Source organism: Callorhinus ursinus, unplaced genomic scaffold (genome assembly GCF_003265705.2).
Source record: "Callorhinus ursinus isolate GAN/ISIS: 27379988/994484 unplaced genomic scaffold, GSC_fseal_2.0 scaffold25, whole genome shotgun sequence".
NCBI lineage: Eukaryota > Metazoa > Chordata > Mammalia > Carnivora > Otariidae > Callorhinus > Callorhinus ursinus.
The window spans coordinates 17,413,479-17,557,657 of NW_027397087.1; the positions used below are offsets into that span (position 1 = coordinate 17,413,479).

At 41.6% G+C, this 144,179-nt stretch overlaps 2 protein-coding genes across 9 annotated transcripts in view; one reads left to right on the forward strand and one right to left on the reverse strand.

Annotated features, from left to right (window-relative positions):
- The first annotated feature begins 14,585 nt into the window (after nt 1-14,585).
- GLDN (gliomedin) lies at nt 14,586-80,929 on the forward strand. 2 transcript variants are annotated; one of them, XM_025884244.2, is made up of 10 exons: nt 14,586-14,986; nt 51,821-51,872; nt 59,571-59,588; nt 59,944-60,051; nt 70,582-70,719; nt 73,122-73,250; nt 75,946-76,029; nt 76,128-76,253; nt 77,231-77,381; nt 80,005-80,928. In XM_025884244.2, the coding sequence occupies exons 1-10, from the start codon at nt 14,624-14,626 to the stop codon at nt 80,480-80,482; spliced, it is 1,647 nt and encodes a 548-aa protein (XP_025740029.1). In that variant the 5' UTR covers nt 14,586-14,623; the 3' UTR covers nt 80,483-80,928. The 2 variants fall into 2 exon arrangements, with proteins under 2 accessions (XP_025740029.1, XP_073733553.1); XM_073877452.1 differs by lacking the exons at nt 59,571-59,588; nt 59,944-60,051 and having other exon boundaries at nt 80,005-80,929.
- Nucleotides 80,930-110,626: 29,697 nt separating this feature from the next.
- The window catches only part of DMXL2 (Dmx like 2), a 141,726-nt gene continuing 108,173 nt past the window's right edge, over nt 110,627-144,179 (reverse strand). For 3 of the 7 annotated variants that reach the window (XM_025883764.2, XM_073877008.1, XM_025883768.2), the window contains 23 exons: nt 143,594-143,759; nt 141,484-141,748; nt 136,545-137,626; nt 135,949-136,140; nt 134,365-134,441; nt 132,458-132,588; nt 130,199-130,447; nt 126,693-126,871; nt 125,100-125,230; nt 124,490-124,575; nt 123,875-124,076; nt 122,932-123,049; nt 119,629-119,691; nt 118,764-118,850; nt 118,567-118,688; nt 117,236-117,374; nt 116,497-116,557; nt 116,240-116,367; nt 115,656-115,733; nt 114,161-114,252; nt 113,477-113,529; nt 112,197-112,414; nt 110,627-112,046 (listed from right to left, as the gene is read on the reverse strand). In XM_025883764.2, the coding sequence (XP_025739549.1) occupies nt 111,837-112,046; nt 112,197-112,414; nt 113,477-113,529; nt 114,161-114,252; nt 115,656-115,733; nt 116,240-116,367; nt 116,497-116,557; nt 117,236-117,374; nt 118,567-118,688; nt 118,764-118,850; nt 119,629-119,691; nt 122,932-123,049; nt 123,875-124,076; nt 124,490-124,575; nt 125,100-125,230; nt 126,693-126,871; nt 130,199-130,447; nt 132,458-132,588; nt 134,365-134,441; nt 135,949-136,140; nt 136,545-137,626; nt 141,484-141,748; nt 143,594-143,759 (4,129 nt within the window). In that variant the 3' untranslated portion in view covers nt 110,627-111,836. Of the gene's footprint in view, nt 112,047-112,196; nt 112,415-113,476; nt 113,530-114,160; nt 114,253-115,655; nt 115,734-116,239; nt 116,368-116,496; nt 116,558-117,235; nt 117,375-118,566; nt 118,689-118,763; nt 118,851-119,628; nt 119,692-122,931; nt 123,050-123,874; nt 124,077-124,489; nt 124,576-125,099; nt 125,231-126,692; nt 126,872-130,198; nt 130,448-132,457; nt 132,589-134,364; nt 134,442-135,948; nt 136,141-136,544; nt 137,627-141,483; nt 141,749-143,593; nt 143,760-144,179 lie in introns of those variants that run through there. The other 4 variants (XM_025883765.2, XM_073877007.1, XM_073877006.1 and 1 more) reach the window with 4 other exon arrangements.

Genomic DNA, 144,179 nt, shown 5'->3' on the forward strand with positions numbered 1-144,179 from the left:
AGCCAGGATAGGAAGGAATGCCACAAAGGAGGGAGTGATGAAGACCACCAAAGGTTGCACAGAGGTCAAGTAAGGTTGACCTTCAGAATGAAAAGTGTGCATTGTATTCAGCAAACAAGTCATCAGTGACTTGTTTCTTCTATTTTGTTTATTGCTTATTTCCTCTCCCCCCCATTTCCTTGTACAAATTAGTTGTTGTACGGAGTTGTTATTCAATTCTTTTATTTTTCTTGTTAATCTGGGATCTCTACTCTACTTTTTCCATAATATCAGCTTTCTTCTCCTTTTTGTCACTTATAGTCAGACCAATATTTTTCTTCCATTGCATGAAGATAAGACTCCAACTATTTCCCCCAAACTCTATTCTCCTGCTGTTCTTCCTCCCCTGAAGGATGGATCCTCTAGAATGCTTTCACTTCCCACTCTCACACCAACATGAGATGTGTGGGAAAGTTTTCCTTCCCCTTTTTCCTTTAGTACTTTCAGTTCCAGGCTATTATTAACATTTCCCTTGAAATATGTCTCTTCTATTTTGAGTACTTCTGTTACACATCCTAAACAGTCTATTATTATCCATACAAATGTAACTAGTTATATATTGTAAGGATTCTTGCTCATCACTATTTTTTTTTTCCTTTTTATCCTCCATCCATCTTGAAGCCTTTATACAGATTCAATTATTGTTTGGTTAGATCCTTTATTAATATCTTTTTCTCTGATCAAAGATGTGGGTGACACGTTCTTTGAATCTTTGCATATCCTCAAATATATTTCTTTCATTCTGATAGGGGAACAATGTCTTGCTACAGGTTTCTTGGTATGCACTATTTTTTTGTCAGTGATCTTCACATGATTCACCACAATCCTCTCTGCTTCAAGTGTTTTAGAAGAGAAAGTTGATGTCCCCATGATCCTTTTTCCTCTGTCAGTAAATTGTACTTTCTTTCTGGATGATTGTAACATTTTCTTTTTATCCTTAGACTTCAGGAATTTATCATGCTGTGACTCATTTGTCTTGCCCAGAACTTGCCAAAACCTTCTAATCAGCATTCTGAGGCCTTTTTTTTAGCTTGGGAAATTTATTTTCTACCACTGAAATATTATCTCCTTAACTTTTCCATCTACTTAACTTGTGTGCAGATCTTGTCTTTTGGATCCAGAAAGGTTTTTTTGCACTCTACGAGAATCTTTACATCCTAATGTTCTTATTATTTTTAAAGTTCTTATTGTCCTTTAGTGGCTTGTTTTTATGCAAGCCTCTTTCCTAAGAGTATTGCTGGGCTCCTTCGGTATTATAGTAGTTTCTTTTGTCTGCTCTTGCGGCTCAGTGCCAATCACTGAGGTGCTTTAAGATGGGGCAGACCCACAAGCGGTGGGCAGTATTCACCCAGTCAAGATGCCAGAAGGAAGACACTCATTCTCTAGTTTTCTCACGTTGCCCAGTCTTGGGAGTAGAGGTAGAACATAGTATACCTATACAATTCCCTCCCTCTCATCCAGCTGTCTCTTTGCCAGGATACCTACTGGTGCCCAGATGCTGGGACCTTCTTCTGATCACAGAAGAAGGGGCAGTTTAGAGACTAGGTGCTTACATAAACAGCTTTAAGAAAGAAACACAGGTTCCATTCAAGAAGTTATCTCAGAGTGACATGAGCAAGACAGCAGAGTAGGAACACCTTCTTTCTCCATAAACACATTGATTCAGCAACAATTCACAAATTCCTTTTGTGAGAAATTCAGAAACTAATTGAAAGGTTTTTGTACCCCAGGCAAACATGAAACCAGGCTCACTGAAGCCAGAAGGGAAATTCAGGACACTCTTTTGCCAGAATTCCTACCTCTAGCACAGCACCATATGATCAGGAAGAGACTCTCCAGGTCCCAGGTTTTCACAGGGGAGGGAAAGAGTTGATTCATGCACCTCGTGGCCCAGCTTTTCCAAAAGGGCCCCCCCAGAGAACTGGCTTCTGTCTTGCCAGCCTTGGCACTCTCATGGGTCCAACACAGTCTAGCCACCCAGGGGAGAACAGAGACAGTGACTTGGACTGGTAAATGCCATGACTCCTCCCCTCTGCATAGCACAGAGCAAGCAGGCAAAAGCACAGCTGCCTGCTTCTCCCTGGTGAGAGAAAGAGTTGGTCCAGGCTTCCAACATCACAACTTTTCTGGGAGCTTCCCAAAGGACTAGTTCTGACTTGCCTGTCTTGGAGTGCTCATGAGACCTGACATATTCTAGCTGCCTGGACGCTAGTGAGAACTGAAACAAGATTTGGGTTGGTAGGTTGGTAGTCATCATAGTACCCCTTCCTGGTTCAACACAGAGCAAGCAGAGATAGATAGACATAGATGGATAGATGGATGGATGGATGGATAGATGGATAGATGGATGGATGAATGGATGGATGGATGGATGGATAGATAGATAGATAGATGATAGATAGATAGATAGATAGATAGATAGATAGATAGATAAACTCTTCCCAGATTCCTCTCTAGGGAAAGAAAAGTTGGACAGAGTGTCCAGTGATCCAACTTTTCTGGGTACCATCCAAGGAACTAGCTTCAATATCACTTGTCCCAATGCACTGATAAGATCCAGCATACTCTAGACATCTGGGAGCTGCAAAGAACAGAGAAAGTGGGTTGGTTTAACACAAAATATTGAGAAGCCCTTAGAATCTCTGGCCAGGCTGATTGATGGGGGTCTTCTCCTGTACACAGCCTGTCTGTGAGGACTATGAGAGGTGGCTGTTTTGTCTAATGCACAGACACCAACACATAGTCAAGGAAAATGAAGAATCAGGCAAAGATATCACAAAGGTACACAATAAATCTTTACAAAACAATCCTAATGAAATAGAGTTATGTGATATACCTAACAGAGAATTCAAAATAACTGTCATAAAGATGCACACTGAGGTCAAGAGAACACGAATGAAGTGATAATTTCAATAAAAAAATAGAAAATATTTTAAAAGGCCCAAACAGAAATCATGGATCTGAAGAACACAATAGCTAAACTTAAAAAAAATCACTAGAGGTGGTTCAATAACAGACTAGAGCAAGCAAAAGAAAGGATCAATGAATTTAAAGATAAGTCATTGAAAATAATTCAGTCAGAGGAGCAAAAAGGAAAAAAAAGAATGAAAGAGTATAGAAAGCTTAAGGGACTTATGAGATATCACCAAACAGGTCAACATATACATTGTAGGAATTCCAGAAGGAGAAAAGAGAGAAAGGACCAAAAAGCTTTTTTAAAGAAATAATGGCTGAATATTTCTCCCTAATTCTGGGTAAGGAAATGGACATCTAAATCCAAGAAGCTCAAAAAATACAAAAAATGTGAAGCAAGAAAATTTCACATTGAGATACATTATAATCAAACTGTCAGAATTCAAAGACCAAAAGAGAATTTTAAATACAGCAAGAGAAAAGCAAATTGTCATATACAAGGGAACCATCAGAAGACTATCAGCAATTTCTCAGCAGAAACCTTGCAGGCCAGAAACAAATGGTAGGATAAATCCCAAGTGCTCAAAGGAAAAAACTGCCAACCAAGCATACTGTACCTGGCAAAACTGCCCTTCAAAAATGAAGGAGAGATAAAGATTTTCCAGACAAACAAAAGGTAAAGGGAGTTCATCACAATTAGACCTCCTTACAAGAAATATTAAAGGGAGTTCTTCAAGTTGAGATAGCGTAAGAAAGTATGAAATGTGTTGGTAAAGGTTAATATATACACAAATATAGAATACTGTGTTACTAGAATGGTAGTGGGTAAATTATTTTTAATTTTAGTATTAAAAAGACAAAAATATTAAAAATAACTATACCTAAAATATGTTAAAGGAGAAACAATATGAATAGATATTGTGTTGTCACAAAACAACAAAATATGTGAGGAGAGAAGTTATAGTGTAGAGTTTTTATATGTGATTGAACAGCTTAAAATAGACTATTTTTATGAGCTTAAAATAGGCTTTTAACTGTGAGGTATTGTATGTAAGCCCCAAAGTAACTATCAACACCAAGAGTACCTATAGAAGTTACACACACAAAAAAAACCAGAATTTTAAAAATATCAGTGCCAAAAAAATCAACAAAATACAAAATAAGACAGGAAGAGAGGAAAAGACAGACAAAAAAATTACAAGACCAACAGAAAACAACAAAATGGCAATAATAAATCCATGCCTACAAATAATTAATTTAAATGTAAATGGATTAAACTCCCAATCAAAAGAGATAGAGTGGCAGGATAGATAAGAAAACAAGACCCAACAATAAGCTATCTATAAGAAACTCAATTTAGATTTAAGGACACACATAGGATACAAGTGAAGATGGAAAAAGATAGCCCATACATATAGTAACCAAGAGAGAGAAGAGGTGGCTATAGATATACCACACAAAATAAACTTGAAGTCAAAAACTATCACAAGAGACAAAGAAGGACATTATATAAGGATAAAAGGGTCAATTTACTAGGAAGATTGAACAATTATAAATATATATGCAACCAATATCAGAGCACCTCAATATATAAAGCAAACATTGACAGAACTGAAGGAAGAAATATATAGCAATACAATAATAGTAGAAGACTTCACTTTTAATAATGGATAGAACATTCAGACAGAATATCAATAAGGAAACATAGGATTTGAATAACACTATAGACCAAATGAACCTAAGATACATATACAAAACATTCTAATGAACAGCAGAAGAACACACATTCTTCTCAAATACACATGGAATTTTCTCTAGGATAGATCATATGTTAGGTCACAAAACAAGTCATAACAAATTTAAGAAGATTGAAATCATACCACATATCTTTTATGAAATGAATCTAGAAATCAATACCAGAAGGAATACTGAGAAATTCACAGATACGTGGAAATTAAACAACATACTCTTGAACAAAAATTAGTTCAATGAAGAAATCAAAAGGAAATTAGAAAATACTTCAGGTCAAACAAACAAATAACAATAAAACCCATGACATACCAAGATTTATGGGATGTAGCCAAAGCAGTACTAAAAGGGAAATTTATTGAGATTAAAAAGAAGAAGGAATAAAAAAGAATAAAGATCTCAAATACACAATCTAACTTTATAACTCAAGGAGCTAGAAAAAGAACAAACTAAGACAAAAATTAGCAAAAGGAAGGAAATAACAAAGATTGGAGCAGAAATCAATGAAATAGAAGATAGGAAATTAATAGTAAAAAAAAAACACAATGAAACTAAGAGTTGGTTCTTTCAAAAGATAAACAAAATTGATTAACCCTTAGATAGACTAAGGAAAAAAGAAGACTCAAATAAATTAAACCAGTAATGAAAGAGAAGACATTACCACTGATGCCACAGAAATAAAAAAGGAACATAACAGCCTACTATAAACAATCAAACAACAACAAATTGGATAACCTAGAAGAAATGGATACATTCCTAGAAACATACAACCTACCAAGACAGAATCAGAAAGACACAAAAAAATCTAAACAGACCTATAACTAGCATGCAGGTTGAATCAGTAATTAAAAACCTCCTAATAAACAAAAGCCAAGGACCAGATGACTTCACTGGTGAATTCTACTAAACATTTAAAGAATTAATGCCAATCCTGAAACTTTTACAAAAGATTGGAAAGAAAGACTCGTTTTATGAGGCCAGCATAACCCTGATACCAAAAGCAGACAAAGACACCACATACAAAAAAAAGGAAACTGCAGGCCAATATCCCTGATGAATATAAATGCAAAAATCCTCAGTGAAATATTAGCAGATTGAATCCAATAGCACATTAAAAGGATCATACACCAAAACCAAGTGGAATTTATCCCTGGGATGCAAGGAGAGTTCAACATATGAAAATAAATTAATGGGATACATCATATTAATGGAATAAAGGATAAAAATCACATGACTGTCTCCAGATGCAAAAATGTTCTTGACAAAATTCAACACCATTTCATGATAAAAACTCTCACCAAATTAGGAATAGAAGGAAATTAATTCAATATAATAAAGGTTATATATGAAAAGCCCACAGCTAATATCAGACTCAATGGTGAAGAACTAAAAGCTTTTCCTCTATGATCAAGAACAAGGCAAGGATGCTCACTTTCACCACTTCTATTCAACATGGTATTGGAAGTACTAGCTAGAGCAAAGAGGTAAGAAAAACAAATATAAGGCATCTAAATCAGAAAAGAGGAAGTATTACTATCCCTGTTTGTAGACAACATGATCTTATATATATAAAACACTAAAGATTCCACGAAAAACTATTAAAATAATAAAATAACTCAGTAAAGTTGCAAGATACAAAATCAACATGTGAAAATCAGTTGCCTTTCTGTATACTAACAACAAACTTTCTGAAAAAGAAATAGTAAAACAATCCCATTTATAATAGTGCCAAAAAGAATAAAGTACTTGGGAATAAATTGAACTAAGGAGGTAAAAGACTTCTATATTGAAACTAAAAAACATTGTTAAAAGAAATAGAAAAATATAAACATAGAAAAATCTCAAGGCTGTGGATTTGAAGACTTACTATCCAAAGTTATCTACAGATTCAAAGCAATCTCTATTAAAATCCCAATGATGGTTTTTACAGAAATGGAAAAAATTCTAAAATTCATATGGAAAAACAAAAGACCACGAATAGCCAAATCAACCTTAAGAAAGAAGAACAAAGCTGGAGCCATCATATTTCCTGATTTCAACATATATTACAAAGCTACAATAATCAAAACAGCATGGTACTGGCATAAAGACAGACATATAGGCAATTGGGACAAAATAGAGAACCCAGAAATAAATCCATGCATATATGATTAACTGATCTTTTGACAAGTGTACCAAGAACACACAATGGGAAAAGGATAATCTCTTCAACAAACAGTGCTGAGAAAACTGTTTGGGAAAAAAATTTTCCCAAAGAAGACATACAAATGGCCAATAGGTATATGAAAAAAATGTTCAACATCACTAATCATCAGGGAAATGCAAGTCAAAACCACAATGAGATATCACCCTCACACTTGTCAAGGTGGCTATTGTCAAGGAAAAAAAAAAAAGACAGGTGTTGTTGAGGATGTAGAGAAATTGGACACTGTTAGTGGAACTGTAAAATGGTGCAGCTGCTATGGAAAACAGTATGAAGCTTCTTCAAAAAATTAAAAAATAGAACTATCATATGATCCAGCAATCCCACTCTGGGTATTTATCCAAAAGAATTGAAGTCAGGATCTTGAAGAGATACCTGCTTTCTGGTGTTCATAGCATCCCTATTCACAATAGCCAAAATGTGGAAACAAATATCCACTGATGGACGGAGAAAGAAAATGTGGCATAAACATACCATAGAATATTATTCAACCTTAAAAAAGAAATTCTGTAATATGAGACAATATGGATGAGCTTTGAGGGCATTATGCTAAGTGAAGTAGGACAGTCATAGAAAGATAAAAACCACATGATTTCACTAACATGAGGTATCTGAAATAGTCAAATTTGTAGAATCAAAGACTGGAATTAGTGGTTGTCAGGGACTAGGGTAAGAGGGAAATGAGTTACAAACTGAAGAACATAATGCTTTAGTTAAGCAAGATGAGTAAGTTTTAGAGATCTGTAGCACAATATAGTGCTACAGATAGTCAACAATACTGTATCATATAACTAAAATTTTTTTTAAAGATTTTATTTGTTTATTTGACAGAGCGAGAGAGCACAAGCAGGGGGAGCAGCAGAATGAGAGGGAAAAGCAGGCTCCCCGCTGAGCAGGGAGCCCGATGTGGGACTCGATCCCAGGACCCTGGGATCATGACCTGAGCCGAAGGCAGACACTTAACCGACTGAGCCACCCAGGTGCCCTAAAAATTTGTCAAGAGGTAGATCTCATATAAGTATTCTTACCATAATAAAATAATTTTTTTTAAAAAGAGACCAAGTAAAATGACATACAAGAATAATTCATTCCTAGTAACTTTGTGAGACTGTAAACCAAAAGAAGAAAGAAGGAAGGGAGGGAGGGAGGGAGGACGGAAGGAAGGAAGGGAACGAGGGAGGGAGGGAGAGGGAGAGAGAAAGGGAAGGAAGGAAGGGGTAGGAGAGATATAGCCTAATATCACAGTTATGCACATCTCTTAAAAAAGAAGAAGTCATCTGGGTTCAGGATCTGTAGTCTGACCTGCGTTGCCCCTGGCTGAGGACCGTCCTTCAGTCCCCTGGTTCTGCAGATGGAGTGCCATCTCTCCAGACTTGGTATTGGCAGGAATCCCTTTTGGTTCCTTTCACTTAGACTTTGGAAAGGTGAGACATATCTAATTTTGCTTGTCACTCTGACTTCTGACCCCAAGGAGGAAAAGTCTTGGTTTCTCAGGCCCCAAGTCCACCTTTCGTTCAGGTTCCATATTCACCTTGAGATGCAGGGATGACAGTTCCCCTACTTGGTCTCCAGGAAATCATTCTGACATCACTGGTCTCCCTGAACCCTCCATAAAATGCTAGACTGGGGACTGCCTTTCTTTCTCTTGCATAGTTTACATATTCTAGCAATCAGGGCTTGCCCCGCCTTTGTTTTGCAGTCTTGGAGCCAAGTGCCGCTCTAAGCCCTTTTCCGTTTCATCAGTTTGAATCCTTTCCCTGCCCTATTTTTCCACTTCCTGTCCATCATCTTGAGCATTCCTGACTGGCCCAAGATTTGGGTCAAGAAGGTTCCCACTTTCGATGGATGCTGGTGAGGTTTCAACAGTATGATCTTGAGCAAGACGCTTAACCTTCGTGAGCCTTGCTTTCTCATCTGTGAAATGGTTATAAGACCTGCCCTGCTCACTTCACAAGCTGATTATGGGGCTCAAATGACATGAGAAAGTACTTTGAAAACTGAAGTGCCCTACACATGTAAAGCTTTGTTTTGTCCTTTCAAAACAGTGGTTCAAGTTTCATAAGTGGGGCTTTGCAGTATTAAGTTACTTCCATGGATCTAGCCATTTCAAAGCTACCAGTGGAGCTTTTCTTCGTATTTTCATTCTGTTTCTGAAAACAATCACTTTTTTATTTACTGAAAGGCCATAACTCTAGGTGAAAAAGAAGGCTTCTCTCCACTGTCTGATATGATTACAATTTAAAGTTCACTAATACTGGAATTGCAGACCTGTCTTTGACACTAATCAGGTGGTTGATATGGTAGATGTGGAGATGTGCCCCACTTTCCCTTTCAAGGAAGGACTTGATGCCCAGCTGCAGGGAGTGAGGTCAGGGTATGCCTCGGCTTTGAGAGCCACCTGGCCCAAGGTCACACCCTTCCTCGGGCAGCCCACATCTTCCCTGTGACTGGGTAAGACTGGGGTAAAAGCCAACCCATTCTGGCCTGACAAGGGACACTCCAATGGACAATACTCAATTCAGAGCTCCCAAATGGTTCGCCGAGGCTTTGTAAGACTGCAGTCAGTTGGACTTCTCCCTCTACCTAATCCTGCTTCCTCTATTTCCTTCACAGATACTGATCCCTAATAAATATCTTGCACCCCAAATTCCATCTCAGCATCTGTTCCAGAGAACGCAACCTGTGATAATTGGCTATGATGCACTGCGAGGGCACAATGGGTGCAGTAGGGAGGGGCATGTTTATCACAAAGGAAATAAAGCACAGAAAGGGCAGAGGGAGAATTTGAAATAGCCCTACTGTACAACCTCTGACAGCTCCATGTCTAACAATGCTTAGATGACTCTCAGATACTGCACCTATGACAGGTGGAAAGCTGTTGTTGCTTCCCCAACTTAAACCAAAATCTCACAGGGGAAGCAGTTATCTTTTATTCTTATTCCCAATGTTAGAGATGACTTGATTTGATGATCTCACCTTGAAGTACCAAAGGCTGACTTCTCAAAAAATGCAAATACCTGCTCGGTATCAAACAAAAACTCCAGCTAGTATCATGATAGCCAAACTGTCTAAATGTTTGTCATGGTTCTACTTTTCAAATACCTTTAAATGTGCAATGAAAGAGAAAATGGTATTTTCTAGAACTCAGTGTCGTCTTATTTTATTTGGAAAGATGGGTTCAAAGGCTGAGATTTAGCCTGGTGGAGGTCAGAGGTGGTTTCTGTAGTGACAGAAGCCACTGCAAATCCTACCAATAAAAGGTAATCTTTGAAAATGAAAATCTGTCATTCATCAACCCAACCTTCCACCCCCAACACACACACTTAAAACCCCTAACTTCCCATTGCTCCTACAATAAAGACCCCAGTCTTATAAGGTCCCACCCACAGAATCTGGCCCCTAACTCAGTCTCCAGCCTCACTTCATTCCCTTTTCCTCCCTGCTCCCTATGGTCTTTATCCTATAGCCACATTGGCCTTCTTGTGGTTCCTCAAATAAACCATGGTGCTTCCTGCCATAGGATCTCACATGTGCTGTCCCCTCTAACTACAACCCTCCCAACCACACCTCCACCTAGTTAACTACTGCTAATCTTCAGATTCCAGTTCAAACACCATCACAAAATCAGGGAGACCTTCCCTGGCCCCAGACTCCACATCTAGAACAGGTTCCTCAGTGATATGATCTCACAGAACAGCACTCCTTTCCTTCAGGTCTTCTATCTCATTGTCTCATTTAGAATTATACCCTCACACAATTACTCGGCTAATTCCATCTCCCCACTTAGACCACAGGCTTCAGGAAGGCAGGAATGGTGTCTGGTTTTGCTCTCATTCCTATTCCTAGCTCCTAGCACAGTTCCTGACAGATAGTAAGCACCCAATTTGTTGAATAAATGGATAAATGAATGAGTGAATGAACAAAGAAAATAAATTTCTGACTCATTTTGTTTGGGGAGCTTGAAGTTTTGTGGGGTTAAAATGTAGAAATGTTGAGCTAAAAACCAAATGTGCTTGGGCGAAAGATATATTTTGGTGGCAAAGATTACAGAGATTTTTTTCCCTAACCCCTGGCAAGGAGGAAGGGTGGGGATGGGGAGGCAGCACAGCACCATCAGGAGTCACAGAATACCTGCCAACCTCATCACAGAGGATGACAATACCCAATATCAGGCCTGAGAGTAAATGAAAATTATTCACTTGACAGTCATGAGGAAATGCTGTGGACTTAAAGTTGGAGTATATGCTTGAATTGGATATTTTTCTCCAGGGCCCTAAAGTTTACTAGCTGGAATTATTTTTTAAGGACAATTCTATTTAACCTTTGAAAATGAAGCAGCTGTCTTTTAATAGAAAAGCTACTTCTTATTGTAAAGATAGCACAGAATGTTCTTGGCTTCCTTGGTTCTCCAGAAAAGGAAAGTCAGATATCTCCCTGTGTCTTCACTATATCTTGAGCCCCTGTGTCAACAAAATAGGCCAGATTAATAGCTAACTTTTTTTTTAGAATTACTTATTACTAAAAGTACCAGCCCATCCGGAGAAATACTAAGTAGGGCAGTCTACACAGATGTATCTGCCCCTCGAGGAGTCATGGGAAGCTTAGGTAGAGCAGAGATGGAAAAGGCCCCAAATAACCAATCTCAAAGCCACTGTGTTCAGAAAAGAAGCCAAGTTTACCATGAATTGAAAAGTTCTGTTCCTCAAAAAGGATCCCAAAAAAGTGTAATTAGCTAATCAATGTATTCATCTAATATTCCTTCTTGGCATAAGCCCCTGCTATGTCACAGTGAACAGAGGTCCCTTTCTTAAGCATACTATAACTCAATAAAAAAAGTAAGATCTGGAAGACTAAGATGTTGGTCAACAGCCCAAGGCACAGCAAGTGTGTCAGCAAGTTCAGACAGCCCATAGACAATAGCACTAATGTCCACTGAGCGTTTACTATATGTCAAGTGCTCTACATGTATATTCTCATTAAATCTTCACAAGCTATGAGATAGATATGATTACACTCTCCTTAGAAAAGCTGAGTAACATGCCCAAGTTTGTAAATTTAGAAAGCAGTTTCAAGCTTTGTTCTATCTGATTCCAAAGCCCATGCCTCTAGCCTCTGAGTCCCTGGGGCTTGCAGAATTCAGGGAGAGGAAGAATTGACTGTGGTACAGAAGGCAAGGCTTGATGAGGGACAGGGTTCTGAGCTAGGCCTTAAACAGGCACAACTCTGAGATAGGACGGAGAAGGAGAAGGGTCAATGCATGGTGCTGTGGTGGAGTGAGGGTGTAGAGAGAAGACAGAGAAGAAAGGGAAAAGAGAACAGAGCAAGGCCAGTTGCTTGGATACAGCCATCTTGGGGGGAGGGATAAGTGAAGACACCTGCCTCGTAGGCTGTAACAACTTGTCACACCCTTCTCCTTTCCAATAAAATATTATATTCCTACACAGAAAGACTTGAAGAGAAAACTGGAAGAAGTGTTGAGTGGAAGAGGAGTCTTGCCTTCCCTTTGCTCTCTTTCTGCCTCTCTGCTCTCTCTGAGTGCAGTATCCCAGGCACTCCACCCATCTGGTGCAAAGTCAATGCCACAAACCTTTTGAGTCCTACATCCCAAGAAGGGTAGCATCTTCACCTGAGGTTGTCAGATAAAACCTGGCTGGTTCCAAATGGAACTGGAACTCCACTCCTTCTACTATGGGCTCTGAACCAGAGGGGTTGGGGGTGTGTGTGTCAGGCTGCAGTTATTCTCCCCACTGGACAGGCAGCCTTCCAAGGAAGGTAGCTCCAGTTTGGTGGCACAAGTAGAGTTTCGTGCTTAAGCCTTATTCCCACTAGGCACACCTCGTTTTACATGGACATACGTTCACTATACAGCCTTTTACTCATTCATTTGTTCATTCACTCATTCAACAGGGAATTAATGGATGGCCATTTCAAGCCAGGGACTGTGCTAGGTGTTGGGGGAGACAAGGTCAAACAATATGTGGCCCCTAACCTCAGGAGCTGTATACTCTATTATTGCTGATGAGCACTGATGACATGGTCAGGCGGTAGTAACTATAATGAATGTTAGGATAAAGAGAAGCTCAGGAGGCTCCGTGGGACTCCCAACTGCTCACACTGCAAGCTGCTTGCCTTGTTCCTTTCTGTACCTCGAATGCCCATCACTATGCCTGACACACAGCTCGTTAAATTTTTAGTGAATTAGATGAAGATACTGAGCCTGATTCCCAGCTCTGTCTCTCTGGGGCTTCTCTCCATTGGTTTAAGCCTGGCATCCTAAGCCTGGATGAGATAAGGATACATGGCATTCTTCAAATAGATCACAGTATGTTAGAGTGGGGAGAAACTGGACAAATTTGTCTGTATCACCTCCATTCCCTCCTAGACATCATGTCCCCATAGTTTAGGTCCTTGATGAACCACTTGGAACTTCATGCTTTCCTAAGTCCTCCTCATCCTGGATGTTCTCCTAAGAATATGCAAAGTTGGTCCATGTCCCAATTAAAACTCAGGAATCTAGACCTTGATGCAGAACCGTGACAGCTCCAGCTGGCTTGATGGCAGGGGACCACCTCCTCCTCGAAATAATGGGCTGTGGAAACAGCAATCTTGGCTTTCAACACCACCAGGGTCTCCTGTGGGCCCTGGGGCCCCAGGGAGGCAGAGCCATTCAAGGGAAAGGTGAGAAAAGGGGTGGAGAGGTCCTCTGAGGAGGCTGAGAAGTGACTCTGCATTTGGGGGATAGTGATCCTTGAGGTACAGGCATCTGAGATGACAAGAAAAGGAAGGGGTAACTAGGAGGCATGAGGCAACTGCCCCCCTCAAGCAAGGCAGGCTAAGTGAGGTCCAGAAAGAGCCTAGACAGAGTCCCAACTCTTCAGCCAGAAAGCACCTCAGAATCAATTCAGAGTGGTCTTGGGACATGTGCAAACACCTTCAGCTGAGTAGTAGCAGGATGGGGTTAGAACCAGGTCTTCTGATTTCCACCCTTGACTTTTTTTCTCCTCACACTGTTGCCTCCTAGATATGGGTCTCATGGGAGAGTTCTTGGCCTGTCACATCCTAGAAATCTCCCTTCACAGAGGACTCCTGCTTCTCAGGCAGGGCAAATCTTTTGTTTCTGATCGGTGGCCTTTTTAACCCTCCAATGCCAACTGTATTCTTGTCTCTATCCATCCCCTTCCTCAGAAACATCTCATGGGGTCTTCAGTGGCCACGTGATGGGCAGCAGACCTAGGGAGAGTGGGCACATGTCTTGGCATCTGGGCATGCTGATCCTTTTCTCCAGAGAGGTCAGTGTGGGGGGAGAAGGGAGTGGAATTCAGTGACTTCTCCCGCCCTAAGAATTCCTGCTCTCCCCCTCAGTCTGACCCTCACTCTGCTGGCCTGGGCCACAACAATGCCCACAGGCAGGGCACTGAGAAAAGGAGGGAGACCTGGGTTTGCCCGTTTTCTTGGCCAGGCACCAGGAGCAGGAACACTGCCCACCCCTTGCCCCCCCCCCCCCGCCCCAGTCATCTCCACTTGATCCTCTCCCCCTCTCACCCGCCTGTCCCTCCGGGCTGCTCAGGCGCCACCACTACTGTCCCCAACCCGCCCCGCCAGCTCGGGCAAAGGACAGCGTGACTCACGGCGCTGCCACCAGCCCACGGCTTGCCCGCGGCGTATAAAGGCTGCCCGGCGGGAGGCGGCGAGCCCTGCCCGGCCCGAGGCGCGCAGACCATGGCCAGGGGCGCGGAGCGAGGCCGCGGGAGCGCCGGCTGGGGGCTGCGGGGCGCGCTGGCGGCGGTGGCGCTGCTGGCGGCGCTCAGTGCTGCGGGGACGGTGTTCGCGCTGTGCCAGTGGCGTGGGCTGAGCGCGGCGGTGCGGGCGCTGGAGGCTCAGCGCGGCCGCGAGCAGCGCGAGGACAACGCCCTGCGCTCCTTCTTGGCTGAGTTGAGTCGCGCGCTGCGCCGGGCGCCCGCGCCACCCCTGGACCCCGCCAGCGCCGCGCGCAACAAGCGCAGCCACGGCGGGGAGCCCGCGCCACACATCCGCGCGGAGAGCCACGACATGCTGATGATGATGACCTACTCCATGGTGCCGGTAGGCGGGGGCCCGGCTCCCCGTGGCGCCTCCGCCAGGGTGGGCGGCAGGCAGTGAGGGGAGAGAGGCCCAGACGCCCTGTGCTCCTCTGGCTAGACGGCGAGGTGCAGAGAGAGAGAGAGGGCCCTGGGTGTGAGCCCGGCTGGGGTGGTCACCTGGGCAAGCACCTTAGTCCCCCGAGGTCCGTTTCCTCCTGTTAAATGGGGGACGGGGTGAAGGGCTGTCTTCCACCTCTGGCATCTTTGGGTCTGCAGGTAAATGAGGGGCGTAGGCAGTGTTTTTAAGAGCCTACTTTCCTTCCTAACGTCGGACAAAAGTTTTCACAGTCTGGTGTGAAGGGAGCCACAGCGGCTCCGGGCTCTGCCTGTGCGACTTGCTGGAGCCCCCTGAGAGCGCGGGGAAGACATTTCTGAGAGCGCAGACTTCTTCAATAAAAGGATGCTTTCCCGGGCTTCAGCGAGTGGTCTGGCTTTTCACCTGGCCTCGGACCATCCTCATGAGATTGGTTGAAGGGAAAACAATCAGCCCTAATTTTACCAATCACCTGGAACCTTGGTGCTGAGAACATTGCTTTTGGGTCTAAAGCAGTTCCAAGTGGAAGAGATCAAAATAGAGAAATTTTCTTAAAAACCCACTGTGAAAGCTGAGTTTCTCACGTGGGCTCCAGCGGGTCTATGGAACTCCAGAAATTACCAGTGTGCACTCAGGGGGCGTGCATCTAGGGGAGTCGGTGGCTTTTCATTAGATTTGCATTAGATTTGCACTCCCCCAAAAAAGGTTAAAGAAACTCTGCTCTTAAAAACGTCTTTAAAGCAAGGCCTCAAAAATCTTTTTTTCCAGTTTGAAGTTTCTTTGCTTTTGCTGATTTTTAACTCAGTAATTATCTAACAATTACATTTAGATCACATTGCAGCTCCCCATTCCGTTTCATTATCCATTACAACCGCACTGGTCTTATTTTATTTTATAATTACCAAGATTTCAGTTCTGGCACCCCAAGTCAAGCGTGAGCCATACTTCGGAATCCTAGGTATTTGAAGATAAACTCACTTAAAGCTTCTGCATCATAAAAGCTTTTAAGTATCTTATATGAGCTGAAATGCTTTTAAAACTACATCATGGGAGTACTACATACTGCAAATACATCTTTTGAGAGAGATCAAATTTTCCATTCCTGGCTTCCTTCTTTTTTTTTTTTTACCTGTGTTATCATTTAAAAATCTGGGCCCAAGCAAAAAAATTTTTAAAAGACCTCTGAAAAAGGAAGAAATCTCCTTTCGGGGAATTTACTCTTTCTCTTGTCTCTCTACCATGCATTTTGAGGGTTTTTTGAAACCCTTGAAGAAGGATGCATCTGAGCATCAACATTTTATATTTTTAATCCTGCTTTTAAGGTAGAAGCTTGTGTATTGCTGCTTGTTCAGTCACTAACCCAAGAGAACAGAGAGACCCATTTCTGTGTCAGTCAGAAAGCTAGATTTAACCATCGCCACCTGCTCTATTATAGGTCAGAGAGCAGAAAGATCACATTTGTCAGGCTGAGAAGCATTCATAGATTATCACCAACTCATACCCCACTTGTAATGGGCATGCTTTGACCTTACCGCCTCACTGAGGGAATTTCCATGCAGGTCAGGAGAAAATGGCTGTCATATTGTTGGCTTTCCTGTTGGGAGTAGTTCTCAAGCAGTAGGCAAGGGGGTCACCTGGAAGCACGTTGAAATGCAGATTCCACGGTCCCCCCTCACACTTCTAAAATGATCATCTCCAGAATTGTCTTCCTTAAGAAGTCCGAGATCACCCTTCCCCTACCTTCCCAGCCTCTTGGTGAGTTAGATACAGGGGGTTCCACGTGCCACTTTGAGAAAGCTGCTCTAGATCACTGCTTCTCTACTGTAATATGCGCGTGAATACCTTGACAATCTTGTTCAAATGCGGAGTCTGACTCAGAAGGTCTAATTTCTGGCTTGAGATTCTGCATTTCTCATAAGTGCCCACTGATACCAATGCTGTTTTGAGGACCTCACTTTGAACAGCATGGTTCAGGAGCAGGGGATGCACATTGAAATCACATGGGGGCTTTCGAAATGACTGATACCTAGATCCCACCACCAGAGATTCTGAATTGTTAGAGGTGCAGTGTGGCATGCCTACCCACTGGCATGCCTTCCTGCTGACAGTGAGTAGCATTAAGCAACTCACTCCCACCAGGTATCTTTTGAGGCCTCCGCTTCAAGCAGAGGAACCAATTTTATTGCTGAAAGCCTTTTACTTTATTCTAGCATCATTCGTCTTTGCAAATTTTTCTCATTTTTACTCCCTGTTTTTCTCAGAATAGAGAATTATTCACATGAGGAAACAATGTTTTAAAAAGCACTTTCAGGGGGCGCCTGGATGGCTTAGTGGTTAAGTGTCTGCCTTCAGCTCAGGTCATGATCCCAGGGTCCTGGGATGGAGCCCCGCATTGGACTCCCTGCTCAGCAGGGAGTCTGCTTCTCCTTCTCCCTCTCTCTCTCCCTCTGCCCCTGCTCGTGTGCACACTCTCTCTCAAATTAAATAAATAAATCTTTAAAAAAAGAAAAAAACACTTTCAGGGGCACCTCTAGTAGAAAAGTTGCTAAGAGAACTGTTTAGTATACATTGTGGAGGTGGGTGTGCAGACTTCTTTTGGTTGAAGTCACACCTTTCCCCACCCTGTTATACATCACCAGTAGGTTTTCAATGAGTATGAGATCAAAGGTCCCCCCACTGTGGTTCCATGTCCTTAGAGACCTAGGAACAAAGAAATAAGCTATAGGCAGACTAATGTCAGCATTTCATAAAGTCTTCCAAATGGCTCATTTATCCAAGATGAGTCTCCTCAAGCTAACCGACCCTTCAAAGTTCTGTGCTTTTGGCTGAAAGTATATCAACTCAGCATGGTAATTTTGGTTAGCATTCTGCCCAAAAACTGGTTGTTAAAAGGGCAAAAAATAAGTAAGTGGATACTTTGGAGAAAAGTAATAAGGGCCCTGGGTACCACTGAGCTAGACCAATATTGGGAAGCCATCTGCCAGGACCTCCTCCAGGAGAGGGAGTCCTGTCCCCACCTCACTTCCCACCACCCCCATATCTCACTTGTCTTCCCATCAGCTGCTCTCTCGTCCCATTTTCCAGGTCTTACACTTACTGATGTTCTGGTAGCCTCATCATCCTGTCCAAAATCTAGGGTCAAGCTCCCAGTAGGAAAAAAAGTTTTACTTCTCACAATGTGCATCTTTTTTTTTTTTAAGATTTTATTTATTTATTTGACAGAGAGAAACAGCAAGAGAGGGAAAACAAGCAGGGGGAGTGGGAGAGGGAAAAGCAGGCTCCCCCGCTGAGCAGGATCTTGACCTGAGCTGAAGGCAGACGCTTAACAACTGAGCCACCCAGGCGCCCCTCACAATGTGCATCTTAACAAGCTCTAAATGGGTTGAAGATTTACATTTTTAAAAAATGAAACCCTGGGAGCCTGGGTGGCTCAGATGGTTAAGCGTCTGCCTTCGGCTCAGGTCATGATCCCAGGGTCCTGGGATCGAGTCCCGCATCGGGCTCCCTGCTCCTTGGGAGCCTGCTTCTCCCTCTGCCTCTCTCTCTCTCTCTCTCTCTCTCTCTCTCATCTCTCATGAATAAATACATAAAATCTTTAAAAAAAAAAAATACTCAAAAAAATGAAACCCTAAAACTACTGGAGGAAATATGGTTAAATTCATTTTTAATGTTGGAATGGGGGAAATCTTTCTTTCCAACAACTCAAAAACCAGAAGCAAAGAGTAAATAAATTTAACTACATTTTAAAAAGCACACACAACAGCAAAACACCTGGATGGCAAACAACAGCAAAAACAAACATACAGCTCATAAACATAGGCAAAAGACAAAGGACAAACTGGAAAAAAATATTTGCACCTCATATCCTAGATACAGGGCTAACCTTCTGAATATATATAACACTCCTATAAGTTTATAAGGAAAAAAAAACAAGAATTTAATAGGAAAATCAGCAGAAAGAGGAATCCAGTAGGAAAATGGAACACAGTTCTCAGAAAAAGAATTACAAATGTCTCTAGGTAAACATGTGAGAAAAGATGTCTTGGTTTAAAATGCAAATTACACCTGTCCTGAAATATAATTTTTACCTGTCTGACAAAACTACAGAAGTTTGACCACACATTCTCCTGGTGAAGTTGAAAGGAAATAGACATGCTTTTGCATTGATGTCTGGACCGCAAAATGTACAACCCATGTGGAATGCAATTTGGCAGTACCTAAAAATATTACAAATATATTTACCCTGTAACCCAGCAATCTCACTTGTGGGAATTTATCCTGCACGACAGGCTTTATCACCTATGAAATGACATATACACATACTCATTGTAGAATATTGGTAAGAGCAAAAGACTATTCACAACCTGTGCCTGTTAATATGGAATTAGTTTAATAAACCAACCTATGCACTCACGGGGATAGGTAGCTGTAAAGTGAGAATGAGGAAATTCTCTATGTCCTGTTATTGGAATAATCTTTAGGATATATTTTAAGTGAAGAAAGCAAGACAGAAAATATATATATATATATATATAGTATTACCTTGTGTAAGGAAAAAGCGGAAAAATAAGTGAAGATATTAACAAACGTGCTTTACTTAGGGAGGGTGGGGGTAAGATGAGAATGAGCCTCTCACTGTATAGCTTTGTGTATCATGTTGACTTTTGAACCATGTGATTGTGTTACTGTAATTGTGAGTGAAAAGGCCCTAACCACGAGGTTACATGGCCACTGGCCCTGGACTGGGGGGCCGTCGGGTGTGGCAGACTATGCCAACCTGAAGTTCACGTGCTGTCTAGGGGCGGGGGGGGGGGGGCTTTCACTGATTGTTCCTGTACAAGAGCAAGAGCTCAATGTGCCTGATCTTTTGATTTTTTTTTTCAAGAGAAGTGAAAAAATCTGACTTCTTTTGTGAAATCTCTTGGCTTTGAAATATTGACCAAAAAATTCCAAACAAATGTTTTTAACTGGCTGAGTGTGTTGGCCAAACAACACTCATATTGTTAGGGGCCATGCTAGGACTACCAAGCTTAGTTCCCAGCAGTCTCATCTTATAATCATGGGTGGTTTTGAACAGAAATGGCTTTATTCAGCTCCACCACATCACCCTCCCCCATGTAGTTCCCACCCTGGTTCTGCAAGGATACCAGTAACCGTGCCATTGTTACTGTTGGTTGAGTGGAGATGGGTTTCTTTGTGCATTTGGTTTGGTTTAGGTTTTCTTTTGTTTTTTGGCTGTTTCTAAATATCAAGTCCACCTTCAGTGGACAGAGATTTCCCAGCACTGTGGCTTTTCAAAAGCTTGTGCTCCAGTTCTGAGGATAGTTCTCAAGGAGAAGCCAGCTGTGTTGAGCTGTCTGAGGCATTATTGTAATAAACAGAGCTCTTCATGATGACTATAATGAGGTACACTTCTGTGGATCTATACATTATCTTGTCTGTGGGGGGAAATCATGTTACCTAAAGTCATAGCTCCTATCTGCATAGATGCTATACTTCTTTGAAAGCCCCAAATTGCCTGTGTCGGGGATTCCTACCTCTTGGAGTGAGTCACTTCCAGATGGTGTAAAAGCTGAGGATTCAGACCAGGGGGGTCAACGGACTGTGCCCCATAGCCAAGTCAAGTCTGCCACTTGTAAGCCCGCAAAGTAAGAATGATTTTTACATTTATAAAGGGTTAAAAAAATCAAAAGAAGAATAATATTTCATGACACACAAACTTTATGTGAAATTCAAATTTTAGTCATCATAAATAAGGTTTTGTTGGAATACAACTATGCCCATTTGTTCACATATCGTCTGTGACTACTTTCACATGACAACAGCAGAACTGTGTAGTTGCAACAGAAACCATATGGCCCACAAAGCCTAAAATATTTTCTTTTTGGCCCTTTATAGAAAAAACTTGCCAACTCCTCATTAGACTGTGGTCCATCGGAGCAGAGGAGATACTAGGGGTTTTTCCTTTGGAGAACCTAGGAAACTAAATCAGGGTGTTCTAGGATTGGGTTAACCCTGGGGTTTTGTTTTGTTTTGGGTTTTTTTTTTTTTTTTTTAGCTTAAGGGTAGAATTTAGTGATTCATAGTTGCATATAACACTATAACACCCAGTGCTCAATACATCACATGCCCTCCTTAATGCCCATCACCCATTTAGCCCACCCCCCACCCACCTCCCCTCCAGCAACCCTCAGTTTGTTTCCTAGAGTTAAGAGTCTCTTATGGTTTGCCTCCCTCTCTGTTTTTATCTTATTTTATTTTCCCATCTTTTCCCCTAATGTTCATCTATTTGTTTCTTAAATTCCACATAAGAATGAAATCATACAGTATTTGCCTTTCTCTGACTGACTTATTTTGCTTAGCATAATACCCTATAGTTCCATCCATGTTGTTGCAAATGGCATGATTTCATTTTTTTGATGGCTGAGTAATATTCCATTGGGTATGTATGTATGTATATATATATACCACATCTTCTTTATCCATTCATCTGTTGATGGACATGTGGGCTTTTTCCATAATTTGGCTATTGTGGACATTGATGTTATAAACAGTGGGGTGCGTATGCCCCTTCGAGTCAGTATTTTTGTATCCTTTGGATAAATACCTAGAAGGACAATTACTGGATCATAGGGTAGCTCTGTTTTCAACTGTTTGAGGAACCTCCATACCGTTTTCCAGAGTGGTGCACCAGCTTGCATTCCCACCAACAGTGTAGGAGGGTTCCCCTTTCTCCGCATCCCTGCCAACATCTGTTGTTTCCTAACTTGTTAATTTTAGCCATTCTGACAGGGTTTTAAGACCTCCCCCAAGGAGACAGAATCTAAGATGGAACTAACCCAAAGTGTGGTCTCACCCTGGAGGGGGGCTGCAGGCCTCAAGCCTTTTGTTCCTTCTAGGCCAGCTGCCTAAGTCAAGAGCAGTCGTGTTAGGACAGCTTTTAACCACCGTTAATCCCATATCTAGGCCTTCTTTCAAACCCCATCATTCTCTTTAATTCGAAGGGAGTGGTTTATACCCCATTAGGTCCTACAGAACAGTCCCTCGTGAAAGATCAGAGGCCGGATACAGAAGAACAAGAAAAGACAGGCAGCCAAAGGCACAAACCCACGTGCAGTGCCTGGGAGGTATCTTTCCCCATGGCCTTTGTCATAGCATCAGGTGCACATGGGCACTTGGGATGTCACACCTGACACTGCAGTTGGTTTGCATGTCAGAAGCCATTTCTGAGTGTCAATTAAGGGTGGGGAGAACGTGAAGCTACATGCCTGCTAAGATTGTGTCCGCTGTTGGTACTGTGAACACACCCATAAACTTAACCCATGATGGCACGTTGAGGAAGTTGGGCAAGAGCTAGCTCCTTACTTACATCCTTCAGACACTTTGTCAAAACACATTTTGCATATATGCAAATAAAACACTCAATGTAAATATACAGTTGTCATGATTCTCTAAGGACATATGTAAAAAACAAGTGGGCCAAGACTGAGCATCTGGACCCATGAGAACAGGGCAGTTGCGTTGACCACATGAATGGCTTTAACAATTTGGACCTGCTCCTAGATCCTGGCGCCATCAAAAAGCCCTTAGTCTCTTTCTCACCAAAGCATTAGAGGTGAGGGAAGCAGGAGCAATTCTGCCAAGCTTCTACAGCCTGAGCAGGATGGACCTTCTGGGGCTTAGTCTTTTTCCTGCCTTTCCTTCAACCTATACCGCCTCTATTCCAGGGATAAAAAGAATTTTTCCCTTTGGAACTCAAAGCCACATGGCCCCTGGAACAGTGCCACTCCACTCTGGGGAGACAGCAGAACCCCCAGACCAGCCCATCAGTTAGTGACATTGCCCACTAGACTACAGGCTGAGAGATTTTGGGCAGATGGCCCTTTCTGGGTGAGTTCCAGAATTACTTCTCAGATCATGAGTCTTCCAGTGCCAAGAGGTTGTTTTTCATCCCCAACACGCTTGTCCTAGAATTCTCTCTATGGCTGGCCCAGGCTCACCTCCACACAGTACTCTTGCCACCTACAGCCATTGTGTGGCAGCCCTAAATTGAGCAACCTGGGATTCCTTCCTCAACTTTTAGGTTCCCAGCCAAATTCTCTCTCCCTGATTCTTCCCTGAGTATGTTGTGGTGGTGAGGAGTATGAACCAGAGAGTCGGATGGATTCACATCCTGGGCCCACAGCCTTGTAGCTGGGCAACCTTGGACATGTCTTTTAACTTCTCCAAACTTCAGTTTCCTCATCTGTAAGATTGAGATAATAGTGTGTATCTCATAGTGCCCTTAGGAGGTATAAGGGAAATGATGTAGGTCAAGCATAGCATCTGGTATAGTCAGGTTCCCAGGAGCTATTCATTGTAGCTATTACGAAGATTTTCCACCCTTACTTTATCGTTAGCCCTTCTTGCCCCATTATCTCAGCATCTTGTTTCTGGGTTTATGCTTTATTGCCAATTCCTTCAGAATGCCAAGTTGTCTGTTCACATGCACTTCTATCAGCGGCTGCTTTGGGAAATTTGGCCTCTTAACACCAGCCAAAATCACCTTGTCATGAAAACAAAACAGAGTTAGCCTTGATGGGGTGGCAGGGCTTCTTGAGCTGGTCAGGATTTCCTGGGCCCCTACCCCTTCTACATGGCCACTGATGACGAGGTTTGACACCCACTAAGAGGGAGTCATCTTGACCCCCTTTCTGACTGGCTCAGCTGTTGTTAACTCCTACTGGTTACTCTTGGTGGCAGTCCTAAAAAATATTTTGGATGCTTTCACTTGGAAAATTGACAAAATGTGAGCAGAAGGTAGAGCAAAAACAACTTCTAAAAAAGAAGAACAATTTACTTCTTAGGGGTCTCATGTTCTCCAGGGTAGGATTACCTACGTGGGAACTATCAGAACAGGCTTCAGATCTGACAAAACACACTTATCTGAGAAAAAAAAAAAAAGATATATATTTTTTCTCTACATTCCTCAAACTCCACCCCTCCCCCCTCCTCGCTCCCGTAAAAGAAATCCTTGGCCAAATCTAGTTGACATTCAAGCTTCATTTCCATGCATTTTATCTACAGACTAAAGGTCATGTTGTGTGAAATAAACTGAAGCTTTTAGGTTGTGATTCTGCAACAAAGAGAGCATTTTTCAGCCCATCAGTTGCTTTTATGTATCTCTTTGTATTTTAACAGCTCTATATTTTAAGTAGATATAATTTACTTCTAGTTTAACTAAAGTTCAAGGCACAATTTTCTTTACTGAAAGGTAGAGTTAAAACAAGAAGGCCAACTAAAGATCATTCAAAATGCAATTTGTGGAGTTTGTTCTGAATGCAGTAGGAGAGTAACCTTTCAGCTGCCATTCAGAAAGTTTCCTGTGCTCACCAAAGTGCTGGGAACTTTGGAGGCCCTGCCTGGGCTGTATGTAAAGACTGGGGAGTACTTGGGGAAAAATTGTGGATAACTATTCCCGAGCTAAAATGATGAACTGGCAACTGCAAAATAATTCCCCAGTTTTTCAGTAATTTAATGGATGACTTTTGGAGTCTGGATTCATTTTTCACTCAGAGGTGGAACATGCCCTCTTGCTCTAGGCAACCCTTGAGGAACTTGGAATCAATCCCTCTGAACAGGGAGACCTTTAGAGGAAAATCCTTTATAGTGACATGTGTGATGAGCATCAGAGTAGTCAAGAAGAGAGAAAATCAATTCTCACTAAAGTGATGAAGAAGGAAACAGAACTTGAAGTAGGCAATGTAGGGTTGGTAAGATTTGGGCAGGCAAGGAGGGTGAATCATTCCAAGGGCAGATGATAACTTATGCCAAGCTCAAGGGACTGGAATGAAAATGGTCCCAGGCTGGAAGAGCAAGGAACAAAGAAGATCTTCCTGCACTCGGGAGTTTGGGCTAGGAGGAGGAGAATTCCTTAAATTTACACTTTTGAGAAGTTGAGAATGAATCTGATGGGCAATTGGGAACATTGTAGATCTTTCATCAGGAAGGAGTCATGAACAAAGTGGTTTTGTAGAACTGGTCTGGTGTGTAGTGCAGGACAGGCAGGGGAGAGATCAGAGGCAAGAAGAAAGGTAGGAAGTTATTGCCTTAGTCCAGGCAAGAAAGGATTCATGTCTGGCTAAGGTGGTGGTATCAGAAATGGAGAAGAAACACTATATCCTACAAATACCAAGACAGAAGAATGAATTGAACTGGTAACTAATTGGATATAAGAAAGAAAACGGAACCATCTGGTCCAGATCCATCCAACACTGAGAAGGGTGAAGGCATCACAGGCAGAATTGAGGAAACACTGAAGCAGGTTAATTTAGAAGTGAGGATGCTAGGGGGCGCCTGGGTGGCTCATTCCGTTACACATCGGACTCTTGATTTCGGCTCAGGTCATGGTCTCAGGGTTGTGAGATGGAGCCCTATGTTGGACTCCATGCTGGGCATTGAGCCTGCTTGAGATTTTCTCTCTCCCTCTCCCTCTTCCCCTCCCCACCCTCTAAAAAGTAACTAAAAGGAAAAAAATTTAAGTGAGGATGCTGAATTTGTTTTGAGATTAAACATGAGATGAAAAGAGAGAAAAAAAAGGGGGAAAGGATAACTGAGGAAAGTGAGCATTCAGGGAAAGGAGAACATCCTGCTTCCAAGAACTCTGTCTTTGCTTTGAGAGAGAAATCTTTACAAGTCTAAAAAGTAAAAGGCAGATCCAAAGCCTTTACAGTGAGTGCTAGAATCATGCTGTGTTTACTCCTGGCTCCCTTTTAGGTGTGTGAACTTTGACAGGTCAAGCTCTCTGTGCCTCCGTTCTCTCATCCTTAAGAAGGCCATAATAGCAGTGTCTACCTTAGGTATCACCATAAGTATTCAATTCGGTAATCTGTGTAAAGTCATTGGCGTGGTGCCTACAACTCAGTATGTATTAGCTTATTATTACTGATATTTTAGTATTTCTCAAATGCTCCATTTCTGTGCTTCAGGGAATTTTGAAACCTTGTAATAAAAACAATGCTGATTGAAGCAACAGAATTTGCCAGAGAAAGGACAGATCCTAGGATGACTTTAAAGTTTGGAATCTCAGGTGACTGGGGAAACACAGACCTCTAGAAAGAATAGTGTTTCTTAGTTATTTTTCTTAGTTATTGGGTCCAAAAGGAAAAAAATATATATATTTTAGATATTTAGGGAATTTAATTATATTAAGCATAATTTACAAATATCTTTATTCATGTCCAATGTGAACTCATGCATTCATTCTTTCATTGACCCAAATTTTTTGAACCCCATAGGAACAGCATGTTTGTCAGACCAACGGTCCCATCCAGTCAGTGTTCAGAGGCTAACAGCATCAGTAATTACTTTGTGGATGAGCATCTCACCCCCAAGGACCTCTTCCAAATGTTTTCTGGAGTAACCACTTATAGCTTTTCCCTGATACAAGGAGGAAGGAAGAGGAGGCTGAGCCAAGGAGAAGGTTGACAAAACATCTTCACAAGTGCTCTTGCTCTGTGCAAAGAATGCCACAGGGCAGAGTTTGGGGATAATGGTTTAATTCTTTGTCCATTCCCCCAACACTGACAAGTTACTTGTTACAGTTTATATATACTTTTCTGATTATAAGGTAAGGATAAGAATGCTTAGATAAAAATCAGAAATTATCTGAAGATGCTTGTTGAAGGGAACAATGTGAGCACAAAATATTGTTATTAACAGTTGTTGAAAGATTATTCCAGCAACACTCATTCTTCAGAAAACTCCATTAGGGGCCAGGAGGAGACAAGTGACTCTCAGCTCACTTCAAAACACTCATCTTTTCCTTCCCTCACTCCTTCTGCACTTATTTGTCTGTATCACACAAACTGAAACTCTGTGTACAGTTTTGGTCTCCAATTTATCAACTTTAGTCACCTTTTCTCTTTAAATACATCTCACCATTCTTTGCTATGCTTCTAGTGAGGTAGTTGATGAATACCACTTCACTGATGAATTCATCCACAACTCAACAAGTGCAAATCTAAAGTAAGGTATCTGTCAGTTTCTGAATCTGCTTTCTTGCCCTGCTAAGAGTTTTGAAGGTGGGTCCTGGAGCATTTTTAAAATTCCTTCCTCAGAATTCATGCTACTCACCAAATAGGAGATGGTGTCAGGTATTGGTAAGACTTAAGAGGCCTACTGTACCTGTGAGAGATTCATTCATTCAATATGTGGTTATTGAGCACCTACTATGTCCCAGGCACTGTTGTGAGTGCATGAGAAACAGTCTGAAGAAAGCATACAAATCCCTGTCCTCTTTGATTTCATGTTCTGGAAGGGAAGGGCAGGCAAAAAAGTACACAATTACCTACAGTATTAGAAGGTGATAAGTGCTATGGAAAATGAGAAAGCAGGGTGAAGATTAGAGAGGGGGAAGATGAAGATGGAATTATAAGTCATGTAGGTGGGGAAGGCCCCACTGAGAAGGTGACATTTGAGCGAAAACTTGAAGGAGGAGGGAGTGAGCCGGGTGGATATCTGGGAAAAGGCCATTCAGGCAGAGGGAACAGCAAGTGCAAAGGCCCTGAGGAAGGAGACTGGAGCAGAGTAAGTGGGAGGGAGAAGTACGTCAGAAAGGAGGTCAGATAGAAAACTGGGAGAACTGGAGAAGAGTTCACACATTGTTTTGTGGGCTGTTGTAAGGACCCTGACCTTTAGGGGAAGTCTTTGAAGGGTTTTAGGCAGAGGAGTGGCATGATGTGACCTGCCTTTTCAAGGAAATCACTGTGATTAGACTAGACTTTTTATGGGGGCGGAGTGGGCTGTGGAAGCAGGGAGGCTTTCTATATAGCTATTGTGATAATCCAGGTGAAAGAAGAGAGGGGCTTAGATCAGGGTGATGGCAGCAGATATGACAAGAAGTGGACGGTGTCTAGATATGTCTGATGCTCAAACTGATAGAATTTGCTGACAGCCTGAATATAGGAGAAAGGGGTAAAACAGATGTTAAATGACCTCAAGGATAGGGGCCAAGCAATGGAAGATAGAATCGTCATTAACTGAGATGGCAGAACTATAGATGTTTGAGGGGAGTATCGGGAGTTCAGTGTGCGGCATGTTAACACTGAGATTTCCTTTAGATGTCCACGTGAAGAGGTCAAAGAGGGAGCAGCATACGAGTCTGGGAAGGGGTCTCAGTTGGAAGTATCCCCAGGATATAGTGGAAATGCTGAATAGGAGGATATTCATTACCTGGACACTGGGAGGCTCTAACCAAGAATCTCTCTACTCCATATTAAACTCAGACTGTTTAAAAAACTGAGGGTTGCTGGAGTGGAGGGGGTGGGAAGGTTGGGGTGGCTGGGTGATGGACATTGGGGAGGGTATGTACTATGGTGAGCGCTGTGAATTGTGTAAGACTGATGAATCACAGACCTGTACCCCTGAAACAAACAATACATTATATGTTAATAAAAAAAAACTGAGACTGTTTAAAAAAAATCTTTTATAAACAACCAAATTAAACCAATTGTTGTATTGTGAGCTTTTTGTGCCCAGAGATTTTCTCTTACCTTTATAAGCACAGGGCCCAGCTTATCAAGTGTTTGCTGATGAGTAAATAAGTACTTCTAAATCAGTCAGAAATATCTTAGAAGTTTAACAGAAGCCTTTAAGCAACTAAGTAATATGTAAGTTAGTATAACAAATGCTTAGTGCCTATTCTGGGCAGTCAGGGTGCACACTGTGGGTGATGAGGAAGAACAAGACAGGAGCCCCCAACGTATTTATTGGCTAGCGGGAAGGAAAAGGCACATCCTCAAACACTTACGACACAGAGCAAAGGAAAATAGGATCCTCAGAGAAGGAAGACTAAAATCCAGTGGGCGGTGAGGAAAGGTTTCAAGAAGGAGGCAGCATTTGAGCCAAGGATGGGCAAGACTTCACAAGGCAAGTGCTGGGCAGGAGCAAGAAAGGCATTTGAGCAGTGGGTAGTTTGTTTTAGGTCCAGCATGATACGGGTCAACATAAAAATGTCTGAAGTCTTTGCCTTCATTGTTGACAATTATTTTGATCTTCCTTTCAATACTTTAAACATGTTATCCCACTGTCTTCTTACTTGCTTTATTCCCAACAAGAAGACTGTTGTTATCCTCATCTTTGTCCCTATGTATGGATTGTGTCTTTTTTTCTCTGGCTACCCCTAAGATTTTCCTTTTAATACATGTTTAAACAGTTTTATTATGATATGCCTTAGTGTCGTTTTCTTCATGGTTCCTATGCTTGGGTTTTGTTGAAATTGCCAGAGATACAGATTTATAGTTTTTCTGAAATCTTGGAAAGTTTTCTGCTGTTATTTTTTCAAATATTTTTCTACTCCCTCCACATGCTGCAAACCAGGGACTCTAACTATACATGTGTTGGGTTACTTGGAGTTGTCCCATAGCTCGTTGATGATCTTTTCACTTTTTAAGTCTTTTTTCTGTGTGTTTCATTTTGGCTAGCTGATATTGTTGTGTCTTCACATCCACTCATCTTTCTTCTGCAATGTCTAATCTGATTTTAGTCCCATTCAGTGCACTTTTCACCCAGACGTTGTAATTTTCATTGCCAGAAGTTTGAATTAGGTGTTTTTTATTTTTTTTTATGTTTCTATTTAACATGTTCAGTCTTGTCTTTAGCTTCTTAAACATTTGGAATACAGTTTAAATAATAACTGTTTTATTGCCTTTAATAATTCCTTCATTTATACCATTTCTGGGTGAGTTTCAATTGATTGATTTTTCCCCCCTCATCATGTGTTCTGTCTTCCTGCTTCTTTGCAGGTCTGGTAATTTGTTATCGGATGCTGGACATTGTGAGTTTTACCTGGTTTGGGGTGCTTATAGCTCAATTAGGCACTTTTTTTTTTTAAGTTGGCTCCACAGCCAGCATGGAGCCCAACACAGGACTCAATCTCACAACTCTGAGATCAAGAGTTGGATATTTAGCCGACTGAGCCACCAAGGCGCCCCAGTTAGGCACCTTTTAATTATACCAAGGGGAAGAAGACACATGGCCTTGGGTAATTTCCACATGGCTGACAGATCCCTGAGGCTTAGAGAGATTAAGCACCCTGCTCGAGATCACAGAGCCAGTGAGTGAAAGAACTGGAATTCAGATCAGATGGAGCTGGATCTGACTCCAAAGCCCGTTCTTTGTACCACACCTTTTGGCCTTGGGTATTTCCTGTCTTTTAATTTTGTTTCTAGAGTTTTTTTTCTTTTGAGGGGGTTTGACAATTTTTCATTTCATGTAGTCAAATCTATAAAGCCTTTCATTTATGGGTTCTTCTTTTGCTTTTACACTTAGAATGTTCTTCCCCATCTCAAGATCATAACATCAAATCCTCACCTCTCTTTTCTCACAGTTACATATAATTTTGTTTGGAAGCTATTCCATTACATTTGCATGTGTTTAAACTATACAGAAAATAAAAAGAAATGTTCTTTTCCCTTTAAGAAACAATTGGCCAGAATTTGTCAATAGATTGCTGGATTTGAAAATAGACAATTCACTACAAAACAACTTCTTAAAGTATAGGCAAGGATTTGAGTTTAGTAACTTGATTTGAGCTGCTACTTTTTTTTTTTTTTTATGATGTGGGCTGTGGAGAGAACTGTCTCAGGATAGATACAATGTCACATTGTCTCTGTATTTGCATCTGTCTCCCATCTGGTGGAAGAATGATATGAACACAGGAGATACTGGGAGAATGTGTTCTGAGACTTCTCTGAGAATGGACCAGGTTTCTGGTTCTGGAGCTGGGTCAGCCCAATGGTGTGAGCAGTGCTCCTTGCTGCCAATGACTCTCACCCAGTCTGTCAACAGAAGGAAAAGCAAAAGGTCTGGCTATTCCTGAGGGGCAGCTACTTGAACTGCAGACAGGATAAGACTGAGAACCTGGGGCTTGTTGGTGCCTGAGGGGTGCCTGATAGGAGAAGGGAAAGGCTTAAGAAGGGGGGTCATAATGACCAATGGTAATTTCTGTTCAGTGAGTTAGGGAGCTTATAGATTTGTCTGGCTGTTTTTATAAATCTTACTCCATTTTACATTGTAAAGCTAGCAACTAGACTTTAGTCTATATATATATTTTTTAAATAGCGTGAATTAATGATTTTTCGAAAAGTAGAACCACCTTATTTATGTTCAAATCATGAAACGATATCTTTGTATAACACCAATACAAACATTTAAAGTTGTTCTTATGAAGACTTCATTACTCCTCCCAGCTGCTCCCTGGGGCAAGCATTGTCATGAGTCCTATTTTGTCAAGGGTCTGGGGCACTTGTACAAGTCTGCGTGGGCAACAAGAAACAACAGATATCTGCCACCAGTGATTGACCTGAGGTCAGCGCCCAAAGACATTTGCGAAGCACAACCGGAGGAGGAAATGCTCCTTCAGGAACTTGCACTGCACATTTTCAGATGTTCCCAGTGTTAATAAATGTCCCCAGGCCCTGATCCCAGCTGAAAGCAATTTTGCCAGAGACACTGGGTGAGGATGTTTGCTGGAACCACCTCTTCCAACTGGGACTGTTGATGAGTCCTGAGCCCAACCCAAGCTGCTTCATTCAGCTTCTGTGACTTGACTTGCAAGAGGGCCGGCCAAGACTTGTGGGTGGACTCTAAACCAGCTCTCCTTAATTACTTTTTCGGCATTTTGTTAGAGTCTGGGCAGTGACTGGGGCAGGGTGAGAAGGTGGGTGGCAGGAGGCTGTATGGTCTCCAGCAATTCATTTCAGCTCTGCAGACCCTACTCTGCAAAAGAAAGGCCTCCAGGAGAAGTAGTCCAACCCCTGCTTGGAGGGCTGACTAGCCTCCACCCCCATCCTAATCCACTTAGTAAAGCAAGAGTAGCTGGTAAATAGCATGTTTTCCCCATGGCATTGGATTTTCACTGATGTTTGAGACTGCCTTACATGTCAGCACCCCAGTCTCTGCCTAGTTGACCCAGCCCTCACCAGCTGGGTGCAGAGCTCATGCAGGTGCCTCTACTCAACAGAGCATGAAACGTTCAGGTTATTTCCTGGCATACCAGGGGGATAGCAATTGTTTCTGGTTTTGCAGTGATGTTAATGTGGGCAGGAAGGGGACAGCCATGTCTCAGGAACTCTGATAGGATAATCCTGGAAGCTTTTTCTAGGCATTAGTGGCATGTCTGCCAAAATAAAGTTATCTTAAACAAGCAGGCACAAAGAGAGATAGGTAACCACCTGTTAGATGTTCACTTCCCATGAACAATGTTACTGCTGGTCAGAAAGAAATAATGTCATTGGTTGAGGAGTACGTTCTCCTTCCAGTTGAGTGAATAACCAATTATGAAGTATTTATTGAGCATCTACTTTGTGCCCAATGTCCTGTAATGCCGGGAAAGAGAACTAATGAGTCAGTGGAGCATACAGAAAAAGGATGAAGCAGTCCCTACCAATAAGCCCATTTGGTTGAGAAGCCAGAGCAACACATGGGAAGTGTGCCAACAACCAGCCATATGGTGATGCTGCTGGCCTCAAAACGGGGGCAATCAGTGGGAACAGAGGTCTTTGGGGAAGGCTGGGCAGGGTTTAGTTAGACTCTCAGGATTCCAGTCAGGATGAACTGACAGGAGCACTCAGGCCCAAGGCCATTGGTGTGGGATGGCCAGGGCTTGCTTATTTGAGCTGACAGATGCCTGGACCTTTGGCTGATCTTCCTGTGGGCCTGTAGGAACAAGTTCATACCCAAGAATTTCAGCCCCATAACAGGCAAACTCCACTTTCCCATTGGGATTTGCAGATTGTCGTCACCATGTCTTGGCCCCAGTGTGAATTCTTGTCTTTCATGGGGATGAGTCCAGGGTGGCTGACCTCAGCTTCAGACCCCACGAGGAATTCCTCCAACACCTGTGGTCTAACCCTCCAGCAGCTGGGCCCCCACATTCAGAGCCCCATCTCTACAGTCAATGGCAGGCTGATTATCAGCTCCCTGGAGCTGTTTCTAAAGGATCATTTGTATGTGCATAATAACAGCAATTTGCCTAATTACAGAGCGTCATAAAGAGTATTCAATTGTCTAAGAAAAATGGAACTTAAGTTACAGAATAGGTCAGATCTGAAAGGTAACTTGGAATTTGAACAGTGTTCTGGCTAGCAAATCAGAGACTGTACTTTGGGAACTTAGGAGAAGCCACAGCAGTATACATTGTTTAAGCAGGGCTCAAACCAGAGCAAGCTGGTACGGATGTGCAGGTTTGCTCTCTTACTTTTTCATGAAGCAGTTCTGAGAGTAACAGGTGAGAGGAAGGTAGTTCAAGAGGGGAGCCAGCCAACCACCACGATGTTTTGTGTTCAGATGAACAGTGGCAACTCACTGCAGTTAGCAGTACTCATTCTGAGGAGAAACACTTTTGACTAAACCTTTCACTTTTGCACAGAAAAGATTTCTTAAGATTGATGCATTTTCAAATAATAAAAATCTAATATCCTATTCATATTCAAACTAAACTAAAGCAAAAATTTGCATTTCAAGTGGAATTCAGACAGTTCCTTTTGCAAAGGCTTAGCGGTATGAAAAGGTACATATGAAAGAAAATAGTGCTCAGCTCTGGAAGCCAGCTGAGTGAATCTGGAACAGCTACCCCACTTACTCTCTCTGGTCCTCAGCTTCCTCTTCCGTCCTCCCATGACTCTAGGTCTCTGGGTGTCCCTCTAGGTCTCTGGGTGTCCCTCTCCACCTCCTCTTCCCCATGGAGCAGAATTTGAAATCATGTCTAGTCCAAACCTCTCATTTTACAGATAAATAAGGCCAACCTCACCCCAGTTCACCCAGAGTAGCTCAATTTTTATTTGTTTTATATTTTGGGTTTTGGCAATTTATGTGGGAAAAAGAAAAATCTTGTGACTAATGAATACTTTGAAAATCACTGGACTAGACAACTGTTCTAGTTCATTCTATGTTCCTGTGTCTAGAAGCAACAGAGGTCTGAGTTATTCCAAGTGATGGGAGTAATTGTGAAGGTATGATGTTTGGGTTCCCAGGGAAAGCTGGCCATGAGACCCATCTTTTTTTTTTTCATTATGTTATGTTAATCACCATATAGTACATCATTAGTTTTTGATATAGTGTTCCATGATCTTTTTTTTAATTTTATTTTATTATGTTATGTTAGTCACCATACAATACATCATTAGTTTTTGATGTAGTGTTCCATAATTCATTGTTTGCATATAACACCCAGTGCTCCATGCAATATGTGCCCTCCTTAATATAGATTATCCGTACAATGTTTATTTCCTGAGATTAAGAGCTGCTTATGGTTTGTCTCCCTCTCTGGTTTCATCTTGTTTCATTTTTTCCTCCCTTCCCCTATGATCCTCTGTCTTGTTTCTCAAATTCCTCATGTCAGTGAGAACATATGATAATTGTCTTTTTCTGATTCACTTAGCATAATACCCTATAGTTCCGTCCATGTTGTTGCAAATGGCAAGAATTTGGGGGTTTTGATGGCTGCATAATATTCCTGTGTGTGTGTGTGTGTGTGTGTGTGTGTGTGTGTGTGTGTACCACATCTTCTTTATCCATTCATTAGTTGATGGACATCTTGGCTCTTTCCATAGTTTGGCTATTGTGGACATTGCTGCTGTAAACATTGGGGTGCATGTGCCCCTTGGGATCACTACATTTGTATCTTTGGGGTAAATACCCAGTAGTGCAATTGCTGAGTCATAGGGTAGCTCTGTTTTCAACTTTTTGAGTTTTCCAGAGTGGCTGCACCAGCTTGCATTCCTCCCAACAGTGTAGGAGGGTTCTCCTTTCTCCACATCCTCGCTAACATCTGTCATTTCCTGACTTGTTAATTTTAGCCATTCTGACTGGTGTGAGGTGGTAGCTCATTGAGGTTTTGATTTTTATTTCTCTGATGCTGAGAGATGTTGAGCACTTTTTCATGTGTCTGTTGGCCATTTGGATGTCTTCTTTGCAGAAATGTCTGTTCATGTCTTCTGCCCATTTCTTGTTTGAATTGTTCTTTAGGTTTTGAGTTTGATAAGTTCTTTATAGATTTTGGATACTAGCCCTTTATCCGATATGGCATTTGCAAATATCTTCTCCCATTCTGTCGGTTGTCTTTTGGTTTTGTTGACTGTTTGCTTTGCTGTGCAAAAGCTTTTAATCTTGATGAAATCCCAATAGTTCATTTTTGCCCTTGCTTCCCTTGCCTTTGGCGATGTGTCTAGGAAGAAGTTGCTGCAGCTGAGGTCAAAGAGGTTTCTGCCTGTGTTCTCCTCTAGGATTTTGATGGATTCCTGTCTCACATTTAGGTCTTTCATCCATTTGAGTCTATTTTTGTGTGTGGTGTAAGGAAATGGTCCAGTTTCATTCTTCTGCATGTGGCTATCCAATTTTCCCAACATCATTTATTGAAGAGACTGTCTTTTTTCCATTGGACATTCTTGCTTGGTTTGTCAAAGATTAGTTTATAATAGAGTTGAGGGTCCATTTCTGGGCTCTCTATTCTGTTCCATTGATCTATTGTCTGTTTTTGTGCCATACCCTACTGTCTTGATGATGACAGCTTTGTAATAGAGCTTGAAGTCCAGAATTGTGATGCCACCAGCTTTGCTTTTCTTTTTCAACATTCCTCTGGTTTTTCGGGGTCTCTTCTGGTTCCATACAAATTTTAGGAATATTTGTTCCATTTCTTTCAAAAAAGTTGGTGGTTTTTTGATAGGGATTGCATTAAATGTGTAGATTGCTCTAGGTAGCATAGACATTTTCACAATATTTTTTCTTCCAATCCATGAGCGTGGAATGTTTTTCCATTTCTTTGTATCTTCCTCAATTTCTTTCAGGAGTATTCTATAGTTTTCTGAGTACAGACTCTTTGCCTCTTTGGTTAGATTTATTCCTAGGTATGTTATGGTTTTGGGTGCAATTGTAAATGGGATCAACTCCTTAATTTCTCTTTCTTCTGTCTCCTTGTTGGTATATAGAAATGCAACTGATTTCTGTGGATTGATTTTATATCCTGCCACTTCACTGAATTCCTGTATGAGTTCTAGCAGTTTTGGGGTGGAGTCTTTTGGGTTTTCCATATAAAGTATCATATCATCTGCAAAGAGTGAGAGTTTGACTTCTTTGCTGATTTGGATGCCTTTTATTTCTTTTTTTTTTTTTTTTTTAAAGATTTTATTTATTTATTTCAGAGAGAGAGAGAATGAGAGATAGAAAGCACTAGAGGGAAGAGGGTCAGAGGGAGAAGCAGACTCCCTGCTGAGCAGGGAGCCCGATGTGGGACTCGATCCCGGGACTCCAGGATCATGACCTGAGCCGAAGGCAGTCGCTTAACCAACTGAGCCACCCAGGCGCCCTCTTTTATTTCTTTTTGTTGTCTGATTGCTGAGGCTAGGACTTCTAGTACTATGTTAAATAGCAGTGGTGATAGTGGACATCCCTGCCATGTTCCTGACCTTAGGGGAAAAGCTGTCAGTTTTTCCCCATTGAGAATGATATTCGCTGTGGGTTTTTCATAGATGGCACATAAAACACTGTGAAAAGTTTTAATCAAGAAAGGATGCTGTATGTTGTCAAATGCTTTTTCTGCATCTATTGAGAATATCCTATGGTTCTTGTCCTTTCTTTTATTAATGTAGCATATCACATTGATTTGAGGTTATTGAACCAACCTCGCAGCCCAGGGATGAATCCCACTTGGTCATGGTGAATAATCCTTTTAATGTACTGTTGGATCCTATTGGCTATTTTGGTGAGAATTTTTACATCCGTGTTCATCAGGGATATTGGTCTGTAATTCTCCTTTTTGATGGGGTCTTTGGTTTTGGGATCAAGGTAATGCTGGCCTCATAAAATGAGTTTGGAAGTTTTCCTTCCATTTCTATTTTTTGAAACAGTTTCAGAACAATAGGTATTAATTCTTCTTTAAATGTTTGGTAGAATTCCCCTGGGAAGCCACCTAGCCCTGGGCTCTTGTTTGTTGGGAGATTTTTGATTACTGTGTCAATTTCCTTGCTGGACCTGGGTCTATTCGGGTTTCCTATTTCTTCCTGGTTCAGTTTTGGTAGTTTATAAGTCTCTAGGAATGCATCCATTTCTTCCAGATTGTCTAATTTGCTGGCATATAGTTGCTCATAATACATTCTTATAATTGTTTGTATTTCTTTGGTGTTGGTTGTGATCTCTCCTCTTTCATTCATGATTTTATTTATTTGGGTCCTTTCTCTTTTCTTTTTCATAAGTCTGGCCAGGGGCTTATCTATCTTATTAATTCTTTCAGAGAACCAGCTCCTAGTTTCATTGATCTGTTCTACTGTTCTTTTGGTTTCTATTTCATTGATTTGTGCTCTAATCTTTATTATTTTTCTTCTCCTGCTGGGTTTAGGCTTTATTTGCTGCTCTTTCTCCAGTTCCTTTAGGTGTAGGGTTAGGTTGTGTATTTGAGACCTTTCTTATTTCTTGAGAAAGGCTTGTATTGCTATATACTTTCCTCTAAGACCACCTTTGCTGCATCCCAAAGACTTTGAACAGCTGTGTTTTCATTTTCATTTTTTTCCATGGATTTTTTAAATTCTTCCTTAATTTTCTGGTTGACCCATTCATTCTTTAGTAGGATGCTCTTTAGCCTCCATGTATTTGAGTTCTTTCTGACTTTCCTCTTGTGATTGAGTTCTAGTCTCAAAGCATTGTGTTCTGCAGGCACCTGGGTGGCTCAGATGGTTGTGTCTGCCTTCAGCTCACATCATGATCCCAGGGTCCTGGGATCAAGTCCTGCATCAGGCTCCCTGCTCAGTGGGGAGCCTGATTCTCCCTCTGCCTCTGCTTCTCTCTCTCTCTCATGAATAAATAAATAAAATCTTTAAAAAAAAAGGCATTGTGGTCTGAAAATATGCAGGGAATGATCCCAATCTTTTGGTACCGGTTGAGACTTGATTTGTGACCTAGGATGTGATCTCTTCTGGAGAATATTCCATGGGCACTAGAGAAGAATGTATTCTGTTGATTTGGGATGGATTTTCCTGAATATATATGTGAAGTCCATTTGGTCCAGTGTGTCATTTAACGCCTTTATTTCCTTGTTGATCTTTTGCTTAGATGATCTATTTCATTGAGGGGGGTGTTAAAGTCCCCTACTATTATTGTATTGTTGTCAATGTGTTTCTTTGATTTTGTTATTAATTGACTTACATAATTGGCTGCTCCCATGTTAGGGGCATAGATATTTAGATCTTCTTGTTGGATAGGCCCTTTAAATAGAATATAGTGTCTTTCCTCATCTCTTATTACAGTGTTTGGTTTAAAATCTAATTTGTCTGATATAAGGATTGCCACCCCAGCTTTCTTTTGATGTCCATTAGCATGGTCAGTGGTTTTCTATCCCCTCACTTTCAATCTGGAGGTGTCTTTGGGTCTAAAATGAGTCTCTTGCAGGTAGCATATTGATGGGTCTTGTTTTTTTATCCAATCGGATACCCTGGGTCTTTTGATTGGGGCATTTAGCCCATTTACATTCAGGGTAACTATTGAAAGATAGGAATTTAGTGCCATTGTATTGCCTGTAAGGTGACTGTTACTGCAATTGTCTCTATTCCTTTCTGGTCTACGTTACTATTTTTTAGGCTCTCTCTTTGCTTAGAGGACCCCTTTCAATATTTCTTGTAGGGCTGGTTTTGTGTTTACAAATTCTCTTAGTTTTGTTTGTCCTGGAAGCTTTTTATCTCTCCTTCTATTTTCAATGACAGCCTAGCTGGATGTAGTATTCTTGGCTGCATATTTTTCTCGTTTAGTGCTCTGAAGATATCATGGCAGTCCTTTCTGGCCTGCCAGTCTCTGTGGATAGTCTGCTGCCAGTCTAATGTTTCTACCATTGTAGGTTACAGACCTCTTGTCCTGAGCTGCTTTCAGGATTTTCTCTTTGTCTCTGAAACTTGTAAGTTTTACTGTTAGATGTTGGGGTGTTGACCTATTTTTATTGATTTTGAGAGGGCTTCTCTGTGCCTCCTGGATTTTGATGCCTGTTTCCTTCTCCAAATTAGGGAAGTTCTCTGCTATAATTTGCTCCAGTATACTTTCTGCCCCTCTCTCTCTTTCTTCTTCTTCTGGGATCCCAATTATTTTAATATTGTTTTGTCTTATGGTATCACTTATCTCTCAAATTCCGCCCTCATGGTCCAGTAGTTGTTTATCTCTCTTTTTCTCAGCTTCTTTATTCTCCATCATTTGGTCTTCTATATCACTAATTCTCACTTCTGCCTCATTTATCCTAGCAGTTAGAGCCTCCATTTTTTATTGCACCTCATTTATAGCCTTTTTGATTTCGATTTGGTTAGATTTTAGTTCTTTTATTTCTCCAGAAAGGGATTCTCTAGTATCTTCCATGCTTTTTTCAAGCCCAGCTAGTATCTTTATAATTGTCATTCTGAATTCTAGTTCCAACATCTCACTAATGTCCGTATTGATTAGGTCCCTGGCAGTCGATACTGCCTCTTGTTCTTTTTTTTTTGATGTGAGTTTTTCCATCTTGTCATTTTGTCCAGAGGAGAATAGATGAATGAGAGAACAAAATGCTAAAAGGGTAACAATGACCCCAGAAAAATATACACTTCCAGAAAGTGATCACTTTTCTGTTCATAGAGTTGCTGCTATTCTTTTCTTTTGATCTCCAGTTTGTAGGTGTTCAGAATGGTTTGATACCTATCTAGCTGAATTCCTGGCACCAGATGAAATTTAGGTCTCCTACTCTTCTGCCACCTTGCTCCTCCTCCCATCAGACCCATGTTTTGAGTTCACATTATGTTTGCATGCTCTTTTCTCTCCCCCTAAATTACTAAAAACCTAACAAAGTAAAAATCACTCATTATCCCAACATATCTTTTAAAACTATATACACTAAGAAGTGAAAATCTCCTTTTTATTCCCCTGGTCTCAGCTGCCAGGAGAAAAAAGAATCTGAATTAGTGATTTGGTTCATGATGCTCCCAGCTCTTCTTTGTGCTTATCCAGATATGTCTAGATATCCTCTTTTAACCAGAAAGTTGCATTATGTGTTGTGGCTCTTACTGCACCTTGTTTAAGAGTACGCTAAGGCCATCTTTCCAGATGAGGACATATTATTTTACCTCATTCTTTTTCATCCGTTTAACAACTGCATTATTGACGAACATTTAGTGCTTATGTTCGTCAATAAATGATGAACATTTATTCAAGTGCTTTTGCCATCACGATGTTGCCATAAGCATTCTTGTCCAGGATATCCTTAGGTTAAAAGGAAAACTGGAGGCCCCAAATGACATCACTTAGGCTAAGTCAGCAGACGAAGACTTAGTACCTAACCTAGCAGCAGTTTCAAACCCTCCCCCCGCCCCTGCCGCCACCAAGGAATGTAACCTTTAGCTAGTCAACATGGAATTTCCTGGTCAATACTAGGAAATTTACTGATAGACCCCTGCTGCTCCCCTTAAGAGGGCAACCTTGCCTAAATAATGCATTCCTTGCTAAAAAATTCCTTTCTTCTTCTTTTTTTAATGCCCTCTTTCTGCCCTTAAAACCCTTTCTTCTGTTTAGCTCAGCGGAGCTCCCCTCTACTTATTAGATGGGATGCTCCCAATTCATGAATCATTTTAATAAAGCCAATTAAATCTTCAAATTTACTCAGCTGAATTTTGTTTAACAGATTTGGTGGCAGCAGTGGGATCTGAAGCTGACTTCTGATGGCATTTAGGGACAACAAGAAACACAGTCCTGGTGCTCTGCAAGCCCTTTGAGTTCACTGTGTTTCTCGCTGTTTCTGAGGGCCATTGGTGAGTCACTCTTGGTTTTTTGTGTTTGAGCTACCATTTAATTGGCTTTCTAGTCAAGGGTTAACAGGTCAGTCTAGACTGACAGAAGGCTCTAACAGAGCACCAGTCCTTAGCCCTTGGTCCAGTCCACAGCTCCATGGTGGAATCCCTTTCCACTTCCAGTCTACAGTCCCCATTTAGTTTAGTACCTGCTGGGAATACTGGTGGCATACATCGCCTTCTCTTGACCAGTCCATGGTGCCATCTTTTGGTTACTGCTGTTGTGTTTAGGGGCTCATGTTTGTTTTGTCTTGTATTGTGTAAATAAAGCTTTGGCTAATATCCTTCAATTCTAGAGTTAAGTGCTCCACCTTCCAGCACACTTGCTTATTTTATATCTTAGAATTTTGGTCTTGGAAGTTATAAAAATATCCAAGCTTATTTTATATCCTCAAGAACTTGGCTTGGTAACCATCAGGTTGAGGGCCCCAAAATAAGGCCAAACAGAAATGTGAGTTGTGCTCCATGTATGGCTAGATATGTCCAGACAGAAATGTAAGTTAACTCCATTTGCAGCTAGGGTCCTACCAAACTGCTGCCAGCCCTCAGAGGAATTACAACCTAGAAACATTATGGCCATGATGGGGAATGTTCCAGTTGGATAAGATCATTTAAGTAGTACACTTGAAAGCAAGGGTTGCCAAATTAAACAGACGGGATACCTGTTTTAATTGGCAAGCAGACATCTCCACAAGGTTTCAAAATTCCAATATAGTTCATCAAAAGATTCATTGCAAAAGGCTTAAGAAAAATTAAAGATGTAAGAGGTAGCTTTTAAAAAAAAAAAAAAACCCATAAGACTGAGGTCACTCCTATTGCTCCCCTTTTTCCTCCTTCGAGTACTCATTCTACTAATCCTGTGTCTGAATTGTTTTTCCACTCTGAAAAGACAACACAACTGTAAACAAAAGACTGCCAAATTAATAACCTTAGAGATACCCCCATCTCTACCTTCAAAAGAGGGCCCCCTTAAATGGCCCCCCGCCCAAAGTTGACAAAATTGAGGGGTTTTCTTCCAAGCTGCTAACTATTCCTTTAAACAGCCCAGGGGACACTGGTAAATACCAGAGCCAGCTGAAGGGATCTAAAGAACTCTGGCAGAAGCCAGTGAGAGGTGAAAATTCTTACCAGAAACAGTTCTTCTGAATTACTGCCTGTAGTACCCAGTCAGGAGAGGAAGATAAAATATCTTGTTGTGCCTTCTTTTCCAAATCCAAAACCATTGTTTGTTGATCCTTTCTTTCCCAAGATTATGTATTGCCTTCTAGCTTGTCTTGTTTTGCATAAATGGGTTTGGCTTTCTGCCTGACTGGGACAAGCAGATTGTTGGTTCTTTCTTTGGGCTGTGTTTGGGAGTGGCTCTTTGCACCCTCTTTGGGGACCTGTCTTATACCCAAGGGAAGTTATGCAATACTGCCAGAAGAATTTAAAATTAGAAGTTTGTACCCAAAAGGAAAGAAAGAAATTGAGGAAATGTAGTTGCACAGGTGGATCAATCTATGATGTCATTTCAGTTATAAGCCAATTCTTGGAGGAATAGAGAGCAATGATCCTAATGTTACACATTTTTCACAAAACAGAAGTTAGCTCTAGAGGCAATTCAAAATTCACCTATTCCTTTAATAATCCCAAAACTTTCCTTGTTTATCTCAAAAGACTTGTAGATTATTGACCTTAGGAAACCCAAGCCCTTCTTAGAAGAACTTATAGTCTTTCTCTGTCCCTTGATGTATACATTTTATCATGTCTTTGAAACATAAACACAGCCCACAATCACCTGAGACTGAAGGAAAAAAAATAAAAGGGAATGAGATCTTTTTATTGTTCGTTAGTTAGTTTTTTCTTCTGAACCAGATTAGTTTAACTTCTTACCCCACCTCTCCTCTAAACCCCTCACCCCAATATTAGACACCATCCCCAACTGATCCTGTATTTAATATTGTGGAAAGTAAGTCCCAAAATGATTTAACATATTAAAAAAAAAAAAGACATTGTTCCAATGTCCACCTTTCTAGTAAATGGTAGTTTAAATGTCTGAATGACCCCTTAGATTCTGAGCTCCAAATGTAAAGAGTGTTGCTCAGTTTTCTCACCCATAAATTGGGACAATATTGTTCTTTTACTATAAATTAAGTATAACTACATGTGAAGCTCCTAATATCAATTTTAACAATGTTAGTTTTTATATCTTCCCATCAGAACAAGATACAAGGCAAAACTGTGTTAGTCATAATTCTGCAGAATACAGAAAAATATCTACAACCTGAGAATTTCATGTGGTGTAGTAATGTTGGAAATATTAATTCAGATTATCCCCCAACGTATTTCCTTATTGATACCAGGATATTGAGTTGTTCCAGGAAAGGGGGGACACAAAAATATCCTAAAAGGGTTAAGCTTCTAAACAGATACTTTGTTACTGTGGTTAGACACACCTAACATAAAATTCACCCTTTTAACCCTTTTAAAGTGTACAATTTTGTGGTGCTACTTACATTTGCAATGCTGTACAACTATCACCACTGTCTAGTTCCAGAACTTCTTCATCGGCCCAAAAAGAAACCCTGTCCCCCTTGAGCAGGTACTGCCCCTTTCCTCCCCCCTCCCCTCCAGGCTTTGACAATCTATTAATCTGCTCTCTCTATGGGTTATAAATACTTAATCTCATCCCAGAAAATGGATTTAAAATCCAATGCTCTTTGAAATTTTCAAGGCACAAGCTTTTTTTTTTTAAGATTTTATTTATTTGTTTGAAATAGAGTGAGAGAGAGAGAGAGAGAGAGCATGAGTGCAGGGAGGGACAGAGGGAGAAGCAGTCTCCGCCCTGAGCAAAGAGTCCAATGTGGGACTCGATCCCAGGACCCTGGGATCATGACCTGAGTCGAAGGCAGACGCTCAACTGACTGAGCCACCCAAGCACCCCAAGATACAAGCTTTTAAAGAGAGAAAAGTTTTTAAGAGGTCTTCAACTTAGCTCCCAGCTTCAACTTGGCTCCCAGAGCCACTTTGATATTCTGCTGATACCCATTTTTTTTTTTTTAAGAAAGGGGAGCAGTGGGGAGGGGCAGACAGGGAGAGAGACTCTCAAGCAGACTCCACACTCGGCACAGAGCTCAACACAGGGCTCGATGTCACAACCCTGAGATCGTGACCTAAGCTGAAATCAAGAGTTGGACGCTTAACTGACTGAACCACACAGGTGTCCTACGGCAGATATACATTTTATTTCAAGAAGGACAGCTACAAAAAGAATGCAACCCCACTTTCCTTCTAGCCATAGGTCAGGGGTCAACCTGAAGGACTGGAGAATATTGGGGGGACTTCACAGGCCAGTGAGAGCCACAGGGCACCCAGATAGGGAAAATGGCTTTCATCTGGACCGGGCTAGTAGGTTGATATCAGGTCTTTAACTAAAGGTTTGACTTTACCCTGTGGATAACAAAACTCCAGTGATGTGTTTTGTATTTTTTTTAAGATTTTATTTATTTACTGGAGAGAGAGCACAAGCAGTTGGGGGGGCAGAGGGAGAGGGAGAAGCAGGCTCCCCGCTGAGCAGGGAGCCTGATGCAGGGCTCAATCCCATGACCCTGAGATCATCACCTGAGCTGAAGGCAGATGCTTCACCAACTGAGCCACCCAGGCACCCTCCAGTGATGTTTTTTAAGCAGCAGTATGACATGTCTAGAAATGTGCTCAGGGAAACGTCATCCCACAGAAGAATTCACAGCTAACACATTTGCCTAAAATCCATAGTGGTCGACTTTGGTCATATTTCACACCATTGGGGAAGCTTGCTTCAGCTCAATGCCATTGAATTCCATGCTTTAGCTTTAATTAGCTGTGGGTTCTTGGGCAAGTCAGTCAGCATTCTGGGGAAGATAATCCTTCTCTGTAACTTGGGCACAATAAAACCTACCTCTTACATTGCCTGAGGATAAAACAAGAGAGTACTGAGGACCAACCTGGCACAGGGTTACTGGTTGGAGTGACTAACATTTAGAACCATGGTTCTCAACCAAGGGTGACTTTTGCCCCCACTCCCCTAGCTCCTCTGGACATTGGCCAATGTCTGGAGACATTTTTGGTTGTTACAACCCAGGCTTAGGGAACAAAACCTTTAAACTACAAACAATTAAAAGGACTCTTGTGCCCAAACTCTAGCACAACCTCTTTAATTCCAGGGACAAACATGAGTCTTAAAAATCTTCTCCACAAATAGTAAGACTTTTGCCATCCTGATGTCCTTGTAACAGGGCAACAATCTGCTCCTAAATCAGCGAAATTAAGGTGCGTAAACAATAATGGCTGTAAATGAAGTGAATAGTCGGGGCTATGGGAAACTCTAGATCCCTTGGTGCTTCTCAGCTCCCTGAAAAACCCCATGTTTTTGTTTTTTGTTTTTGCATTCCTTCACCCACCACAGTGCATTTAAGATGACTCAAATTATGAATAGACATTGGTAAGGAGACTTCTATAAAATTGCAAAAACAGTCTACCAGCTACGTCTGACTTGTCAGGTCTATAATCCTGAAAAAAATCTGTTTTTATTCCCAGAGACCTCAGACCTCCCTCTGGACCCTTTCAACACCTTCAGTTGGACTGCATTCAACTGCCATTTCATATGGGTTATCCATATGTTCTTATTACTATATGTGTGTTTTCCAGAAGAGCTAAAGCTTCCCCCTGCTACAAGGCAGATGCCCTCACACTAGCAAAGAAACTGTTAAAAAAGTACATTTCCCACTTGGGATATACCTTTCACGATCTCTGGTGATTGAGGCACCCACTTCACAGTACATATCATATGCCTTAAGAAAGGCATATGATATATCCTGAACAGCCTTAACAAAAACCTTACAAACTTCTTAAAATTTGATCAGTATACAACCTTCTGCTTATCCCTTGTCATCTCATGCTAGTATGACCAGCTACTATAGGTCTCTAATGTCTTTACTCAAGCCCATCATCAGTAGGTTAAAGAAGCCTTCCCAGGTCCCAGTTCAGAGAATCTAACTCGCTCACAAGTGAGAGCCTGGTGATTGGGTGTTCTGAAAAAGACGGCTCTCAAGCCCCATTGGAAAGGTGATCTTCCCAGTGCTCCTGTCCACTGACACTGTTGCAAAACTAAAAGGTATTGAGCCTTGGGTACACATCACACAGCTAAAGAAGGTTCCACCTGTACAGAATCTGGAGACCTCTAGTCAGATTGACAAGGAAGAAAAGCAGCTGAAATCAAGATGGACTGCCTCCACCCAAGAGGACAGATTGAGACTTCAAACGTTAATTAAGCATGAACCCCTTTCTCCTTATTTTCCTGCCCTTTACCCTCGCATTGGCCTAGAAAGATAATGCCCCCATCTTTATCTCCCAGGCTATCGTTAAGGCGGGTAACCTCTGGAATTTAGAGCAGCCTTTTATTTCAGGCTAGGAGATTTTCTAACTGCCCTACTTCCCTGGTTAGAGATAAATGTAGAGGCTAACTTCTTAATTCTTGAAATTATTGCAGAATCTGGTGCTAAGATCTTTGGGATTCTTAGATTCTCTGGGCAGCAAAGAACCTTAGATTCTCTGGCCAAAGTTGTTCTTGATAATGGGATAACCCTTGACCCCCTTTTAGTGGAGCAGGGAGGTGTCTGTGTTATGGCCAACAGCACCTGCTGTACCCGGATTAACACTTCTGGAAAAGTTGAAACTCAGTTATGTAAGATCCCTGAGCAAGCCACTTTGAGGCAGGAGGGAAGGGAGATGCAGGAGATAAGTTAACCAAAGTAAAGCCATTTTGGTTTTAGGCTGACCCTTCAATTAAAAACCAGCAAGTCATTAAAAAAAAAGTCAGAAGATCTGACTCATGGAAGACCACCAGACGATAAAAGCCACAAAAGCTTGACATTTTTAAAATTGTTCCCTGTAGGTAATTTCACAACCCTAGGACAATGGAAAAACTAAGTGCCCAATGTAAATGATAAATCCAAAGTTAAAGAGTAAGCCCCTCCCTTAACTAATTTTAAAAACATATAAAGCTTTTGGTTACAGGCAAAGGGGGATCCTCCTAAGAGAGGCTGCTACTTTGTCTATGAAGTATCTCCTTTCTCACTTCTATACCTGATAAATCTTTGGCCCTCCTTCTAAACGACTTGCTCTTGAATTCTTTCTCAAGCAAAGCCAAGAACCATCATGGGGAGGAACCCGAGGCCCTCCCTCCCACTTTTGGCTATTTTTTCTCCCATCACCCACATGTTGTCACTGCTAAGAACAAGTCCCCATACAGTATGTCCCTGTCCATTACTGTATTGATCTTCCTACTGGGGAGAGACGACCCCGACAGGCCATGGTGTTTCTCCTGGGGAGATGATTCTGCCTCGGTGACCAAGGGTGCACTAAGCCTGAGCGCTCAGAGGTACCATTCTTTATATTACACTGAGGGTGACAGCCATTGGTTCCCCTAAAATGTGCCCTCCAAATAGTGTCTGTGGCATGGGAGGGCCTTCCCACTGCTGCTGTGGAGCTTTTTCTGCCTCTCACCCACCCTCTTCCCAACACCAACGGATTCTCACGTCATAAACCCAGGTTAACAATTTATTGTCACCTTCTGTCAAGGTAGGCTCTCCCTTGGAGACCACTGACGTACTGTCTTCCTTGAACTGTATCTCCGCAGTGGAGAAGTTCTGGGTCTGGAAGCAGGCACTATTTAATACACAGAGGATAGAGACAAAACAAAGCGCAAATTCTCTCAAAATGCTTCCATTCTTTGCAAGGCAGGGGCAGATAATAAATAAATGAAGACATAAGTAAGATAATATTGGATAATGATGAGCGTTACAGAGACAAAAAGCCAGGTGAGGTGATGGAGAGTGGCCCCTAGGGCTATTTTCAGTTGGGGAGTCAGGGAAAGTGTTCCTGATGAGGTGACATTTGGGCTGAGGTCTCCGCAAAGATGTGAGCACTGCCTCCAGGCACAGGAAAGACAGAGAGGACAGTCAGTGTGACTGAAGCAGAGTGACAGGGGAAAGTGGTGGGAGCTGGACTCTGGGAGGGGACAGGGCCGCATCCTGGACGGATCGGGCCTGACACCCCCAGGACAATGAGCTAGAAGGCCTCTTCCAGCTTCACCATTCTCAAGTCCTAAATTAAGACTTAGAAAGCTCTCTACGCCAAATGTGATTCTGTAATTTGGCAACCTAGGTTGTGTGACAACCAATTTTGAATTCTCTTATTCTGATCCAAGTTCTTAATCACTATCAGAAAAGACAGTTTCTGACTTTCTTATGGCTGCAACTTTTCATACCCTATTTTTCCCCCTGGTACAACCTTATATAGCCCAAGTCTGTTAGAGGAATATTTCTGCATCAAGATTAACACAATTTACTGGTACATATCTGAATGGATATTTAGCATCTAAGTGGAGCCCAAAGGTCAGGAAATGAAGATTCTTTCTTTGTCGTCTTTTATAGACACTGTGCCTACTCCAGACCGGTGATGGGGAGGAAAGAGAAAGGCTAATTTTCCCTATTGATGCTTCTGTTGTTTCAAACTACTCCCTCTGCTGCAATCCCCCAGGCAACAAATGAAGCATTGTGAAGTCTTTAATGGTTCTCTCAATGGGCAATTATACATTTTTTAAGATAATAAATCTTGTCCATAGTGCAGCTGATTACATTCATTTATGAAAATGACTAAAAATAACGAGTTGAAATTTCTTCTGTCTGGTTATGTTGAGCGGATCATCAGAGCCATAATCGAAAGCACAGCAGACCTGGCATCAGGAGAGCTAGAGTTGAGGCCAGCTCTGCTCCGAGCAACTGATGTGACCTTGAGTAAATGATGTCACCTCTCTAAGCTCTGCGTTCTGACTTGTATGAAAGGGAGAGGAACACTGCACAGTATAGTTTGTCTCAGAGTTGATGGGGCTGGTGTGTTACAGGAAGAAGCCCCTCCAGCTTTTTACCCCGGGAGGGGCGGAATATGCATGTTTGCTTTATGACTCATCTTTAAATTGTGCACATTTGCTATATTTGTGAGATGTATGTTTCACAGTAAATTTCAAAAGCTATCAATAAATACCTGTTGATATACTTGACAAAGTAGACGCAGTATGAGTTTTCCTCTGGATCCCTTAGCAAACAGACGAAGCCTAGGTAGAAGACAAAACAATCTTTCCCCTCAAATCAAAACATGTTCTTTTAAAAAAGAGTTTAATTGAAAGAGTAATCAGTGAAAATTTCCAATGAAACAAAAGGTAGCATATCATGTTTAGTACAGCCTCCTCCCACCCTGCTCCTCCATTCCCCCCTCACTGGAGGCTTTTTAGGTTTCTTTCCATACATATTCTGGAAAGCAAAAAGCAAAGAATCCTAAAAGCAGCAAGAGAGAAGCATATAGAAACATTTATGTGCACACCACTTTTCTTACATAGATGAGAGGACATTATACATGCTGCTCGGAACTTTGCATTTTTTTCATTTATCTTGGGGATATTTTAATGTCATTCTTACAGATTTAAATGCATTTTTTTCACTGTATTTCATTCTATGGGTGTGCTACACTACATTTCACAAGACCCTCTGATAAATATTGAGGTTGTTTTTGCTCGTGCCCACATTTCTGCAATGACCATCTTTGTACTTCTATCTCCTCATGCATATATGAATATATCTGAAGAATAAATCCCAAAGTGCAATAGATGGATCAGATGGTAGACCCACTTAAATTTTAGTAGTTAATTGCCAAAATGCCCTCCAAAGGGATAGTATGCCTTCATACTTGATCAACAGGTCGAGAGAGTGCAGCCCTTCTGGCCAATCCCATGAGAAGTGCTCTGTTAGCCTTTTTATTAACAAATCTAAGAGGTGGGAAATAGCATTTCATCATTTGAATGTATTTCTTTAACTATAAGTGAAAATGAGGCACTCTTTTTTTTTTTTCTCTGAACTTCCTATTTGGGCCCACTGTCCATTTTTCTTTTGGTTTCTTATTCCTTATTGCTTTGTAACAGCTCTTTATATACTAGCCCTTTGCAATTGTTTTCCAAGGTCTATGGTTCTCATTTGTTATTGGCTTATAGTATTTCACCTCTTGCCGAAATTTAAAATTATTAGACAGTCGAATTTATACATTCTTCCTATATAGTATGGGGGTTGTTTCTTCCATGGAAAATTCTTTCCTACTCTAATGCCATTATAAATTTTTCCCCAGATTAGTAAGTCGGAGGGGGAGACAAACCATGAGAGACGATGGACTCTGAAAAACAAACTGAGGTTTCTAGAGGGTAGGGGGTTGGGGGGATGGGTTAGCCTGGTGATGGGTATTAAAGAGGGCACGTTCTGCGTGGAGCACTGGGTGTTATGCACAAACAATGAATCATGGAACACTACATCAAAAACTAATGATGTAATGTATGGTGATTAACATAACAATAAAAAAATTAAAAAAAAATTTTCCCCAGGTTTTCTTCCAGTGCTTTTCTAAGTTTGTTTTTCACTTTTAGCTGTTTTATCAATATTGCTTAATGGACTTATTTAGTGTAAGGAGTGAAGGAAGGATTCAACTTTTTGCTTTTCCCCCAGATGTCTATCCAGCTGTCTCAAATCCATTTCTTAATAAGTTCTCTCCAAAATTTTGAAGTGTCACATTATTGGGGTCTAAAAATTACTGAATCTATAAGTTGAAAATAATTGGATGGTAAATTGATAAATTAACTAAGTCATTCTTGGCATGTTTAAGGAACTATCTAATACAATAGCATAAATAGCATGTGCTTACTATGTGCCGGGTCCTGCTCTGAGTGTGTTACATGTATTCACTCATTTAATCCACATAACCATGGTAAAAGGTAGGTGCTATTAGCTCCATTTACAGATAAGAACATAGAAGCACAGAGAGGTTAAGTAAGTACCCTCCGATCACACTGCTTGTGACTGGCAAAGCCATGACTTGAACATAGGCAGGCTGACTTCAGAATCCCTGCTTCTGTCTACACTCTCTTTTGCCTCCACGATATGGAAGATACTTTTGTGGGTGCTTCCGAGATGGTTCTAAGAACTTCACATAAAATGATTTCACTTACTCTTCACAACAATCCTAAGAGGTAAGCACTGTTCCTATCTCCATTTTGTGGGTGAGCAAACTGAGGCAAAGTGTAGCTGGAAGACAGAAAGGGAAAAGAGAGTGGTGCGAGATGAGTCCAGAGATGGAGGGTTTTCATTCTATCTTTAGGGCAGCAAGGAATCACAGGAGTATCTGAATCAGGGCTGACCCACTCAGATTTGGTCTTTGTGACGTTCTCTGGGAGCAGCATAGAGAGTGGATGGGGGGAAGGGGCTGCAAAATGGGTGCGGGGAAACCAGATACCGGGCTCATACCATGCTGCAGCGATCGCCTACCACAGGCAGCCGTCCAGTGATGAGTAGGTAGTATCCACAAGGCATGAGAATGACTCCCATCTGGGGCAGCATCCATGTGCCAGGGACAGAACTCAAGATAGGTGCTTATAGTGTTTACACTTTTCAGAGGAAACCAAAGTGTCCAGAGGTCGAGTACCTTGCCTGTGCTCGCCCACCTAGTAGGTGCTTACTCCCAGCCACCAAGCCTACCCTCTTTATTCAACCCCCATGGAGATTGAGCCCTTCAGATGCTGGAGGGCTGGCTCATGACAGCCTCGAAAACTGGATTTAGCAATTCCTTCGCCATCCTCTGTCTTCTCAGTTGGAAAGAAATCAAGGATATTTGGTTGACAATATTGATAGATGAACTTCTGTTATCATGTATCTTTAGGTCTTTTAAGAGGTTCTCTTTCAGCTGAGGTTAACTTTTCCTCAGACTTTTGCATGTTCTCCTGAGATTACTTTGTGAATCTTTATAACTGCTCTTGTCTGGATAAAGGTCAAGTTCAGGGCCCACTGTCTTCTGTGCTGCTATTAACCGCCCTCTCTCCCTGCAGATCCGGGTGATGGTGGACCTCTGCAACAGCACCAAGGGCATCTGCCTGACAGGTAGGCCGGCCTGGCACTGAGGTGCTCACACTGCACACACGTGTGCTTGCCAAAGGGCCAGGGCAAAATGAACACCTAAGAACACTTGTGGGTTATAAAAACACATATTGGTTTATTTTACCAGATGTTTTTAATGAGCTGAAAATCAATTGTAATATAATTATGAAAAATAATATTTTTGGTATTGCCATAGAAATATAGCCCTGGAAAATAACTAGGTCTTGGATAATTAGAAACTTGTGGTACCTTGAACGGGGGCCATAGATGTTTTCCTTACTCACATTAATTTTTAAAAGAGAAAAGAAAGAAAGGGGTATTCTCTTACCAGAAGTAATTATTTCCTTATACATATGGCATGAACAGAAAGTTCTAGAAGCAAACTGCTAATTAGTCAGGAAAACACTCTCTGTGAAGAGTGTTCTGTGTGTGGTGTCTACCATGTGCTAGGCGGCTCCCCTCCACTCAGGAAATCAAGGACAAATAGACCAGAGAGAATCAAAAAGGAGGCACATCAAGCCAAGGGACAAAGAATGGCTTATGGGTTGGACAGGGGAAGAGGAGAGCGCTGTTGATAGACCCATGTGCACCTGAACCTAAAGTGTCCTGCCTCTTGCCTGAGGGGGTGTGCCTGCCTCCTGTCTGAGGAGGGGTGCCCGAGTCCTGCCTGAGGGAAGGGTGCCTGATTCCCCTCTGGGGTGGGGGAGTGCCTGATTCCTGCCTGAGGGGGGAGTGTCTGCCTCCTGCCTGGGAGTGGGTGCCTGCCTCCTGCCTGGGGGTGGGTGTCTGCCTCCTGCCTGGGAAGGGGGGTGCCTGATTCCTGCCTGGGGGTGGTGGTGCCAGATTCCTGCCTGAGAAGGGGCTGCCTGATTCCTGCCTGAGGGGGGGAGGTGCTTGCCTCCTGCCTTCAGAAGCTTTGGGCAAGGAAGAACACAGACCCCAGAATGGTCACCCAATTTGTTTTACCCCAGACTGAGGAAGGCTCTGGCCAGGCCCAAGGATGGGCCTACGGAGCCTGATTTCAGACACAGCTATTTCCCTGCCTCTCCCCCATTCTGAGGAAATGGGGAAATGATTTTGCATTAAAAGTCTAATATGGAGTAAATGCACAGCTCTCATGAACTTTAAAACATAACCACAAGATTTTTTTTTTTTACTAGTGGTATTTTTTATTGACATTCTAAACCCACACAAACATTAGTAATCTAGATAACTAGATTAGTAAAATTACATAATCTAGAATCAATGAACTAGAATGAAGAAACTCGATAAAATCAAACCTTGAGGTACATATTTTTCTATAGAATTTAAGTACTTCACAGTGGCTGATTTATGAGCAATTGTAGAAATTTTGTGTTTTGAATGTTGTTTTGAGATTAAAAAAAAAAAACAAAACACGCTGATGCTGCATAACCACAAGATTTTGAAGCCAGATGAATCTTCTGTTGAACCTTCTTGGTGTCTGGCCTCAGGCCCTGGGGAGGTCCCGTTGACAGGGCGCCACTGGCGGAGGTTAAGAAACCCTGCAGTGTGCATCCAGCCCTGAGAACCCTCATCCTGTGTGTCAGCATTCTCCCCACCACCACTCATTACCTGCCCTGCACTAGGAACTCAGTGGGAGTTTGCTGAACGACTAGACCTGTGGTTTATGGAAGTGATTAAATCGGGGCGGCGGGCTGGTAAGAAAGATCCTTCCCTGAGGAACCCCGAGTCCACAGTCTGCCTCTTGTTTGCTTAGTTTAGTTTTAGAGAGAAATGCTGTAATCCTGTGGCTTCTTGGGAAATGCTAATTGAATTACTCAAGTCACATTTCGGTCCTCACAGAAAATTAAGTGTCTTTGGAACAGCTTGGTCCTTCATTCTGAAACTCTTGTGTCTGAAGCACCTTTCTTCCATCTTTGGAAGTCCTTTTCAGAGTTCCCCTGTGTGATAGTAATGAGCGCTGGAGAAATGCTCAGATGGATGGAATTACAGGCACAAAAGCCCCGTTGAGAGGCACAGGAAAAGCCTCTTCCTTTTTGATATTTATTATAGAAGTGATAGAAGGAGAGCCAGGCTGTTCAGTGAATGCAGATGGAGCTGTCAAGACCACTTAGGGAAGATTGGGGGGTGGGGGGGTGGGAATCGCATCTGTGCTGGAAATGAGTTGAGGAGGTTATTCTTTGGCACCTTGAAATCTTTTCAAAAGCCAGCACCTTCTCCTTTCATGCCAGCTTGAAACTGGGCCCCCTTTTAACACAGCAAGCTCTTCAATTAAAACTTAGGTGTGAAAAGTACACATTGCCTAGTGAGGTTGTACCTTGGGATAGACCATGCTGTCTGGACAGGGGGCAGGAAGGGGACAGGACCCAGGACTGAATTGGCAACTGCAGGGGGGAAGGGCAGAGAGCCTCGGTCCAGAGCCCCGAGAAGAGGCTGCCAGAGCAGACCCTGGGCTTAGGGCCCGAGGCCTGAGCACAAGATCTAGCTTTACACTGGACTCATCTTTGAAAAAGCAGGCACTGTGACTTGAGGCTGATCTAGCTGTGACCACGAAACCCCATCCCTGTTCCTTTTTCCTGGAGGCAGCTGTCGTTGCTATGGGGACAAGGACAGAGGTGTGCAGCCTGTAACCTCTCCAGCAAATAGTGAGGGCAATTCAGAGCTAGAGTACTTAAGAGTTTTTGCTAGTGCACAGTTTGTGCTTTTGAGCACACACAGCATGCTTTTCTGGATGCATCCTATCCCCAAGCCCAGATTTCCTTGGGACCCCAGGAACATATCTTCTGGAAAAGCAGGGGTCTTGAAGAAGGCAGGTTCTTGGGTAACTCTTCACTTCCAGTGGCCTCTGCATGTGGGCCTTTTCGGAAAATCTCTAAACCATCACATTACTGAACTGCTTATCAGAGCTGAGGTGCTTCAAAGCCACAGTGCCTGTTCTCCTTCTGGCCAAGGGACTCCAACCCTGTGATGGTACTAGTTACTGCTCCCTATCCTGTACCCAGGCGGACGCTGAGAATGGACCAGAGCCACCACGGAGCATGGCCTCATGTCATTCTTTTCCAGCGTTCCAGAAAGCTGTGCTAATGGAGGAGAACTGGAACTTGAAAGAAAACCTATTTGCCATCCCTACTCTAATTCCTTAAGGTTGTCATGCCCTAGTCCAAAGCAGAAAGGCACCAAATAAATGGGATTGGACCAAAGCTGCCACTTAGTGGGGACAGATGAGGAAAGATGCCTTTCCAAGTTAGGTGCCCTGGGACTGCAGCCACAGGGGGGGGGTCCCGAGGCCGCCGAGCTGTGGCCAGGGCAACACGTAAACTGACAGGCTGTTCTCAGAAACAGCCACTGTAGCTGCTCACGCTCTCACTCAACTGGCCTCCCTGTTGTTTTAGAGTTGGTGGACTCCAGCTCCACGTGTGAGAGCTAGGGCCCTCTCAGGCCCTCCTTAAGGACAGCCAAGTATTCCCGACTCCCAAGGGAAAGGGGAGCCACACTCCCTTTGGCTAGAGCTCCCGTCTGGCCCCAAAGCTGTGGCTGGCGTGAGTCCCAAGCCCTGGGGAGTCCCTGCTGGGAACAGGAGAGGAAGAGAGTCAGGACTTTCGACCTCACAGGCGCCAGGTCTGGCCTTATCCGGCTTAGGAAGCTGCGGTCTTTTACTAGCTCTTTCTAAAGCGGCAGAACCAGACGTCCCTTTCTGACATGTTTCGATTTGGATTTTTTTTATTTGGGGGCTTCTTTGGGTTCCTCTATCAGTGAGACTTCGGGAAATGTGTAGCCACGTCCCCTGTGGTCATTGCTTCGCTAAGCAGGTGCCTTGGGTCTGGCGACAGCCGTTGTCACACCATCCCAGGGTGAAAGGGGAGGCTAGTGAAATCCTCCCCTGTGATTTGGAGTGGCCGTGTTGAGAGGAGCCAGGGGCGCGTGCTCTTGGGAGCCCTCAGCGGGGCCAGTGCCCCCACTCAAAGACGGGAAGTGAGCGTTACACTTCTGGATTATTCCTTCCTCATAACTGGTGTGCCTGTGTTTCCCGTCTACATTGAAATTCTTCTCTTCACTAGTAGCAGAGATACGCTAGAGCTTATTTGAGGGGAAAAAAAAGGTCAAGAGGTCACCAGTTATTGTAAGGATAGAGGGATGTGTTTGTCAAGGTAGGTTATGCTCTGGTAATAATTAAACCATAAAATCCCAGTGGCATAACACAGCAAAGGCTTTTTTTTCCCCATAAAGTCCACACTCCGAGTTGGTTCTGGGGACTCCGGGATCCCAGTGCTGCCATCTTGTGGTTCTGTCGTGTCAACACCAATCACCACCTCTCCTCTCCTCTCTGCTCTCTCCCTGCAGACGGGCGTTGTTTTACCTTGCATGGCCATCCACAGACCTCCAATTTACATAACTAGGGGCACTGTGGGTCAGTCTTAGATTTCAAGGAGAAAAAAACTCCAAGCGACTCAGCTCCTATAGCACCCACCCACTTCTAACCGATTCTGGTTAGGAATGTGGGTTGGGGCAGTCAGCTGGGGCATTTGCAGGGCCCCGTGCAAAATGAAAATGCAGGATCCCTTGTTCAAAACGCAGGAAAAGGGCTTTCTTCTTTCTTTAATGGTTTTACTCTCCACCTGCTGTGGTGGGGTTTTTTATTTACTATTTTGTGTCATACTCCTCAAGTCGTGGGATGCTCGCAGAACAAGTACAGGCCCTCACAAGCACAGGAGACCCCACTCTGTGATGAAGGCATGCAGGGCACATGTCCAACCCAGGCCGCCACTGGTGTGGAAGGTGGCAGCAGTCGCTGATTGGGCGGGGACTGGGGCAGATGCATCAGAAACCCGGGAGGCAGCAGAAAACTTGTCCTGGAGAGGCCAGGAGGCAGTGGGAAACAAGGAGGCAAGTGGGAGGCAGGACCATATATGAACCAAGGCTTCAAGTCCCCACTACATGCTCCATTATCCCATCGGGCCAGCCCCACATATGGTGCTAACATGAACTTGGCTGTCCACATATATCCCCAGGGGTTCTGTTAGTCAAGAAGAGAAGAGTCAAGAGCTGAGAAAACATCCTGAAAAACAGTTTTCTCAAGGCCCAGTTGGCACATATTATCTGACATTTGACATTAGTATAATGACACATATTTAGGGCTTTTTCCAGGTGTAGGGGGCCCTTGGGCAGCTCTGTAGGCATCCCGAGTGGGCGTCGGGATACAGGCTCACCGTCGCTATAGCACTCTGCTTCTGAGCTCTTTGGAAGGTTTGTCTTCTTTCTCTTTTGAAATTCTCTTCTCCATTAGTTTCAGGGCTCAGGACCTCCTGAATTCCCTCCTGTACCTTCAGTTCACTCTCTCTTTCCTGGTGCCTCTTCTATCATCCGCCTCCCTCCAGATGTGGTGTGTGTCCCCCTCTCTCTCCATCCCACAATTTGGCTCAACATTTTACTCTTGCCTCCAGACGAATAGCCTTTCTAAGGGTCAGGGACCGCTTTAGGACTCTGTTGACAGTGACCGATTCTTTTTCCAGAAAAGTTTCACATCTGGCCAGGGGTACCCAGGACTATCCACTCCCCAGTCACCTGTGATGCTTGGTGAAAATGCATGTTCCTGGGCCTCACTCAAAATACAAACTGCATTAGAATCTCCAGCTGGGGTCTGGGTATCTGCATTTTAACAAGCCTTCTAGGTGATTCTATGGACTCAAATGACTAAGAGCTGTAGCCACGGGTGTCAGTGAACCTCAGGTCAATGTCAGGAAACCCTAATCTAAACATTTCACCGTAGTGACGCTCTTGGCCATGACCAAAGTGTCCTAAGTATATAGCTCTAGCCAGGACCTCTCTCCAATACTCCTGCATAGAAATGGTTATTGGACTGTCCTGAGAACTCTTGAGACCTATATAGACAGCCGATTCCTGCTTGGTGACCTTTTTTCTACCAATCTGCACCTCTGAATTTGGTTCCATCTGTAGTCTGGAATGATTGATGGATTTCTTCTGACCTCCTTATGTGTGTACGGACACACGCCATCTGGTGGTAAAGTCATGTCACCACAGGCTACACTTTTCAGCAAATCATTTTTGCCCAAGTGGGACTGCATGGATGGAAAGTATATATTCAAACACTTCTTCTTCCAAGACTCGTCACATCTCCTTCCATCCGTATCCTCAGTTCCCTGTCATCTGAGTGTCCCCTACCCAATCAGACATGGAGCTCATTCTTCTGCCAAAATACCTCTTGAATTCCTAGCTTTCTCCACAACTCTACAGTTACCAACTGATTTGTCCACATCCTTTCCCCTCATTTTAACTACAAAGATTCTCTGGGTGTTTTCTCCCCACCCCACCTCTCTTTTCTCTCTCATCTTGTTCCCTAGTTGTATTCAACTTCCATCTACAGAGAGGATCTCAAAAACACACTGATTTCTCAGTGTCATCCCCCATTAGAGACCTACTGTAGCTCCCCACTGCCTTGCAGACACCACCTACACCTCTCCTCTTGGTGTTCACATGCTGCCGCCCCACACCCACCCCTCCAAGTACTGACTCAGCCTCATCTCTACACACACCAGGTTGGCCAATCTTCCCCCTTTCTTTCACCCTGAATCATGCAAGTTCCCTCCCCTGTGCCTTTGCTCCTGGCTGGTCCCTGACCTGAGCTGTCCAGCCATCATGCCTGTGGCCATGTCAAGCCCATTGTTTCTTCAGTGCCACAGCTCAAGCCTCACCTTCTCCGGAAGCCTTCTCAGACTGCCATGTTGCCAGTACCCCTTGGAGGGGCTGCTTCTCTGTAACTCGCTCCCTTGTTTCATTGTGGTTTCAGAGTGTCTACCTTTTCCAGCTAGATTATAAACACAACAGACACAGGGACCAAGATTTCTGCTGCCTGGTAGACTTTTGTGCACACAGTAAATGCTTAGTAAATGGCGGTCTTCTGAAAAGTCACAGACTTGGATTTGTAGAATGACCTTTCTACTCCAACATGGGTAAACATATATGTTCTGGAAAAACAGAAGGACTTCATCTGCTCACATTATAAACCCATTGGCTTGTCTGAGTGCTTAAATAAAATAATTGACAATGAGACTCTCCTATTTGTGGAAGCAAAATTGTTTTGTTGGATTATGTGTAAATGGTTCATCTGAACCCCTTAGATCCTCAGGTAATTACACACTAAGCAAGGTGTTTGTTACCTGATCTGGACCCTCAGTTGTTCTCAGGCTATTTCGTGCAACAGAATAGAGAACCAGCTTCTGCTCTCAATCGCTCTGGGTGGCATGAAGGAGACACGCTGGCTGGATGAGAGCTCTTGGGACTGCTTTCTCACGACAGCCAGACCTCAGCCCTGCAATGACAGCACGCCCATTTCCTGATGCTTACCTGGGCCTGGCTGCACTAGTGCCCTCCTGAGTTTTTATCAGGTCTCATTTAATGAAGCTGATTGCTTGAGAGATGACTGATTTATGAATCTATGGTGAAGCCCATTCAGAAATTATTCTTAGTTCATTGAAACCTAAGCAAAAGTGGTTTTGGTTGGCAAATTGTTGAATTGCTTTTAAGGTTCTTTTGAGTGAATGTGCTGGGTTCTAAATAAAAGGCGTGGAGTGGTTGCTTAGGGCCAGTAGATGGTTAGTACTTGTTAAGAGGGGGAAAGTGCTCTTTGATTTGGGGGTTGTGGTGCTGGCTTCACTTCCTTCCAGGCATGCTTTATCATCTAAATTCCTTTTTCTGTTGTAGGCCCACCTGGCCCACCAGGTAAGAGTCTGTGGATTTTCTTACTTCCAGGGGGAGGATGTGGAGGGCTAGTTCCCCAGGGCTGCTCAGAAGGGGTGGAGGCGGGAACGGGGGAAGAATCCAGAGTGTGTCCCCCTCCCTGTCTCGACCCAAATCACGAGCTCTCCTGTCCCCTCCCACCTGAGAACCTGCCATTACCATTCCCCATCTGTCACTGCATGGGGGGGCAGGGGGCAAAGGTGGAAAAGGAAGGGAAGAGGCAGGAGAAGATCTGGAAAAGGCACTCATGCCCGTCCAGTGTCGCTGGCTAAAGCAGATCATGTTAAGCTCAGTGACGATTTTTTAAGATGGTCTTGTTTCCCGTGTTTCGACGCAGGACCTCCAGGAGTTGGTGGGCTTCCAGGACACAATGGATCAGATGGACAGCTTGGTCCCCAGGGCCCAAAAGGAGAAAAGGGAGCACCTGGAAAAAGAGGAAAAATGGGTATTTTGGCAACTTTTCTAGTTAATTCCCTTGTTGCTTGTCTCAGTTATTGCTTTTCAGATGGGCCCAAGCAGGATGCGGTGGGGAGAAAGTGTTACCTCTTTGCCTGTGGGACCGGTTTAACTCTCTCCGGGAAGCCACTGTGTGCCAAAGGTTTATATCTACCTGGAGAGCGGCCTCCCTGAGAACTGATCCCGGCTCTTCTGCTCCTCGGAGGCAGATGGAGGAATGGAAGGGGCCAGAGCTGGCAGCCCTGGGGAGGGACGCTCCAGGGGCTGTGTGCTGATGCCCCAAGTTCTTTTGAGGCTCAGGTCCTGCCCTGCCCTCCCACTGCCTCCTCCTGCCCAGCAAATCCTTGTGTTTGGCTGAAAATCAGCTGATGGACGCCGGCCCCTAGGTGTTCTCGGCTAGAGGAGCAGCTAGGACCATTTGAATAGCAGGGTAGCATCCGGGCCCCCCTTAGGCGGGCACTCAGATCACATGGTCCTGGCATCGCAGGATGACGACACCGCTGTGGCTGGCCTCTCCGGAGGGGTTCTGCTGCCCTGCAGCGAGGGGCATTATGGCAAAGTCCTGGAAACATCCGTGTCAGACGTGTCCAGGGAGCCGTGAGAAGCGGGGGCTGGTGCAGGGCCTGGCAGGAGCCTGCGGGCCAGCGAGGCAAGTTCTGAGGGGCCCTGAGCACCAGTGCTGGGCCGTGCATGGAGAAGGCCTGGAAGGTGCACCGACGAGAGCTAGCATGAGGCATGGTGGGGGCTCCAGTGCAGAGGGTAGAGACTCCCCAAGAGGCTTCCGGGAAGGCCAGGCTCTGAGCCACCTGCGGACAGTACCGACTCCACCAAACCCTCTTGTTTATTTTCAACCTCTTAGCTCTGCAACGCCAACTCACCTAGACAGGCCCTGTGCTAGAATAACTACTAGAACATTCTTCCAGATGACATAGTACCCTCTTCCAGCACCTCTGCTCTTCTAAGCACTTTAAGTGAGAACCAGCGGAAAGGGAGAAAATTGTTAAATGGCTCTGCCGCTTGGCCAAGCCGACATGCTCATGTTCCCGGGGAGCAGCCTCTGTGAAGATGGGCCCACACAGGCCAAGTCAGCTCAGTCCTCAGAAGGCCAGCCATTCCAGCTTTAATTACGGAGCAGTAACGGATCCTTACATGTTAGATAATAATCATAATTATAAATGAGCATCGGCGTTGAATAATGATGGCCATCAGGGTGCAGACATTTGGTTTATCCCAGAAAGGCCCCAGAAATGTAATCCAATCCTGAGGATTCAGCAATGAGTATCCTGAGGGCCAGCTATGAGGGGGAGGAAACCACCGTGGTTCTTTGGGTATGGAACAGGTGGGCAAGGGGTGACTTTCAAAGGGGTGACTTACAGATCCCTGGCTTTGGAGAGGTGTGCTTGATATGCAGCCCACAACCCAGTGAAGCCAGGACAGGAAAAGTTCATTCATCTCTATAACACCTATTTACATGGCAGGTCCTGTTCTAGGTGCTGGAGATCTAGAAATGAAAAAGCTGACAAAATCCCTACCTTCATGAAACTCACATTCCAGTCTGGGCAGAGTGAAAATAAACAAGCTAAATAAGTAGGAAAGAATCATCTGTTATGCGGTGCTGAGTGCTACAGAGGACGCACAGTGTCAAGAGAGGGAATGACAAGTGTGTGTATGCGGCGGGGGTGGGGGGTGGGGTGACTGCGGACTGGGAAGCCAGGTAAGGGTCCCTGAGAAGGAAGGGAGCAAACACCTGGGGGAAGGGAGAGAGGGAGCCAGGGGCTATGGAGGGGGGTGGTCCAGCAGAGTGTGTGAGGCCGGTGTGCCCACGGGGTCTGAGGAGCGGCAAGGCGGCCGGGGCGGATGCGATGGAGTCAGGGCCAGAGAGATAGCGCCAAGTCAGCTAGGCCCTGGCATCGTAAGGACTGTGGCTGGTACTGCGAGGGAACTGGAAGGATTGGCAGCCGCGCAGAGAGCTAGCTGCCCTGCCTCACCCGGCAAGCCCCGCCCCCGGCACGGATGCTGAGAGGGGGCCAGGGTCTGCTCACCGGGGGAGGGACCAAATCCTTGGTCTCCGGGGGATCCCACGGGACCTCCAGCCGAAGACGCAGACCCTCCTCTGCAGCTGTCTCCCCGTGCGGGAGGCCTCCGGGCGTCAGCGGCATTAGAACGAGAAGCGTTCGCTAAAGCTGAGCAGAGAAGTTGAGTCACTAAAGGGCCCAGGCCGTTGTCCCTGCCCCGGGCCAGGGGAAGGGGAGACCACCACCATCCTAGACGTACAAACACAAAGAATGTCTGCCGAGCCTGGCTCTACGGAGAGGTTGTTGAAAGCACATTTCCACCGTGGGTCAGCTCCGCCCCTGCCCCGGGCCCTGAACCCCAGCGCGAGTGCCCGGTCCCCTGCCAAAGCCCTGAAGCTGTGTGTTCCCTCCTCTGCTTCCTTCCTTTGCCCGACAGTGGGCTCACGTCCTACCCAGCACTCAGTGTTCTCGCAAGGAGGAGAGCGCAGAGCTGGTCAGGGGACCTGGGCTTTGTTCAGCGAGCACTGGGAAGACACTGAGGGGTTGCAAGTAGCAGAGAGTGACAAGGTCAGGTCTGCTTTTCTAAAATAACACCGTGGCCACCACCTTGTGGAGAGCACACGAGGGGAGCAAGGACAGAAGGAGGGAGATAGTTCAGAAGCTACTCAGTGCACAGGTCGAAGGGATGGCAGGCCAGGGGGATGGAGAGCGCGGTGGAGTTGAGTGATATTCTGGGGGGAAATCAGCAGTAGCCAGTGGTGGGTGGATATAAGGAGGAAGGGGGAGGGGGACCCCAAGACCGACTGAGATCTCTGTCACTGATGACCGCTCTGTCCTGAGGAAGGGAGCCCCATATCAACTCAGGTTCAGAGAAAGAAGAGTGGCTCAGCATGGGATGTGCTGAGTTTGAGGTGCCTTGAAACGTCCAGGAAGAGATGTCGGGGGCCTTGGAGATGCATGCAGATCTCTAGTCAGTGGAGACCCTGGGGCTCGAGGTACACAGGATGGGCCCCCTGAGGCGGTGCGCATGTGGGCGTGGGCACCGTCACCTTTGGAGGGAGCTAACAGAAGAGGAGGGCCTGGATTGAGCCCTGAGAAGCAACAACATCTAATGACCAAGTACGAGGGGAGTGAGCCAGCAAAGGAGGCCAAGAACGGACTGAGTAGCAAGAAGACCAGGAGAGGGCGGGGACATCTGTCAGCAAACATTTATTGAGCAGGTTCCAAGCCCTAGTGCGGAAACAAAACAGATGCAGCCCCTGGAACTTTAAATCTTTGGTGGGAAGGCAGAAATTAGAAGTCAATAATGAAATACATCTGCAATCACAACATGAGATACCCATCTGAAGGAGAGAACAGGGGTTAAGAGATACAGTACAGAGAGGGAGGGTCGCAGAGGTAAAGTCTGAGGTCAGACTTGAAGGATGTGAGCAGGCGGAAGGTGGCCCAGGTGGAGTGCACAGCACCCACAAGGGCCCGACAGGTGTGGCTGGGGGCAGGGAGGCGTGCAGAGAGGCCTTCCAGGACCTTCTGATTAGTAGTATGAATCTCCTGCTCGGCTCCCAAGAAAGCACGGCAGGGTCTCATACAGGATGTGCCTGCTGGGCCAAGGTCATGACTGTGAAGAAGGAGGCGTTGTGACCCCGGCCAAGAGTTCCGGGATCCACAGTGGTTTTGCCAGGCAGGGCTGGGAGAGAGGAGGGGTGGGCGTGCATTCCAGAAAGAGAGAACAAGTGCTGTTTCTAAAAACAGGAAAAAGAGCCTGTGTTCCGCAGAGACGGTACTCAGGCTGGATTCTGCCCTCTAGCAGTGATCCTCTGAACAATAGTATGCAAATAGCTAATATCTATTGTCAGGCATGCTACCAAGTACTCTCTATACTTATCTCATTTGGTCTTCAAAACCACCCTCAGGAGATGGATATTTTTGTTGGCCATATTTTTTCCAGATGAAGAAGCCCTATCTTTCTGTCTCTCAAACAGGTCAAGCCCACCCTTGCCCCAGGACCTTTGCACTGCTGAGGCCACTGCCTGGAATACTCTTTCCTTGCCCTTCCCACAGCTGATCCTGGTGCAGGTCTCATCTCTATTGCCACCCCTCTTCAAGTTCGTCCCCCACCTCTGTGTCTAGCCCCTGCCTCATTCCTGTTGTGTCAAAATACATAACCCTTCCCGGAAACTCTCTCCTTGCGTTTGCTTTTGATGCACTGATGGTCTGACCCCCGAGGAAGGATGTGAGGTCCATGACAGCCAAGCCATGTCTATCTTGCTTAGTCCTAACCTCCAGGGCCTGGAACACCCAGCGAAGGGGGGGCAATAAAGTCCATGTTGACACAAATGGACATAACTTGTCCACTGTCGCAAAGGTAAGAAGTAGAGGAGGCAGGACTTGAAACCAGGTCTCTCTGACTCCTGGACCCCTGCTCTTTAACAAGACTACACTGAGCTTCCAGGCTGGGGGGCGGGGGGCGGGGGGGCTGGCCCCCAGCTGTGAGGGTGGCGCCTCCGAGGTGCCACAGGGCAGGAGCTGATGGGAAGGAGGTCAGGCCTTGGGAGCTAGTGCCATTAACTCCTTCAGGACGTAGGGCGGCAGACCCCCTCCAGCCTGAGCCTGATGCTGAGTCTTACGGGGAGGGCCAGGAGGCAGGACATGTGCAAGAATAGCCTGGCAGGCAGAGTTGATTATGTGCCTCTTAGTTCCTGCTCTCCAGGCAGGGGAAGGAGTGGAAGGAGTCCCCGAAGCCCCTGCCTCAGTCCCCGACCGGCTCCGAGGCCTTGGGCAGGTCCCTTCACCGTTGAGCCTTGGTCCCATCTGTAGACTGAGGAGGTCGGGTTCCCACAACTCTAACAGGGTTTCCAATTTTTAAATAGTCTGCTCTAGTGCTTGTCCATGAAGGAGAGACCGTGTCTTATACGTATTCGGTTACTCGGCACAGCTCTCTCCGGGCCCAGGTGAAGCTCAATAATCGATGACTGAAGACTACACACACGCGTGTGTGAACAAGAAGGGTAGTGCATACTTTCCGTCCATGAGGGCTTCTCGTCCAGGGAAGGAGAGGCTGTATCTTACACACAGCTACTGAGTAAATAGCTGGTTACTCTGATCTGAAGACTGCTTTCTCCTGCCAGCAGGTAGTACCGCCAGCAGAGAAAGCTGAACTTGCCTGTGCACGTAAGGGACGAACAGGGCCCCGTGTAGAAGATGGGTTGTATAGTAGGGCTAAGTGTAAGGGACAAGAGAGAGCGGTGTGATCAACGTCTGAGAAAATAATCAGAGGGGAGCTATGGAGGGCTTTGCAGGGGTAGAAGAGAAAGGCCTAGCCTGGAGGGACTGTTAGTGAGACTGCCCCTGGATACTGGAGGGGACCCTGGCTAGATGGGTGTCTGCAGGAGGCAGCGGGGAGCCACTGTGGGCTCTTGAGGAGATGAAGAACCTGATGAAACCAGAGTATAGAGCTCTAGCCTAACCATTGTTTCCGGGAGATCGAAGTATCGGAGATAACCCTCGGTTTCTGACCTTGGCAATGCTGAGAACAACAGTGGAATAGCATGCGCTGGAGCCTGATGGCATGGTCTGGGTCCTGGCTCTGCCACTTACTAGCTGTGTGCCCTTGGGCAAGTTACTTAATCACTCTATGCCAGTTTCCTCATCTGTAAGATGGGAACAATAATAGTGTCAACCTCATAAGGTCATTTAGAAGATTAAATGAGAGATATGTATAGGGTTTAGAATACGGCCTGACACATAGTGAGTGCCCTATTAGTGTTAGCTATTGTTTCCAAAACTTGGTTTTTACCCAGAAGGAAAGCTAAGTTGAAATGCCTGTATTCATTTGAAAACACCGACTTAGACGCAGAGAGAACTAAAGAGACTTAAATGTGGTCAATTTTGCAACTGACATCTTCTATGAAGTTTGACATTCTATTGGCTCAAAACCAAGCATTTGCTTTTTTTTTTCCATCTGTCTCTCACTTTCTCACTAAGGGTTAATACTGCATTGTCTTCTCTAAAAATTGAATCCTCATGCAACAGAAATAAATGCCCTCCTCTTTATTCATCCCAATCTTGGGACCGGGTTTTGTGTGACACCCCCCCGGCCCCCTTTTGCTGCCCTGCCTCAGTCAGCGACAGATGGTCCTGCCAAAAATAAGCGGTCCTCCCTCACCCCCTGCCGTGAAGATGCTGAAGTTGACCCCAGCAACATAATGCAACCCCCAACTCTAAAGCTGGTGAGATAGTTTGTTTTGAGTGTGTGCCACAGGGGAGGGAAAGTAGCAGAGAGCCACTCCTAGCAGACGAGGCGGGCGAGCAGAATCCAGCCTTTCTTCTCTGCAGAATGTGCTGACTCGAAGCCTGCCAGGACTCACACAGGATGCACTGTGCGGGGGGCCGGGCCGTGCACAGTGTAACAGCACTGCCGGGCGCTGCCTCATCAGGCCAGGGAAGAAAGTGCCCCCCCCCTTGGGGGGGGGGGGGTCCTCCGACAGTGAATGGGATAGGGTGGTGCTGTACCTCCAATGTCCCACGGCCAGGGCACGGCCAAGGTGGGACAAGAGGAAACTGTCAGAGGCATCGGTCAGGAGAGAAAAGACAGACTGTATGGAGACAGAACATCCCCCGCCCTTCCTTACCGAAAGCGGAAAAACGATCGTGCAGGCCCAGCCCAGAGTCAAAATACATTCTTAAGCAAATCTCTTTAATATCTTTAGCTTTAGAGCCTCACCCCTGTAGGAGCAGCATAACCACAACTGCATTCCGGAAGGAACGTTTTCCTGTCTCACACACGGCCTTTTTGAGAAAGAAAAGGCACAAGAGGGAGGAATAAAGGGGAAATCGAATGCTGATGCGGAGAGGCTCTTTGTGACTAGAATAAATGCTTGAAAGAGAAAACCCCGAAGTAACTAGAAGATACCATTTCCCTGAGCACTGCGGAATCCGGGTCATGTGAAACCTTTAGAAGGTATCGGTTATCCTCGGCGCATTGTGCAGGCCCAACTCTACGGCAACGTTCTCATCTTTTGTGTCCTGCAGATAATGTGCCAAATTGCCTATTTAAAATCCCGACAAAAGGACGTCTTCCTATGCAGAGGCCCTTGATTAAGGGCTCTTCTTGAGTGAGTGCGCCACTTTCCAGCCAGCTGTCCTAACGGCCGTGGGCAGGGGTGACCCAGGGCCACGGGGCTTGGCTGCCGCTGCGAGGGAGGCCTGCCCCCTGCCCACAGGCGTGGTTTGCCATCTGTGTGACTGCACCACGCCCAGCACAGGCCCCCGCGGAGCAGAGGCGCTGCCCTGGGTCCCCAGGCCCTCTGTCGGCGCGCGTCGCCCTCTCACTCCCCCGCAAGGGCTGAATGTCATGGTTGTCATGAAGATGCGGTTTTTGTGGTTGGCGGCAATCTGGCAAACACGACTTTGTGTGCTGCGTTGTCTAACAGTGATCAACATTTGAAGGTTCTTGAGGACACTGCTGTCCTCCTGGGGGTGGTCTGGGTACGGTCCCTTGAATTGGGAAGAGCAAATGCCACACTGAGTGTGTATCACTTCCCCGGCATGAAGGAAAGGTGCTGAGAGCTCCAGATGTAGGTTTTAGGGGATATTGCCTCTTGAGGCAATGCAGAATCTTCTGGTATAATCTGTGATATGATGGGATGTAATACCCTCCCTCCCCACTGCTGACAGGACTTGAGAAGAGCCAGTCAGGCAGCATAGAGAGGCTTCTGGGCTGGGATGTGAGGTTAATCTGAATGACCTCAAAGTTGCCTTCCAATCCTGAATTCTCAGATTCTCTTGGGACAGTGATTTTGGAATCCTATGGGGCTGGTAGGAAGCGGGGCCAGGGTGGGTCCAGATCTTAAAATCTCAACTGTTAATCTGGAGGGAGGACAATCGCAAGGTTGAAAAGATGACAGGGAGTAGGGACTGGCCAAGTCGATGAGCGTAAGAGAGGGGCTGTGGGCACTCACGTAGCCAGAGCCTATAAGAAGGAACATGGCCGCGGTGGGGGGCACTCCTGGGTGTTCAGTTGGATAAGCCTCTGACTCTTGGTTTCAGCTCAGGTCATGATCTCAGGGTGGTGTTATCGAGCCCCACGTTGGGCTCCAAGCTCAGCGCAGAGTCTGCTTGAGATTCTTTCCCTCTGCCTCTCTGTCCCCCTCTGCCCCTCCTCTCTCTCTCAAATAAATAAATAAATATCTTAAAAAAAAAAAGGAAGGGGCTTGGGGATAGGCAGGGTAATTAGAAAAGAAAATGAATGGGTCCTAAGCCCTCTTGGTTATAGAAGTTGAGAGGAACCAAAGGTCTGTTTTGCACTAAAACATGCCTCTGGCTCTTCCTTGCTGCCTGAAATCTCTGCCACTTTGAGCAATATCTCCAGGAAGCTGTTGTGAGAATGAGCATGTAGGCCCTACAGATAGGGGACTGTGTTAATAGATTCATATCTGACAATACCTCTGCCCAATATTAGGCAATCCCTTTCCTTCTCAGGGCCCCAGGGTCCCTGAGTGCTCAGGAGTTCTGGTACCTTTTTTATAGGTTCCATGAGATTTTCTACAAAACAATCAGCTATCTTCAAATAAAGACAATTTGAATCCATCCTTTCCAATCTTTCTTTCTTTTCCTTTCTTTCTTTCTTTCTTTCTTTCTTTCTTTCTTTCTTTCTTTCTTTCTTTCTTTCTTTCTTTCTTTCTTTCTTTCTTTTTCTCTCTTTCTTTCTTTCTTTCTTTTTCTTTCTTTCTTTCTTTTCTTTCTTTCTTTCTTTTTCCTTTTCTTTCTCTCTCTCTCTCTCTCTCTTTCTTTCTTTCTTTTTCTTTATTGCACTAGCTGGGACCTCTGGTATCATGTGAAATAAAAGTGATGAATATTGATGCCCTCATCTTGTTCCTGATCTTAGGGAGAAATCAGTGAGTCTTTCATTTTAGTCTTTCATCACTAAGGAGGAGGTTAGCTATAGGTATTTTTATAGAGGTCCCTTTTCAGATTGACAATGTTTCTTCCTATTCTTTGTTTGATGAGAATTCTTATTAAGAATAGGTGTTACTGAGCAGGGAGCCTGCTTCTCCCTTTCCCTCTGCTGCTCTCCCTACTTGTGCTCTCTCTCTGTCAAAAAAAAAAAAGAATAGGTGTTAAATTTTATCAAATGCCTTTTCTGCATCGGCTGAGATGATACAATCCTTTCCTTTCTTAAACTGTTACTGTGCTGCATTACATTCACTAAACGATTCAAATCGTGGACTCTATTCTGGCAGTGAAACTACTCCCAGCTGTTTAATACTTCTGAAGCTGGTTTTTAAGTTTAGTTATAATGGATCCACAGCAGCCTTGACTCTTGGGCTAATTTAGCCTCACTGCTGAGACAAGACTTTTCCAAGGACTTTACCCAATATCACATCATTTTCTGAGATCTCTCTGCTTTGCCTGGTGGGAATGAAGCCCTTTCCCTGGGCAAGCACTGAGAGTTGTATAGTGAACTTCCTGTTTGTTCTTGCCCTGCCTCGTAGTTTCACCCTGCAGGTCATTACTCAGCCAAAGACCCAAGGAGACCCCTCTGAAGTTCTCCAGAGCTCTGTCTGCACAACCACCTCCTTCTGCCTCATGAACCCTAGCCACCTCTACCTCCCCAGACTCTGGCTTTGGTCTCCTCACCTCAGTGAAATGGCGAGGCTCTATTTGGGCACCACTCCTTCTGCTTGTGTCTGGAAACTACCTGCCAGCAGTGACCAGGGCAATCATATCATGCACCTTGTTTGCTTCCTTCCTCCCGGGGATCAGAATGCTGTGTGGTCCATAACGCATGCTGAGAGGGGCCATTGCCTAGACTCTTACCCATGTCTAGCTGACAGGGGCAGGTCCGCAGTTCCTGGAGTTATGGCTCCCCGGGAACAGAGGCAGACAGTCCACCTACTGCATTTTATCCACACTATCAGCATCCCTCTTAACGCTTATGCTAGAGTAACTTTACCCATTTTGCTCTTTTGATGAAAAGCATTTTGCACTGGAATGTCACAGGATCAGATCCCTGCTGCTCACCTAGTGGCCTCATTGATGACCACAGTAAGCCCGAGCTCCAGCTTCTCTACAATGAGAATAAGGATGACCGAGCAGCCTACCCGTCCAGTATGTTGTGAGGAAGAAACCAAGAAGGCAGGGGACGACACCCACCCTTCCGGGCACCACACAGACCCCTCTGTGCGCTCCGTCCTTCCTGCATGGCAAACTTCGGGTCAGGCCTTCCCTTCCTTCCACTGTTGCTGCAATTGCCCCTTTTCTGGTCCACTCCTCTCCAACCTGTTGACCCAGCCAAAGGTCCCTAAAATATTCACAAGAGCCACCCGGAAACACTAGTCTTTAATGAGTTTGGATCATGCTGCTGACCTAAAATGTCAGCAACAAAGTCTTAGGTATTTGGTTGTTGAAGCTCCTTCACCCTAAAAGTACAGTGTACAATATTACAAAGTGGTGTACCAGAATTTCTTGTACTACAGGCTAATAAATCATTTTCCTCCCCTCAGGGCTGCCTGGAGCCACAGGAACCCCAGGGGAGAAGGGAGACCCTGGTGAGCTAGGCTTGACTGGAAATGAGGGCCCAGCAGGGCCAAAGGGTGACAAAGGAGACAAAGGAGAGGTGTCCAATGATGTGCTCCCCACAGGTAAGTGGCTGGCACTTGGGCCCAGAAACCGGCCTGGTTTTTAGGACAAAGGCAGCTTGGGTCTTCTCTCCTTATCTGCTTTATGCGCCCATTTGCTCTGCAGCATGTTTTAGGGTTCTGTGTTTTCAAAAAGGAGAAAATCGTGCATGTTATCACAATGTTGGCGAGACCAAATCTCAAATGTAAGCATAAGTAGTTTAGATAATTCCAGTCCAAAATCATGGTTAGATTGAATGAGGATGAAGAGAACTTCCTTTTTCCAAATATCTATTAAGTCTAGCACAATCTAGAACAAGACAAGTAAGCAAGCAATTTAAGGTACTTCAGAGGACAACTGACAGAGAGCTCAGACATTTTCTTCACAGCCCAGGTAGGGTCATCTTCAGATCTTTATTCTAAGCCTTTTGACATAGAATTGGAGCAGACATGGTAGCTGATCTCCTTTTTCTGGTTTCCAGCCCAGGCTCAGAGCAGACAGTTGGCACCTGGGAGGGGCCGGGGGTGTAGAGATAGCAAACCACAGAAAGACATGGTGGAAAGAGTAGGTGACAGCTGATGGTCATGGACGAGGAGGAGGCAGAAGAATTTTATAAGCACAGTACTTCAGAGACCACTCATATCATAAAAATATAACTATCCTTATGTATTCAATAAATACTTTTGAATGTCAAAGAACACCATTTATGAATTAGCAACTTTGCTGGTAGCTGGGAATATGAAGATGAAAGTGAGTGAGACAGGACCTATGTCCTGAAGAAGCTAGGATGATAAATGGTCAAGAACAATGAACCTAGGGGTGCCTGGGTGGCTCAGTCATTAAGCATCTGCCTTCAGCTCAGGTCATGATCCCAGGGTCCGGGGATCGAGTCCCGCATCGGGCTCCCTGCTTGGCGGGAAGCCTGCTTCTCCCTCTCCCACTCCTTCTGCTTGTGTTCCCTCTCTCGCTGTGTCTCTCTCTGTGTCAAATAAAAATTAACAAAAAATCTTAAAAAAAAAAAAAAGAACAATGACCCTGAAGCAGTCGCCCATCTAGCCACGCAAAATGTGTTGAGCACCTATTGTTTGCCAGGTACTGTGCTAAGACCAAAGCTCAAATTATGTTTAGCATGCTTTGTTTCTGAAACAGGGAGGGTGCTATGCAAAATACATAAAATTTAAGAAGTCTTTTGACAGCATCAAATATAGGTGAATATACTTTGAAAATATGAGACCATGTTATACTTCAGTTATATAGGAATCTACACATCCCAAATATCGCACTCCCCTACGCTACCGAACAGGTGAGGGGTGTTGACAAAACATTCAGGAAAGCAACATCCCTGAGTGTACCCCAACTCCAGGGAGCAGACAGAACTGAGTGTCGTGGTGGGCAGAGAGAGCAAACAAGGCATATGAGGGTGGATCATATATGCCCTGCCTATAGATCTCTGCCCCTTTCAGAGTGGGCTTGGACTTGCCTCTGGCCTCTGTGACCCTGGCTTACCCATTCAAGAGAGACTGGAAAGGCTTATTTGGTCTGGCTGGGAAGAGGCAACTAATAAGGCCTGAGATCACCAGTCAGCTCAGGACAGGAGGGTAGAACCAAAGGGCTAAATGGCCCAGCCTCATGGCATCCTTGTGAATGCTCCAGACAATAGCACATGGAAAGGACTGTACCCATGCACACTGGCCATCTAAAGTTAGAGCACTCACGCCAGTGACCTCAGTGGATTCTTCCAGGGCAAGACAGGGTGGATGAGACTCAGTCTGGAAATGAAGAAACAGGATCGGAGGGTTAAGCTGCCTGCCCAAGGTCATAGGCTGGGCCGGCTCCCCTGATCTCTTCTACCACACAGAGCGGTGCTTCTCCTACCTGGCAGCGTATGAGGAGGCTTTCAAAAATACAGACGACCAGTCTCCCCACCATTTTGACTTAATTGTTCTGTGTGGGGTCCCAGCACTAGAATTGTATTAGAACTCCTTAGGTACTCAAATAAGTAGTCAGGGTTGAGATCCTTCAACATGGCCAGTGAAATGAGCATGAGCTTTGTCATGAGACACACCTGAGTTTGAGTTCCAGCCTTGTTCCCAGTGGTGACCTTGGGCAAAGCACTGAACTTCCCCAAGACTCAGGTCACTGAGGGGCTACTAATACCATCTCACAGAATGGTTGGGAAGAACAATGGGTAGGAGATTTGTAAAATTCTTAGCACAGTTCCTGGCACAGGGTTGGAACTCAATGTCTGCTATGGGTGCATCCTCAACTTTGCATGGACGAGTGCTAGAATACAGTTATGCCTGGGAAGGGGGGCTCAGCTGTCCTCCCTGGAGCTGCTCATTCTCCTTTCCCCTGGGAGAAACCCATCTCTGTTTATGGCTCTTGAATCAATCTCTCACCCCACCCCCCCCTTCTCTCTCTCCAGGTGCCAAAGGTGACCAAGGCCCGCCTGGCCCCCCTGGACCTCCGGGCCCTCCAGGTCCCCCAGGACCCCCCGGAAGCAGAAGATCTAAAGGCCCCCGGCAGCAAAACATGTTCAATGGCCAGTGTTCAGGTCATCAGCCCCTGCCCCAGGGATCCTACCTCTTTGGCTAATGATCCCAAACTCTCAGGCTTCACCCAGGCTTTGCAACCAGATTTCTTAAACAGAGGGAGGAGATTTTGCCTAAATCGAGAGTTCTCCCTTGCACCAGGCCGTTGGGCTGCTTGGGCGCTCTGCCCTGGGGGTGAGAACTTACAGCAGGTTTAGAATTGGGCCTCCCATACCCTCCCCTCCTCACCCTCCTCTCAATTTATCCCCAGACTATTCCTCTTCCTTGCCAAACCACCATCCCTCTCCCCTGAAAGAGTCTCAAAGGCTAAGTCATTCACTCTGGGAGCGTGAAGGGCTTGGCTAATGCTGGGAAGATGGGGGGGGGTTCGGCTTGGTAACCTCCCCACGGTACTATGGTTCTGCCCTCGCCACCACCACGCTTTGCGTGCTGACCACGTGCGGGACACAGTGCTAAGTGCTTAGTTCGTTGGATGCTCACAGCAGTGCCACGACATGGGAATCGGTATTGCCACCAACTTACAGATCCCAAACTGAAACACCAAGGAGCTCTGTAGCTTGCCCAAGGTCACTCAGTTAGGAAGTGACAGAGCTGGGATTCACATCTGCCTGGCTCTAAAACTCTGCTCTTAGAGCATCTTCCTTTCAGAGATGAAATTCACACCTTGAGACTAAGCCAACCAAGAACAAGGGACGCCTGATCTCTGGAAGGCCAAGAGGACTTGTTTGTGGGCCAATCTGTGACAGAGGTGGCCATGGGACTGAAAGCTAATTACAAATGAAGGGCCATATTAATGAAAAATACTTCTGAGGTACGGCTAGAGCTTCTCCCCAGAGAGGTGACCTAGGACCCACTCAGCTGCTGAGGCCAGGAGAAGGCACAACTTGATACCATGACTTCAGTGGGAAGCAAAGAGGGGGAGGATCCTGCCTGGAGTTTCTTTCACACTTTCTGGGGATTTCACTGCCACTTCCCTAATTGGTCTTTCGTTTTGTTAGGTGCCCTCTTCTTTCGGGAAGACATTTTGGTAGCACACTCAGCCGTCAGAGTGGGTGAACCTGTGCTTCCAAAGATGTCACCCCACCCCACCCTCCAGTCAGTGGAGCCTGATTATAATTCTGCCCAGCAGTTAGCACCCTGCCCCTTCACTGGCGTTCAGCACCACTCCCTCCGTTAGCGGCAGCTCTTTGTTCAGCGGCCCTTGGAGAATGAGCTGAGTGGGAACCTTCCCTGGGAGAAGGGGGGGAATCGGACCTGAGCGTTTGCAGAGTCTCAGTTTGCCATAGGCTGTGTCAGCCAGGACACGGGTGTGTAGGGAGGCGCCTGCCCCGGCCTCACCTGCCTACTAAGAGGCTGGTCAGCAGGGGCTGGGCCGCAGGGTTGTGAAAACTGCTTTAAATGAGAGGCCATAATCTTCCACTCTGCCTCCTAGAAATGAGTCCTCGGTTGCCAGGCATCCTGCATCTGAACTTGGCCTTCTCACCTCCCAATTCCATTTCTTTAAGCCCCCTCCGCCCCCACAGCTTTAGAAGCAGGTTGGTACAACACAAATTAATGAGAGCCTTTTCTTCAGACTAAGAACCGGAGGGTCTCTCCATCCCTTTCCTGGCAAAACCCACGTTCCTGAACAGAAACTGCAGATGAAACTCCAAGGCAGCAGGACTGCGTGTGGGGGAGTAATGACACTGTCCCCAAGACTGCTCTCATCAGGGGGCAAGAGGACTTCTGGGAAACACTGGCTCATAGAGTACAGGGGGTCCTGCCCTTTATTTTACTGATAGATTATTCTGTGAGCTTCCCTTGGGACAATGGAGGTGTCCCTAACACCTAACTCACAGGTGATTTGAATCCCTCAGAATTGGTCTAGGCAAGTGGGCTGAACTCCAGAAAGCTTGACTTGCCCCAGACCAGGTCCGCCTCCCCAGCGAGTCCATTCTCTGTGTCTTCACACTGGCCACCTTCCTCCCCTCTGCCCTGCTTCTGCCAACCCAAGACACCTCTTCACCAAAGGTCTGAATTAAGCCCGTCTGTTGAAGGGAACAATTACAACCCAGGTAGGATGACTTCTAGCTCAGGTATAGCCTCACACCAACTGTGAATCAGGCGCCTCTCCAGGACCCATGTCCCACAGACCTTAAAGCCAACACGGGTGGGAGATGGTGGAGAGGAGCTCAAACATCTCTGGGCTCCTTCTTCCTCTGTGGTTCCTCCCTTTGCAGTCCAGGAAGACAAGGTAAAGGGGCCACCCTATTATGAGGCCCCGTCAGCTTCCCTGAAAGTGTAAATCCTTCCAGGAAGATATAATCCATGATCGTGGTACCACCCGGCCAGGGGGGCCAGGAAAGTGTCAGTATGGCTCTCCACTCCCCCCACCCCACAATGCTGAAGGCTTGAACAGGCCACTTTTCCCCTTTGACTGACCTCCTCTTGGGATTGCATTATTTTAGCAACTGTGATTATGGAAAGCTTGTTGGGAACTCCCCAAGTGGAGGGTGGGGGTGGCGTGGGATTGGGGGGAATTGAAAGTATTTGACTTGTTGCTTAAAAGCAAGCAACTAAAAAATGTGATAGGCCTATTGTAAGGGATGCTTATAGGACTAGAGCCTGGGGGGAAGTGGGGAAAGCGCCAGTTATAGAGTTACACGAGTCTCACTGTGCCACCTGCGTTTCTTCTGATGATTGTCATCGCTGTTGTAGGTGAGACATGCGCTACACCGAATGATGGCACGTTGGTTGGAAAAGCTGATGAGAAGGTCGGGGATCACCCTTCTCCACTGGCAGGTACATGAAGCAAAGCGTCTTGTTTTGAAATTCAGAAATTGGACGCCTTAAAGCCATAGCTGGTAGATGAGGGATTTTCCTTTCTCTTCCTTTGGTAGAATCCGTGATTGCTTCTGTTGGAAGTCCAACACAAGTACTGAAAGTTAGAGAGACATTTGGGACGTGGATAAGAGAGTCTGTGAACAAGAGTGATGAGCGGATCTGGGTGACGGAACATTTCTCAGGTACCTTCCCTTGGCAAGGAGGCAGATCTGCGTGGGGGTTGTGCCCTCCGTCGGGTGCCTGCCTTCGGGCTCATTCTAGGTCTGCGGGTCTGAAACCCCCGCTGACTGGTGTCACGCAACTGCTCTTTGGTTTCCAAAGCACAAATGAGCAGGCAGCACACTTCTCAGTTGAGCCCACCGGGGACAAAGCTTGCAGGTCAGGGCCCAGGGGCGGGACCAGGGCGCTCCCAATATAGCTTATCCAGTTTTAGGCAGAGTACCCAGAAAGAAACAAATAGCATTATGATGACAGCATTATAAAGCCCAAAACCATACTGTGGAAGAAATGCTGGAGACAAATTCTTGTGCACTGTCCATCTTTCTTCAAGCTTTGTTGGACAGAGAGCCCAGGGGAGAAGGTGAGGTGCCCTCTTGCAGGCATACTGCCTCCAAGCATGACCCCGCTTGTGCGGCCCCAGACGGACTGGTCAGGGGTTCCCAGTGGGGGTAGCAGGAGCCTCGTGCCAGAAGGGATCTGGCCATACTCACTGGTCAGAGTGGTAGCTGAGACACTGCCTCATCTCCTCAGGGCTCGGTGACTGCCCAGATTACCAGCTGAGAAGGACTCTGTGGCTCAGAAGGAAGGAGGACCGCTCAGTTAGCAGTGGCAGGAGCAGGGAAAGGGGACTGCACAAGGGCCAAGTATTCACTGTTCCCGGTACAGGCCTCTGTCAGTCCGATAGAAGATTTTATAAACAGTCTAGAGTGGTCTGGGAGGGAGCGATGCAGTTGTGCTGGGAGGAGCAAAGCCAACTCTGTGGCTTCTACCTTGGAAGGTCGGTTCAGGAATCCAGAGAAGAGAATTGGCCTTTGAGTCTGGGAGTCTGAGACTCCAGCCTGGACGCGGACCCTTGCAAGACCCCTCACTCTCAACTTCCGTCCTTTTACCTCCCTCCCCTGACTCACTCCCATGCCTGTCCCTGGCTTCTCCCCTGCAGGCATCAGGGTAAAGGAATTCAAAGACCAGCCCTCACTGCTGAATGGCAGTTACACACTCGTGCACCTGCCGTATTATTTCCATGGCTGTGGGCATGCCGTTCACAACAACTCTCTTTACTACCACAAAGGAGGCTCCAACACCATAGTGAGGTGAGTCCCTCGGGCTGCTGCTGCCCTCCTCACGCATCCCAGACAGCACCCGTGTAGTGTTTCAGTTAGCTGAGAGCTACTTAGGGGTGGGGATCTTTCTGTCCCCAGAGCCTGGCACACTGGGGCCAGTCAGGGCTTGCTGGCTGAATGAACCACAGGACACAGGGAGTGAGCCACATGACCCAGCCCTGGCCTGGGGTCTGCCGTATTGCTGGTGGGACACCAGGAGTAAGGTTAGAGCCAGAGAGAAGTAGATCTGGAGTGATAAGAGTTGCCACTCTCTCATCCTTTGAAAAAAGAGGCAGGAGGAACCTAGCACTCTCCTGTCAGGAAGGTGTCACCTCCCGAAGTCAGGTGTATTCTGAAGAACTTCAGGTGTGAAGAATTCCACCTCACAGCTCAGATCATTGAAGACTAAAGACTGAACACAGTGCAAAGTCAGGTGCCTTTTTTTTTTTTTTGGTAAAGATTTTATTTACTCATTTGAGACACAGAGATACAGAGAGAGAGAGAGAGCATGAGCAGGGAGAGAGGCAGAGGGAGAGGGAGAAGCAGGCTTCCCGCCGAGCAGGGAGCCCGATGTGGGGCTCGATCCCAGGACCCCGGGATCATGACCCGAGCCGAAGGCAGACACCTTACCATCTGAGCCACCCAGGCGCCCCAAAGTCAGGTGCCTTTGTGTTCAGATTGATCTGTCGTCCCGATGGGGCCCTGGCCAGGCCACCTCTCTTCCTCTTTGCTCTCCCAAGGGGGAGAGAGGTGGCCACCTGGGTAGACTGAGCCATGTCTTCCTGGCTCCCCAAAAGAATTGCTAAAATTCTGTCTTTGTGGCTTAAGAAGATACCAAGTTCTGGGCTTTAGAGGCAGAAATAGGTCATCTTGGGCAAATCAAGAAAGCGGGGACCTCAGGTTCCAACTTTGCCTACTTACTCCATGGCCTTGGACAAGACACCACCTCCCGTGGGCTGCAGGTCCTCAAGTAAGAGTGAGGAGACGGACCAGAGCCTCTGCAGCCCTCCAGCAGCAGCCGTATCTGAACTAATGCCAGTATTATGAAAGCCATGGTCCGAGTCATTCAAAACAAGAGATAGGACCTGCAGGAAAACTGGGTCCCTGTTCTCTCACCCTCCACCCCCTTCCCCGATGAGGCCCAGACACAACAACCTTGCTGGCATTGGACTGTGGGTTAGGCTGGGGACGGGACACACGTCAGCTGTGGCTGGAATCATCCCCCCTTGGCCTCTCTTTCCCCTCTCCCAGCTCCCCCATCATTTCAGCATGTCCCTAGCTACCTCATTTGGACAGTCTCATGCTAACAGAAAACAGCAACCAACCCACCCTGTTTAGAAGCCAGAACTCCCCAGACACACTCCTTCCTGTGCCCTTTCTCCTCATGTAATACTGTAGCTCCTTATTGCCCCCGGGCTGTGTTCAAGAAACACAGCCGCCAGGGCGCCTGGGTGGCTCAGTTGGTTAAGCGACTGCCTTCGGCTCGGGTCATGATCCTGGAGTCCCGGGATCGAGTCCCGCGTCGGGCTCCCTGCTCAGCAGGGAGTCTGCTTCTCCCTCTCATGTGCTCTCTCTCTCTCTCTCTCTCTCTCATTCTCACTCTCTCAAAATAAATAAATAAATCTTAAAAAAAAAAAGAAAGAAAGAAAAGAAACACAGCCGCCGGGCGCCAATACCAGAGCAATGGCAGTCCTGACCTTCAGGCATTCGGAGGACAGAGAAGCCCGTGAGCTGAGCTGGGCCGGTAGGCTCTCTCAAGCCCTCACTCGCCTCTGGCTTTTTTTCACACTTACTTCAGGGTCTCCTAAAAGGCTTTCAGCTTGTGAGGCTCCAGTGCGCAGCCACGGCCCCACTGTCCCCATTTCTTCTGCTGCTCAATGGCACCCTCTTGTGTTCTTTTCTTTTAGCCTAATGTTCCCGAATTTTCATTCCTGGAGTTAGGTAACTCTTGAATCACAATCAACTTTTCTGATCTGGTCTGGGTGTGGAGTCTGCCAAATCAGACAGCCTCCCGGAGCCGAGGGCAAGGGACTCCATGCTGTAGCTCAAGGTATCCAATCACTTTCCTGATGAGAAAACTGACTTCAGGGCCGTGCCTTGGCTACATCTCTTCTCAGCTGCCGACTTCCTGCTTCATTTAGACCACTGTGACATGTTTGTCTTAAAAACTCCAGCAGGGGGTAGAGGAAGAACCCCCAAACATGCAGTTAGAAAACTTAAATTCAAACTCTGGCTACTTATGTTCCCGGGCCAGTCACTTCTCCATTCTCATTTGTAAAATGAAAAGACTGGACTAGCTCATTTTTTAAGGCCCCCTGCAGGTCTAAGAATCTTAGAGAGGGCATTTCAGGAGCTTAGCAAACCCCGGAGGAGTCATGAGGGTAAGGAATGTTCCTGGGGTCACGTGGCTCACAGGGGGACACTCAGATGGAGTCACCATCCTTGACATCCTTGGTGCACAGAGCATTGTGGGTAGACCTGTAGAACGGGCATGACTTGAAACTTAGAAATGCAGAGTCCCAGGCCCTGCCCAGTTTAATAGAGCATAGCCACAAACAAAGCCACCACTGTCCACAAAAGTGCTGACTCATACCTGCCTTTTTACACATTTCAGATTTGATTTTGGCAAAGAAACATCCCAAACTCTGAAGCTTGAAAATGCCCTGTATTTTGATCGAAAATACCTCTTTGCCAATTCCAAGACTTACTTCAATTTAGCTGTGGATGAGAAGGGCCTTTGGATTATCTACGCTTCAAGTGCGGATGGCTCGAGCATTCTCGTCGCCCAGCTGGATGAGAGGACATTCTCTGTGCAGAGGCACATCAATACCACGTACCCCAAAGCCAAGGCCGGCAACGCCTTCATTGCCCGAGGGGTCCTGTATGTCACAGACACAAAAGATGCGAGGGTCACGTTTGCTTTCGATTTGTTAGGACAGAAACAGGTCAGCGCCAACTGGGACTTGAGAACCTCCCAGTCCGCTCTTGCCATGTTATCATACAACATGAGAGACCAGCACTTATATTCGTGGGAAGACGGCCATTTAATGCTTTATCCTGTGCGGTTTTTGTTATCTACATTAAACCAGTGAGGAGATGCATTGCTCCCCCTCAGTAACCTTCACATGTTCTCTGGCATCATTTATATCCCAACATAAATCCTGTCTCTAGGGTAACCAGGTACGTAGCTGTCATAACCTCATGACATGGGTGTTGATATGGTCAGGGAACCCCCTTTAAGTTCAGATGCCTTCAGGGAAAATAGCAAAGTCGGAGTCAAAGTGGCTGAGATCTGGTGATTTCCCCACAGACTAGCTGGGCAGGTTACACCCCCCCCCCCACCTCTTTGGGCCTCATTTTCCCGACCGGTAATACGAAAAGGCTGGCGAAGATGATTGGCAAGAATTCCTCTACCTGTCAGAAACTCTGTGACTCTTGGCTGTTGCTATTCTCACAACTGTTCCACATTTGGTTTTGGTTTGGGGGTATTTAGCCACGTGCTAAGCAAATTTACCTCCGAGTTTCTAAGCCCAATTACTTGAGCAGTGAATTCCTGAGTACTGACTTGTTTTCAGTGCCTTCGGAAGCCACGTGGACCCTTTCAGGTTGCGGAGGCATCAGATTGCCAATAATTTATTACCTTTCCCTGCCTCCGCACCTGCCACCCCAGCACCAGAATGACCATTATCCTCAGCTCCTGATTGCCGCTCCAGGATTAGCAAAAGCCAGGCACAGCTGCACGCTCAGGTTTGCTAATGAAACAGAAACAGGCCCTTCCAGGCTCCTGTCCATCTCTGATCATGCTGATTTGCAGCGGTGGATAAACGTTGCCTCCTCAAGTCCCCCGGGCCGCTGCTTCCACAGCCACGCCTCTGCTCTCAGAGAACGAAATCTTGTGTAAGTAGGCATGAACGTGGCTAGCGCCACGGGAAGCACTGGGCAGTTTTCGGGAGAGGCACCGTCCGTGGCTGCTATCTACAACGGGGACGGACAGACAATGGCCCTGAGACCAAGCATGCCCACTGCGGCTTTCTGTAAGTTGTGTTGGAACGCAGCCACACGCATTTGCTTCTGTATCCTAGTTCGTAACTCCTCCTACTCTACAACAGCAGAACTAAGTCATAGCAGAAAAGTTGAGTAGGGGCCCCTAAAACACTAGACCCTCTGGCCCTTTACAGCAAAAGTTTGCCCACCCCTGATCTAGGATACAAAGTGAGCCTGACTTTTGGGCTTATTCACCAGGGGCTGTTTGTTATGTTTTGTTTTGTTCCACACTAAGAAGGAATAATTGACATGGTTTGAGTGTTTGGTCGACGGGAAGAGTGAGAACAGCATAAAATTAAGTGGCCCTCCCCAAAAGCAGTTCGTAAACTGTTCTTTCCCTAATACGGTTTTAAAGGATGTGATTGGGTCCCCTTGGACACGAGGAGAAAAATCCAGCTGAACTTGCACCTGAATGCCTTTAAGTATGTATTTTCTGCCAAAGCAGCTCTTCAGACATTCTGCAGCCTGGAGTCCAGGCAGGGCTGCCAAGAGAAGAGAGGAATCTGGAAAGTTACTGGGGTCCCACAGCCAGGAAGGGGACCTAGGGATTTTTCATCACTTTGCCTTCGCTGAATTCATGTATGTGCGGGAGGAGAGCTACACGCTCGGGGGTTCCCCCCGCCAAGTTCCAGTTCGTACCTGGTGGCCCTGAGTTGTGGCTTTATACCGTATTAATAGAAGCATTTGAAAACTTAGGGGCTATACACATTTGAATATTTAAATCTCCCTCATCACTGAAAACACTTAGGCAGCTACTGGGAACTTTTGTTACTGTTGTATTCTCAAAAGAGCCGATATTTGAAACTTTTTCTCCACTTTTCTATCAGATTGGTTGTCATGGCAGCATAGCTTTGAAAAAAATACACTTCAGATTCATGTTAAGATCAAGGCATCGGGGCACCTGGGTGGCTCAGTTGGTTGGGCGACTGCCTTCGGCTCAGGTCATGATCCCGGAGTCCTAGGATCGAGTCCCGCATCAGGCTCCCTGCTCGGCAGGGAGTCTGCTTCTCCCTCTGACCCTCTTCCCTCTCGTGCTCTCTCTCTCTCATTCTCTCTCTTTCTCACATAAATAAAATCTTAAAAAAAAAAAAGATCAAGGCATCTAATAAATACTAGTCTTCTAGTTAAAGTATTTAAATATATGTGTTGCTGTTTCTGGACACAGGGGACCTGGATATGAATATAGTTTCATAGTAATAGTGGTATTAGTAACAGTAATATATACAATACTAATTGTATATATGGTAGCAACCCAAAAAGGTTATTGAATGAGCACATACTCCTTTTAGAACAAATTTTTTAGAAACCTCAGTCTTGATATGAGTTATCCTGGCTCCCTTAATTGTGGGGATAGAATCATATACTTACTGCTAGAAAAGCTCATTCTGGGATTTTTTTTTTTTTTTCCCGTGGCAGAGTAATATCAGGATAAGGGAATCTGACAGAGGTATAATGGGTAACACTATAATATGGCTGGAAGTTTGTCTTTACAGAGGAGAGATTTTTTTAAGACTTGAAAAACTTAAGATTTTACTCATTCTTGCCTGCAAGCACTGCTTTAAAGAAAAAAAGGTTTGGGCTCACCGCTAAAATAGAACTAATGTTTTTAAGTCAAGATATCATTTTAGAAGTTTACACTGTCACTTATAATCAAAGTTGCTTTAAAGCACTTTCCAAATATCTGCACTTCTGATGTCAGAATCAAAGCAGATAATGCTCTAATTCTTCTTTCATCTAAAGTAAATAGCTTTCCGCTGGAAGGTAAATAACACCGTCCTCCCAACCTCAACTGTAGGCCGGACCCTATTTCAAAACATTTTCTCTCAAACTGATAACGTGTCCTATTGAAGCCATGCAGCACTCACGGTCTCAGTGTATCACTAAGCCCAGGTGTTAGAACAGAGAAACAGCTCTGGGGTGAAAGTTGTAAAATGAGGTGTTCTGGTCTTCGCCTCCCCCCCACCCAGTCCTATTACCTTCAAGGCTGCAAAGTGAGGGGTCAAATGAGACCCTACAATCCTTGAAGAGCCAGGAGTCCTTTCCCAAGTGCAAGAGGACATGTGGGCCGTGACTATTTGATGTCAGACCATCTGAAGAAGCACGGGATCGGGCTTTTCCGTTTTCAGCCTGCTGCTGGGATCTGGTGGAGCGTGCTATTAAAAGCCACAATTTCCAAGCTGTGACCACAGATCTGAACCATTCTGAGCAACAAATGAATCGTGGTGAATGGCTCTTTTTGGTTGTCATTATTTAACGTTAGCAAAGTAATCACTGCTGAATACAATCACATGTCAAAACAAGTGTATTCTTATTTTTCTCTTTTTAATTCACGTCACGTTTAAAAAGAAAAAGTAACCACCAAAAACAATACTATTGAAGAATGACCTTGGTTTCTTCTCTGTTGAAACTCTTGCAATTGGCTAACTCCTTCTGAAAACTGAGAAGTTGTTGCTGTGGACTATGTGTTCTCTATAGGAAAACATGAAAACTCTGTAAAACTACCATGTAGAACGAGTCACTAGAATCAGAAGCAGATAAATGCAATGGAGATCTGCTAATTTATTGACATAGGCTAAGCAACTTGAAAAGGACATCACCTTTTGGCCTAAAAATAAAAAAGGACAGATTTTTAAAAACTGACTTTGTGTGAATTGGGGCAGGGATCTTCGTCCCTCAGCGTCTCTGTTTCTTCTGTAAAATGTATAACAGTATCTTACTTCCTCGGGTTTTTCTTTCTTTCTTTTTTTTTTTTTTAAAGATTTATTAAAGAGAGATCACAAGTGGGGGGGTGGGCAGAGGGAGAGGGAGAAGCAGACTCCCAGCCGAGCAGGGAGCCTGATGCGGGGCTCGATCCCAGGACTCTGGAATCATGACCTGAGCCGAAGGCAGACGCTTAACCAACTGAGCCACCCAGGCGCCCCACTTCCTTGGATTTTTCTATGTGAAATGAGAAATGCTACAGAAATTGTACAATTCTTGAGAAATTACCGTTGTTATTTTTATAGTTCATCCCTGCAGAGAATCAGAGTGACCCTGTTGTTCTCACAGCCTGATTCAGGGGCTGCAGAAATGGGTCTCAGCCACGGCATCACAGTTTCTGTCTGCCGGCCTGTTCGATTAGGTAGTTAACACTTCATACCAGCACTGAGCAAAAAAGGATTCTTGGTTCTACAACAAATTTACAATAAAACTGGCCCATATAATGAAAAATGCTGTTTGAGAACCTGTTGCCATGACCTATAGGGCTTTCTAACCTCCCCCTAAAGGGTCTGTGCTACTGGGTAGCCCGTGCATGCATTGATGAGGACTCTTCATAAGTAATAGATTACAAAGCAAAAAGAAACATCCATAAAAAAATAGTAGTCTTGTCACTTCATTTTTTTTAAATTTAAATTCAAGTTAGTTACCATAGCGTGTACTATTGGTTTCAAGGGTAGAATTTAGTGATTCATCACTTACATATAACACCCGGTGCTCATTACATCACGTGCCCTCCTTAATGACCGTCACCCAGTTACCCCATCCCCCCCTACATCCCCTCCAGCAACCCTCAGTTTGTTTCCTAGAGTTAAGAGTCTCTTATGGTTTGCCTCCCTCTCTGTTTTTATTTCATTCTATTTTTCCTTCCCTTCCCCTATGTTCATCTGTTTTGTTTCTTAAATTCCACATATGAGTGAAGTCGTATGATATTTGTCTTTCTCTGACTCATTTTGCTTTGCATAATATCCTCTAGTTCCATCTATGTCATTGCAAATGGCAAGATTTTATTCTTTTTGATGGGTGGAATATTCCATTGTATGTATATATCACATCTCCATCAGTTGATGGACATTTAGGCTCTTTCCATAGTTTCACTATAAACATTTAGGGTGTGTGAACCCCTTTGAGTCAGTATTTTTGTATCCTTTGGATAAATACCTAGAAGTGCAATTGCTGGGTTGTAGGGAAGCTCTATTTTTAACTTTTTGAGGAACCTCCATACTGTTTTCCAGAGTGGCTTCACCAGCTTGCATTCCCACCAAAATTGTAGGAGGGTTCCCCTTTCTCTGCATCCTTGCCAACATCTTTTGTTTCCTGAGCTGTTAATTTTAGCCATTCTGACTGGTGTGAGGTGGTATCTCATTGAGATTTTGATTTGGATTTCCCTGATGCTGAGTGATGTGGAGCAATTTTTCATGTGTCTGTTGGCCATTTGGATGTCTTCTTTGCAGAAATATCTGTTTATGTCTTCTGCCTATTTCTTGACTGGATTATTTGTTCCTTGGGTGTTGAGTTTGGAAGTTCTTTATAGATTTTGGATACTGGCCTTTTATCTGATATGTCATTTGCAAATATCTTCTCCCATTCTGTCGGTTGTCTTTTGGTTTTGTTGACTGTTTCCTTGGCTGTGCAAAAGCTTTTTATCTTGATGAAGTCCCAATAGTTCATTTTTGCCCTTGCTTCCTTTGCCTTTGGCGATGTTTCTAGGAAGAATTTGCTGCAGCTGAGGTCAAAGAGGTTGCTGCCTGTGTTCTCCTCTAGGATTTTGATGGTTTCCTGTCTTACATTTAGGTCTTTCATCCATTTTGAGATTATTTTTGGGTACGGTGTAAGAAAGTGGTCAAGTTTCATTGTGCATGTTGCTGTCCAGTTTTCCCAGCACCATTTGTTGAAGAGACTTTTTTCCACTGTATATTCTTTCCTGCTTTGTCAAAGATTACTTGACCATATAACCATGGGTTTATTTCTGGGCTCCTTATTCTGTTCCTGTTCCATTGATCTATGTGTCTATTTTTGTGTCAGTACCACCCCGTCTCAATGATTATATTTTGTAATATGACTTGAAGTCTGGGATTGTGATGTCTCCTGCTTTGTTCTTCCTTTTCAAGATTACTTTGGCTATTTGCGGTCTTTTCTGTTTCCATACAAGTTTTAGGATTGTTTGTTCTAGTTCTGTGAAAAATGTTGGTGATATTTTTAATGGGATTTCCCTGAATGTGTAGATTGCTTTGGGTAGTATAGACATTTTAATAATATTTTGCTCCCAATCCATGAGCATGGACTAGCTCTCCATTTATTTGTGTCATATTCAGTTTCTTTCATCAGTGTTTTATAGTGTTCAGAGTACGGGTCTCTAAGAGATGCTCCTTGGTTAAGTTTATTCCTGGGTATTTTATTATTTTTAGTGCAGTTGTAAATGGGATTATTTTCTTGATTTCTCTTTCTGCTACTTCATTATTAGTGTATAGAAATGCAACAGATTGCTGTATATTGATTTTGTATCCTAGGACCTTACTGAATTCATATATCAGTTCTAGTGGTTTTTCAGTAGTCTTTAGTGTTTTCTATCTATAGTATCATGTCATCTGCAAAGAATGGAAATTTTATTTCCTCCTTGCTAACTTGGATACATTTTATTTCTTTTTGTTGTCTGACTGCTGTGGCTAGGACTTCCAGTATTATGATGAATAAAAGTGGTGAGAGTGGACATCCTTGTCTTGTTCCCAATCTTTGGGGAAAAGCTCTCAGATTTTTACCATTGAGTATGATGTTAGCTGTGGGTTTTTCGTATATGGCCTTTACTATGTTCCCTCTAACCTTACTTTGTTGAAGGTTTTCATCATGAGTGGATGTTACACATTGTCAAATGCTTTTTCTGCAGCTACTGAAATGGTCACATGGTTTTTATCCATGTGAGGTATCACGCTGATTGATTTGTGAGTATTAAACCCACCTTGCATCCCAGGAATAAATCCCATTTGATCATGGTGAATGACTTTTTCAGTATATTCTTGGATTCAGTTCGCTAATATCTTCTTGAGGATTTTTGGATCTGTGTTCTTCAGTGATATTGGCCTGTAGTCTCTTTATTTGTAGTGTCCTTATCTGGTTTTGGCATCCGGGTAATGCTGGCCTCACAGAATGAATTTGGAAGTTTTCCTTCCTCTTATATGTTTTTTTGGAATAGTTTAAGAATAGGTACTAACTGTATTTTAAATATTTGGTAGAATTCACCTGTGAAGACATCTGGTCCTGGACTTTTGTTTTGGAGTTTTTTGATTACTGATTCAACTTCATTGTTGGTAATTAGTTTGTTCAAATTTTCTGTTTCTTCCTGCTTCAGTTTTGGTAGGTTAGATGTTTCTAGGAATTTATCCATTTCTTCTAGGTTGTCCAATTTGTTAGCATATAATTTCTCATAACATTCTCTTGCCTTTTTTATTTCTCTGGTGTTGGTGTTATTTCACCACCATGTTTTCTTTATCTCTTTCCTTTTTTTTTTTTTTTATGAGTCTGGCTAAAGATTTAGCTATTTTGTTGATCCTTTCAAAGAACCAGCTCCTGGTTTCATTGATCTGTCCTATTATTTATTTATCATTTATTTATGTTCTAAGCTTTATTACTTTCTTCCTTCTGCTGGTTTTGGGCTTTTTTATTCTTTTTCCAGCTCCTGTAGGTGTAAGGTTTGGTTGTTTGAGTTTTTTCTTGCTTCTTGAGGTAGGCCTGTATTGCTATAAACTTCCCTCTCAGAACAGCTTTTGTTGCATCCCAAAGATTTTGGATCTTTGTGTTTTCATTTTCATTTGTCTCCATGAATTTTTTATTTCCTCTTCAACTTCTTGGTTGGCCCATTCACTGTTTAATAGCATATTATTTAACCACTATGTATTCAATCTTCTTGAATTTCTTGAGACTTGTTTTGTGGCCTACCATGTGATCCATTCTGGAGAATGTTCCATATGCACGTGAAAAGTATGTGTATTCTTGCTGTTTTAGGATGGAATGTTCTGAATACATCTGTTAAGTCCATCTGGTTCAATTCCTCATTCAAAGCCACTGTATTTATTTTCTGTTTGGATGATCTGTCCATTGATATAAGTGGGGTGTTAAAGGCCCCTACTATTATTGTATTGCTATCGGTTAGTTTCCTTTACATTTGTTATGAACTGATTTATGTATTATGTGCTCCCATGTTGGGTGCATAAATATTTATAATTATTATATCTTCTTGTTGGATTGTCCCCTTTGTTATTATATAATGCCTTCTTTGTCTCTTGTTACAGTCTTCATTTTAAAGTTTATTTTGTCTGATACAAGTATTGCTACTCCAGCTCTCTTTTCACTTTCATTTGCATAAGTGTTTCTCCATCTTCTCACTTTTGGTCTGCATGTGTCATTAGGTCTGAAATGAGTCTCTTGTAGGCCGCATATAGATGGGTCGTTTGTTGTTGTTGTTGTTTATCTACTCTGCCACCCTATGTCTTTTGATTGGAGCATTGTCCATTTACATTCAAAGTAATTATCGATACATATGTATTTTTGCCATTTTGTTACTTGTTTTTTTTTTTTTTCCATAGTCAGCAGGATTTCGTATGTATTTTATTTTTTTTTTATTGTTACTTGTTTTGTGGTTGTTTCAGTAGTTTTTCTCTGATCCTTTCTTGTTCTCCTTCATGGTTTGCTGGTTTTCTTTAATGATATACTGGATTCCTTTCTCTTAATATTTTGCATATCTATTGCTGATTTTTGATTTGTGGTTACCATTAGCTTTGTAAATAACATCTTCTGCATAGAGCAGTCTATATGAAGTTGATGGTTGCTTAAGTTTGAACCCATTCTTTACTCCTCTCCTCCCTCATCTTTTAGTTATATGGTGTCCTATTTTATATCCTTTTATTTTGTGAATCCCTTGCCTGACGTTTACAGATACACTTATTTTTCATACTCCCATTTATGGTCTTTCTTTTTCACTCAAAGAGTCCCCTTTAACATTTTTTTGTAGGGCTGTTTTACTGGTCATAAACTCCTTTAGCTTTTGTTTGTCAGAGAAACTCTATCTCTCTTTCTATTCTGAATGATAGCCTGGATAGAATATTCTTGGCTGAAGAGTTTTCCTTTCAGCACTTTGTTTTGTTTTGTTTTTAAGCAAGGAAACAGAATTTTATTCATATGACCAGAGCAAAAACAGAAAATAATGAAACTTTTTTGTTAATTGTATATGAACAGATTAGGAGGAAAGGCCCTATTAGTCAGAAAAGGTGCTATAAACATGCCTACTTGCCAGTGGCCAACAATGTGGTTAAAAACTACTCAGTCAAAAAGCATTCAGTTAAGACTGATCTAGTTTAAATTCTGACACTGATACATATAAAGGCCTAAGATTGATACAAATAAAGGCCTACGAACTTCTAGCTAGCTATTCTTATTGTAATGGTCATAAAAAACTCTGGTGAAAATGAAAATTTCAGGGGCGCCTGGGTGGCTCAGTCAATTAAGCCGCTGCCTTTGGCTCAGGTCATGATCCCAGGGTCGTGGGATCGAGCCCCGCATCGGGCTCCCTGCTCCGCGGGGAGCCTGCTTCTCCCTCTCCCTCTGCCTGCCTCTCTGCCTACTTGTGCTCTCTATCTCTCTGTCAAATAAATAAAATCCTTTAAAAAAATTTCTTTTAGAAAATGAGAAATTGATCACCAATGAATAGCCCCAGTTATTGGATTTTCCACATATTGATAATTATTTTGCTGTAAAATCCTTTTGGCCTTCTTATTTCTAATTAATTTTCAGCCAATTATACATGCCCTGTGTCATATGAATTAGGGAGAAGCTGGAAATAATTTTTAATGTCTTAAAAAAAGGAGACTGGTTGACTAAGTTATGATTTATCCAGAAAATAGAACACAATATGGATATAAAACTGAGGTACAAAAAGAGCATTCACTAATATCAGCGCATGTGTGTATGTGCGTGTGTGTCTGTGTACTTGCACAGAGAAGGATTTGAAATTGAGACACAAAGTGGCTTTTTGAGTTTTGTCCCAACTCGGGGTTAGTAGAATTATGAGTGTTCCTAATAGGATTTTTATCATTATTTTCTGCAATGAGAATATACTGCTTTTATAATAAGCAAACAATAGAAGAAACTTGAATCAACAAGTTCTGACTTTTGGGAGATGTAGGGGTTTTGTTGTTCTTTATTTCTGATTGTTATCCTTTAACTTCTAATTCACTTTTAGTTCATGATGCCAGATTTGGCAGGATTTTCAGATTTTTTTAAATTATTAACATATAATGTATTATTTGTTTCAGAGGTACAGGTCTGTGATTCATCAGTCTCACACAATTCACAGCGCTCACCATAGCACATACCCTCCCCAATGCCCATCACCCAGCCACCCCATCCCTCCCACCCGCCTCCCCTCCAGCAACCCTCAGTTTGTTTCCTGAGATTAAGAATTCCTCATATCAGTGAGATCAATTGATACATGTATTTCTCTGATTGACTTATTTCGCTTAGCGTAATACCCTCTAGTTCCAACCACGACATTGCAAATGGCAATATATCATTTTTTTTTTATGGCTGCACAATATTCCATTGTGTATATATACCACATCTTCTTTATCCATTCATCTGTCGATGGACATATTGGCTCTTTCCATAGTTTGGCTATTGTGGACATTGCTGCTGTAAATATTGGGGTGCACATGCCCCTTCAGTTCAGTACATTTGTATCTTTGGGGTAAATACACAGTAGTGCAATTGCTGGGTTGTAGGGTAGCTCTATTTTCAACTCTTTGAGGAACCTCCATACTGTTTTCCAGAGTGGCTGCACCAGCTTGCATTCCCACCAACAGTGTAGGAGGGTTCCCCTTTCTCCACATCCTCACCAACATCTGTCATTTCCGGACTTGTTAACTTTGCCATTCTGATTGGTGTAAGGAGGTATCTCATTGAGGTTTTGATTTTTATTACCCTGATTCCAAGTGATGTGGAGCAATTTTTCATGTGTCTGTTGGCCATTTGGATGTCTTCTTAGCAGAAATGTCTGTTCATGTCTTCTGCCCATTTCTTGATTGGATTATTTGTTCTTTGGGTGTTGAGTTTTATAAGTTCTTTATAGATTTTGGATACTAGCCCTTTATCTGATATGTCATTTGCAAATATCTTCTCCCATTCTGTCGGTTGTCTTTTGGTTTTGCTGACTGTTTCCTTTGCTGTGCAAAAGCTTTTTATCTTGATGAAGTCCTAAACATTCATTTTTGCCCTTGCTTCCTTTGACTTTGGCGATGTTTCTAGGAAGAAGTTGCTGTGGCTGAGGTGAAAGAGGTTGCTGCCTGTGTTCTTCTCTAGGATTTTGATGGTTTCCTGTCTCACATTTAGGTCTTTCATCCATTTTGAGTCTATTTTTGTGTGTGGTGTAAGGAAATGGTCCAGTTTCATTCTTCTGCATGTGGTTGTCCAATTTTCCCAACACCATTTGTTGAAGAGACTGTCTTTTTTCCATTGGACATTCTTTCCTGCTTTGTCAAAGATGAGTTGACCATAGAGTTGAGGGTCCATTTCTGGGCTCTCTTTTCTGTTCCACTGATCTATGTGTCTGTTTTTGTGCCAGTACCATACTGTCTTGATGATGACAGCTTTGTAATAGAGCTTGAAGTCCAGAATTGTGATGCCACCAGCTTTGCTTTGCTTTTTCAACATTCCTCTGGCTATTCAGGGTCTTTTCTGATTCCATACAAATTTTAGGATTATTTGTTCCATTTCTTTGAAAAAAAGTTGATCGTATTTTGATAGGGATTGCATTAAATATGTAGACTGCTCTAGGTAGCATAGACATTTTCACAATATTCTTCCAATCCATGAGCATGGAACGTTTTTCCATTTCTTTGTGTCTTCCTCAATTTCTTTCAGGAGTATTCTATAGTTTTCTGAGCACAGATTCTTTGCCTCTTTGGTTAGATTTATTCCTAGGTATCTTATGGCTTTGGGTGCAATTGTAAATAGGATCAACTCCTTAATTTCTCTTTCTTCTGTCTCGTTGTTGGTATATAGAAATGCAACTGACTTCTGTGCATTGATTTTATATCCTGCCACTTCACTGAATTCCTGTATGAGTTCTAGCAGTTTTGGGGTGGAGTCTTTTGGGTTTTCCACATAAAGTATCATATCATCTGCAGAGAGTAAGAGTTTGACAACTTCTTTGCCGATTCGAATGCCTTTTATTTCTTTTTTGTTGTCTGAATGTTGAGGCTAGGACTTCTAGTACTATGTTAAATAGCAGTGGTGATGGTGGACATCCCTGCTGTGTTCCTGACCTTAGGGGAAAAGCTCTCAGTATTTCCCCATTGAGAATGATATTCACTGTGGGTTTTCATAGATGGCCTTTATGATATTGAGGTATGTACCCTCTATCCTTACACTGTAAAGAGTTTTAATCAAGAAAGGATGTTGTACGTTATCAAATGCTTTTTCTGCATCTATTGAGAATATCCTATGGTTCTTGTCCTTTCTTTTATTAATGTAGTGTATCACATTGTTTTGTGGATATTGAAACAACCCTGCAGCCCAGGGATGAATCCCACTTGGTCGTGGTGAATAATCCTTTTAATGTACTGTTGGATCCTATTGGCCAGTATTTTGGTGAGAATTTTTGCATCCATGTTCATCAGGGATATTGGTCTGTAATTCTCCTTTTTGATGGGGTCTTTGGTTTTGGGATCAAGGTAATGCTGGCCTCATAAAATGAGTTTGGAAGTTTTCCTTCCATTTCTATTTTTTTGGAACAGTTTCAGAAGAATAGTTATCAATTCTTCTTTAAATGTTTGGTAGAATTCCTCTGGGAAGCCATCTGGCCCTGGGCTCTTGTTTGTTGGGAGATTTTTGATTACTGTGTCAATTTCCTTGCTGGACCTGGGTCTGTTCAGGTTTTCTATTTCTTCCTGGTTCAGTTTTGGTAGTTTATAAGTCTCTAGGAATGCATCCATTTCTTTCAGATTGTCTCATTTGCTGACATAGAGTTGCTCATAATATGTTCTTATAATTGTTTGTATTTCTTCAGTGTTGGTTGTGATCTTTCTTCTTTCATTCATGACTTTATTCATTTGGGTCCTTTCTCTTTTCTATTTGATAAGTCTGGTCAGGGGTTTATCAATCTTATTCTTTCAAAGAACCAGCTCCCAGTTTTGTTGATCTGTTCTACTGTTCTTTTGGTTTCTATTTCATTGATTTCTGCTCTGATCTTTATTATTTCTCTTCTGCTGGGTTTAGGCTTTATTTGCTATTATTTCTCTAGCTCCTTTAGGTGTAGGGTTAGGTTGTGTATTTGACCTTTCTTGCTTCTTTTTTTTTTTTAAATTTTATTTATTTATTTGACAGAGAGAGACACAGTGGAAGAGGAAACACAAGCAGGGGGAGTGGGAGAGGAAGAAGCAGGCTTCCCACAGAGCAGGGAGCCCGACGCAGGGCTCAATCCCAGGACCCCGGGATCATGACCTGAGCCGAAGGCAGACGCTTAATGACTGAGCCACCCAGACACCCCAACCTTTCTTGTTTCTTGAGAAAGTTTTGTATTGCTATATACTTCTCTCTTAGGACCACCTTTGCTGCACCGAAAGGTTTTAAACCGTTGTGTTTTCATTTTCATTTGTTTCCATGAATTTTTTAAAATTCTTCTTTAATTTCCTGGTTGATCCATTCATTCTTTAGTAGGATGCTCTTTAGCCTCCATGTATTTGAGTTCTTTCCAACTTTCCTCTTGTGATTGAGTTCTAGTTTCAATGCATTGTGATCCAAAAATATGCAGGGAATGATCCCAATCTTTTGGTACCAGTTGAGACCTGATTTGTGACCCAGGATGTGATCTATTCTGGCGAATGTTCCATGGGCACTAGAGAAGAATGTGTATTCCGTTGCTTTGGGATGGAATGTTCTGAACATATCTGCGAAGTCCATCTGGTCCAGTATGTCATTTAAATCCCTTATTTTCTTGTTGATCTTTTGGTTATATGATCTGTCCATTTCAGTGAGGGGAGTGTTAAAGTCCCCTAACTATTATTGTATTATTGTCGATGTGTTTCTTTGATTTTGTTATATATATATATATATAATATGATTTTGGCTTATATAATTGGCTGCTCCCATTTAGGGGCATAAATATTTACAATTGTTAGATCTTGGTGGATAGGCCCTTTATGTAGGATATAGTGTCCTTCCTCATCGCTTATTACAGTCTCTGGTTTAAAAATCTGATTTGTCTGATATAAGGATTGCCACCCCAGCTTTCTTTTGAGGTCCATTAGCATGGTAAATTGTTTTCCACCCCCTCACTTTCAATCTGGAGGTGTCTTTGGTTCTAAAATGAGTCTCCTGCAGACAGCATATCTGATGGATCTTGCTTTTTTTCCCAATCTGATACCCTGTGTCTTTTGATTGGGGCATTTAGCCCATTTACATTCAGGGTAACTATTGAAAGACATGAATTTAGTGCCATTGTATTGCCTGTAAGGTGGCTGTTAAGTGTATATTGTCTGTGTTCCTTTCTAGTCTATGTTACTTTTGGGCTCTTTCTTTGCTTAGAGGACCCCTTTCAATGTTTCTTGTAGGGTTGGTTTGGTGATTGGAAATTCGTTTATTTTCTGTTTGTCCTGGAAGCTTTTTATTTCTCCTTTTATTTTCAACTAACAGCCTAGCCGGATGAAGTATTCTTGGCTTCGTATTTTTCTCATTTAGTACCCTACTTTCACCACTTTGTAGGCCAGAAGGGAGTGGCATGATATATTCAAAGTTTCTACAGCAAAATCGCTTGATAGACTTATGGGTTTTTCCTTGTACGTACCTGTCTTCTGTTCTCTTGCTGCTTTTAAGATTTTTTTTCTTTGTCACTACGTTTTGCCATTTTAATTTACTATGTGTCTTGGTGTGGAACTCCTGAGTTGATTTGGTGTGTGTGTTGAGGGGAATCTCTGTGCCTCCTAGATCTAGATGTTTCCTCATTCAAATTAGGGAAGTTTTCAGCTATTATTTCTTTAAATAAATGTTCTGCCCCCTTTTCTCTCTATTCTTCTTCTGGCATCGCTTTAATGCGAATGTTATTACATTTGCTGGAATCACTGAGTTCCCTAAGTCTATTCTTGTTTTGCTTAATTCTTTATTCCCTCATTTGCTTAGCTTGATTAATTTCCATTACTCCATCTTCCAGGTCATGAATTCATTTCTTTGCTTCATCTAGCCTGCTATTTATTCCATCAAGTGTATTTTTAATTTCATTTATTGTGTTCATCTCTGGTTCTTTTTTATCTCTTTGTTAAGGGTCTCACTGATTTCCTCCAGTATTTTTCTCAAGGCCGGTGAGTATTTTTATGATCATTAAATTCTTTATCAGGCACATTTACTTTATCCATTTCGCTTAGGTCTCTTGTTGTGGTTTTGTCCTGTTCTCTCATTGGGACATATTTCTCTGTCTCTTCATTTTGTCTCTGTGTCTGTTTCTGTGTATTATGAAAGTCAGCTAAGTCTCCTGCTCTTGAAGTTTAATGCTCTTATGAAGAAGAGGTCCTACAGTGCCCTGCAGTGCAGTGTCTCCTGTTTTCCAGGGACTGGTGCTTCAGCAAGTGTTTCCTACGTGTGTTGCCTGTGTTCTGTTGAGTCCTGGCTGCTTTTTCCTTCAGTCCAGTCATCTGCAGAGGCTCTCTTTGCCTGTTGTAGGTAAGGCTTGGTCCCTGGCCAGGAGGGGTGTATTTTAATAAGGGGTGTGCTGGTCATTTTGGAAAATGAGATCAAAGTGTGGGGTGGGGAGGTAGGGCTTGGTGTAAGCAAGTTAGGTAGTGAGTGTCGATGCTGGGCTGGTTCCCGCAGGTGAACGGGGGGGGTGGCGGGGGGGGCAGCAGGGGAGGGAAATGGTGCATGCCAGCTCCTTTGTTCCTGGAGGGGTCTTCTTGAGATCCCTGCCTCTTCGGACCACATTCTGAGATGAATAAATCACTGTCTCTCCCTTCTGCCTTCAGCATTTTTCAATCTGCTGCTTCCATGCTGGATTTTCACTGGCTGTTTATTGTGTTGTCCCTTTAAGTGCGGGGACTCCACTTCCTAATTTCCTTAGGGCTCTCCCAGAGCTGAGCCTGATTTTTAAAATTCCAGGTTTTAAATTCCATGGTTGTAAGAACTTGCAAGATTTGGTCTCTCTCACTTTCAAAGCCAAATGAAATGGGGATTCGTCTTCCCAGGGTGATAGTCTGTTTATCAGCCTTCTCTGCTCCACCAGCTCCCTCGAGACCATGGATGGCCATGGTTTGTTGCACATCTTTCCCCTCCCCACCTTCTTTGATGTAGTCTCCTCTCTACCTTTAGTTGTGGAGTTTGTTCTACCAGTCTTCCGGTCATTTTCTGGATTATTTACGCTGATGTGAGTGTTACCTAGTTGCATCCATGGGACGAGGTGAACTTAGGGTCCTCCTACTGCACCATCTTCCCTTAGGGTCCCAGCCTTTAATTATATTTTTTACTCCCATTCTGTGTAGGAACCCCAGAACACATATATTCAGCTGTTTAATGGTTTTCTTCAACTCACTGAGGCTGTTTACTTTGTTCCAGGGTTTGTTTCTTTTGGGAATTTCTATTATATTTTCGCAGTCAGTGCTGTTTTCTTCTGCAATGTTTAATCTGTGAATCCCATCCAGGTATTTTTCATCTCAGACATTGCAGTCTGTAGGTTATTTTTAGAAGTTTTGATTTTTTAAAAATGCTTTATTCTCTTCAGTTAATATGTCTAAAGCTCTTCTTGGACATATAGTATGTATTTAAAACAACTATTTTAATATCATTTTCTGTCACCTATGTTATTTCTGGACCATTTTCTGATGGGTTGAATTTTCTCCTCATTTGGCTCATATTATCCTACTTCCTTTCATGCTTGGTAATTTTTATTAAATGTCAAACATTGTGAATTTTACCTTGCTCGTTCTTTTTGTATTCCTATAAATATTCTGGAACTGTGTTCTGAGTTGGTAGTTTGTTTGAAAATAGCTTAATCCTTTCCTTTTTAGATTTCTTAGGTGGGACTACAGCAGTGTCTTTCACTAATTTTGTCCCGTTACTGCAGCAAAACTTTTTTTTTTTTAAGAGATTTTATTTATTTATTTAAGAGAGAGAGCACAGTGGAAGAGTGAGAGGGAGAAGCAGACTCCCTGCTCAGCAGAGAGTCCAATGTGGGGCTCAATCCCAGGACCCTGAGATCATGACCTGAGCAGAAGGCAGAAGCTCAACCGACTGAGCCACCCAGGCGCCCCACTGCAGCAAAACTCTTATGAGTACCTAACGCCCTGTGAATGAGGAGGTTTCCTGGTTGGTTGGTTGGTTGGTTGGTTAGAGTATAAACTATTTCTAGCCTAGTGTGATTCAATTGTTTCTTCTCATCCTTTCAGGTGGTTCTTTTCCTGGCCACCAGTAGTTTTCTCCTAAAGATGCACTGACTCATGTTCAGCTGAATACATGAAGAAGAAATTCTGCAGACCTCTCTCATAGCCCTCTTCTCAGCCCACTCTATCTTGCACTCCCCAGATGCCCAGTTCTATTTGATAACTCAGACAAGATCATCAAGCTTTGCCTGGTTTTCCCTCCTTGTTTGTGGCCTGGACATTTTCTTCAGGTAATAAGTTGGGACGATAATGCTCACCTCTGAGGGATCCCTGTCCTCCACTGCCTGATGTTCTGTGTCTTGAGAACCATTGTTTTGTATATTTTTTGTTTGTTTCAGGTAAGCAGGTAAATCTAGAACTTCTTACTGCTTTGACAGTAAAAAGTTCTCTCCCTCCTTTTGAAATCTCTCAGAGCATTTAGGCTTGAAATCTACCCTGGGTGGAGAGCTGGGCCAATTTTTCTTTAGGGATTGGGGTAATAAAATCTCACAAGCTTTTCCCCTCTGGCTCTTCTCATCATTGTGTATACTCTCCTTTACTCTGGAGCAACATAGGAGCCAAGACTCAGATTTGAGTTTTGGGTAGGAGGTAAGTCAAAGGTTTTTGATTTGTTTTTGCCTACTTCAGGTGCTAAGCTTTTGTGTACACATAGCTTATGTTAAAGAATCTCCCATGGAGTTCAAAGATCCGCCTAGTAATACATGACTAGCTTATGTTTCTGTGAGGAGCTTCAGGGAATCTGTGGGGAAGGTTTATAATGTAGGGTTAAGTGGATGTGAACTCTCAAGTCAAACTAATTTAGAATCCTTATACTACTGAGTTAAATTACTTAATTCTCTAAGTCTCAAACTATTTTTTCATTTGAAAAATAGGAATTTTAAAAATGCATTATCTCTAATAGACATAATGCTTCATAGGTTTGTTTTGGGAGTGAGATAATCTATGTAAGTTGCTTAGCCCAGGGCTAGTGTACAGCAAGTAATCCATAAGTAATCATCATTTCTCTGGAGAAAATACCATCAAAATTGCATCTCAATATCCTCTAAAAGTTCCAGTGGAGCCCAAATATATAAGTACTCTGGGTATATAACACTGACTCATGCAAATTTATATAAATTATACCATGGCACAGTAAAATTTTAGTTATAGAAACGGTTTATAATGCTTATAAAAACACATAGTAGAACTTCCAGTCTCAGCCTGAATGTGCAGAGCTTGGAAGTCATCATTCCTGTCCTTATCTTAAAAAAGCACAGAATATAAAATCAATATATTTTCTTAGATCCATTAGAGTCTGGATGTGAAAACCCAGGGAAAACTGCCACTCCAAACACTGAAGAGACCTGCAGATACAGGGAATGACAGCCTGTACCTGCTAGAGCCAGTCACTGGTAAGAACACTTAAAAGGTAAGTAAGAAATTCCTGGAGGCTGAGTACAGACCAGCTTGCGAGTTAAAAACTCCTGGAGCCCCGTCTTAATGGACTCCACATGCTTGTGGGTTTTGCCGCCAGAAGCCCACCAACTTCTTAAGGTAAGTAGAGGAATAAGAATAAGAATTATGTCATACTCCTTTTCAGAAACCATGGAAGGAAGAAAAGAGTGACCTATGTAAAGCGTTGGGGGGGTGGGGGTGGAATTCTAAAGAATTTTGTATCCAGTAAAGTTATCCTTCCAAAGTGAAGAAAGGACTTTCTCATATCAGTAAAAACAGACTCTTCCGCCAGTAGGCCTGCCTTACAAGAAATGTTAAAAGAAGTTCTTCAGAGAGATGGAAAATTATATGGGGCAGAAACATCTACATCGAGAATGAAAGAGCATTAGAAAAGAAATAAGTGAGGGTAAAATGAAACTTTTTTCATATTCATAATTGATCTAAAGGGTAACTTTTCGAAGTAATAACAGTGGCAATGTATCGGGACTACAGACAAGGAAATAAGTTAGAGCAGTGTTACAGCGATGGGAGGGAGCAGGTGGGAATCCTGTGTTATAACGTCCCTGCACTCCCTCTGATGCGGTGTAAGATTACCTGAAAATAGCTTAGTTTTAAAAGTACACTGCAAACTCTAGGACAACTCTTAAACTCCTTTTTAAAAAGTATAATTGATATAATAGAAAATAAAATGGAATAATTTAAAATGCTCAAGTAAAATCAGAAGGCAAAAAGAGTGATAAAAGTGCAACAAAGAAAGTTATGAACATAACAGATACTAATACAATGGTATCAATAATCACTTTAAAGGTAAACTGTAAATAAACCAATAAGACAGCTAGGATTAAACAAACACCAACATCCACTTAAAATGTAAATAGATCAATTAAAAGTAAAGAAAGAGAAAGCTAAACCATGCTAACACAAATCAAAAGAAAGCTAAAGCAGCTTTATTAATTTCAGACAAAGCTGACTATATAACAAGTAAAATGATAAGAATAAAGAGAAACATGACATGCTAAAGGAGTCCATGGTCCTTGACATGAACATGCCTAACAGCACAGTATCTAAATATAGGAGGCAAAAACTAACAGAAGTGAAAGGAGAAATTGCTAAATCCACTACTATACTTGGAGGTTTCACCCCTTTATCAGTAATTGACAGAAAAATCAGTAAGAATGTAGTTGAACTTAACAGCATCACCAATACTGGACCTAATTGACACTTAAAAATTAAATCATCTAACAACAGAATACACATTCTTCTCAAGTAAAAATAGAACATTTACAAAGATAAATTTTGGGTTGTAAATCACACCTTAACAAATGTCAGTGTACAGAGATCAAGCAGAGTATGCTCTCAGACTAAAATGAAGTTGAATTAGAAGTCAGTGACAAAGATAGGTGGAAAACTCTAAAATATTTGAGATTAAACACACTTCTAAATACCACAACTCAAGTCTCAAAAGAGAGTAAATATGTTGGGCTCAATGCAAATGAAAACATAACATCAAAATTTGTGGGGCTTGGCAAAAGCATTGCTTTTAGAGGGAAATTTACAGCACTGAATGTATTTATTAAAAAGAAGAAAGATCTAAAATCAGTTATTTAAGTTTCTACTTTAGGAAACTACAAAAATAAGAGCAAATCAAAAGTAGAAGAAAAATAAAAATTAGCATAGAGGTCAGTGAAATTAAAAACAGGAAATCAATAGAGAAAGTCAACAAAACCAAAAGCTGGCTCTTTGAAAAATTCAATTAAAATGATAAACCTGTAGGGGCACCTGGCTGGCTCAGTCAGTGGAGTGTGCAACTCTTGATCTCAGGGTTATGAGATCGAGCCCCAGGCTGAGAGTAGAGACTACTTAAATCATATTTTAAAAAGATGATAAAGCTGTAGCTAGGCTAACTGAGAAAGTAAAAGAGAAGACACAAAGTGCTAATAACAGAAATGAAAGAGGGGTCCTCATTACTGATCCCATGTATATTAAAAATAAAATAAATATTAAGAACTTATGCCCACAAAATTGATAATTTAGATGAAATGGACCTATTCTTTGAAAGATATGATGTACCAGAACTCACAAAATGAGAAAGAAGTATCTGTTTAATAGGATTATATCTATTAAAGAAATAGAATCAACAATTAATAACCTTCCAAAAGGAAAGCCCCAGGCCCAGATGGTTTCATTGGTGAATCCTATCAAATATTTGAAGAAATGAGACCTATTTAAAATCTTTGAGAAAACTGAAGCAGAGCTACTTCTGAACTCATTCTATGAAGCCTGTCTTAATCTAATACCAAAACCAGCTAAAGACATTACAAGACAGGAAAACTACAGACTGATTTCTCTATTTTGCAAAAAGGAAAAAAATCTTCAATAAAATATTAGCAAACTGAATCCAGAAGCACAAAGAATTATAAACCATGATTGAGATTTATTCTAGTTTTTTTTGTGAGACTGGTTCACTGTTTAAAAATCAGTTAATGTGGGGTGGAGCAAGATGACGGAGGAGTAGGAGACCTGGATTTCGTCTGGTCTCAGGAATTCATCTGAATAGGGATCAAACCATTCTGAACACCTACAAACTCAACAGGAGATCGAAGAGAAGAATAGCAACAACTCTGAACAGAAAAGCAACCACTTACTGGAAGGTAGGACGTGCAGAGAAGTGAATCCGAGGTAATATTTGGGAGGATAGACGGTGGGGGGAGGGGGCCTCCATCGGCCACTTCTCTCAAGTGATAGAGCCGCGGAGCACAAAATCGGAACTTTCAGAAGTCGGCTCCGCTGAGGGACGTTGCTCCAGTGGCTAAGCAGGGGGTGGAACCCTCGCGGGACAATGTGGTCTCACGACCCTCAGGGTCACAGAAAGACCGGGGGTGCCTGAGTGCAGCAGAGCTCCCAGGTATCGGAGCAGGGAAGCCGGCTGCAGAGACGGAGCCGAGGAGCGGGCTCTTGGCTCGGGGTTGCCATAAACTGTGATCCGCGGCCCAGTCAGGCCACTGCTCCTCCAGCAGGGACCCAACAAGCAGCAGATCTGGGGAGACTCCCCTTCCTCCCACGGGAGGAGCGGCCCAGGCGCGCACCGCAGAGATCTGCTGGGTTTGGAGACTCCACACCGAGTCGGGTGCCAGAGATAGAAACCCTCGGTCACAGGCCGGGTGAGCACGGAGAGTGGCCGGAGACCAGGGAGATGGGAGTGATTGACTGCTTTTCTCTGGAGGCGCACTGAGGAGTGGGGCCCCGAGTTCTCGGCTCCTCCAGGGCGGAGATTGGAGGCCGCCATTTTCACTCTCATCCTCCAAAGCCGAACAGAAAGCTTGCAAGGAAAACTCCCGAGAGCAAACCCGAGCAGATTACTTAGCCTGGACCAGCAAGGGCGGGGCAATTCCGCCTCCGGCAAAGACATTTGGGAACCACGGCAACAGGCCCCTCCCCCAGAAGATCAACACGAACAGCCAGCCAAGACCAAGTCTACCGATCAATGAGAACGGGAAAACTCCAGTGCTAGGGGAATACTGCACATAGAATTCATGGCTTTTTTACCATGATTCATTAGTCTTTCAAACTTAATTTTAACTTTTTTTTTAAATTTTTCCTTTTCCCTTTTTGAACCATCTTATCAATCCCTTTTTAAAAAAATTTTTATTTTTCATTTTTAGAGTCATTCTATCCATTCATAGTAGTTACCCTTATTTTTGGCATAAATATATAAGTTGTTCTCTCTTTAAAATTTTGAGATACAGTTTCTTCTAACAAATCAAAATATACCCTAAATCACTAGTGTATGGCTTGGTTCTAGTCTCCTGCCTGATCACATTCTCTTTTTTTTAAATCCTCTTCTATTTTCAAACAACTTATCAATTTTATAAAATCTTTTATAATTTTCATCTTTACACTCATCTTCCATCCCTTCATTGTATCAACCCTTATTTTGTACATATATAAGCCTTTCTTTAAAATTTTAGGAGGCACTTTCTTCTAATAGACCAAAATACACCCAAAATCTAGTGTGTACCACTGATCGATGCACTAGCCTGATATTTGGTTTATCTTTTTTTTTTTTTTTTCTCTTTTTTCTTTCTTTCCCTTTCTTCTCTGGTTTCAGGTCTTTTCTGATTTGTTTAGAGTATATTTTCTGGGGACGTTGTTAACCTGTTAGCATTTTGTTCTCGCATTCATCTATTCTCCTCTGGACAAAATGACAAGATGAAAAAAAATCACCTCAACAAAAAGAACAAGAGGTAGTACCGTCTGCCAGGGACCTACTCAATACGGACATTAGTATGATGTCGGACCTAGAGTTCAGAATCATGATTTTAAAGATACTAGCTGGGCTTGAAAAAAGCATGGAGGTTATTTATTAGAGAAACCCTTCCTGGAGAAATAGAAGAACTAAAAGCTAACCAAGTCAAAATCAAAAAGGCTATTCATGAGGTGCAATCAAAAATGGGGGCACTAACTGCTAGGATAAATGAGGCAGAAGAGAGAATCAGCTATATAGAAGACCAAATGATGGAAAATAAAGAAGCTGAGAAAAAGAGAGATAAACAACTACTGGATCACGAGGGCAGAATTCGAGAGATAAGCGATACCATAAGATGAAACAACATTAGAATAATTGGGATCCCAGAAGAAGCAGACAGACAGAGAGGGGCAGAAGGTATATTGTAGCAAATGATAGCAGAGAACTTCCTTAATGTGGGGAAGGAAACAGGCATCAAAATCCAGGAGGCACAGAGAACCCCTCTCAAAATCAATAAAAATAGGTCAACACCCCGACATCTAATAGTAAAACTTACGAGTCTCAGAGACAAAGAGAAAATCCTGAAAGCAGCTCGGGAGAAGAGATATGTAACCTATAATGGTAGAAACATTAGATTGGCAACAGACCTATCCACAGAGACCTGGCAGACCAGAAAGGACTGGCATGATATCTTCAGAGTACTAAACGAGAAAAATATGCAGCCAAGAATACTACATCCAGCTAGGCCATCACTGAAAATTGAAGGAGAGATAAAAAGCTTCCAGGATGAACAAAAACTAAGGAATTTGCAAACACGAAACCAGCCCTACAAGAAATATTGAAAGGGGTCCTCTAAGCAAAGAGAGAGCCTAAAAGCAGCATAGACCAGAAAGGAACACAGACAATATACAGTAATAGTCACCTTACAGGCAATACAACAGCACTAAATTCCTATCTTTCAATAGTTACCCTGAATGTAAATGGGCTAAATGCCCAATCAAAAGACACAGGCTATCAGATTGGATTAAAAAACAAGACCCATCGATATGCTGTCTGCAAGAGACTCATTTTAGACCCAAAGACACCCCCATATTGAAAGTGAAGGGGTGGAAAACCATTTACCATGCTAATGGACACCAAAAGAAAGCTGGGGTGGCAATCCTTATACCAGACAAATCAGATTTTAAAACAAAGACTGTAATAAGAGATGAGGAAGGATACTATATCCTACTTAAAGGGTCTATCCAACAAGAAGATCCAACACTTGTAAATATCTATGCCCCTAACATGGGAGCAGCCAATTATATAAGGCAATTAATAACAAAAGCAAAGAAATCCATTGGCAACAATACACTAATACTGGGGGACTTTAACACCCCCCTGACTGAAATGGACAGATCATTTAAGCAAAAGATCAACAAGGAAATGAAGACTTTAAATGACACACTGGACCAAATGGACTTCACAGACATATTCAGAACATTCCATCCCAAAGCAAGAGAATACACATTCTTCTCTAGTGCCCATGGAACATTCTCCAGAATAGATCACATCCTGGGTCACAAATCAGGTCTCAACTGGTACCAAAAGATTGGAATTATTCCCTGCATATCTTCAGACCACAATGCTTTGAAACTAGAACTCAATCACAAGAAGAAAGAAAGAAAGAATTCAAATACATGGAGGCTAAAGAGCATCCTACTAAAGAATGAATGGGTCAACCAGGAAATTAAAGAAGAATTTAAAAAAATTCATGGAAACCAATGAAAATGAAAACACAACTGTTCAAAATCTTTGGGATGCAGCAAAGGCAGTCCTGAGAGGAAAGTATATAGCAATACAAGCCTTTCTCAAGAAACAAGAAAGGTCTCAAATACACAACCTAACCCTACACCTAAAGGAGCTAGAGAAAAAACAGCAAATAAAGCCTAAACCCAGCAGAAGAGAAATAATAAAGATCAGAGCAGAAATCAATGAAATAGAAACCAAAAGAACAGTAGAACAGATCAACAAAACTAGGAGCTGGTTCTTTGAAAGAATTAACAAGATTGATAAACCCCTGGCCAGACTTATCAAAAAGAAAAGAGAAATGACCCAAATCAACAAAATCATGAATGAAAGAGATCACAACCAACACCAAAGAAATAAAAACAATTATAAGAACATATTATGAGCAACTCTATGCCAGCAAATTAGATAACCTGGAAGAAATGGGTGCATTCCTAGAGATGTACCAACTACCAAAATTGAACCAGGAAGAAATAGAAAACCTGAACAGACCTATAACCACTAAGAAAATTGAAGCAGTCATCAAAAATCTCCAACAAACAAAAGCCCAGGGCAGATGGCTACCCAGGGGAATTCTACCAAACATTTAAAGAAGAATTAATACCTATTCTCCTGAAACTGTTCCAAAAAATAGAAATGGAAGGAAAACTTCCAAACTCATTTTATGAGGCCACCATTACCTTGATCCCCAAACCAGACAAAGACCCCATCAAAAAGGAGAATTACTGACCAATATCCTTGATGAACATGGATGCAAAAATTCTCACCAAAATACTAGCCAATAGGATCCAACAGTACATTAAAAGGATTATTCACCATGATCAAGTAGGATTTATCCCTGGGCTGCAAGGTTGGTTCAACATCTGCAAATCAATCAACGTGATACAATATATTAACAAAAGAAAGAACAAGAATCATATGATCCCTAATAGATGCAGAGAAAGCATTTGACAAAGTACAGCATCCTTTCTTGATCAAAACTCTTCAGAGTATAGGGATAGAGGGTACCTACCTCAATATCATAAAAGCCATCTATGAAAAACCTACAGCAAATATCATTCTCAATGGGGAAAAGCTGAGAGCTTTCCCCCTAAGGTCAGGAACACGGCAGGGATGTCCACTCTCACCACTGCTATTCAACATAGTATTAGAAGTCCTAGCCACAGCAGACAACAAAAAGAAATCAAAGGCATCCAAATCGGCAAAGAGGAAGTCAAACTCTCACTCTTTGCAGATGATATGATACTTTATATGGAAAACCCAAAAGACTCCACCCCAAAACTGCTAGAACTCATACAGGAATTCAGTAAAGTGGCAGGATATAAAATTAATGCACAGAAATCAGGGGCATTCCTATACACCACCACCAAGACAGAAGAGAGACAAATTAAGGAGTCGATCCCATTTACAATTGCACCCAAAACCATAAGATACCTAGGAATAAACCTAACCAAAGAGGCAAAGGATCTGTACTCAGAAAACTATAAAATACTCATGAAAGAAATTGAGGAAGACACAAAGAAATGGAAAAACGTTCCATGCTCATGGATTGGAAGAACAAATATTGTGAAGATGTCAGTGCTACCTAGAGCAATCTACACATTCAATGTAATCCCCATCAAAATACCATCCACTTTTTTCAAAGAAATGGAACAAATAATCCTAAAATTTGTATGGAACTAGAGGAGACCCCGAATAGCCAGAGGAATGTTGAAAAAGAAAAGCAAAGCTGGCAGCATCACAATTCCTGACTTCCAGCTCTATTACAAAGCTGTCATCAAGACAGTATGGTACTGGCACAAAAACAGACACATAGATCAATGGAATAGAATCTAGAGCCCAGAAATGGACCCTCAACTCTATGGTCAACTCATCTTTGACAAAGCAGGAAAGAATGTCCAATGGAAAAAAGACAGTCTCTTCAACAAATGGCGTTGGGAAAATTGGACAGCCACATGCAGAAGAATGAAACTGGACCATTTCCTTACACCACACACAAAAACAGACTCAAAATGGTTGAAAGACCTCAATGTGAGACAGGAGTCCATCAAAATCCTAAAGAAGAACATAGGCAGCAACCTCTTCGACCTCAGCCACAGCAACTTCTTCCTAGAAACATTGCCAAAGGCAAGGGAAGCAAGGGCAAAAATGACCTATTAGGATTTCATCAAGATAAAAAGCTTCTGCACAGCAAAAGAAACAGTTCACAAAATCAAAAGACAACCAAAAGAATGGGAGAAAATATTTGCAAATGGCATATCAGATAAAGGGCTAGTATCCAAAATCTATAAAGAACTTATAAAACTCAACACCCAAAGAACAAATAATCCAATCAATGGGCAGAAGACATGAACAGACATTTTTTCCAAAGAAGACATCCAAATGGCCCACAGACACATGAAAAGTGTTCAACATCGCTTGGCATCAGGGAAATCCAAATCAAAACCTCAATGAGATACCACCTCACACCCGTCAGAATGGCTAAAATTAACAAGTCAGGAAACGACAGATGTTGGCGGGAATGCGGAGAAAGGGGAACCCTCCTACACTGTTGGTGGGAATGCAAGCTGGTGCAACCACTCTGGAAAACAGTTTGGAGGCTCCTCAAAAAGTTGAAAATAGAGCTACCATATGATCCAGCAATTTTACTACTGGGTATTTACCACAAAGATACAAATGTAGGGATCCGAAGGGGTACGTGCACCCCAATGTTTATAGCAGCAATGTCCACAATAGCCAAACTGTGGAAAGAGCCCAGATGTCCATCAACAGATGAATGGATAAAGAAGATGTGGTATATATACACAATGGAATATTATGCAGCCATCAAAAGGAATGAGATCTTGCCCTTTGCAACGACATGGATGGAACTGGAGAGTGTCATGCTGAGTGAAATAAGTCAATCAGAGAAAGACATGTATCATATGACCTCACTGATATGAGGAATTCTTAATCTCAGGAAACAAACTGAGGGTTGCTGGAGTGGTGGGGGGTGTGGGAGGGATGGGGGTGGCTGGGTGATAGACATTGGGGAGGGTATGTGCTATGGTGAGAGCTGTGAATTGTGCCAGACTGTTGAATCACAGATCTGTACCTCTGAAACAAATAATGCAATATATGTTAAGGAAAAAAAAAAAAAAGATAGGAGGGGAAGAATGAATGGGACTAAATCGGAGGGGGAGAAGAATCATGAGAGATGATGGACTCTGAAAAACAAACTGAGGGTTCTGGGGGGGTGGCAGGATGGGTTAGCCTGGTGATGGGTATTAAAGAGGGCACATTCTACGTGGAGCACTGGGTGTTATGCACAAACAATGAATCACGGAACACTACATCAAAAACTAATGATGTATGGTGATTAACAATAAAAAATTTTAAATAAAAATAATGTAATCATATCAGTAGGCTAAAGAAAAAAATCACAGATAAATCAATAGGTGCAGAAAATGCTTCAAGATTTACTATACAGCTACAGTAATCAAGACAGTATGGTACTGGCAAAAGAAATAGATCAGCAGAATAGAGTCCAGAAATGGGTCTACACAAATATAGTCAACTGATCTTTGACAAAGGAGCAAAGACAATTCAGTGGAGAAAGATTAGTCTTTTCAAAAAATAGTGTGAGAACAATTGGACATTCACAAGCAGAAAAATGAATCTAGACACAGGTCTTTAAAAACAATTCAAAATGGATCACAGACCTAAATATAAAAACTCTAGAAGATGAGAAAGGTAATCTAATAACCAAGGAGGTACATCAAAATATGGCATGTCAATAATCTAGTTGACACTGTTTTGGTTTTTTTTATTGGTTTTTACACATAACAGCAAAACCACAATAGAAGTTGGAATTTATTAGAATTAAAAGCTTATGCTCTGCAAAAGACACCCTTCAGGAAAGGAAGAGCTAAGCCCCAGACTGGAAGAAAATATTGGCTAAACACATACCTGATAAAATAATTTGCATTCTAGAATACACGAAGAATTCTTAAAACTCAACAGAGAACCACCCAATTAAAAAATGGGCAAAAGAGATAAAGAGACACCTCAACAAAGAAAACACACAGATGAAAAGATGTTTAACATCCTGGATCATTAGGGAACTGCAAACTGAAACAATGAGATACCACTGTAATGTCTTCTATAACGGCTAAAATCCCAAACACTGACAACACCAAATGCTGATGAGGATGTCATACAGGACCTCTCAGAATTCAGGAATTCTCAACAGAATTCATTCACTGTTGGTAGGAATACAAATTGGTGCAGTCACTTTGGCAGTTTTTCACAGAGCTAAACAGTCTTACCATAAGATCAAGCAATCTCACTCTTGGGTATTTACCCAACAGAGCTGAAAACTTAGGTCTATACACAAACCTGCAGACGAATGTTTACAGCACCTTGAAAAACTGGAAGCAATCAAGATGTCCTTGAAAGGTGAATGGACAAACCAGGATATTCATAGATGGAATATTCAGTGATTTTCAAAAAAATGAGTTATGAAGCCAGAGAAAGAGGAAGGAACTTTAATGCATATTGCTCAGTGCAAGAAGACAATCTGACATGGCTGCACTGTACAGGATTCCAATCATATAGGATGTTCCAGGAAAGGCAGCAGAGAGATCAGTGGCTTCCAGGGATTGGGGAAAATGGGAGGAATGAACAGATCAACACAGGGGACTTGCAGGGCAATGAAGACTATTCTGTATGATTCTGTAATGGACACATGATATTATACATTTGCTAAAACCCACTGAACTGTACAGCACAAAGGGTGAAGCATAATATAATCCACAGACTTTAATTAATGCACCAGTACTGGTTCATTAGTACTAACAAATATCACACAAATGCAAAACCTTAGTAAGGGAAATCGCGGCGGGGGGGCGGGGAGTAAATGGAAACTCTAGTATTGGCTCACTTTTTTTTTTTTTTTTACAAACCTAGAACTTATAAAAATGTATTTGAAACTTTTTAAAAACAAAGTATTATGACATATGCCAGATTACTGTAAAGTAACAGCTCAAAGAAGGTGGCAGCTACTGCGAAAGTCTGAATTTGTTTCAAAATTCTATTCTCTTGCAGATCGACTGAATCGGCTGGTACTACTTTAGGATAATGAATACAAAGCTGGAGAAGATGCAACACACACAGGTTACTGTATACTAAACTGTGGTAAGTGTATGTATATATTTGCACTTTTTGTCAAATTTGTGTTTCAGACATCCTCCTTCCCTCACCTTGACTCCACATAAGCACTATTCCCAGCTCAGCTCCTTCACCAGGGTCAGCACCAAAATCAGCATTTAATTCAATAAGCAAGACAAGGTACAGTCACGTTAGTTCTTACCCAACTAAATCCCAGTGCTGAGTGCCTTCTGTCTGGCTCACCACTGCATCCCTAGAATTGCTTCTGCTACAGAAAGTACTCAGTAAATATCTGTGAATAAATGAAGAGCCTAGTAGCTTAAAAATTCTTTTAACTGTCAAATATTTACTCAAATTTAAAATAGTAAGTAGTTAAAAATACTTTTAAAGAAGGCCAGACTAAACTAAGATAAAACTCTAACAAATAACATTTATTTTTCTTTTACATATGTATTTCACAGCCCGAACATCACATCGCCTTCAGAGAAAGGTGCTTTTATGCCATTATATTTTACTATTTACCACACAGGCATTAAACATTCTCATTAACATGATGAGACAATTTGCTGGTAAACATTTAAATACACAAACATTGGTTTCAATATCTCAAGAACATTTTTTGGTCATAACCAAGGAGGTACATCAAAATATGACAACATCGGCTAATAATTTATAAGCAAATAATATTTTAACTCTGCATAGTTTATACAATAGGCTGTGGTAATAAATAATATCACCAATCTCATCAACTATTAACTGGCCACAAAAAGCCTAACATTCAGTTAAATTATGATATGAAATGCTCTATTGGTGTAGTTTCAACATAGCCTTAAATGTGGCGGGTGTTTAACCCTGAAAGAAAAAGTACTAAACTGGTATGTTTGGTCAACTACAAATATGTCATGTTCACATATTACATTCCTAACATGAAGGCAGATATTTAAATAGAAAAACTAGCAGTCCAAAAAAATGTGAGTGTGCAAATAGTAAGGAAAACATTGCATTTAAATTTGCACTCATTTGCAAGTTACAGTACTAGCTCAGTAAAAACACTAACAGGAAAAATAATCAGCAGGGAAGAATGGAAATGACCTCTCCCAGCAGAGAACTAGTCACGGTACCCTGCGCCACAGCAGAAAGGGTTTCTGGTGATCTAGAGCTTCTCACACCTTGTGACTATCCTTCCCTGAACACAGGAGCCTGCGGGCATGCTTCCATCAGTGATAAGACTGGGAAGAAAAACCTGAACCAGCAACATTTTCCTCCTTAATTTGGTATAAAGGTCCTTCACATTATTATAACTTACTAACAGGCTAACTTTCTAACCTCAAATGTTTTCTGAATCAGGTTTGCTAAATGCTGTAAAGAATAGCTACCCTTCATATAACACTAGGGTTTTGTTTTGTTTTAAAGTATGTCAGCATGATAACAAGGTACATGCACAGTCATTCTACCAACCTGTATGGGCAACACTCAGCTTGGGTCAGTCTCAGATTCTACAGAGATTCTCTGCATTGTTTTCAGTGTGTGAACAGCTGCTTGGGAAGCAGAAATGCCTATTCGTTACTACAATGTATTTTAATTGAAATGTTTATAAAAATAAAGCCCCAATCCTAAAGTCTAGAGAATGTCAAGAATTCTGTTGGGGATGTTAAAAGCACTGGGCAACACCCTGGTTTTTAGTGTGCCATCGGCCCCACAGGAGAAGATCCGGTTGCCCGGGATGATGTCGATCTGCATGACGCCAGCCCCAAGGTTTCTGAATATGGACTGCTTAGCGTGTTCGTTTTTGAATGAATGAATCAGGCCATGGCCTGTCAGCCTCCAAACCTGTTGAAAAAGAGTAAAAACACAAAGGGTAAGTGTTAGAAAAGAGAAAGGGACCAAAGATCAAAGAGTGCGGTGGGGTTTCTGTTCCCCAGTCTTGACAGCATCTACAGATAATATTCTTGCACCTTCCAACTTCTTGTACCGACTCACCTTTATGTTACCTTCTGCTGAACCTGTAGTAAAATATTCCTCACAGGGATCCAGAGCCAGAGCCTTAATAGCGGAGTCATGTGCCTGGAATGTATGAATCAGCTGTCTCTGCCTGATGTCAAAAATGCAGACACAGCCTTTCCTACCTCCAGAGATTAGGAGCTGCTGTTTGGGCGCATACTGCAGGACCGTGGCACCATGATCGTGGCATGTAAAACCTGAAGAAGGAAAACACCAGACGTCTTTCCCAATTTCTATCCTGACAAGTCTGGTAAGGTTTAAATGTACATTTAAATAACACAGAAACTACTGACAAATTTTCATTTCAGTTTCTGTGATCATGATCCAAGTATTAAAAAAAGATCCCAAGCAATGACAGAAAAAAAGTTCTTATCCATAATCTCAATATGAAAACACATGCAGGAAGTTTAAATGTTAAGCCCAAGCTCAGTTACGCTGCCTCGCAAGAAACCTGTAGAAGCGAGACGTGCAGAGGAGACCAAGCTTCTCAATGATCCGTTCAGCCAGCACATTAATGCCCACCAGGACAGGTATCTACCCTTTCCTCGTTCCTGCCCAGACAGCTTCATCACAAGTTCATGTCAGGTAAGTCACAAACTCAACTACAGTTGTGTGAAAATGACCCGTTACAAGGTGAGGAGTTAGCTGTCCCAAGATCCTCTGCATTTTAATACAATTAAAGCCTTAAACCAGTATGTGGTAAATCTTTAAGAGTTGTTAATTCTTCAGAGAAAGACAATTTGCAATCAAATAAAATGGAGAAATAACTATACTTTCAAAATGTGTATCAGTACAAAAAAAGACTGAAAAATCTCTCTGTAAAAGAATCCACCTAGCTATGTTTAACCCAAATGTACTAGAGCATGGAGCCTTCTCTCAACAGCATCACGGGAAAAAGGGCTCTCTTGGACACCAACTGGAAAAACAGTCTTAAAAGGAATAATATTTAAGTGGCATCGTTCATATTTCTTGTTCTTATAAGGTTAACTTTTATTTTATAGTTAGGTGTAATTCTTTAAAATACCTCCTTTCTACTGAGCTCAAATACTTTGCAACTAATTCCTAAAAAGGAATCTCCATGTCATATTTTCCAAATAAAATACAAAATAAAGACTATTCTATGCTAGCTGGATAGTTACCCTCAGCAAGATAGCCAGATATTTATTTATAACCCATGAATAAAGACTCACTGGTTAGAATAAAACCAGGAAAGCATTCCTTCATAGTGTATTAAAAATCACAGACCTTAACTCACTTACCATGAATGAGGCTGTTTCCAGGTGATATCAATGTGTCCCAGAGGCATACATTTCTTATAAAGAAAACACAACAATGGTTCATGATGTGTTTTTTGATACTGGCTTCAAGTCAAATATTTTTACTCATTGCATCTTACTATCTTTTCTGTTCACTCGTATTCATAAAGCAATGATTCTCAACTAGGACGAGAATAGAAGCTAAGAGTTTATCCTTTTCGAACCGCACAGTTCTATCTCACATGGTCCCATGTGTCTCTGCCATCTCATCCCCCAACCCCTCATTTTTCCATTACCACTCCAGGGAAACTGAGGCACAAGTTCCTGGGGAGAAGGGATGCTTCTGACCCCCAGGGGTAACCATTGCCAGGAAATGAGAGGTTTTATTCATGGCATGTGTTGCCAATGACAGCAGTGTCAGGTCAAAGAAAATATTGAGCATGATGGCTACAGAGTCTCAAGACATGTCAACAGCAAAAAAAAAAAGAAGCTTTAACATAATTACATATGCTTATTGAGAGTCTACATTAGGAGTACTTGTTTCTTCTTGATAAGGAAAACTACTGAGATCATTATGTAACAGAAAGTTTTTGTATTCACGAGGTGGAAAAACTCTACTAAGTGAAAAAGTCCATACTTTGCAGAACACCTTTCTGCTTATTTCTTATGATGCTTCTGTCAACCTACCTACTGTCATTGGACTGTCCAGACGTGGCAACCAGACTTGAAGAGGTAATAAATGCGAAGTCACTTGTGGCTTTACTGTGGCACTGCCAACTCTACAAGAAACAAAGCGCAAGTGATGTTACCTAGGAGCCCAAGACAATCCAGAATCTCACACACACAGTTCTGCTAGCAGTACATGCGTGAGCTAAGAACCATCGTTAAACATCCAGAATAGAGAATAAGTGAGAAGAGCATTAGCTATCATTTGCATATTATTTAGCTAATATCCAATGATATTTTAAAACTGGAATAGTAAAAAATATGGAATTAAAGGGTTTTTTTTTTTTAGATTATCTAACAAAGGAATAGGATGAACTTAACCAAGCCATTCAATTACATTAAGGGCCCAATCAAACTCAGTGTTAATGATCTCAAATACATTTAATAAATTTTACATAATAATATAAATCATAACAAACAATAATGACCCAAGGAGGGAAACTCCTACATGCCCATTCTCATAGTCTTAGACTACAGTGTGAAGAGCTCAAGTCAAATTAACTTTATAACCTAAATGCAAACATCCACCTTCCTTACCATCTCTTTCCTTCCACTTGAAGACCTTTAGCAATAACAAAAACAAGGTCAAAAGTGGTCCTGCAAATTATCTACAGGCTTACAGCTGCCCCAAACCACCCCTAAAGATGTTCCAGCACTGTGGGAAACGATTTACTGAGGCAGGCATGCCTCTACTTGTTGGATCGAGTGAATGAACAGAAATTTGGAGGCAAAGACCCAGGAGGGTGTCCAGGTATTTTAAAATAGACATTCTTCTGTTTGGAATTATCATGGTATTGATCTGAGTGAAGGCAAAAGGATAGATTCAAGATCACTTCCATTTCTATAAAAACTTTATGACAGTCTACAGGGCACTAATTCAAGAGAAATATCTTGTCTCATATAATTAAAACCATACAGTCTAGAAAAGAAAATTAAAATCAACACATATGAAGCCTGAAGTTCTGCACAAGATGGCACTACCTTCCAGCCCTCCTACCCTACCTGAGCCCCTACCAGGTAAAGATAGGTTTGTGTGCACCACCAAAAGTTTTAATATGATTTGGATTAATGAATGAACATACTGGGATTGGTTACTTTAGTAAGAAAAATTCTGAAGCAAATTAGAATACACAAAACCTGTTAGAATTTTGTAGTGATTCATTTTAGGTACTATATTAAAAATCTATCAAGAAGTTAGAATTTTCAAAAAAGTAGGACCACTCACAGGGAAATCCCCTGAACATTTTCAAATATAATAGTCATCCTTCAAGTTCTGAAAAGCAAAGTCATTTCGGTTTAAACTAGGGCAATAATGGGTGCTGTGCTGCTGGGCAGAGGTGTCTCCTTCTCAACAGATCCAATGAGTGAATCTCCAATGAGATTTAGTGTCTGAAACAGACACTTCATAAACAAAGCAGCCTCTCTATGTGCTCTGGGAATGCCATATGATACTTACCATGTAAGGTTTAGGATTCGATGCTGTTTGGTTTACTTGCCAGATACTCAGAAAACCCTCTCCATCTGCAACACCACACTGTAAGAATGGCATAAAAAAACACAGCTTCTTAGTAAGGCAAAATCACTGATGGAGTCACTCAAACCTCACTTAACATTCTGCCTACACCTATTTCTATTACCGTAGTTCCTATGAAAGTTAGGCACTATAAATATCCTGCAACCTTTTAAATGCTTGTCCATACCTATTTCATTTTCCTCCAAACGTCTCTAAGATAATTTAGTAAGAAACTGGAAGGTTTTTCTCAGGTGCTTGACTGAGCTTATAGGCACCACCAACACACTCAACAGAAAGAGTTATTTACCTTCACAGTATTTTATATCTTTAAATGGATGACTGATCCATACAAAATTTAAGATCTGTGCTTTGTTGGGAGCCAAGAGGAGTGTATAAGCAGAACCCAATAAACTGCCTGCCCAGCTTAAATCCAGGTCACTGAATTGGTTTTCAGATGTAGTTTTACTAACCATCTACTCATAAATATCTTTTTCAGATGAACTTAGCAGTAAGCCCCAAGAGCCAACCTTGTTGCCTTGTGAATTAAAATATAATCTGGTAACTCTTGCATTGCCAGCTTGGCGGAAACAGACAAGTTGCTGAGGTCGTGTCCATTCAAACATTCGTACGCTGCCATCCTGAGCACCTGTGAGATCTGAAACACAAAAGGAAAAGCAGAAAATAAGAAATGAAAAAACTACAGAGTTCCAATATTTCCCATTCTATAAATGAATTTCAGAATGACAAAGGCCATTTACAATGCTCTGGGTCACAAAACACTTACAGTACTGATGGACTGGATGGGAGGTCATTCTCTTAACATTATGTAGATTCCTTTTCATAAGCTTTAAAAGAAGATAAAAGACAAATTCATTTTGTGCATCACAGAAGAGACAAGGAAGAATACGCTTCAGGCCAACTCTAATTCTCATAACCTTTATTCTCTCACAACCGGATTATTACTAACATATGGCCTGTTGTGGGTTTTCTGAACCACTTCACATATGACACTCGTCCGAACAGGCTGCGGAAGCACTCACTTACGAGCGTAGCCCTGGCCCATATGGACCAGGCAGATACCAAGCGGCTTCATTGAGTGATTAAGAGAACTCCTCCAAGTGCCCTCCCTAAGGACACTGAGGAGTATCTGCAGATTCTTCAGAGCAGAACATGAGAACAGGACCCCTTCAACTACAGTGACTAACAACAACGTTATAGACACATTTTTCAAACACCTGCAGTAGAACAACTCCTCTTTGTCTCTGCTTTACCCACTTGGTGCTTCTCAGTTTGCTCATCTATAAAATGATAATGGGAGGTAATAAAAGCACCTACCACCTATGGTTGTGGTGAAGGAAAATGTGTCCCTGACACAAAGAAAGTCACATCTTAGCTATTATTATTATTGAGTACTAACTAGTCACTGCCCCTGATCTTTGGGATCATTCCCAAGTCAAAGTGATTTCAACTTATTTTTGGGTGAGTCCATACCCAGAAACCACACCTAATAGTAAGTAACATACCACACCGGCTCCAGTGCTGGTCTGCCCACTGCCCAGCCACGGCAGAGGTGAAGGTGGACGCACCTGACCTGCTGAATAGCCTGTTGCACTGGCTTGATAAAGAGTTGTAGTGGAACCACGATAATCAATATCATCTGAACTGTGAAAAACATTTGTGTTACTGTGAAAGTTCCATTTTCTTGTAATACAAATTCCAATTACAGAGCTGCTTATGTACCCACAGGTCTTTACTTATAAATAATGAATACCCATAAGAAAAACTTAGGTGTAATTCCTAACCATAGGCAATTTTAGTACTGGTTAACTTTTTCCCTTTAAACAAAATTTATAAATTTAATGTTGTCCGGGGGCAATTTTACTGCTGCACAAGTTGGAACAAATGTTTGTTTTGAAGGATTTAACACAAATACTCTTTTTATCATGTCTAGAAAAAGATTATCTAAGTTCTCTTCAAATACACATATCCCATGTATCAGATTCACATGTTCAGGACAGTTAGTACTTGGATGGGAGATTCATACATTTTAAAGAAATCTGAGTTTAAAAATTTCAAGTAAAGTATAGTATCACATAAAAATGTTAAATTTTTATGATGGACTGTATCATATTACATGGTTACATCAACTCTGAAGTAATATTATATGCTGACACCAATTCTGTAGTAGTATTTATGCTAACAAAACAGAAAACCCAACAGACCAAGGAGAGAAGCTATGATGCACCATTTCCCAAGCACATAAAATGTCGAAGAGTCTGTAGAAAAGCAAGAGGGAGAGCAAACGTGGAGGAGAAACCCCAAAATAGGAAAGTGTTGCAAAATACCGTTGGTGTTGTATCCATAGCATTACTGAAAAGTAAAGTTGGCTACATTTTTATCTGTAAAAAGGGTATGCTTGTCAGGTGGTAATCAAGAAGAAACACTGAAAATTACTCAGTAAATGTGACTTATCAGTCTAATTAATATATTGGTATATTCTACTTTTTGCTTTAATTATCCAAACCAGCTGAATTTACTGAATACTACGTAATTCCTGACATTTCTTTGGGGTTAATGTCAATGCTGTATTTTTGGCATTAGGCTTTGTTATTGGGGATTATTCTGACTCCAACACTATGAAGAGTTCCATGTCTAATGGAAGAAGTATGGGTCATTTGTTCACTGATATAAGAAGAACCTCTTATTGGCAGCTAAACCAATTATGTTTGTTTCCTATCCAAATAAAGGGAGAGACATACATGCTTTTCAAGGTAATTCAAATTATGGGCATAACCATTTAATGGGTTCTTTAAGAAAACCTCATTTTTAGATGGACTACACAAGACAAACTAACCTTTTGGATTCTCGGTCATATTCTTCTCCAATCCATATATATGATTGACAGGCCAACAGAGAAGTAACATCGAGTTCTTGTACATCGTGTGTTGAAGCCAAGACAATTTCATTACAGTTCGCCTACAAAGCAGTCAGTAATTTAAGCAAATTCACTAAAAAAAAAAGTACAATCTTTATAATGACTAAAGCTTTTACCTTATTAATGGAAAATGCCATGATCATATCCGATTCCTTATGAATGATTTTTGCCTTTCCACCTGGATAGCCCAGGTCAGCTTCAACCTACAAAACGTTTATTGACAGTTTCAATTGTCGTGTAGCAATGTGTGAGACACACACACATTCCACAAAATTTAAAAGAAGGATAAGAAGAAAATGTAACAGCAACAGCAAGAAGAAAGGTACCAGTAATTTTAGTATGTTGAGACTTAGCTTTGGAGTTAGCTTAAATTATCTGATGTCCTGTAATCACCCCGATTATAAAGATTTCCACTGGGATACTGATTAACTGTCATGAAAGATGGCTAGCATAGTTTTCGTTAGTATTTGTAACAGCAATAGGCCACTTGCATCTCTTCCAAAAGTGTGCAGACACTGTGGTAAGAATGTGTATGCATCAAGAGGCACAGAGTGGAGGAAAAAGACAAAGGAGTCATATAAGAAATTAAACATTTTAAAATAGGGTGCTGAGACAGGAATACGGAAAAGTTGGAAAGAACAGTTAGAAAGGGACAAAGGAGATGGATGAGAAGAAGGTACACTGGCTTAGGGTCAAAGATGATGGGCAGGAAAGAAGATGCAGAATCGAGGAAAGACAAAACCACCATGTTTAAGGACAGACTGGAAAGGGGGAGACATGAAGATGTCACAGGAAGAAGGAAAGGAAAGCATCAATGCTTAGGAAGAGCAAGTCGGAAACGGTGGAGAATTTCCTACCCCAGGCCACTGAGGTGTATGCGAGCAATGAGTATTCTGATTAGCCAACATGGTTAGTACTAGAGATGAAGGTTAGCTCCTTGAACTCTGAGAATAAGCAAAGTACAAGAGCATGGACTACTACCTTGCTGCGGGAATCTTCCGCTACGCAGTTTTGTTTGACCTGTTCCACATGTTCTTCTACAGACTAAATAACACCACACAGTCACAAACACAAAACACATGCATGAAACGAAATTATAAAAAGAATGAAAAATTTCAAAGTGAAATGGTCAATCCATAACTTAAAGATGGTAAAAATGAATGTGTAAACTTTCCTTTTAAAAGCACAAAATCAAGAAAGAAAAACTGAGTAAATACGATGTTCTCAGATGAACACAAAGCAAAGCAAGCAAAATTCAAATTAATGTGACTATTAAAGATTGTTTCAAAATAAGATGGCTAGCATAGTTGAAAATTAGTTATCTGCGTACCAGTTATGTAACTTAAAATCCTAACTTATACCGCAATCTCTAAAAATAAAACCTACCTGAAAGAAAAGATGCATTCTATACTACATAGATTCCTATCTTACAGGGGGTTATTCCAAATACAAATTAAAACTATTTCTGAACACAGATTCAAAGTACTGATAATTATTTCAGTCTTACTCCTAAGAAATATATCCATGAAGGAGGACTCAGGGATTAGAATTCCCATCAACTGTTTACTATAATCAAATTTTTCTCCTTATATGTAAAGAAATGTTTGATTAAATGGGGCACAGGAAAGAAATCACATAAACAGCTTGCTCCTGGTTGATGACAGGGTCATTAGGAACAGCTACAATCAGAAATAATAGTTGTGGAAACCTGTGAAGGTTTGGTCAGAGCAACACAGTCCTCCTAATACCTCTTGAAGTGACTGCTTCACTCTTAGCCAAAGGGCCAAATTCTCCGTGCATGCCTTCAGCAACTGCCCAGGGCTGCTGCATTGGACAATGAGAGAAAGGCAAATGTGTGCAAGGCCCACTCAGCAAAAGCCAAACTGATGAACAACCTGTTTGCCTTTAATCAAGTAGCTGAGTTTGCAACATTTATTGATTTCGCAAAAAAACTGTCTTCTAGAATATTCTTCTGTAATATATTCAAGGAGTAAAAATATCTCTTATGAATATATCTAAAATTTCAGCATTTCTCAGGAGAATTTTCTAAGTAATTTTTAAAAATGAGGCAACATTTTAGAATTTTTAGGATTAGTCTGTCAATCAATTTACTGAATTTATCAAATTTTCGAGTACCAAAAATCCTATTTAATGATTTAAAAAGATAAACCACTCTCACTGAGTGGGTAGTTTTGATAAATGTTCCATATTTCTGAGCTTAATGACCAGTTTTTATTTTGTCTTAACAGCTTTAACATTTTTCCAATTTTTTCCTTTAAACAAATTTTCAGATCTGTGCTATTCAGTACAATAGCCATTAATCATATGACCATTTAAATTAAACAAAATTAAGTCACACTAGCCACATTTCAAGTGCCCTGTAACCATGTGGCTGCTATTGTATAGAACAGATAAAAATTCCCATTATCACAGAAAGTTCTATTGGATAGCACTGGACAAGATAGTAATTCTATTCAACAATTTGAAATTCAAAAGGTACAAAAGGGTACATGATAAAAATTCTCCCTCCCATCCAAACTCCCACCATGTACTTCCTTCCCATCTGTGGAACCAACCAATGCTTACACAGCATTTTAAGAAATGTTCGATTTATCTCTATCCCACCTCCCTCTTCATGGAGACCTTCTGCTGTTAGAAAATTTGAAGAGAGAACACACAGCATGGGCTGCTGATCCCAAGAACACAGAGACTAAGGGGCAGGAAAGGGAGAGACTTAGTTAAAGAAGAAAGAAACCTGAGAGAACAGATCCTGAAGGACAAGACTGAGGGTCCCAGCAACCTAGAACCCTGGCTTCCCACAGCACTCCAAAGCTCTGACAATCCAACCAAACCACCACTAAACACCGCATGAATAATTAAAATATATTCTCAATGAATCATTACATTTAATAATCTGAAGAACTAAACACTCAAAAAAATTGATCCTTCAGTGAATTGGCTTTTTTTTTTTTTTTTTTTGAATTGGCTTTCTGGGAATAAGAGAGTCCTAACTGAGCAAGTATCTTTTATGTTAAACCTATTTCTTAGATTTCTAGATCTTATTCTACGGAATTTGGACTCAGCACCACTACAGGAAATAGTGTAAACAGTGGACTGAATGAAAGAGAAGAATGTTGACTCTATGATTTCCCTAACAAAACCCAACACATCAATGATTTCAATACCATCTGGATCTTTTGTTATCGAAAAAAGCTTCTAAGACTCCAAAGTAACCCCACAGCTCATTTCCCCTACGTCTTCATTTAGATACATAATATTAAATCCATACAGAAAATAAGTGACCATTCACAAGGGCTGACCACAATTACCATTTAGATATGGGCGACTAACGAAAGAATGAGTTGGGTAGGTTCTGCCACTCCAGGTATGGGGGGAAACAGAGACGCAGTTCTATATTTTACCTTGGGAATCTGAGCCATGTAAACTGTCCCTCTCAGTTTTCACTTTCCTAAGTGAAATATAATTCGTTACTCTTTTCTCGTAGATTTTGTTTACCAAATCTTTAATCTCATCTGATACTCTACTCTGAACACTGCCCATTACCTCATTAAGTAGCCTGATATGTAGGACTGATATGCTCATAGAACAGATCTGTGCACCCCTCATTTAAGAAGGAAGGGGTAACTTTTAAGTTCAAATGTCCCAGTCTCCCAGGTTCCTGATTCTTCTTGAACCCTGTATGGCATTACATTATTAATTCATATTCAGCTTAAAAATCACTGTGCAAAGCAGAACCTCTGCCTCACTTTGTAAAAGCAAACTTCCTTCATCTCGTATTTGTATTTCTGTAGTTTATTCTCCTTCACAAAATTATCCTGAATTTCTTGCTTCTAAAGTTTATCCTCTTCATTTCTAAGTGCTAAATAAATAAGATGCTTTTAAAGGGCTATGTTAGATTGCCAATTAAATGATTTTCAAAGAATCATCATATAGAGTACACTCATTTATATATTAAATTACCCAAATCATCCATCACAGTATTTATTATTTGTAAAAGCCCAATGGCAAGTATCGCACAAGAAGGACCAACTTTCACTTAGTTATACATGATTTACCAAGAGATCTATGTTGGCTTCATTGTTCTAAAATGAAAATTATAAGATTTTATCTTATAAAAGAGATTCACTGTAGTCTGGTAAATCAACTATTATCCATAAGGTATGAAAGATAATAAGTTCCAACCAAAAAGTAAATCAAGCACTGACTTCATTAGAAATGTTAAAACTAAACAAAAACTACACAGAAAAATTCTTTTCAAAATACCTCACTCTGTTTTCTTTTCTTCGTGAAAATATATCTAATAAATGTCTCTTGAAGAACTTCTTGTTTAACGAGGAAATGCCAGAGTCGTTTGACTGGAAGTGCAGAAGAATCCCGGGATCTATGAGAAAAAAATTAATGTATCTTCTTTTACTCTGTAGAAAATATGCTTCATATTTGCAGAAACTTAAAAAAAAAAAGCCTCCATTATCTATTGCAAATAAGTTACATTATTAAGCTCAACAAAATTTTATAAATTTATTTCTTTTAATTTTTAGTTCTTTTAAAAATCATTCCTTCATCTAGCAGTTAATTCTCTAATTACAGGTTCTCTGAATGAACAGGTTGAGCTGAGAGTCAAAAGAAGTTCTTATTATTCTCTTTTTAAATTATATTGTAGGCTTGGTTCTGTTGGTTACATAACATCACCAATGAATATAAAGTCACAGATTTCATTTTTAATAGCCCAACTAAAAAGCCTTGCTCTTTTTTTCAAGCTTATCAGCAATACTCTTAATTATGGGACAGGTGCCTCACAAAAAGCATGCTGCTTATTCAAAGGACAGGCAGGAGGGCAGGTAGAAGTTCAAAACATCAGTAAAAAACCTTGATGTGTTTACTGTTAAATTACTGCCAAAATGTCAGTAGCACCTTGTTTGCACATGTAGATTATTATTCCAAAATATTTCTGTATAAGTTCTTAAAATAATGGCAAAAATATAATAAATTTTTTCTGATTATACAAGTAATAAGTGTACTGAATTATAGGTAATACTGGGAAAAATGTTTTCTATGCAGATTGCTTATGTTTTCCTTAACTAAATATAACTACTAAAAATAGAACCATAGGTTCAAAGTTATGAACGTTTTCATATAAACATAACATGGGCACATTTTGCCAAACTATCTTCCAAGGCTCTCATGAGCATTAGGAGAGCATCCTTACTTGAATGGAGTATTTTCTGGTTCTAGCATTGCTTTATTTCGAAGAATAGCTGGTCCGGCTCCTACTGAAAGGTCAGTTGGGTATGTGTTGATATAGTTAGGGGGTGGACCTTCAAACTGATCCATTTTCTCTTGCAAGATCTGTTCCCAGTTCTCCAAGTTTTTAATCACAGCAATACCTAATGGTGATGTCACAGGCAACTCTAAAAGGCAACAGAAAATGTCATTTTGTTTTGATAAAAAAAAAAAAATGGTGATCATCCTCATATTTTAAAAATCTGAATTTTTAGAGCCAAAATCTCTGAAAACACAAATAAATTTGAAAATGTTAATCTTATACCATTTGGATTCTTAGTGCTTTTAATAAAACAGAAGGCCAGCTCTCTAAAATGAGCTGAGAAAATGTGTAGCTTCTCTAGTCTAATTTCTTGCTTTTTCTTTCAACCCTCTGGGTAAACAGTGGTTCTTGCTATGAATTAAAATCATGGACTGGGACCTAAAAAACACAAGACCTCATAAAATTTCTAATTTTTAGTACCAAATGCTCTTTTACATAGATTTTTGTGAAGAGAAACTTGATGCTAATTTATTATATTTAAGAACATTACTTACTTACCAGAGAATTCCAACCCAGCAATGGGAAAGAAATTCTTGACATTGTGAAGTACTAGCTTAACCATTGTCAAATGCAGAAGAGCCCAGCTGTTCAAGGAAAACAAACAAACAAATTCTCCTTCACTGAAAATAACATCAGGAGAGAAGCATAGTAATGATTCCTGTCAATTGCTTAACCCAATCTCCAACCCAGAAAAAAAGCTGTTTTTTTCTAACAACCTGAACCTTTGTATACACTCTGAAAATAGAAAATATGTAACAATGTCACACTTAAAATATCCGAAAATTAACTAATGGAAAAAATTTACCACATAGTCACATGGAATCTAATAGCATATCAATGAATATATGTTAAAGTTCTAATAGCACATCAATAAATTCTGTATTTTTTCTCACTAAAAATGTTTGTTTACCCTCTACATGTAAGCTATTCTTTGAAACTAGATGTGAAAGAAATACACTACTGTCTAGAAATTTACCTCAAAGGTACAGAATTACTAACCTGAAAATGGAAGTCAGCTCTCGTATAAATTCATAATATTACTTAAAATTACTAACATCAGGATTTTTTTTTTTTTTTTACAAAAAAAAAGGAGAAAATCCTTATTTACCTATAAGAATTTGGATCTTGGTGCTCTTGTATTTGTGTATCTGAAAAAAAAGCATCATCTTCTTCTTCATCACTATGAATGCTTTCATCAGAATCATATATAACACCACTATCAGACAAAGGGAGAAATGGCTGCAATAAAAGATAAAAGTTATTTTTTAAATATATAATTGGGCTGTTTTTGTCCTAACTTAATACTGAATATTTTAAGTGGTGTCTAAGTAAAAATTTCCTTTCACAAGTGATACTAGACCTAGAAAAGTCAAGAAAACTAGGCAAATTCCATAAAATACCTGAATAGCTAGATACAACAGAAATATTTCTGCAGCATTAATTACAAAAGCCAACTTATGGAAGCAACCCAAGTGTCCACAGATAGATGAATGGATAAAGAAGATGTGATAATACACAATGGAGTATTACTCAATCATAAAAAAGAATGTGATCTTGCCATCTGTGACAACATAGACGACCTGTAGGACATTATGCTAAGTGAAACAAATCAGATAGAGAAAACAAATACCATATGATTCAATTATACGTAGAATCTAAAAAACAAACTGGGGCGCCTGGGTGGCTCAGTCGGTTGAGCCGCCAATTTCGGCTCAGGTCATGATCCCAGGGTCCTTCTCCCTCTGCCCCTCCCTCTGCTCATGTGCTTTCTCTCTTTCTCTCAAATACATAAAAATCTTTTAAAAAGTAAATAAAAGTAAAAAACAAACAAAAAAAAACAGAAACAGAATCATGCAGAGAACAAACTGGTGGTAGCCAGAGGAGTGGGAGATGGGCAAAATAGGTGAAAGGGATAAAGAGGTACAAACTTCCAGTTATAAAATAAACAGTTCATGGGGATGAAAAGTACAGCATAGGGAATATAGTCAATAATACTGTAATAATGTTGTCTGGTGACAGCTGATGACTACACTTATTGTGGTGAGCACAACATAATGTATACAACTGCTGAATCCTTGTGTTGCACACCTGAAACTAATAGATCATCCTATGTCAATTATACTTCAAAAAAAAATAAAATGTACATCACAGAAATATTAAAAACCAAGTTATGTATCAACATAACTAGTGAGAAAAGTCTAAAGAAAAAGGACACACTGAAAAACATACATAATGAAGGAAAAACTTTATGAAAACGTTTTTGTCAAAGAGCTATAGTGAAGGAAATCACAAATCCTTCTAAAGCTATATAAGGAGACTGAAACATGTAAAACTATAATTCTTTACAAATTAATTTACAGGTTTTAAGTTAATTGCAATAAAAATCTCCCTGGGGTGGGGGGGCACCTGGGTGGCTCAGTCATTAAGCGTCTGCCTTTGGCTCGGGTCATGATCTCAGGGTCCTGGGATCGAGTCCCATATTGGGCTCCCTGCTCAGAGGGGAGCCTGCTTCTCCCTCTGCCCCTCCCCCTCGCTCATGCTCTCTCGCTCACTCTGCTCTGTCTCAAATAAAATCTTTTAAAAAAATAAAAATAAACTGTAATTATTCAACCCAGAAGCTGCCTCATCATTCCTATGTGATGCATACATAAGAATTAATAAAATGAACACATACAAAGCTTGTGCTCCTCACACCCCTTACCTTTGCAACAAAATAATCCCACATACTAAGTTCAGGAGGAATAAATTTTTCTTTGTAAGATGGTCTCTCTGCAGGCACTGGTGGTGGGGTAGCATCTTTTACAGGTCTTCCGGGGACTAGCATTCGCATGTTAAATCTCCTACGGTGTTTATCTATGTCTTCAGAAGGAACAGGAGGTGCTGAATAAAGATAGAAGAGGAAAAAAACACCAGCATTTATTTCCCATTATTAATTCAAAGAGTTCAAGTTAACTTTTCTTTTCAACCTATTCTTGCCATGTTTTAGTTTAGCCTAAATTACTTCTATCTGTGCTTCTAAACATTCTTAGTTACTGCATCCATTTTCCAGCAATCATGGCAGAGATGCAGATGAGGATAGAGCATCAAAGAATACCTTGCGATGAAGCAGCCTGTGTGCTACACAGAATATGGATTAAAGTAATTCTATGTACAATGCATCAAATAAATGGCATATTCATTAATGCTTGAGTGATTATTTCTGGCTAAGCAGTTCAAGAAAGATTCATGGAAGATTTAGCATGTAAAGCACGCCTTTAAAAAAGGCAGAAGCTCAATGTGAGAAGAAGAAGGGGCAACAGAAACCAGTGACTAAAGGTTTGGATGAATGAGGATGATAACAGAGAGAATAAAATGGAGTAAGCATCGCTAAGAGAGTTATTTAAAATGGAGCCAGGAGGACACTGAGGAAGTGGGGTTTATGCGTCTCCTGTCTCCAATTCTCGTAACTGCTGTTGAACTCCACTAAAAGCCAAGGCATCTGCTGCATTTAGAATGGACATACATGGACTTTTCACCTAGCACTAGTCATAGCAACCAATGTGATTGGGGTAACTGTACAGATTAGGGTAACTGTAGTTAGATTAGTTACAGATTAGGGTAACTGTAACTATAACAGTACCAACCACATCTCCTTCAAAACAAGGAGTATGTAAATTCCCTCTTTTCTCCTTAAAAACTGTAGCCTCCTTTGTCTCTCCAGAGCATGCTTTCAATTTCGGTCAACTCTGTGTCTCCCAGACTGCAATCCCAAAGACTCCAAATAAACGCACACATTTTATTTTGCAGCTTGCAATTTTGTCTCTTTTTTTTCCCTGGTCGACAAGGAGTAAACTACTTTTGCCAGACAGGCAGTAGGGAGGGGAATAACAAGAACAGTCCAGAACTGGGCTAGGACAGGGCTCTGGATGTGAAGCTGGGAGCTTATCCTATGGACGATCCGCACTCTCACTTCCTGAGCTAGTCACAGGGTGAGGTACGGTTTGCTCGGTCAGTGAGACAGAAGATGGGGGACGATCACATCAGGAGGGCGAACTAGTACAGTGGGTAGTCAAGACTGAGAAGAGTCTTGAGGAATAGGAGGAATACGAATTTCGTATTCGAGGAATTTCGTATATGAGGAATACGAAAAACAAACAGCAAAAGGATTTAGGAACTAACTGGACAGGGGAAGGCCAGAAAAGTAGAAGTCAACCCTCTTCTCTTAAAACTCATTACAGGAAATCATAATTCTAAAAGATTTTATTTATCTGAGACAGCGAGAGAGAAAACGCATGAGTGGGGGGTAGGGGCAGAGGGAGAAGCAGAGTCTTCCTCCATGAGTGGGATGTCTGGCTCCTTTCACTTAGCTTATTTTTGAGCTTCATGCTGGTTGTAGCATGTATCAGTACTTTGTTCCTTTTTAATGGCTGAGTAACACTCCATTTATGTATATACCACACTTTGTATATCCACTCATTCTTGATGGTAACCCATAATTATCTTTCAAGTGGACTATTGTAATAGCCCCCTTCTTTTATTCTTGTTGCACAGTCTATTCTCCATACAGTAGCTAGAGTAGGCCCTGTGAAAACTTAAGTCAGATTAGGTCACTCCTGCCAGTAAATTTCCCATCTTTCTTTAACACAACAACTGAAGTCTTTACCATGATCCATGATATCCTAAATGACCTCACCCCCAGCTTGTTGTCTTACCTTATCTCTGTCCAAACTCCCCCAGCTCAAGACAGCCACTCTGGCCTCCTCTGCAGTTCCTAGAAAATACCAAACTCATTCCTACCTCATGACCTTGACACTCCCCTTAACCATCAGCTTGAAAGGGTCTGGCCCAATACATGCATGGTATGATCCCTGACTTGTCCAGAACTCTGATCAAACAGTCTCATCAGAAACGTGTTTTATCACCACTCTAGACTGTTCCCATACACTTTCCTTCATCACTCTCCACCTACTCTGCTTTATTTTTATCATAGTTATCATAACTGAAATATTATTTGTTAATTTGTTCACTGTGTCTTTACCTCCACTAGATATAAGCTTCATGAAGGTAAGGGATTTGTCTGTGTTATTCACCCCAGAGCCTAGAACACTGCTTGGCATGTAGTAGGTGTTAAGTGAATCCAAACACAAATGTGTACTTAGAGGTTTTAAGCATGGATGACTTGATAAATGAATTACCATGAAAAAATAATAGAAAATTCAGGAAGAGAAAGAGGTGACTTAAGGGGAAAACTTTCAAACTTAAGGTGGACTACAACAAGACAGGACCTAGATAAAGATGAAGAGTCACCCGCAAATAGTGGGAGTGAAAGCAATGAAAGTGGGTAAGAACTCCTTCGCTACCCTGACTTACAGACTTACATTTAATTCGACCTTGGGCAGGGGCCCCCAGGTGGCTCAGTCGGTTAAGCATCCAACTCTTGATTTCAGCTCAGTCATGAGATCCAGCCCTCCACTGGGCCCCACGCTCAGCAGGGAGTCTGCTCAAGATTCTCCCTCCCCTGCTGTCCCTCCCTCCACTTGCACATGTGCTCTAACAAATAAATATCTTTAAAAAAAAAATAATTCAACCTTGGGCAGTAAGGACACAGATTAGAACCAGTGCCATTTAAACTCTCTGTACCACTGATTTCTCATCTGTAATAAGATAATTTCTAAGGGTAAATTAAGATAATTAAGATGTTTCAGCACCAAGATGGAAACCTTTCCTATGGCATCAGTCTACACCGCACCATATCCTACCATCTTAACAAGTGGAATGAAAAACACATTCTAGTATATAAGGGAAGAAAAAAAAAAAGACAGAAAATGGAATTTCAAAAACTATAAGCATGACTGGAAAGGCTATCTTGCACATGACCATGAACTTAATCTAAAGCCAATTGCTGGTATATTCTATGAAGACGATTTAAACCTTCCTTCTCTAAAAACTATCCTTTTCCCTCTCCATTCCTTAACATTCTCCTCACTTACCTTCACCTGTCCTCTATTTCTTTCTTATCCTTCTCAAATTTTTCCTGGTTTATCAAAAACTGCTGAACTGAAACTATATTTTTTATCCAAACATGAGTTTAGTTATTTACTATCCTAACCAGAGTGATATTTTAAACATCACTGAATTTCAAAATAAAAATTATTAAAACATTAAAAAGTCTTTAACATTGGAAATTATTTACATTTACATATATTATTGGTATCAAATTTATCTTACCTGAAATATTTTCTGATTGCCTTTGAGGTTTCACAACAAGTTTCACTCCCCCTCCAAAAACAGCAGCCCACATTCGATTATTTAATGGGTGGGCTGCAAGTCGAAACAATTCATTGGAGGAATTTGTAGCTAGAGCATGTATCAATAAACTTAAGTAAACAGCAACAACAGCTTCGCACAACAAAATGTTCAATTTTGGCTGATCTTCATCTTGAGCTGAACTCAAGAGATTAATAAGTGAGCTCACACCTGTTAGGGTATATAATAAGAAGTATATCAGCAGAAAGCTCCAGAAGAAAAAAATCCAAATTTGTAACTTAACCAAAATTATGTATCTATATTATAAAATATATATCATACCCATAATCTGAGCAACAAAATAAATGACAGAAATGGATTCTAGCCTATGGAATGAAATAAGACCCACTGGTTTGTACTAATAAATGAGTGAAAAAATAAATAAAAAGGAGAGAAAGGAAAGCTCTTCCTCATTTCAATTCAATTTCAACTAAAAGTAGAAGGAATGATAGAAAATCAGGAAAAAAATTACCATCCAGTAATCCCCACAGTAATATCTGATTCAGACAAGAATCATCACTGGATGCTAAAATTAGTGGGTAAGAGTATATTTTACATATCTCTTCAAAAGAAACTTATTAATTGCAAAGAAAAAAAAACTGCTTAACAAATGAGAAATCTGGCAAAAACTACCTTAACAAGTGGTCAAAGTTAACAGCACCAGTAATGGAACCAGTCAATATGATGTGCCTCTTGATATTCTGCACTAAGGGCACACTATCTCTTTTGTAGTATCCTTGCCAAAAATACATAACCTGAGTCTAATATTTAAAAAAAGTCAAGAAAACCCACAGTGAAGGACATTCTAAAAAATAACTGACTAGTACTCTTCAAAATTGTCAATCATGAAAGACAAAAAAAAAAGGGAATGAAGAATTAGTTCATATCAGAGGAGATTCATGGGACGTTACAACTAAATGTTACATGGAAGACATGAGTGGGACCAACTGGTGAAATTTCTCAAAGATCTACAGGTTAGAAGAACAATATTGTATCAATGTTAAGATGCCGAGTTTGAAAACTGTGCTATGGTTATGTAAGAGAATGTCTGTTTTTAGGAAAGACATATTGATATATTTAGATGTAAAAGGGTATCATATCTGCAACTTACTCTCAAATACTTCAGAAAAACTACGTATGTACACACACACACACAATGGGGGAGAGAAAGAGAGAGAAGCATGAATGGTAAAGCAGGTATGGCAAAATGCTAAAATGTGGAGAATGTGGGTGAAGGCTATACAAAAATTCTTTGTATGTTTTTGCAACTTTTTGTAAGCCTCATTTATTTCAATAAAAAATTAAAATGAAGGGGCGCCTGGGTGGCTCAGTCGGTTAAGCGTCTGCCTTCGGCTCAGGTCATGATCCCAGGGTCCTGGGATCGAGCCCCATGTGGGCTCCCTGCTCAGTGGGAAGCCTGCTTCTCCTTCTCCCTTGCCCCACTCATGTGCTCTCTCTCTCACTCTATCTCAAAGAAATGAATAAAATCTTAAAAAAAATTAAAATGAAGATAATGTTTCCAGAAACTTATGCATAAGTGAATTTTAAATATACACTTTGAGTTTGTCACTTTTTTCTACTGCTACTCTTCACAACAATCATTAATGTGTAAAGTCAGGGTTATAAATCAAGTAGAGTAAAAACTAAATGACACAGCAGACCAGCAAAAGCTGTGAAGAGAGTGGAGAAGGTGTGAAATAACTGATGTGGAGAATGAGAAAGAGAGCTCACCAGGGAAGGAGGAGCGCTGACAGACAGAATGACAGAAGTGCCACAGAACGATCACTCTTGTCCCAACATACAAATTTACACTCGAGAATAACTGTAGTCTCTCTGATACATCTGAGAAAATATCTCTGTGATACTGCTCTCTAATTTGGGATTTCTAAGGATAAGGAAGACGATGTGCTCACCCTTATGAAAGATGTTAAACCTTGTTTTTTTATGCTGGTCAACACAGCTGGGTTTTGAAGCCTTAACTTTCTGAGTCTTCAGACAACATTACAGTACTTAAGAATTCCTAATCCATGGCAGAAAACATCATCAAAAACAAACAAATAAAAAACCATTCACCAAATCCACAAAGAACAATCAGGAAACCAGTAACTTTTTAAAATGGAATTGCCAAATAGAAGATTTAAAAAAATAAAACAAACAAACAAAAACACTTAAAATTCTCACCAGGCCACTGAGCAGGAGAAGAATTTGGTGTTGCATGTTCTTCAATACTTTCTGTCCTCAGTCTTCGGCGATCACTTAAAAGAAGTCCTTGATAAGCCATTCCTGTAAACTGGTTTCCTTCTGTTTGACTGCTAATACAAATAAGGTTCAGTTATTTAGCATCCTGACAGAGGTAAAAAGCAATTGCACTTTACATATATTTCTTTTAGATGATTATCATGACATTTAGTCATTTTTTTTTCATGTTTCAAGTTTTTATTTAAATTCTAGTTAGTTAAGGGGCTCCTGGCTGGCTCAGTTGGGAGAACACTGACTCGATCTCGTGGGTCATGAGTTCGAGCCCCACATGTTGGGCATAGAGATTACTTTAAAAAAAAAGAAGAAGAAAAGAAAAAATTCTAGCTAGTTAACATATATTTTAATACTGGTTTCAGGAATATGACATTTAGTCTTTTTAAAATCTTTTTTAGATGCCATTTAATAATTTAAAATCTTTTCTAAATTCACCAATTTTTATTTAAAAAAATCTGAGAGTAAGAAGACTACTGTTGGCACTAGACTATATTAGAAAGTTTCAGGGTACTATTTTCTTGAATTTCTTAGCTCTGCAAAGTTGTGTGAGCTTAACCTTGAATTAAAATATGAACTGAAATCTGGAAAATCATACCTTAGAAGTATCTAATCCTAAAGCCAAATGTGCCTCAATATTTATTTCCCTCATCTTTTGGAGCTGGGGAAAATATAAAAGCAGAAAGTAAAGCTAACTCCCTTAAGGGTCAACAGTGACCTAGGGATAAGAAAATACACATTTTAAAATATTTATTTGGTGCCTTTTTAACCAGTGACTGATATCAAACAAGTTGTCTTTGATCATTAAGATGATCACAGTCAATTAAATAAATTCTTTTTTCCTTATTTACATGTCCAAGTCTTTGTAGTTACTGGACTAAAAGCAGAGCACAGGTCATTTTAAGGGAGTAATTCCTTTTGCAGTATCAAGTCTTTTCACAAAAAGCTGCTGAGGGTGCCTGGGTGGCTCAGCTGGTTAAGCGACTGCCTTCGGCTCAGGTCATGATCCTGGAGTCCCAGGATCGAGTACCACATTGGGCTCCTTGCTCAGCAGGGAGTCTGCTTCTCCCTCTGACCCTCCCCCGTCTCACGTGCTCTCTCTAATAAGTAAAATCTTTAAAAAAACAAAAACAAAAGCTGCTGAATTTATAAGAAAAAAATATAGACATGTTTAGTATAAATTTAATGTGACTTTATATTACAAACTTTTCATTTATTAATATAATTCATTTAAATCTGGGTCATCTTTCCAAGTGATTCAATTTCTTACTACTTACATTGCTCTCATCATTAAAATGCACAGTATATACTGATAAAGGTAATTTGACTTTAGGAAAATTTAAACCATTACCTCTCATTGATATCACTTCCAAAGACTTTTCTATTATATGTAAGTGGGTAAGTAAAACTGATTTCAATAATTCTATGTAAGAAATATACTTTTTGACTTTTTAAGTATTTCCTCGTTCAACTGAAAAACAGTTAAACAAATAGGAGCTAATCCAATTATAAAAGAAATGGTTCTTATGGGGGAAAAAATGAGAAAACTTCATATTATAAGTTATTTTGAAGAGTGAAAAATTCTTTTAAAATCAAAAAAGACAGTGATGATGGTAATTTCCCTTTACTATGTATCATGTTCTATATGCCTCTGTTGTTACTAGGTGACAGCTAAATTAAACAAAGCTATTGTATTTCTCATTCTCTCTCATCTATTAGAGTATACACGGCAGTCCCGTTTGAGGATTCTTCTGTCCCTAGGAAACAGAACTTTGATATAACTCTGAAACAGCTGAATGTTTTGCTGTATTAATAGCATGATTTTTTTTTTTTTTTACCTGTAGCTATGACTGTCGCACAATGCCTGGTAAATTGATGCAGAAAGCGATGCTGCGAGTGAATGAAGTGTGTGCACCTATAACCAAAACAGCCAGTTACATTTCATACTAACATTTCTATACGACAGTAATACCTTACATATTAGAAAATACCCAGCAAACGAGCACTATCATAAACAAGACTGGATCCTGAGACTACTAACTCTACTTTAAAACTTCTCACCCAACTTAATATGCATGTCCACAACACAGCTAACTGATTCAGACACATCTTTATCAAATATTTACTTACTGTGAGCCTGAGCAAAGTGCTAATGTTCATCTATTACTGGGACTATTCTACTTGCTAATGGTTAAAGATTCATATTCCAAAAAACCAGAACCAAAATAAGTATACAATTTTCCGAGCTTTTAAACTGCCTTACAAAATTTCCCTTGATGAAAATAAACAATTGATCTTATCAATAAGAATGTATTAAATGTTTAGCTATATCAATCACTGTGTGAAATGGCTGATTTTTCAGAAAACAAGTAGTTTACTTAGTACTTATGAGTAGTGCATACTCTTAGAATTTTAAATTTGGAAAGTTTAAAAATCATCAATATAAAAACTACATCCTAAAAAAAACCATACTGAATCAACATTTTCAGACTCATAAAATCTTAAATTTTATGGGAACTTAGAAATACTTTCATCCTCTTTGAAAGCCTTATCCAAATTTCTAGGAACTGGAAATGTTTACTTAGAATTTATATGCATTTAATGCCTTTTCTAAGTGTCCATATTCACCTAACAAATAACTTAAGTAATCTCTGCTACAACACTAATACAGATTAATTCATGCTATGGATTCGAAGTCTCTAATAGGCTGATGTAACCAGTAAATCATGGGTCCTTCAGAAGAATGCACTACCAGACGTCAAATGTGCCTTTTAAACAAAAGAAATAAAAAACAAAAAATGTTGGGGACCCGAAATGACATCAGCCACCAGAACGGGAAAAGTGTAGCACGAATACACACAGGCTAGCACAGAGGTAGTCTGGTCAATTCCAAATCCTGCCAAGCTTCTTAGTGTTTTCTTGGGATCTACCTGTTCTTGAGTTTTCAGCACAGGATATGGGGTTTCATTTGGAGGTAGTAAGTCTGTCAAAACCCTGATTGCCTCTAATACTGCAGAGCCTCCAACACACACAATGATCAAGGAAATAGTAGTGAGGATACCTTCTCTGGGATATTTCTGATCAGTCATGGTTCTCTCAAAGATACTCCCTGAGCTTATATTCTCATAATATCCTGGCATACAGTCAAACATTTCTAAATTAATGGTTCATTTAAGGGGAATGGGGGATTTAAAGGAATACCAAAAGGCAAGAATACGGTCTAGAAAATTTTATAATCAAAAGAGTATTTGCCTGTCTCAAATTACTTTTCCAAAAAGAGTCTTCCACTGATCAGGATTGGGGACGTAGCACATGAAGAGCACTTTGAAATATTTCCTCCAAGTTCAAACCAGAAGACGAGTTTAACATATTTACCTTCTCAATGTGCACATGATATCAACTGATCATAAACTTTACATTACCTTCACATCTCCAACACCGGGATGAGGTGGTGTTTTCATCTGAACAATAGTGTAAAGTATATCATGGATGTGATTGTTTAGGTATAGTACAGGGTTAGCTATGACTGTTTTTGTTGAAGCGATACTTGCTGAAAGCAGAGGTAGAGTGGTGGGCAATGGAAGTGGAGACTGGAGCTGCTTCACTGTAGTCTCCTGTGGGTTACAGTGGATTTTTTTTTTCAGAGTAGTTAAAATGGAGGGGAAAAAATCAATTAGTAGTTACATCATAAAAATACTGGTGACAACTGAATAAAAGCAGTATGTATTTATTCACTCATTCCATGAAAATATATTGAGCACCCAACATGTACCAGTTGCTCCACGAGATGCAGAAGATACAAAGATGAGCAGGACACAGCTGTGCTCTCAAGCTGTTAAGCCTACTCATAATCACTAAAGCTCTCCACAGACCCCTGCAGAGCATAAATATCTGCCCCCCAAGAACAGAGGAGCTGGACATACTTAGGTTAACTAGTAAAAAGAGCTATTAAAATTATTATTTAAATTATTTAAATTATTAAAATAACTAAGATTGAAAACAAGAGTGAAATTCATACCTGCTGTGATTCTTGTAGCAAAAATTTGAGTTCCATCCTTACGGAGGCCAGACCACCACCCTGGGCCCCATGAAGGCTACAGTAACTAAGAAACACTCTCAGGAGATCTTGGTTTTTCTGTAACCACAATTTTCGTCTTTCTGCATGTTCTCGTTTTGCCTGCAATCTCCGTCTTTCTATTTGGTGGCGCTCATAGGAACCTATATCTGGTTTGTCCATCACTTCTTCCTGGTCCAGAAGATCACTCTCTGCCTTGGGATGTGTTTTACTGGCATATTCTTTAATAACTGATTCATGGTTACATATCTCATGCAAGGCAGCAATTTCCTTTTCAAGCCAGTTATAGAGCTGAAATCGGAGTTTTCCACCATCTACTTCATAACCTGTAGCGAGTGTTCTTAGCTCAGTCATAAGGATCTTTAAACAAGCTCTGAATTTTAGTTGCTCAGCAATCACATCAACTTCAGTTTCACCTTCCAGAGAGTCCTCTTCCTGAAGAGTCAATAATACATTAGGGTCTGAGGCTTTCTGATCTTGTCTGTCTGTCTCCCTGGCAACTGTACTTTTCATTATTAAACCAACAGCATCTTCTTCTTCCTCTTCCTCTAAGGCACTATCATGCTCTTCACCCCAATCAAGATTAAGAGGCTCCTCATCAACTTTTACTATCGGCTGGCTCCAGTCAAACTGTGAGGAAGTGACATTAGACCAATCAATGCCAGAACTTCCATTGTCATGACTCACAGTCTTTGATTTTGAAGGTACATCATCCATCGTTTTAGGAATCAAGTCAGGCTGACCTTTTTTTGAAGGTAAGGCAGATATTTTGGTAACTTTTGGAATTTTGGAGAGTACCTCCAAAGCTAGAACAGGGCATCCAACTTTAAAATGAGCATTTGCGGTGGTAAAGAATAATTTTCTTTCTATAAGGTTAATTTTATCAACAAAGTTTTTTTCAGTTTTGAGACCTAAGGTCGCCAAAGTTCCTTCAGGGGAGGAAAGGTTTCTTCGAATAAGCAAAGGATGAGTTCGAAGGTAGTTGTAGAAACTAAACACCACTGGGTTACAAGATTTGATGGTAACTATAGAAGTAAAACATACAATCACAAAGCATTATGTTAATTTGCACTTACATTACAAAAGAATAAATATGTCCACATTTCCTCAAAATAAAGGATACTTAAATATTTACATATTTATTTTTAATATTGCTTCTATTTTTTAAATGGAAAGAAAACACCCAAAAAATGTTTAATTGGTTCCCTAAAAAGGGAGGGAAGAATAGGAATGGAGAGGTCAGGAAACAAGCTAGATCTCTCTGAAAATACCTTGGTTTGATATATTTTATTTCAAAGCCATGTCAACATTTTATATAATTTTTTAAAGATTTTATTTATTTATTTGATAGAGAGAGAGAGACAGCAAGAGAGGGAACACAAGCAGGGAGCCTGATGCGGGGCTCGATCCCAGGACCCCAGGATCATGACCCGAGCTGAAGGCAGATGCCCAATGACTGAGCCACCCAGGCACCCCACATTTTATATAATTTTAAAAGAAAAATTATATTTGAAAAAAAAGCAACAGCAAAATTAAATAAGTGATTCTGTATGTCAAGCTGGTAGCATAACCACACAAAGAGGAACTATAAAGTGACTTTAAAATAAGTAATCTGGCTGCACACCCTTACTGGGATATACATAAAAACAAAAATAACTACTCCCCCCCAAAAAAGCTTAAACTGTTCTCACTAATCATGTTGCTATGAAAAATTTTTGCATCATTATTCTGAAGCTATCATTACATATAAAATAACAAATTTGTTAAGGCTATAAGAATTTAACCTTTTCATTATAAGACACAAATATGAAATCTAAAAAGAAATCTGTAATCTATATTGAATTAAAAATTTCAGTGTGAATTCATGAATTCTCAGGTAAAAAAAAAATATCCTAGCTCCATTCATTAAAACAGCCTAGACACAATGGCCAAACCAATAGCAAATGAGGATCCCTATGCCCAGGCTGTAGTCTCTATTATTCCCCATTAAAAGGAACCAGGATTCTTTGGAAGGATGGCCATTTCCAGGCCTGGGACATGAAATGTACAAAAGGAGCCTGAATCATCATGTCATAACAGAAAGCAAAGCTATCAAGGAATAATATCAAAAAGATTCAAGAACTTGTAGAGGCTCTCCCTGGTTAAAAATGAGATAATCTGAACATCCATAATAAACTACAATGGATTCAAACACAAATCTACCTATATTTGTGAGTTCAAGTAACTCAAATAAATATAAAAGCCAATTAGTTGCCTTTGTAGTATGTTAGCGAACCAAACTACTATTTTGAAAACTGGTAAAGAGAAAGAATCAAACATTTATGTTCCCTTCACTATGTATACTACTGGATTTCAGAGTAATCAAACAGCTAAGGGAGATGTACTTCTAGAAAAGTATTCCAACTCATAAAGGAAGAATAAAATGACACAATTAGAATATCATCATTTTACAAACTAATGAAATAAAGGATTTTGCAGTGATCACTGATGGCTATTAATACAACAAAAGCAAAACAAGAAAACAATACGCATTCCCTGATAGAAGTACTCCACGCTACCATAAAATATTTCTGCCAAAAATCCAATAAAAGCATCTAGAATCTTAATTGCCAATTTATAGGAAATATAGAGAACCTGGGGGAAAAACACATGAAGTGACATAAAAGGGACAAAACCAACAAATTCTAAAAAGTGAGAAACCACAAAGTAAACAATCTGACTTCTTTAACAAATATATTACAAGGGACAAGAAAAAGGAAGAAGGAAAAACTGTGGGTTAAAGTAGCCAAAACAGGGCACCTGGCTGGCCCCATCGGTGAAGATCATGATCTCAGGGCCCTGGGATTGAGTTTGTTTCTCCTTCTACCCCTCCCCCCTGCTTATACTCTCTTTCTCTCAAATAAATCAATAAAATCTTTAAAAAAATAAAGTAGACAAAAGAGGCACCTCAACAAATCAAAACATATATGCTTCATCTGAATCTTGACTCAAACAAATTAACTGCATAAGATTTTATGACACAACCAGGAAAATCTGAACACTGCCCATTGCATGATTACTAATCCAATTTTGTTACAGTGATATCTGTTGTGTTTAAGAGTCCCTACTTTTTGGAGATTCATTTTGAAATATTTACAAAAGAAATGATATGCTGGAATGTGCTTCAAAATAAATCTATGTTGAGAATGGGAAGAGGTAAAAAGAATGGTGTATATATGACACAAAGTTGGTTTAAGTTGATAACTACTGAAGCCACCAGGTGATGGATTCAGAAACTTTCAGTATATTATTCACATTTTATATATATTTGCAGTTTCCACAAGTTTTTAAAAATTAACCTAGAAAACATTAAGAAATAAAAAGAACCTTCCTTCTATAAAAATGTGCACATTTTATTAAAATCACCTGGGAAACTCAGATACTTATTTTCCTTCTAAAGGTTTTATTTCCTTTCCTTTAAAATTTTTAACATTATTTATTAAAATATTTCTTCTTTATAAAGAATGTAAAAATGGGTCCTTAATCTCTTTACCCATGTAATTTTTTTTACATTTAAAAATAATATGTAACAAAAATTTTTTTCAAGTTTTTATTTAAATTCTAGTTAACATATAGGGTAATATTGGTTTCAGGAATAGAATTCAGTGATTCATCACTTACATATAACACACAGTGCTTATCACAAGTGCCCTCCAAGTGTTAATACTCATCACCCAATTATAACTATAGCAAGGACAAAATGCAAAGTAAAAGCTTGGATCACCCCACACCTATTCCCCAAAGGTAACCAGTAACCAGTCTTCAGTTTCTTTCTTTCTTTCTTTCTTTTTTTTTTTTTGAGAGAATGAGAAAGACATGAGTGGGGGGGGTGGGGAGAGGCAGAGAATGTTAAGCAGTCTCCACACTCAGCACTGAGCCCAGCACGGGGTTCGATCCCTCAACCCTGAGGTCACAATCTGAGCCAAAATCAAGAGTTGGAGACTTAACTGACAGCCACCCAAGCGCCCCTGTATTGTTTCTTTTGATTTGTTCCAGAAAACAACAAAGGGAGAGGAAGAAAGAGACTAGACCCAGTAGGTAAACGCACACATTTGTGACATGCATATGTAAATAAAATGCAACAAGAATCACACTGTTCTGTATCTTGTTTCACTTCATAATACAGTACATATTAACACACTGATCTACCTCATTTTCTAATGGCACACTATTTCTGTAGTATGGATATACTATAATTCATTTAACTATTCTATTGACAAACACTTAGAATGTTCCATTTTCTAAAAATTATGGCAAAGAGTGCTTATTAAAAAATGCCCTCCAGACCCTTTTAAAAAATCTGAATTATCTGGGATAACTAGAAGTAAAGAAAGCTTATCACACAAGAATAAAGGCCCATGCACTAAACCAGTGTGTGCAACAGCCAAAATTCTTACTTAAAAAACAAAACAAAAAAACACTGGCTGTGTTATTATATGGAAAGAGCTATACAATGTATAAACGTTATGTATGCTTCAGTTTAATATAATTGGTTTTTGTTTTGTATTTTTTCCTAAATAAACATAAGTTCAAAAACAGCCTTTTTTTAATTTTATTTTATTAGGTTATGTTAGTCACCATATAATACATCATTAGTTTTTGATGTAGTGATCCACTATTCATTGTTTTCACATAACACCAGTGCTCCATGCAGTATGTGCCCTCCTTAATACCCATCACTGGGCTAACAGCCTTCTTTTAAAAAAGAAAAAGAGGGGCACTTAGCTGGCTCAGCTGGTGGAGCGTATGACTCTTTTTGTACATTTGAGCCCTACCCTGGGTGTAGAAATTACTTAAAAATAAAATCTTAAGAAAAAGAGAGAGAAACCCACAAATGTCCTACCTTGATGTTCATCATCCTCCTTTGGTGTTTGTTCCAATAACGTGTCCAAAGCTCGGGTATAATCTTTCATTACCCAATAGGCAAGACTACGTAGGAAAGGATCAGGATGTAATCTTTTGCAATCAAATCCTGAGCCATCTTTTTGGCAACCCAGAATCTTCTGATTTAGGATGGATATATAAGTGGATGAACTCTCAAATTCAGATTCATATAAACGGGCAATAACCATGGCTAGCTGAATATCTTCCATTTTTTCAAGACATACCTATAAATATTAAGAAATACTTATTTAATGATAATTACTTAGAGATATGAAATATTCCACTGATACCCTAAAATCTACCATTTATATTCTCATAGCGGTGAGGGCATCCAGAGGTTGAGACAGTAAGTCAAGCAAATGACTGCTTGATAGAAGATTAAGGAATAGCAAGAAGAATAAGAAACTAGAACTTAGCAGCTTCTGGCCCAGAAAGATCATTTATAAAATAAACATAGGACAAATATCAACATCACCTCAGACCTAGGTCAATTTAAATTAATAATATTCATTTTAAATTAAATATACTTATGACATTTGAATTTGTATATTCAGTTCCTCTTAATTCCCAAATACATTTCCACATAAACATAACTATTACTATTTTAAAAGAACCTTCTAATTAAATAACGTATGAAATAAAGCCACATACTCTATTTTTACTCTAAGTTTATATTCTAATGTAATTACTCATATAGAGAATTTGAGGTCATTCAGGCAATAAAAGCATCTCTCAATCAACATTTTTCTTCTTCTCCTGATTATCTTCTAGGTTAAACTTCCCATTTCAAAATCATAAATATTTGTTATTTTATTTTTTTAAAGATTTTATTTATTTATTCATAAGAGACAGAGAGAGAGGGGCAGAGGAAGAAGCAGGCTTCCCGCTGAGCAGGGAGCCCGATGCGGGACTCGATCCCACGACTCTGGGATCATGACCTGAGCCGAAGGCAGACACTCAACGACTGAGCCACCCAGGCACCCAAATATTTATTTTAAAAAATCATACACCAGAGATAATTTTGAAAATATGACTAATTCTAAATGTAGAGAATTTCTTTTTGTTGGATATTTCCTATTTCTTCTAAAATGTATTATTTCCAATTATTTCTATTACTCCTTCACTGGTTTGGACTGTTCATAATGATAATAAGTATCAAGGAGGAAGATCTCATAAACAAACAGTAACATTCATAATTTCTCTTTTTTTAAAGATTTATTTATGAGAGAGAACAAGCAAGCAGGAGTGGGGTGTCAGAGGGAGAAGGAGAGAGAGAATCTCAAGCCAACTCTCTGTTGAGCATGGAGCCTAACGCAGGGCTCCATCTCAGGACCTGAGATCATGACCTGAACCTAAATCAAGAGTTGGATGCTCAACCGACTTAGCCACCCAGGTGTTCCCATAATTTCTCTCTTAATCAACTGCCAGGTGTATATATCAAAAAATGCAAAGTTTTACCTCTTCATTCATTTTCCAATACCTAAGACAACTATATTACAAAACAATACAAATAGCAATTTCAGTTCCTTATCTATGAATTTCATTTAGAAAAAAAGAACTTAAAGTAGCTGTCTACTCCAGAGAAGGAGGTTGTGACCTATACACACGGCAAACAGTTCAGAATCATAAGATGGCTAGGAAGAAAATACTCATAAGCCATTTTTTGATACATATATACTTGAAATGCAATATTCCCTATATAAAATTTTTGGTTTATGTTTCACACCTGAAGATTTATAATTTCATTTATCACCACACCACTATTTAAGTTCAGTGACCTCTGTAGTTATTCTCTGTCCTTACAAACATAGGACAGAAAATTACAGTCTAACTGAACATAAAAAAAAAGGCAATTCAGTATGTAGAATTATGTTGTAATGAACTTTACAAATCTGTAACCTAATTTACTGCACACAAGTTTTCTGATTTAAAAAAAATTAATTTATAATGCAAGTAATAAAATAAAGTTCAGTATTACAAACTGAAAAAAAAAACAGAAAATTACAGTCTACTCTACATTTTCAGGTTTTCAATCTCCTACAAGTATCTCACAGCATATTTTCTTGTACCTCTATGGCATCTTTCAATGAACCAGCTAACAGGAAAAAAGCAGCAGATTGTTCAAAGCGTTGTTTTCCAAGTAAAGAGAAAGCATTTTTCAAAGCAGCTTTACGCCATCTATCTTCATTAAAGTTGTGGCTGAAAAATGTTGTCATCTTTTCATCATGCTGTGACCTGGGAACCAGAACAGAAGTATCAGCGGTTAAGGGAAATCTAAAATATTGTGAACCCTTTGCAGAATATCTGAAAATAACCTCAAACATCCATCTGAAATAATAACTTCAGTGATAGGTATTTGTTATCAAGCTTCTCTTCACTTCTAATAAGGAAAGCTCAAAGTCCCTGTATATACATAAACAGGACACATTGTTTACTTTTCAGAGTGCTTTTATCAGCTTTTTTAACAACATCCCACCCTTTAGGTTAAGTTGAACCAATATCATACCCATTTTTTGCAGATAAAGGAACCAAGATACAAAAAAGTAAGCTGATCTGATCACACTCATATATCTAAGTGCTTTCAAAAGCATTAGCATCAGAAGATTTGCAGTACAATCTTCATTCCACTAAATTCACGTTCATTGTTGAGGCAAT

Coding starts and splice junctions, on each gene's coding strand:
- GLDN (XM_025884244.2), top strand. CDS start 14,624: ATGGCCAGGGGCGCGGAGCGAGGCCGCGGGAGCGCCGGCTGGGGGCTG. Junction 70,720..73,121: donor CAATGATGTGCTCCCCACAG/GTAAGTGGCTGG, acceptor CTCTCTCTCCAG/GTGCCAAAGGTGACCAAGGC. Junction 76,030..76,127: donor TCACCCTTCTCCACTGGCAG/GTACATGAAGCA, acceptor TTCCTTTGGTAG/AATCCGTGATTGCTTCTGTT.